Source organism: Cibotium barometz, chromosome 34 (assembly GCF_041138505.1).
Source record: "Cibotium barometz isolate CiBa-2024 chromosome 34, ASM4113850v1, whole genome shotgun sequence".
NCBI classification, from domain to species: Eukaryota; Viridiplantae; Streptophyta; class Polypodiopsida; order Cyatheales; family Cibotiaceae; genus Cibotium; species Cibotium barometz.
Window position 1 is genome coordinate 31,762,992 of NC_141079.1, and position 105,291 is coordinate 31,868,282.

General features: G+C 42.5%; 1 protein-coding gene across 2 annotated transcripts; it reads left to right on the top strand.

The window, feature by feature from the left end:
* The first annotated feature begins 23,600 nt into the window (after positions 1-23,600).
* Positions 23,601-90,505, top strand: LOC147618915 (chaperone protein dnaJ 15-like). Of its 2 annotated transcripts, none has more exons than XM_086774048.1 (11): positions 23,601-24,121; positions 58,781-58,904; positions 59,015-59,097; positions 59,363-59,474; positions 59,592-59,696; positions 59,786-59,836; positions 87,546-87,635; positions 87,769-87,877; positions 87,985-88,133; positions 88,260-88,313; positions 89,860-90,505. In XM_086774048.1, exons 1-11 carry the CDS (start codon positions 23,988-23,990, stop codon positions 90,073-90,075), a joined length of 1,227 nt encoding a protein of 408 aa, XP_086630174.1. In that variant the 5' UTR covers positions 23,601-23,987; the 3' UTR covers positions 90,076-90,505. The 2 variants fall into 2 exon arrangements, with proteins under 2 accessions (XP_086630174.1, XP_086630175.1); XM_086774049.1 differs by lacking the exon at positions 23,601-24,121 and adding an exon at positions 50,375-50,463.
* The last annotated feature ends 14,786 nt before the right edge of the window (positions 90,506-105,291 follow it).

The window sequence follows — 105,291 nt, forward strand, 5'->3', positions numbered from 1 at the left end:
CAGGTGCAAAAACACAAACAACATCAGATTTGAGTTGCCCAAAGCAAAGAAAAAATTTATGTTTTGCAAGCTCTCCATTGAAGCTTGATTGTGGTGAATGTATGAGGCAAATGGTTGTAAATCTGGCAAAGATTCATGTATCTGACAAAAGTGAATGTGTTGGCAACTCATGTGCAAGCCCTAGAATGAATTTGGAGCAAGTTTGATACATTGGAGTGATTGGAAAATTACTGTTTTGAACCCCTCACAAAAACAGAGAATAGAGGTTCATTTTTTATGCAATTGGAGCCGGTCTCTTGCAAAAATCAATCAATTGGTGGCTTGGGTGCATGCCTAGGAGTGTTGGGAACACACATATGCCTTCAATAAGACTACCATCCCATTGTGGTGGACCCCTTGTTGTTAGTTTTGAGCTCCAACATTGATCACCTTCGTCTCGCGCTTTTGGGAAAGCGAAAATACAGGTACGATCTCTCAGGTGTGCTAGTGACTCTCTCAGGTGTGCTAGTGACTCTCTCCATTCATCGTCATTATAGCGGTTGCACTCCCCTTACATGCTTTGTTGTTCCAAGAATCTTGCAGTATTGCAACGATTCATGGGATCTCTGACGAGATGGGGAAGCAAGGACGCCCTCAATAGCCTTGGAGGCCTGCGCATGGTGTGGGATGATTTTCCTACAGATCTGTGTCTCCATAAGGGCAATTTTGTGGTTCCTCGATGGAATGTTTTTAGGGAGGTACTTGTGGAGTCGGCTTTTGCGCTTGATACAAAGTTCTAACAGGCCAGTGGCACTATGGTGTGCACTACATGCGGAGCACCTGGGGATTGTTGTGCGGGAGGTAGGAACTTAGAACTTCACATTGCAAAGGAATTTGTTCTTGCGCATCCTGTGATATCTGTATGTCATGTCAGAAGATGGCCAATAAGAGGTGAGTTCAGGATTCTTTGGTTTTTATCAAAGTGAAGCTCAATGATTTCCCTCCCTAACATACTTACTAGTAGTGCATGCACGTAGGTCTTTGCTTTGGTTATCGCTATCTTCATGCACCCGAGTGAGAGTATGTCCAGTCGTCCAAAGTATGACAGGTGGGGAGGCAAGGTAGCTGCAGATTGTTCAAGTTTTGAGGTGGACAACGATATCTTCTTGGAGCCAAAAGTGCAAGAGGAAACCTCCCCGTACCAATTGGATGCAGACGAGAATCCCATCCGATATACTATTGAGTGTAGCGAGCCTTTCACAAGGTAATTAAAGCACGATTCGAGTAGTGAAATCGTTATATAGTCATTGTCTTAAACATTGTCATCCATTTGTACATATGCTAATTGTGAGCTTGTACTATGGTAGGTGGTTACTCGAGACGTTCACTGATCGCAAGGGATGCGGTCCTAGATTGCTTTGTTGGTATTGGGACCATCGCTAGAGCATACAAGACACTGCAACGACATTGCATTAGCATGGAGAGTGACGAGGTGTGCCTTCATGTCTGCAAAACCACTTGCCACCACTGTGCACGATGATTTGGGTAACCAATTTCAGGGGTGAGGTCAGTGAGATTTCTCGACGGGAGTAGCAAATGGACGTGGGGGAACCACATCCTCCAGCCCTCCTAGTAACCATGAACCCAACACAATCTAGTGCTTCGGCATGGTCACTTGGTGTTCCAGTGGAGCCCCAATATCGACATGTCATGCCACATACATCCCCCGTAGGTTCTTTTGTAGTTCCCTCATGGGAATCATGGCCTGATCTTGTAAGGCAACTTTTTCCACTGGCACTTGCACCATTTGGTAGAGCTCCATATCCCATTTCACCTTCCTTCCACTGGCACATGCGGCTCCATACCCCATTTCACCTTCCTTCCTTCCACTGGCACGTGCGGCTCCATACCCCATTTCACCTTCCTTCCTTCCACTGGCACGTGCGACATCCGTACTTACGTATTTCAGTAGCTTGTAATGCCCAAAATATATTAGTTTTAGACATTATCGTTTTTCACTCATATTATGTTAGTGGATTTGTTTTTTGCTTCTTCCATGGCATTTTTTTGAGAGAGATGGAGCAATTGGTGTGAGATCTCAAAACAACATGAGAGAGAGAGAGAGAGAGAGAGAGAGAGAGAGAGAAAGAGAGAAAGAGTGTTTAACCGAGACATTAAAATAATAACAATTGTGCTTAAAGTAGTTATTCTTATGCTTAAAGTAAGAATTTTAGTGCTCAAAATAGTCTTTTTTTAATTCCCTTTAAAGTTATAAAAATAGTAGAGATTGCCATGTTCCAATACTCTTCTTCTAGACACATCTCACACCACTCTCCCCTTATATCTTCATATTGTAATAGGGTCCTTGTGAACTCCTTGGTTATGGCTTCATCTAGAAATCTCTATTATACTACTACGCTTGCAACCATCTTAAGTAAAGCTCTTCAATATTTCATGCAACTCAAAGAAAATGAACCCAAATCGGATGCCGTTAGAAGCATGGACAACAATGTCTAAAGTGCATGAGCTCTATAAGAAGCTCAAAACATGCCAAGAGGTAGACCTTGCAGACAAGAACATGCCAAGAGGTAGACCTTGCAGACAAGAACATGCCAAGAGGTGGACCTTGCAGACACGAACATGCTAGAGGTGAAAGCAACAACCATTGGGATATGGAGAGCTTTTGGTATCATTGAAGAGGCAAGGAGGATCCTCTTAGAGTTGAAGTTGCCACCTTCATTCGCAAGTTAGGGTAGATGGAAAAGGTCAAGATGATAGTTGAGACCCAAAATGCTTCATATGTTGTCTTTGTAAAGAAGTACAAACGAGTTGCATTGATAGTTGTAAATGAGTTGCAATGTGTGTAGTGTTGTTGTATCCATCTACTCCTCTCCTCTACTGTCACGAGCGATGAGTCCCAAAGTGCGAGACAATAGAGGGAGAGAAATGTAGAGAGAGAAATCGCTCGCCTAAACACCAAAAAGCGCTCGCTCAAAAAGCGCTCGCTCAAAAAAATACACCCCATGAAAGATTTCCCACTTTTTGAGCCAACTAGATTTGTTAACATAGAGAGACGCAATAGTATCTCCTGTTATGGATAAGAGCATGGAGAAGGATACTCTATCTAGTAATTATGGTATCCTGTAGAATCATGAAACTAATCATGGTGCTCCTTGATCAAAAGAAAGAAGCAGTTGAGAACAATAATAAAGATAAACTATGAATAGGGGTTCTAACATATAATGTATTACTATCATCGTCTTTGATTTTTTCCAAGTTATATACGTAACATTCAAAAACATGATAGATATAGCATTCTAGATCCTACACCCATATTTCAAGAAGCGGACTCTTTGCAAATCCAGGCAAAATCACTATAGGTTTAAGCTTAGCAACAAAGCCTTTAGGCCCTAACAAAGTTCTACGAATAGAACTTGCATCGGGGGGATATTAACCTATTTTGGGGCTAGCAAAAGTGCTCTCTACCACATACAGGAGTAGCAATAAGTGTCATGGAAAGAAATTATAACAGTTCTCTCTACCACATATGGGAGTAGCGATAATTATCATGAAAAGGCACTATAAATTTTGTAATTATTATGAGAAAATCTGGCCATAACCAAGCATATCTAGTTTTAATTCTTTAAGTTTTGGGTGCCCAAGTGTGAAAAAGGGCCAGATGTATATGAGAAATTTTTGCATAATGCAAAGATAATCCCCCTTTGTTATGCTAATTAAGCTCTTGTCTTCTCCTTTCTCTTCCTCTTGTGTATGAGAGAGAGAGAGAGAGAGAGAGAGAGAGAGAGAGTTAAGAGGAGATGCTTTCTTGCTCTTAGTACATGTGCCTCGTTATGATTTGTGAGAGACAATGTATAAAGTGAGAGAGGTGTGATCCTACAAGGGTGTAGCAAACCTCTTGTTGACGGAAAGAGGGAGGCTTGGGAGATTAGAGGTAGCTACCATTGGTGAAGCTTGGATGGAGATCCGAGCTTGGAAGCAAGTTAAGTATCCCTACAATGGTTGTTGTCTATTTCCATTTCTGATTCAATGAGAGAGTTCTTGAAGGGGTAGAAACATGCCATGATAACCCCCCAACCACGCAGGTCAAGGGAACACCACCTTGGTATATTCCACACATAGGCCCTCCATTCTTGTTGGCCTGCTTGATCTCTGCAATGCCACTCGCTTGACTTCCCCCGTGTTTGTCAGCTCTAATGCCCCGCAGCCCACTACTCCTTGCTTCTCTCCTACCTCTCGGACAAAGCTAGCCCTTTTCCCACAAACACACATCCTATGCTACTCGCTAGTGTTGAGAGCCACACCCTACCCTTGCACCTGCCTTTTTGCTTTGAAGTTGTAGCGCCTGCCCTACTCTACCACATGCCATTGTCTATTGCTTGTCCTCGTGCCCTCTCCACTATGGCAACTGCCTCTACAACCTGGTTTGTCACTCATTACCTCATGCTTGCATCTACTCAGATTCCTTAGTTCCCTAGTCTACGTGTGTTTGTGTAAGAGAGAGAGTGGGGAGTGGGCAAGCACCTTAGCCACTTAGATCAGGCCAACTTCTCCACTCTTGATTGCCCAGAGATGCTGCAAAGCTTAGTCCTACTTAGCTCAGCCCGATCTATAAGGGAGAGTGCTCGAGGGGGGGGGGGGAGAGAGAGAGAGAGAGAGAGAGAGAGAGAGAGAGAGAGAGAGAGAGAGAGAGAGAGAGAGAGAGAGATGTTAAGGATCATGGATCAAGCTCTCCCAATGACAAGACATCTATCTTGATTAATGTTTCCCCATGAAAGAGATGTGGATTTGATGGTGATTTGTGTGAGATTTGGTGTAGAATAGCTCTCTTTTTTGTTTTTGAAAAGAATGCTTTTTTTTCTTAATTTTTAGATTAATTTGTTGATTTTGTTGTTGTTTTTATGGTTTTTCATGTGCTTAGGGCTTGGACATAGTTGGTAGTAGGCTTAGTTTGCATCCATTGTATTAAACAATGCAATAAAATGCATTTCTTAGTGAATGTTAGCTCTTTTTAGTTTAAACATAGAATTAAGATTATTAATTTAGTTTAATTGTGTGTTTTTTGTTGAAATTGTTTGGATTAGAGTGTTAGCAAGCATTAGGAGTAGCTTAATCTTTCCAAAAATTTCTTAACACCATAAAAAAACCCTTGAATTTGACTAATTTCTCTTAATGGAGTCATTAAGGGAGATTAATCTTATTTAAGAGGCCAAAAATTTTGAAAATGTATTAATTTGGGTCTAAATTGATCATATGAGTAGTCAAAATTGGGCTTTTTGAGTGTTTTAAGAGCAACTAGATGCATCAAAACACCTAATCACATCAAATTTTTGATCAATTGGAGAAATTTGTCTCTCTTTGCTTAATTTTGCCTTAAAAGAGGAGACCATAATTAAGAGTCTAATTAATTCCCTATTTTAGATTAATTTACACAATTGTTGATGTACAAAGATTAGTTTTTCCTTGCTCTATCCAATGATGTGCTCAATTGTGTGCATTAATGAGAGATTAGTGGTTAATTAGACTCCTTAATTAGTATAACAGAGGAAAAGATTAGTGAAAGGAGTAATCTTGGATTAATTCTTAATCACTTTTTTACATAACTCATTAAGGCTAATGAGCATTCAATGAGAAGATGGTCATGAGTTGTGAATTTGTCCATTTTTGGGGGTCATTTATGAAGGGTGTAAGGGGTGTCATTAAAAGGTTGACTTTTTTAATTCCACTTACCCTTTTTGGGAAAATGCCCATATCCCTTTCATTTTAAATTCAAAAAATATTCTAAAAAAAATTATTTTGTATTTTCCACTAGACTCCAAAAAAATAAAAAAAATAATCGAAATTTAATTTCTGCGTGAAGTCCGTCCGGTTCACACGTGAAAACCATTTCAGGACGTGAAACACTAGTTTCACACGGTAAAAAAAAATAAAAATAAAAATTTAATTTTCACGTGAAGTCCGTTTCACGCGTGAAAACCATTTCACGACATGAAACACTAGTTTCAAAGGGCAAAAATTTAAAAAAAAAGAAATTTAGTTTTTGCGTGAAGTCCGGTTCACGGCGTGAAACACTAGTTCACGCGGCCCCAAAAAAAAGAAATTTAATTTTCACGTGAAGTCTGGTTCACGGCGTGAAACACTAGTTTACGTGGTACAAAAAAATGAAATTTAATTTTCACGTGAAGTCCGATTCATGGCGTGAAAACAATTTCACGGCGTAAAACACTAGTTCACACAGCCAAAAAAAATGGTATTTAATTTTCCACATGAAGTCCGGTTCACGACGTGAAAACTAGTGGGAAATACGATTTTTCCTTTTTGGGGAGAATATTTTTGAATTTAAAATGAAAAGGGTATGGGCATCTTTCCAAAAAGGTAAGTGGGAATCAAAAAAGTCAACCTTTTAGTGACCCCCTTACAGCCTCAAGAGGCTTGGCATAATCTTCGTTGGATCAAACAGGTGTCTGTTTGCCCTAATTAGCTTAGGCGCTATACGCACGTGAACGACCTAAGATATTTTTCCGAAAAAAGCATCTACTAGGAACTTCCCAAATGGAAGAGGAGGTCCTAAAACCTATTTTCTATCACTGTCTCAAGATGAAAAATTTTCCCGAGAAATTTTTTCCTATTTCGCAGCACGTTTTTTAGGGTGTTCCAAAAGGAATTTTAAAAAAACTCTGTAATGAGGAAGTTGTAGTATTTTTGGAGTACTACAACTTTGTTTCCTTGAGTCATCCGTGATTTTGTCGTTTAGACCCTCAAAAAGTAGCCCAAATATGGCTCATCGTCGTTTTCGCGCTGTTTTTTTTAAACGATTTTTCATGGTTTTTGGGCTATTTTTTACCTCGATTTCTGGGTCGCATTTTGAGGCTGCTAGTCGGAGGCCAAAATGATCAATTTTGACTTCGAACGACCAATCCAAAGTCGCAAAGCTTGATGTCAACTTTCCGATTAGCCCTAGAGCGCTTTCATCGAATATATGGTTTAGGAGATATGGGCCTCCAAACAGGAGTGTTTTCTAGAGTCTTTATTTTTTAAAGCCGCATGAAGCTTTGGTGTTTCACGTCGTGAAACGGTTCACGTGTAAAACGGACTTCACGCGAAAAAATTAAATTTTATTTTTTTTATTTTTATGTGGCGTGAACCAGTGTTTCACGCCGTAAACCGAACTTCACATGGAAAATTACATCTCGTTTTTTTGGGCCGCGTGAACTAGTGTTTTATGCTGTGAAACAGTTTTCACGTCGTGAATCGCACTTCACGTGAAAAATTAAATTTCTTTTTTTGGCCACCGTGAACTAGTGTTTCACGCCGTGAATCGAACTTCACATGAAAATTAAATTTCGTTTTTTTTTGCCACGGGAACTAGTGTTTCACACCGTGAAACAGTTTTCATGCCGTGAATCGAACTTCACGTGGAAAATTAAATTTTGATTTATTTAAATTTATTTATTTATTTTACCGCATGAACTCGTGTTTCACGTCGTGAACCGGACTTCATGTGGAAAATTAAATTTTAATTTTTTTGGGGTCTAGTGGAAAATACAAATTTTTCTTTTTGGGAGGGAATATTTTTTAATTTAAAATGAAAAGGGTATGGGCATCTTCCCAAAAAGGTAAGTGGGAATCAAAAAAGTCGACCTTTTAATGACTCCCCTTACACCCTTCATAAATGACCCCCAAAATGGACAAATTCACAACTCATGAGCATCTTCTCATTGAATGCTCATTAGCCTTAATGAGTTATGTAAAAAAGTGGTAAGGATTAATCTTAGATTAATAAGGTGGTAAGATGTGAGGTTTACAAATACTTAACCCCCCCTTAATTTAGGTGGTGGGTGGATTAACATTTGGACTTGGACATAGAACATCTCCCCCTTGGGTGCTACTCTCAAGGGGTCTCATGAGTGTTTACATTTGCATCACTTCCCCTAGGTACTCTTTGTTGGCTACTCTTAGGTGGTAAAGCGTGCTTACAAGAAAATAGACTCGCCTACTCATTTGGTGGTGGCTTACAACATTAGAATTGATTAGGTTAGGGTAGTGGTTTGTAGCTCCTTTTTGTTGATCAGTGATGTTGCTTGCTTGAGCTCTCCTTGGTTTTTCTTGATGAAGATCCTTTGTTGCTTCCTTGGCTCTTGGTATTTTACTCTTGGCTTTGACTTTGGCTTTGGTTGCTTGTCCTTGCTTATCTTTGTGTCCACCTTTTGGTGTTTTCTTCATTGTGCCTTTAATTCAGACTTTGTCTTTGCCACTTGTTCTTTGCTTATGCACATGTACACTCACATGCTCATTTAGTTGTGGCATTTTTCCAAATATTGTTGTGTACACTTCTTTTTCACACATACTAGCATGCTCATTTGGTCATTTTTACAAAGGTTTTTACTTATGCATTTTTAGAGTAGTGCTCCTCCTTGGTCACAATGCTTGGTGATACTTTTTTCCGATGATGAGCCCTTTGATGATTATTCGGTTAAGGACTCATGTGTCAATGCACACTTTGACAAAGATGTATTTGGTGTAAGAATGCTATAAGTTTTACAATATGAAGATTTTGTTGATGAAAAATGTGATGATGCCCAAACCACACATGTTGGTGAGACAAGACCCAAGACGATGAATTGGAAGTGTATATGGCATTTTTTGAGCCCCACATATTATTTGCATGTGAACACCCCTTGAACACAAATTTAATAACCTTAGTTTTTTTTCCCTTTTTTTTCCCCTTTTTTTGAAAAAAACCTTATTTCCCTGCCACTGCTCGTTGACTCAACTTGGTGCAGGAACTATCTATTGAAGGGCGACAATAGCTTTTCCTCCAGTTTGCTTGCTCTACTGCTCCCTCACTTTATATAGTCTAATGTGCAGGTGCTTGCCTTATGTCCCACATAGCATATAACTGATAGCCACCTTGATCCAATGCACAGCTCAGTCTGCACCCCTTTGCATAGCCGAGCCGCTTTACAGGCTAGCCCAAGCGCTCACGCGGAAACTAACATGCAACCCTACTATCTTGTTGTTACCGGTGTAGATTTGAGGCTTCTTGTTGTGTGCTACTTCAAAAATGTTGTTGGGTTGGTGTTAATGGCTCCCTTGTTGCTAGCCAATAGCTCTTTACTTTTAACTGGGAGAGATTTGTAATGATTCTACACCTTGTGCCTCTCATAGCTTTTCTTGTGTTTGTGCAACTCTCTCTCTTTCTCTCTCTCTCTCTCAAACTAGAACCTTGAAAGATTTTAAAATATGGTTGAACATGACATAAGATTAACAACCTAATCTTCCTAATCACTTGATAATAAGCTATAGCTAAGCTAAGCTAGGAGAGCTAGACCTAGGCTTTAATACCATGTTAAGAATCATTGATCAAGCTCTCCTAATGACAAGACATCTACCTAATCAAAAACTAATCCTACACTAATGACAACACTAATCTAAGATGGATAGACATGAAGAAAACTCATCATGAGTGTGTGCTAATTAAGATGCACTTAAGTACAATTAAGTGTGTGCTAATTAAGATGCACTTAAGTACAATTAAGTGTGTGCTAATTAAGATGCACTCAAGTATAATTAGGCACCGAGATGAATTAACTTGGATACATAAAGAGACTTGAGAAAAGTGCAAGTGATGTGTTTATTGCTTAAAAATGGCTCCCTTTTATAGGATTTGGGTATGTGCTCTTGGGCTTCCATATGTGGGATTATCCTTGCTTTGCCTATGTGGTTTCTTGCTAGTCTTGTAGGGCTACTCATGCTCACGCCCTACCTCTCCCTTATACTTAGTGGAACCACATTTCTCAGCAAAAGTGTGTATATGTGGGGGGAGAGAGAGAGAGAGAGAGAGAGAGAGAGAGAGAGAGAGAGAGAGAGAGAGAGAGAGAGTTTCCTCAACAACACCTCTACTACTGCTAACAACCTCAAGCCACCTTCCCCAACCATAAAAATTGCCAGCACGATAGAAAAATCTATGCAATCGACTAAGCAAAGCCATTAGGATCCTGAGTAGAGGTGACCGCACCATCGCCACATCAAACCCAAATCCGACAATGTAAGTGAACATCATTTAAGCATGCCACACCCATGGGAAAAGAAATTCAATGTATTCAGCATAACCACCCTTATATTTTGACAAGAAAAGACCAACACAATCTCCAACTTCTCCTGATAAAGTAATTCTCAACCATCCTTTTATTGCTTATTTTGCCTTGCCAACTGAGTGGGTAGAGTGCTTTATCCCGAATGAGTGGTTAGAGCACTCCCTAGAAGGATAGAGCTATTACAACTGTGTTTGTTGTAGGTACCTTCCCGAAAAGTCCAAAAGCACCCCCATGAAGTCTAAAAACTTCCATCTAGATAGTCCAAATCCCATTCTGAACATAGCCACCTCACCATGCTACTTCATACGAGCCTAGTAGCACTGCTCACACAATGGCTATGCACTTACCACCAAGAGAACTAAGAGTTTAATTCATTGCACAAGGAACTATTGTACACACACATCATGGCCTGATGGAGCCATATCATTACCCCTCTGTAGGGATCCTAGAAAGTGGCATTTGGATCTTTTGGATCCATTCGCCAAAATGTCCCTCACCATTTAGGAGGATTCCTACTCAGATCCTGAAATGCTATGCATTATCCAAGGATGCTTCCTTCATGCCCAAGTTAACCTTAACCCCCCCTTCCCCCCTTGGCAACATCTTTAAATTGCCCATCCATTAGCCAAAGGTCATATACCATGCTCCATTTATCCAAAGCAGCCCCTTACCTTGACAAGGTCGGCCCATATATCTGTCCTACCTTGCACTACATTGAGTCCTACTATAATATCGATAAGGTCGGCCTCACATGGCCTTCTATTTACCATGGGGCCCGGATATCCCTCTTATCTTGCATTACACTGAGTCCTACTATAATACAAAAAATTCAAGGGAGGTTAATATGCTAGATGGGTCACTTTGTCAGATCTCGCTCATGAAGGATCTCGTTCGAAGAGTCCTGGCCCCACATATTTGGATTCCACAATGGGAAGGAGGCCATGGTTTGGCACTTGATAACTAATGATGACCTCAATTCTAATAGGTCTTGATGACATTGTAGTCTTAAAATGGGTGCCCTCGGCCTGTGTCCTCACCTTCCTCATGGAGAAGGACCATGACCACCACAACAGGGTGTCCTTCACCATCCTAGCCAAGTTGCTTTCTAGCCAATCAACAAATTGGATTGAAGTCTTCACTAATGAGCTCCAAAGCTCTTGCAAGAACCTGATAGGTAACATCTTAATAATAACCCCAAGTGCCATCCCGATCCTTTATGGGCCCACATTTGGTACAAAACCCTTGTCTAGGGGTACCATACACAAGTTGCATGCAAAAAAAGCCAAAGAAAGTAAAATTAAAAGTGTCAAAGAAAGAAATATGTTGGAGTTTTCAGTAGAGAGAGAGAGAGAGAGAGAGAGAGAGAGAGGTATTAACATCAGTAGAATGCAACACAAGGGCATATACGACCAACAGTGGGAAAACTCCATAGACCCACCTTTTGCCAAATGCCCATACACACCACTTGCTATATATACATAGGCTATGCATGTATAATAGACACAGCGGCTCTATTCTTTCAAGAACTTGCTTTAAGTCTCATCATCGACAGTCGTCTAGGTACATTTTTTGATGGGGGGATCATGGTAGGCAAAAGCCTAGCGCATGGTATGACCATCACTTGGACCTTCCTCAAATCGGTAGAACCTTCCGTGGCCTCTTCTTTGGCCCATCACCCATTGGTCCACATTGCCTCTATCCCACTAATGCTCATTAATGCAAAATCCATTGGGCCATAGAGGCGCCCACCTCCATTGAGCCATAGAGTCACCCACCTCTATTGTAGCTATGGGCAAAGTTAGCTGCCATGCATCAACAATCTTATGATCTTAACTCCGTAAGAAAAAGGATGTTGAGAAAAGGTCAAACAAAGAAACAAAGAGAGCCAAGGAAAAGAAATTGACTTGGTGAAATCTTCCAGTTGGGGTACACACACAAGGGTGAACCCTCCTCCACCCATTGTCCATGCATGTCACCTGCATATTTTATTGCAGGCATCACATTTTTTTTTCATATCTCACATCTCATGATAAACACAAACACATGCACCTAAAATTAACCTTATCAATGTCAACCCTCTAGGTATATCTTTGGATGGGGGACCATGGCAATGATGATGGGTGCCTATGGTATGGCCCATGTTGTAACCACCATCACCTGGATAACCCTCGACCTGATAGGTACCTCCAAAGAGCTTCAATGTATGTAGCCTCTAGTTTACCTCTAATTTAACACCAACACAACCTTATGCTGACTCTAACATATTCCCCACCATGAAGAAGCCTTGTCTCTATATGCATCATGCTGTTGTGAGATCGGGACATACTCTCATGTCATGCCATGAAGATCCAAACACATCTACCCATACCAATCAATCCATGGTGACTCATTCCACCAATAACAAGGTGCAAACCACTTCTATCAACTATCTAATGTTGAAGGGTCCATGTCACTTCCATAACCACAATGGAAGCCTTGCATGAAGAACCTCTATATTGCTTATCACTTTCCATCAACACATTTCCTACTACCACCAAGGCTACCAAAAGCTTCTCATCAATATGTTGCCTATAGAACCATGCCACTTAACCTTGCGTGCTAACTTCATTGCATATACTTGACCATCCACACCTTTCCACCCTAGCAACACCTTCAACACCAACTTGGGTGTGATGTAAGGATGTGGTCACCATTAGGAAGAGGGGTATATTAACCACTCTGCTCCACTCTATAGGTTAACATGGTTTCACATGCCCAACTGATTGTTTGCCATCTCACCTACTCAAACGGGCACTTATCTTTTGTAAGATGGTGCTTAAACATATAATACGACCTTACCTTATGCTTAATGTCAAATAGAGAAAGTCTAAGGACTTTGTGTACATACTCTTGCTTAAGACTAGTAATAAAGGACCGTTTTTAAGTTTAGCTAGCCTAGTCACTTGTATATCAGTCATTTCTTACAATAAACAATACACAATCATTCCCTTACAATAGAATACTTGTCAGCTCTTCTTTGTCAGCTCTTCTCTACTCTACTCTTCTATATCAGTCATTTCTTACAATAAGCAATACACAATCATTCCCTTACAATAAAATACTTGTGAGCTCTTCTCGACTCTACTCTACTCTTGCTTACTTGAATGTTTGCTAGATGGAAGTTATTGGATCCATGCATGCTAGATGGATGCTTGTTTGAATAGGTTTCCCTCTTCTATTAGCTTCTTCATTCCCTCATTTTATGAGAGAGAACCATTATGAAGGGCCATCTCTATTTGCCTCCATATATGCAAAGAGTTCTCTCCCTTCACCCCATTAGCAAGGAGAATTATGTTGTGAATTTTGGTGTGGCAACAGAGTGAGGATGCAATAGTTTGCAGCTCTAAGGCAAGACCTAATGACATACTTTGACAACTCTTAAGTAAGCTCTTGACTTACACCTTGTAACTCTCTCGTGCTAACGGGATGTTCCCAAATTCAGAGTAAAAGAGTGGAAGAAAGAGTAAAGGTGTTGCAAAGTGAGGATGCAATAGTTTGCAGCTCTAAGGAAGACCTAATGACACATACTTTGACAACTCTTAGGTAAGCTCTTGACTTACACCTTGTAACTCTCTCGTGCTAATGAGACAAGTAGTTCCCAAATTTAAAGTTAAAGAGTGGAAGAAAGAGTAAAGGTGTTGCAATATTGTCTTATGTTGTGAATTATGGTGTGGCAACAGAGTGAGGATGCGATAGTTTGCAGCTCTAAGGTAAGACCTAATGACAAATACTTTGACAACTCTTAGGTAAGCTCTTGACTTACACCTTGTAACTCTCTCATGCTAATGGGTAGTTCCCAAATTTAGAGTAAAAGAGCGGAAGAAAGAGTAAAAGTGTTGTAGTATTATCTTATGCTAATAGGTAGTACCCAAATCTAGAGTAAAGGAGTGGAAGAAAGAGTGAAGGTGTTGCGGTATTGTGGTTAAGGGAGATGTGTAGAAATTGTCCTTTGACTATTATTGTAATGCATGAGCATATTTATATTATGAGAATATTCTTTCAGTAATGTATGTGATGGAGTTATGTGAGCATTTATTGTTATGAAATTATTCTATAATCATGTTGTACTATGTGCACCTTGCACCCCTCTTTGGACTAGTAATGCTCAAGGTCGGTTGCTTTTGTGTTGCTCTTGTCATGCTATCTATATTGTCGTGTCATGTTAATGAAAGTAATCTTATATGCTCATGCCTTCTTTGTACTCTTGTCTATTCCATCTGGATGATATATTATTATTAGTAATGTAGGTGACGGAGTCATGTGAGAATTTATTGTGTCCTTTGTAGTGTAGTGTAGTTTCAAAATGTTGCTTGTTATTGGATGTATTGAGAAACACTTGTCCCCAATGGTACAACAAATGTGATATGTCTTTATTACAGTAATAACTGTAGTTGTTGGGTTGCTTATATATCGTGTTCAGCTTAGGATAAACCTAACTTAGGATCGACAATATAAGTTTGAAAATTTGTGGCATTCAACATGGTTTGACCACTTCTTGAGAGAAAGAGAACCTTGAGGTTCATGGTCCTACTCCTTCACTAGAGCTTCGCCAAAAAATAGGATAGTTTAATACCTTTTTCATGAAGTTAATGGTGCTACCTACAGAACGAGTTGGTGAATTCGGAGCTTAAAGAACTATGGTGGATCCTATTTTTAAATGTTTCGTTGTTCCTTCGCTCTCATATCTGTGTTTTATTGGCTCTTTTCACCTCAAAGATCCTCACTTGTTAAGGTAGATCTGAAGGAGTATAGCCTCCTTAATAGGAAATCACTCTGTTGAGTTCTGGTTGTTTGTTGGGATTGAAGGCTTGGTGGGTTTGAGGAAGTGTGGTTTGATGCACCACATTCCACTATATTATCATTTCTAATAATTAGTCTAGACCAGGCTTACATCAAAGGTCCATAGTGCTTCTAGAGCAAGTCTAAAAATGGTTTCATATATGATTTTATTATTTCCTAGACTCACGTCTCTAGGCTCATGTGTCTAGGTTCATGCCTTTAGACTCACATCTCTAGGCTCATGTGTCTAGGTTCATGCCTTTAGACTCACATTTGTATGCTCAAATATGTAGGCTCACATGTGTAGGTTCACATCTCCATGCTCACGTGTCTAGGATCACATATTTCATGCCTCTAGACTCAAGTCTATAGATTCACACATCCAGGTTCATGTTCTTTTTTGTATGAACTCATCTCAGATACTTTTCTTTCATGAAATAAGCTTGCCTAAGGCATAGAATTCTAAGAACTAGTACAAGGTTAGTGTGCACTTATTAGTGGGTAATAATTGTACTTTAAATTCCCCACCATTAATTATAAAAGACAAGAATTTTCTTTAGAATTTGTATATGGTACAAATTGTATGATAGGAAAATCCTTAAGGGACATGAGTAGGTATGCCCTTACAAGTCTTCAAGGTAATAATATTGGTTGATACACTTTTAGGTATACCTACCTCTAGACTCGCGTCTCCAAGTTCATGTCTATTGCAAGCTCATGTGTCTAGACTTTCATGGCTCATGTGTCTAAACTCTCACGTCTCGCGTGTTAGGACTCATGACTCATATGTCCAAGCTTATGACTTTTTGCGTGGGCTCACGTCCCCATCCCAAGATCTAGTTGGTGGCCTAGTTTTTGATGTTTTTTGAGATTTTTTAGACTTGATGATGGTAGGTGATAATTGGTCTTAATCCTAGTTAATAGTTGTTATGCAAGTAATTTAGGTATTCTTAATGGATTTGTATGCTTCTAAGCTACTAATTCAAATAATGCATGAAAAAATATAAAAATTTATGAAATGCATGAGCACAACCTATGTAAATCATTCCCCTTTCAATAGGATACTTGTGATCTCTCTCCCTCTTATCTCTACTCTCTTGCTTGCACATGTTCTATTGGATTCATGCTTGCTTGGATAGGTTTGATTTCATGATTCTCTCTTGCATGAGCTTTCCCTCTTCTATCCACCTCTTATGAGAGAACCATGAAGGAAACTCTCTTCTTTCCTCCATCAAGGTGGCTGAAGCTCTTCCTCCACACCCTATCACTATGAAGAAAGCTTTCCGGTGTAGCAACGGAGTGAGGATGTGGATGATGTGCTAGCACACTCACAACTAGAAAGTTACTTCTTTATGGCTCTAAGGCAAAGCTCCTAATGACTCTTGTTTTGGAAACGGCAAGGTAAGCTCTTGACTTGACCAACCAACCATAATCTACTATTCTTAAGTAGTATAAACCTTGACCCACACAATTTTGCAGGTGATGCACTTGACCATTTTTTACCTATTTATAAGGTTAACGTGTGTAAAAGTAAAGGAGTCTTCAACTTCATCACTATTAGTTTTTCTTCAGGATAAATCCTTCCACATGTAAAAAGCACAACATTAGAGCTTTTAGCTTCAAGGCAACTAAATATTACGTGAATATTCATGGTAGTGACTTCATTATTATCCTCTCTACATATCTCTCTACCAATACAGGTACCTACTCACAACCCTAGCTTAAAGCTTTTAACCCTCTCACTGGCAAGTCTTATTAGCTCCTACTCATATGCATAGATAATAGTCTTATTCAGCCAGTATCATTTCTTGCCATTGTTGCTCAACCGTCTAAAGCAACTAATATGACATTTGGAGCACATAGCTAATGGCACCATCCTTAAAAGCTCTACGAGCAGAAAAGTCATCATTTTTTGTGTGTGGCTCAAACAAGTTATTTCTTAGCTAGCATAAGAGTCCAAGGGGTAGTGTAAAAGGCCTTGATAAGCCCATGTTTATATGGGTGTTTTTTAAGTCTCTTTTGATGAACTAAAAGACCGGGGCTTGTTCATATGTGTATCTTCATTAACAAAGTGGGTAGATGAGATGTGAGGGATATGTGATGAGAATCAAATAGATTGAAGGGATGAATAGATACATTTCACCAATGCCTTTTGGGTCAAAGATAGAAATTTCATTTAATTCACATTGCAAAACCAAATGATCTCTTCCACTTTAATATCATCATGTGCATCATCAACATTGGGATTTTTATTACTTTGAAGTCATCGTTATCAACAAAACCATTATTATCATTAGATTTGTTGGTACTAATAAAATATTCACCTACAACTAAATATGCTTTCTTCAACAAAGGTGGTCAAAGGAGGGTCAAAGATCCAACAACCAAAGGAGCAATTAAAAAAGTACATTTATTGTGGCAAGTTGGGATATTATGTCCTAGACTATTATCGGACAAATAAAAGAAAGAAAGGAACAAGCATAATGTAAATATAACTAAGATGAGAACCAACAATTCTTCTCAAGGAGGAGAAGAAGATGAATGCTTGTAAACCCTTGTGTATTTTGCAAGATTGTTATCCCTACTTATGACTAAAATAATCCTACAAAAAAGCTTGTATGTTAAGGCTACCTTGTGGGAGTTGGAGTGCCCACCACCAACGAATCTCAGTGTAACTAAGTTGTAGGGTTGTGAAGCAACGGGATCTAGTATTGCTAGATCAAGGGGCAGGGTGGGGGTGGGGGTGGGGGTGGGGATGGGGGAGGGCTTCAAAGGGATCTAGTATTACTAGGTCAAGGGGGAGTGTTAAGAAATGCGATCTCATAATCTATCAGTGGATGGAGGGGGAGCGTTGACAGTACGTACACGTTGTTAGGATATTTGCATTTTGTGTTAGAGATACGTTATTTGCAAGCTGAAATGACTAGTGATGTATTTGGGATGCTTTCTGCCCTGCTGAGGATAAGGTAATAGGACGAACTACATGTTGTGGCCCTCGTGTATTAGTTGTAAAAGGGCTTTTAAATTTTTTTATTAGCATTGAGGCACACCTTGTCTTGCCAGTGTATGATAGTACAGGTACTTTAGATGGTGATATGTAACTGTGGCATCCACCTCCACACGTCTCAAAAAATGGAACAAGATAGGTGGGATGGCAAGGATACACATGCACATGCATTGGTGGTACGTGTGGCCTACTTGCGCAAGCAGTTCAATTCCGAGTATATAAATGAGGGAGACTTAATAGATGAGTTCTCACAAGAATCAAAGATCTCAAAGAGGGTAGCTTGCATGTAATGATGAGGCCTATCCGGATAGCTCATTGGTGTCTAATGTTCTCATAGCTTTACCAAATCACACTAGGGTTCTACATCCACACTTTGGCTTATAAGGGTTCTACATCCACACTTTGGCTTATAAGGGTAACCCAAATGCCCCTACATTTGAAGAGTTGGTTGTGGTGCTCTTGCAAGAAGAGAAATCCCGACAAAATAAAATGAGTATGTATGTGGGAGACAAGGCATTTATTTGGTAGTCAAAAAGGTAAAGGTAAAGCCTTCTCTTAGGGCGACTATAAGCCAAAGGTAGAATCATTCCACTCTTTTGGCAAGAACAAGGATGCCAAGAAGGGGGGTGATAAGTCTAAGAAGAAAGAAAAATGCAACTATTTCTAGAAGCCAGGCCATTATATTAATGAATGGAGAAAAAGGCTAGAGAAGGAGAAGAAGAAAGGGTGAGGCATGGTTGTGTTGGGTTGATACATCAGCACTGGTGCTGAAAAAGGCAAAAGAAGAAAGGGTAAGGCATGGCTATGGTGGCTGGTATATCAGCGCCAAGTGTTAAAAGGAGTGAGAGAACTATTTACAAGATGATAGGCATGATAATCTCCAGTTTTTATAACCCTTCTATCCATGATGTATGTATGACAATGTGACAATCAACATGTCTGTGGTATTTTGATAGTGGTGCTAAACTTCTTAGCATCGATTGTTTTTCTCCCTTGAGTCTACTCCACAAGGCGGCACAATTACATATGCAAACAACTCCTCATCATATCCAGTGAAAGGAGTTGATCACTGCTATAAATGGTGGGACAATCAGAAGTCTTATTTGAGTGCTTGACATTAAAGAGAACTTGATGTCAGTCTTTGTCATTGCTAGGGTAGGCCTACTGGTCAAATTTATTGATGTTAGACGTACAGTTCATGATCGAGTGGTGGAGACATCACTATGGTATATCCAGTACTGTAAGCTATGGGCTTTACAGGTCGGACATGTATGAGAGATTGGGCTTTATAGGCCTACTAGTTAGATTTATTGATGCGACAGGTGTACAGTTTATGATTGAGTGATGGAGATGGTTTATGATTGAGTGATGGAGATATCATTGTGGTATATCCAGTACTCTAAGCCATGGGCTTTATAGGTTGGCCATGTATGAAAAATTAGAAAATAATGCTTGTTCAGTTACACTGCCACATGTGCTATTATGAGTAACGTGGACCTATGGCATGCTCGCTTTGGTTACTCAATTTTTTGGCAGTTTGTTGCCTTAAAAGACAAGAGATGGTGTTAGAGTTACCACAACTTGAGGCCCTTGTCAAACATGTATGTGAGGGGTTCATTTGGCAAGATGCAATGACATTATTCTCAAAGAAAGATGGATCGATAAATTACAGCTTATACATAGTGACGTATGTGGTCCTATGAGGAAACCATCGATTGGCAAGGGATATCTCTACTTTATGACTTTTATTTGATGACTACTCCAGGCACACCTAGGTGTATTCCTCGAAGGCAAAGTCAGAGGTTTTTACATGCTACTTTAGACACTTTGTTTCTATGGCAAGATGCAACAGGCATCATTATTGAAGAAACATTGGATTAGTAAGGGTTGTCCAATCCAAAAATTACAGATTATACATAGTGATGTAGGTGCTTCTATAAGGAAACCATTATTCAGGAGATATATCTAGTTTATGACTTTTATTAATGACTACTCTAGGTACACCTGGGTGTATCCGTCGAAGGCAAAGTTAGACATGCTACTTTAGACAGTTTGTTTATATAGTTGAAATTTAAAGTGTTGGCACCCTTTGTACAGATCAAGGGGGGAGTAGTTTCATGCACATATGGATGAAAAAGAAACATAAAACATAAATGCACAGTGACTTACATACCTTAGCAAAATGGTGTGGTTGAGAGGAAGAAAAGATCTCTCATGGAGATAGCACATTGTACAAGGCCATGATTTACCTCATGTTTCTTAGTCGGAGGTAATAATGTGTGCCACTTATGTGCCCCACTTTTGTTTTTTGGTTATGTGTGCCTCTTATGTGCTAAACAGATGTCTGTAATGCCCCACTAAGGCATTGTAGACATTACCCCTTATGAAGCTTAAAGGTATCTCTTAAATAGATGCCCAACCACTTATGTGCTAAACAGATGTCTATAATGCCCTACCAAGGCATTGCAGAGCTAACATACTGCCCCTTATGAAGCTTGAAATGACAAGAAGCCCTCTGTGGCTCTTTTACGTGTTTTTGGTTATCTTGCTTATACTTTTGTGCTTAAGTAGCAACAATGTAATAAGCTAGATGATAAGGTGGTAAAATGCATTTATATAGGATACAACTCAAAAAGAAAAGGGTATAGACTCTACCATCCAGCTACAAGTCTAATTACAAGGTAGATATTGGTGAGTAAAGATGATGTCTTTGTTGAGGAAACTCAATTCAGCCCATGCTTTTATGTAAAAAAATAGCAAAATGTATGTTTATAAGACATTTTTGATACACTCATATCTTTGTACAATGCCAGAGAGCCATATGTAGAGTAAATGAATTCTAAATAAGGTGTTACAAATTAGCCCATACTGGCTAACAATCACCTCAAATTTCAGTCCACAGATCAGCCTATTAATAGACAATTGTGGATGATGCAGTGGAAAGGGCAAGATGCTTCCAATCATATGCCAAAATGGCTTGTGTAGACATTGTGAGATAGAAAAATTACCATTCCTTTGCCTAGCAAGACATGTGCAGGTTCTCATCTGATTCGTGCATCTTCTTCTTTTGTGGATCATGCTCTTGCTAGTATATGCAATTAAGAGGAACCTATTCCCTTTGAGAACGCATTAAAAAATGACCATTAGATGTAGGCTGTGTAGGATGAGTGCGACTCAATCCTCAAAAATGACACTTGATATTTGGGAGATTTACCTTATGGGGTAAAAAGGCCATTGATATAAAGTGGATTTATAAGCTTAAGCATAAAGCTGATGGTAGTTTTGACTGCTACAAGGCAAGGCTTGTGGCAAAAGGGTTCTGCTGAAGATAAGGACACAGATCATGATGAGACCTTTACGTCTCGTATAGCTATAGTCCTATGTATTAATGCATTGACAATGCATCATGGATATGTAATTAAGAGGAGCCTGTAATAAAAGAATAATCATTAGATGTAGGCCATGCAGGATGAGTATGTCTCAATCCTAAAAAATGACACTCAATATTTGGCATATTTGCCTTATGGTAAAAAGGCCATTGGTATAAAGTGGATTTATAAGCTTAAGCATAAAACTGATAGTAGTGTTGACTGCTCTATAAGGTAAGGCTTGTGGGGCAAAGGGTTATGCTTAAGGTAAGGGCATAGATTATGATGAGACCTTTGCCTCCACGTCTTGTATGACTATAATCCCGTGTATTATTGCATTGGCACCATATCATGGATAGAATGTACATCAGTTAAATATTAAGACTACCTTGAATGGTGATTTGCATGAGGAGGTTTATGTATCTTAGTCTCGTGGTTTTGTTTAGAAGGAACATAAGTCTAAAGTATGCAGGTTAAGAAAAACTTTATATGGCCTTAAGTAGGCTCCCACAGCATGGTATGAGAAGAGATAAATGCATACTTGGTTACAAATGGTTTTTGTAATAGTCTAACTGAGAGTACCCTCTATGTAAAGAGAAGTAAGAATTATTTTTTGGTCATTGTTTTGTATGTTGATGTTGATGACATGTTGATTACAAGCCCTAATGGGAGAAGATTCCAGCCTTCAAGGTTGCATTATATGTGTCATTTGAGATGATAGATTTGGTTTTATTGTATTATTGTAGGGGCATGTAGTTTATGCAGCATAATGATGGGGTATTGTCATGTTACAATCAAAGTACATATACAAAGATTGCCTACACGGTTTGGCTTTGAAGACTATAAGTGTTGCTTCACTAGTAGGGATAGTGCTAGGCTCAATCTCTAGGATGCAAGTGGACCATTTGACGCATCACTTTATCAACAGGCTATTAGGTGTCTTACAATATGAGGCAAAACATTTGGTTTGGGGTCTTCCAGTTGAGTAGGTTTACGCACAGTCCCGATAAAGTAAGTATTGGCATGCTGCAAAGTGACTATTCCAATACTTACTAAAGGGGACTCAGTTCCTTGGGCTATTCTATAGTAAAAGGGGTGATATTTAACTGCATGCTTTTAGTGACTCCAATTGGGAGACCTTGATGTTGGATAGGAGTCCCCTACCTTCATCTTCACTAATAGCCAGAGTGCATTGTTTGTTTGTGAGAACCCAATGTCCCATGCTCACACGTTGAGGCTCATCACAAGAGAGATTAGTATGGCTTATGTCTCTACACACAACAATGTGGCAGATATGCTTGTGAGAACCCAGTGTCTCATGCCCGTACAAATCACATTGAGGTTCATTGCAAGGGAGATTAGTCTGGCTTATGTCTCTACACATGACAATGTGGTAGATATGTCCAAGAAGGCTCTCTCACGAGAGAATTTTAAAGCTTTTTGCAAAGCTTTGGACTTATTGTTATTTGGGGGATTGATCAGCCACATGATCCTTGTACATGTTCACATCATCACTATAGGGGGGATTTGTTGGTAGTGATGTTAGACGTAGGCTAATATGAATTTTTCAAAATTTTACAAAGTGCAAACATATAAAGATTACAAAGTGTTCATATGTAACAAAGATGTGTGGGCTAAGTGGGCATAGGGTGGCTTAGATTGTAGGTTTGATTTTGGTGGGGTTGGACAACACATTCACCACACTACATTGTCCGTGATATGATGGGGCTACTAAATCTTGACCCTTAGATTAAGGTCTTTTAAAACATTTTTAATTAATTCCAATTGCACCTTGGAAAATTTATTTTGATTTTCTGTTTCAAGGAAACATATTTTTGATATTTGTAGAATTTATATATCCAAAAATATCTCAATATTGATTTACCACTTTCTAGAAATTTTTCTCTCTCTAGACAAAAATAAAAAAATAATAATATTTTCTTGTATTCAGAAACAGGGAATGATTACAGGGGATTGAAGTAGAGCCTATTAAGTTGAGGAGGAATCTTACATCCTCTCCTTAGATTGCAGGTTTGAATTGGTGGGGTTGCACAACACATTGGCCACACTACATTGTCGTGATAAGATGGGCCTACACCTATGAAAACAATTGGAGCAGGACAACACATGTTTACCAGGTGATTGGGGGTGGTGTTGAACTGCCCTTATAGAGAGGTGGTGTCTCCTGGCATATACCATAGTATATGTCATGTGGAGAGGAAACACTGCTAGGAATTGGGAGGGAAAAAAACAACTCTTAAATACCTCTGTACATGTATGTAGTACGTATAGCTAATAAAAAATTGTCAAAAGAATCTCTTTCAAAATAAATTCTGAATTTGTTGTCTGTGCCCAATTGCCACAGGAGGGCGAGATCGCACGCCCTGTTGGCTTTTACTTAATCTGCAGATCACAGCTTTGGGCACCTCCAATCTTGCAATTGTTATCGCTTAATCCGTGTGTTATTCCCATTTGGGCAATCGTTCCTGCGTGTTGTGTGGATTCGATAACACTAGCTTCCTCCGCAAACCTTTACCGGAGATCAAGCCTGCAGAAACCCTACCTGCATCACAAACCATAGTTTCTGCGCTTCTTACCTCCTTATTTCTGTCCCGAAACCCTAGTTTATGAGACAGTAAAGTGGGTTTCTTGTCTGTGTGAGGACAGACTTTCCTTGTTAGTCCAATCATACAAGGAAAAATGTCCAATCACAAGAGCACGGGAGAAGCAAACGCCCTTCTACCAACAAGAAGGGATCCTTATGAGGTCTTGAACGTGTCCCGGGATGCATCTGAGCAGGAACTCAAAGCAGCTTACAGAAAATTGGCTCTCAAGTAAGCGTTTCTTTCATTGCCATTTCTGTATTATTCTGTTTTTATGTGCCCTTTGTACACAACTTAATGAGATCAATGTTTTGTAAAAAACGGAGGCCCCTAAGAAAATGAAATAGAAATGAGAAGTGAGCATTGGAAGATGGATGCTAAACATTGGCGATTTCCCCCGCCAATGTGTAGATCCTTCTGTATGTCCCATGTCCTCAAACAACATGAAGACAATTTCCAGCTACTTGTCACCCCAGCAAATTGGAATGAGTTTTAGATTACGAAAGGTCCATGTAATCCCATTAATAGAGATATTGAAGGACAATGGTATAACATATCCCACCCGTAACATGTCCATGGGTTACAACCCATCAAATAGGTGGAAAATCCACACAACTCCAAAGTCTTGGAATCAAAATAATCCCGTGGAATTCCAACCACCCCGGAGTATCAAATAGTCCAACCGTCAAACTGGTCTAGACATTCTATCTAAGATCAAGAATATCCAAACTTCTTCTCTCTTTCATGTACAATTCCATGGCTGCCTCAAGCATCAATATTCATCAATATTATCTCGCAATACGAGAGAGTGTCTGATGAATCATAGAACTTGTCAATCCACGAGTGACATGCCAATGCTCAAACAACCAAGAAAGTCCCTTATCTTTTTGTCACTCACAGACTAGCACTTCACAGTTACCAAAGGTTAAATATGCCAAAGCATAGAGTGTCATGGACAAGAAACCTGTGAAGCCTCAGGAGACCCTACATGGGGATACACTATGGCATCCCATACCACCAGATCACACCCCATGTTAAGCATGATTATAGGTGGAATGGCCAACTTTCCTCCCTACAACATAGCCTTGAAGCAATTTGAATACCAAGGTCAAACCTTAGGTCAACTTGAGGGTCAATCTAATCCATGCAAAGTCAAGGATGAAAGATACCACCATGTTCACACCCGATTTCTTCCCCCTGGCGTCCGTAGCATAGTTACCAGGGGACGGGGACGGGGGACGGGGACGGCTAAAGGTAGGGAACGGGGACGGGGGGTGGGGATGGCACTCAAAATTGTTAATTTTAGAGGAGTAAAGAATCAAGATTAATCAATCAATAACAACAAGCTTTCTAACTCCAAAAGTTATGAATCATGATACACATTACATTTAAAATTAAATTACGCTACGAGGTGCAAGAGTCAAGAGTCAAGACTTGCAAAGTCGGAAAAGAAAGACTTTAAAGTTGATAACATTAAATAGATATACTCAAAAGATGTTGGGGCCTAGGCGATACAAAATATAAGTCACTCGCTCTCATACTCTGCGCTCCCAATAAGAGAGGTGCTAGCCTCATGATCATGAGTGCGTGAAGTGTGGATGGGAGTTGTGTTCTCCGATGAAGGCTCATGATGAGAACCATTTGTCCCACCCTCCTGTGCAATAGTTGTAGCTGCCTCCTCTTGTTCCATCTCCCACTGTGTAAAAGTATCGGCATTGCATCTTGCACTCTTGCCAAGCATGCGCAAGTTTGCGCTAATGAAGACAAGATCCTTAGCTCTTTCCACCCCAAGCCGATTTCTTTTGTTTGATGAAATGTGACTGTAGGAGGACCATAATTGCTCTAGGCAAGAAGAGCTAACGGACTGGCTCAAGATCCGGATCGCCAACTGTTGTAGCTCTGGTCCATCTGATCCGAAGTCCTCCCACCATAATGCTGCACAACCTTGAATCTGTCCTGCTGCGCATCTGCACATCCATATGAGCCTTGAAATGCCTTGTAATTAGAGAGCTGGTCTCTAATTTTGCGCCTGATTTCTGCATCCGGCGTGAGGCGATCCAAGATGAGTCTCCAACCGTTGCTCACCTCTTTATCACCCTCCTGCCCTTTTCCCTGAAATTTTGGGTCCACCATAAAAGCAACTGCATGTAAAGGAGAGGAATATGAGCTCCATCTCGCCACACAAAGCGAGTGGATCTCCTCATATCTATCTACGTCTGGCTCAAGCTTCTCAAGACTCTCTATCATCTGGTCCATGGCTTCATATACTTTGCCGATGCATGGCTGCATAGCATCAACAATCCTGAGCAAGTGGACAATGGGATGCACCATGGCGTCAGTGCGCTTGAGGTCCTCCCAAAAATCAGCATCGTCGACCTTTTTCTTGCATGAAATCCCTACCTGTGTACGTGCAAAAGATGAGGAGCAAAACTCATCACTGATGAATAGTTGCCGCACGGCACCCTGACAATCCTTCAAGCGATGCAACATAAGAAAGTTGTATGCAAAGCGAGTGTCCGAGTACTTGAGAAGGACCTTTGTGGACCTCTTCCCAAACTCGGATCGAAGGTATGTGTGATTGTTGATGAAGGTCACAATTGCACATGCATCATCAATCACCGATTCAATCCATGACAATTTCCCAATATCTTTCAAAAGATTATTGAGACAATGTGCCATGTAAAAAGAGACGGTGATTTGAGGATACATACTCTCAAGAATCATCCGTCTGCAATCAAAGAGACTCCATTGCGAGCCCATTGTCTCTTTGTGTTTGCTGCCGCTTGCTCAACAAGGCGTTTCTCCTTGTCAAGCATAGTGGTCCGCAAGGTTTCGGAGGATGGAGGTGTGTAGTGAGGACCGTACTCGCCAATCTTCTTCACCATCGTTTTGAAGTAGTCGGACCTATTTATCATTTCAAAAAAAAAGAGGGTAAGTAATTAGAATGGCAAAATGGTGACCCGTGAATCGTGACTCATGATGATGAAATCATGTGAGTGAAATACGTACCGTGCCACACGAAAAGCAATGTGGTCATGAAAAAAGAAGCGGGCCACCGCGGCATCAACCTCCTCCTTCTTTTTGGGATCCCAACTCCCCTCAAGAGTACTTTGCCGACGAGAGAGAGAGGGTGGACTAGGTTGCGGCATTGAGAAGGCGGCTTGTGTGAAGCCTCGAGTAGTGCCACAAGGAGGACGTGGTAGAGGGGTAGATGAAGATGCACCACCACCCGATGTAGAACCTGATGTTTGGGTTGGAGTGACATAAGTGTTGGGATCCACTCCACGCACCCTTTGGCTTGCATTCAAAGCTTGATGGGCGGCAAGCTTTGCAAGAAGCTCCTTTCTTATCTCTGGTGTGACCCGCTCACAAAATTTCACCTCATGACCAAGCTCATGCAACAAATGGGCCCTCACCCTATTGGCCCCACCCACACGCTTATATGGGCAAAGCTTGCATGTCCATGGACGTGCACCCCCCGCATGAGTAGGAGGCTCGAAGTTGACCTCATCCCACCGTGACCACCCATCCGTTCTACTCCTACCGCCCGCACGAGAAGAGGATGCCATGAATAGTTAGTAACTTAGTAGTAGTCTAGTAGAAGAGGGTGGAGAGAGCTTAGAGGGTAGAGTAGGAGAAGAGGTAGAGGGAAGATTGAAGTAGTCTAGTAGGAGAGGGTGGAGAGGAAGGTGGTGGAGTAGGAGAGGGTGGAGAGGAAGGTGGTGGAGTAGGAGAGGGAGATAGTGGAGAGGAAAGCTTGAGTAGGAGAGGGAGATGGTGGAGAGGTAGTAGGTACTCAAGTCTTGGAAGTTGGAAGGCTTGAGTAGAAGAGGAGTAGCAGGAAGCCCATTATATAGCATATGGCATCTCTCTCTCTCTCTCTCTCTCTCTCTCTCTCTCTCTCTCTCTCTCTCAAACTCTCAAACGGCCAGCCGCCAACGGCTAGTAGCCGTTACCCGAAAAAAAACGGCTCAAATTTTGTAGCCGTTGTGTGTTGCAGATGGCCCCCCGTCCCCGGTTGACAACGTCCCCCTGTCCCCCCGGGCGGGGACGCCCGTCCCCTGGTCACGTCCCGTTCGTCCCGTCCCCCGGGCCGTCTCGCCGCTGTTACGCAACTCCCGTTAATCGGGACGGCGTTCCCATGTCCCACGTGGGCGTCCCGCCGTCCCCCTGTCACTATGGTCCGTAGTCAGTTCTACTGGCTATCTATGAGCCATCCGAAATTGTGGTCTAGGCAACTAGGCAACTGGGATTATGACCATCACTACAAGACTGCCTAACTCGGCACCTTGTCTTGGGTTATGTTGATTTTCAACAAGACTGCTCGGCACTTGTCACCTAGTCTCTATCCGCATTAACCTGAAGGGTTCATGGTAAAACTTGGTGTGATCTCTTCACTATATAAAAAAAAAGCTATCCACACATGTGGAAAAGTAAGAGCATGCAAGATTTCGTCATAATTTGGCAAAGACTAAAAAAATTAAAGACTATCAGTTAAGGTTTTTACAAAAAAAGTACAAAAAAGTATTGAAAATAAGGGTCACAACTTAGGGTTTGTGAAGTCAAGACTATTGAACCATTTATGGACTCACCAATGTGTGTGAATTCAGGCTTGAAGGCCAATTAGCAAAAGCTACTTGATAACCCCATGGTTATCATCAGTTGGCGAAACCATGGAGCACCCATCAACCTTGGGCCCTGACACACTCTCCCCTTAAGAGATCTTTTAGAACGTGCTTCTGTTATCTTCTAGCCTTATTGTTGGTGGTGGGTAAAATCCTAGCCACCCGGGTGGCTTCACTTGCTCAAAGTCATCATCACCGCAATTGAATCCACATTGTCATGTGAATGACATGTACATGTTTATCTCTGAGCTAATCCTTGAAGGGCAGTAGAATAAACAGAAGTTTAGGGCATGAACCAGGCTCAAGTGTGTGCAAGAGAACCCTAGAAAAGACTAGAGGACTATTTGTTGTAGCTGGCCGATAAAGGTACTAGATAGTAGGTCGGTTAGGCCTATGGCATGTGGTGAGCCTATAAATGGCTAAGTCAAGATAATTTTTAGGCATTCAGTCCTATAGGGGCTGAGTCAGTAGACTAGAACTTTTTGTGAGTCAAGAACCCTTTTGATGGGGCAGCCTAGGGCTTGCCAAGGATGTACATTTTGTACCATATTAATATACTAAAACTGAGCTATCTCTCTCTCTTCTCTCCATCTTCTTTACGCGTTTTACATCTACATGTTCTTGAAAGGTGTTTAGGGCTGAAAGAAGACTCCCAGAGATTTTGCATGTGACATTGGTATTAGAGCTTCGGGTTGGTTCTGAGTTATTGTCGCTGCCCATGTCCCACCCACTCTTACTGCCTTGCACATGGATGAAACCGTTGCCTGTCTTGATCTTTTAGTGGTGTGGTGACCATGCAACATTGTATTAGCATCAGGCTCAGCATTGCTAAACACGGATGGTGTCCGAGATGAAGGTGCACAGTCCAAGGAAAGTAACACAAGACATGGAAGAAGTTGCCAAGAGATTGGTTGGAGGTGTTCCACAAGATTCAAGGGGAATGGTAGTCTTGTGAGTTGGATGCCACTTGGGACATACTAGGAAAGGCTTGTTGGCATTATCATCTCCAGATTGGGCTTATATGTGCATATTTCATGTTGTATCTTGTATCTGGCCAGATTTATGAGGCCATGCATTCATCTTATTTTAGATATTTTTCTGCTATTTTTGTCTATTTTTTAGACATTATTTTAGTATTTTTTGCATAGTCGGCCAGCCCACTGTTTTTATACTAGCCGACTAGCTCTTGTCCAACCTATATATAGGTGGCTTGGGTTTGCATCATTAGCACATCATTATTCAGCTATTGCTGTTGGTTGTATGCACCTACGGGCAGCCCTCGTGCTCTACTTCAACAGATAACAAGTTTTTAGTATTTTTTGCATAGTCGGCCAGCCCAGTGTTTTTATACTGGCCGACCAGCTCTTGTCCAACCTATATATAGGTGGCTTGGGTTTGCATCATTAGCACATCATTATTCAGCTATTGCTGTGGTTGTATGCACCTACGCGCAGCCCTCGTGCTCTACTTCAACAGATAACAAGTTTTCTACTTCAGTTCTTTTGCACGTGTGTTTCTTTGCAAGATCTATTTGTTGTTTTTTCTGATTTACAACCATTCTTTCAAGGCTTCAGGCATCGGTTCTAAGGGAGGATGATCCTAGAAGGGGTGGAGTGAGAGTGCCAGAGTCAATACTTAGGAAAAGAAGACCAAAGAAAATGTCCAGGGACATAGTAAGAAGGCAAGGGGACAAAGTGGAACAGATGCATAGATCTTTATCAATTTTGGAGTAGAATTGGAGAACGGGGAAGGGTTTTCAGTGAAAAGGTTGCTAGAAGGGAAGGATGACAGGTTTGGGAGTCCATGAGGAGACAAGGGGATGATGATAGTCATCCAGGGTTAGAAGTTGGAATCCCGTCATCAAGTTTAGCAGAAGGGGATGTCATGTGTATGACACGTACATGCTTATGTCTGAGCGAATCCCTTAAGGATAGCAGGATAAACAGAAGTTTAGGGCATGAGCTAGGCTCAAGTGTGTGTAGGAGAACCCAACCCCGGAAAAGACTAGAGGACTGTCGACTGTAGCTACTGTAGCTGGCTGACATAGGTATTGGACAACTAGTTGGGTAGTTTTATGTTGGCCGACAGCGGGTTGGCTAGGCCTCTTGCATGTGGTGAGCCTATAAAAGGCTAAGCCAAGATCATTGTTAGGCATTCAGTCCTATAGGGGCTGAGTCAATAGACTAGGACTTTTTGAGAGTCAAAGAACTCTTTTGATGGGGCAGTGTAGGGCTTGCCAAGAATGTACACCTTCTTGTACTATATTAATATATTGAAACTCAGCTTTCTCTCTCTCTCCTCTCCATCTTTTGTACCTACATGTTCCTGAATGGTGTTTAGGCTTGAAAGGAGACTCCCAGAGCTTCCACATGTGACAAAGATAGTGGGTGCCACACACCAAACTCGAAGTTTCATGAATGAAATCAAAGGAAAACAATACCACCTCCCAAGCCCAAGGCAAGGGGAGAGTCCAGCTTCACACCAAGGCTAAGGACAACATGGCTCTAGAGGGTTAGATGCTAAACAAGGCTTTCGGCCAAGCCAAACACACTTGTGAAACTAACACTAAACCCTTCTAGCTATGTCCTTAATCGTAGATGCACCAATGGAGCTATCCATGATCTTCAAATAGAACAATTTTACGCAAACAAGACTTGGAAGTGGAGATCAGAAGTGGAAGGTGTTTAGGCAAAGTGTCAAAGTCAAAGTAGAAGGTCGAAGTCAGAGTAGTAAGTCAAAATCAGTAGTCCAAGGAGGAAGAAAGGATGATAGAGTGTCCACCCCATCATTAAGTTTAGCAAGAGGGGATGTCATGTGCACACTCGTGCCATGGCATAAACCTCAGCATATTTAGCATAATCCTTGTTTAGGATAGCATTTAAGGCTTTTCATGGGCATCTACAACAGTAGTAGCAGGCTGACTGTATTCGATGCACCTTTGGGCTACGCATTAGGGCATGAGGACCTCGCCGACCAACTTTCTTGTGTTGGAAATAGGGTTGCAAGAATGCGCGCACGCGCACACACAATGGAGAAGGTCGAGGGAGCACACAATGAGATGATAGATAGATAATAAATGTGTGTTGAACAAAATAAGATAAGTATACCCCAAGATGGGTGTATACTAACACAGGGGAAAACTCTTTGGATTGTGGTAGGGAGCCTAGACTAATCTCCAAAGGGAAGTAAGTTTAAAGCTTTGTGAAAAGATTCAAACTTCTCTTGTGGGAGAGCATTCGTGAACAAATTTGCCAAGAAGTCTTGTGTTGGCACAGAAGCGAAGCTGATTTTCCCTGGAGAGTATCTCTCCTTGACATAATGATAGTGCACCTCAATGTGCTTTGTGCAAGCATGAAAAATTGGATTCCTCACAACTGCGATAGCGCTCTGATTGTAAGTGAAGATGGTAGTCAGTGAGGACTCGCCAAAATCAGCAATAAGGTGCCTTGCTCAATTGTAGCTGTAAATGCTGTCCTGTCTCAGCTTCACAGCTAGAAGTGGCCATAGCGGGTTGCTTCTTGTTGAGCCATGATATACATGAATCTCCAAGGCGAAAGTAAAAACCACTCGTGGACACTCGTGTGTCATAACATCTAGCCCATTTTGAGTCTATAAATGCATGCAGTTGTGATTTACTCCCCTTGGGATAAAATAACTCAAAGTGCTTAGTGTCCTTTAGGTAATGAAACACGTGTTTGACAGACTGCCAATCTGCTCAATATTGAGACCACATACTGAATGTCAAGTCTGGTGTTACACAAAAAGATAAGGCATCCAACAGCTTCTTGATATAAGCCAGCATCAAAAGGGTTACCTGCATCTTCAAGACTTAGTCGTAAAATTGGCTCCATAGGTGTAGCCACATGTTTACAGTCTTCAAGATTGAACCTCTTCAACAATGCATCTATGTATATTCTTTGCAGCATAACAATGCCATCATTACACTGTCAAAACACAATGCCCAAATAAAAGTGCAACGGTCCAAGATCTGACATCTTAAAAGACTTCTCTAAATCAACTATAAAAGCTGAAATATGATCATCATTAGGACCTGTGAGCAGCATGTCATTAATGTATAACACGATGACCAATAAAACATCCTTAGTCTCCTTAATATAGAGGGTACTGCTAGTTGGGCTGTTGCAAAACCCATGTGCAACTAAGTATGCATGTATCTTTTCGAACCATGCTTTGGGAGCCTGCTTAAGACCATATAAAGTTTTTTTTAATTTGCATACTTTTGATTTCTGACTTTTTTGAACAAATCCACGAGGCTGAGATACATAGATCTATGATTTGCAAATCTCCATTCAAGAAAGCAGGTGGAATGCAACTCGATTCTTTCTCTTTTTTGGGCACTCATATGCATAATGTCCTTCTTTGTCGCATCTGTAGCATGTAATCACACGAGGCTTTTGGTCTCCATTGTTATTTTTCTTTGATGATTCGGTCTGCTTTCCATTTGCTTGTGAATCATTGTCCTTTGCTGCTTCACCTTTAGGTTGAAATTTCTCAAAAGGTTTGGAGAGATGGTTAGATTGAGGAAACTGAGGAATGTGAGATTTTGCGATTGTAGTGTCCTTGAAATGTCCATTTTTCTTCTCACAGTTTAAGGCTAAAGAAATGGCGTTGCTAAGAGAATGAGGATGCAGCATGTACACTTCCGCTCTAATGACTGACCTCAATCCGGCTATGAACTTTCTCCTTTGCTCTTTTTCGCGCACTTTCTCTATAGCTTGAAGTTGTAATAAAGTTTGCCAAAATCTGTTAATATATAATGACACGTTCTTCTTTTTCAACTATCTAAAAATATCCCATTGTTGTTTGGCTTTACTCTTGTACGATGGAGGTAAGAAATCCTTCTTGATTAGCTTCTAGAATTCTTTCCATGACTTTGGTTTGCGTTTGCCCTGTCTAATAACATTCCATCAAAGAGCTGCACTACCTACCAAATGATTAGTAGCATATTTAACCTTATCTTTCTCAGAAAATTTCTTTCCAAAAAAATAATCATCAAGTTGGCTCAACCATGCGAGTATGACGTGTGCATCCTTTTTGCCATCATAATGTTGAAAAGTGAAAGCCTTTTTGTTGATCTTCGAGACTCTTGAGCTTTGAGAGTAGCTCGCATAGTCCTTTGGATAGGGTTCTCCTCATAATCCAAAGAATCAGATTTGGAATATGCACGTCTTTGCTTCTTGCGAACAAATTTCTGCTCAAGATCTTCTCTTTGCCTCTTCTCACTCAACAATTGAGCTTGAAGTGCGTTTAGTTGATCTTGGATAGTAGGTGGTTGTGGATTTGTAGCAATGATTAAAGAAAAGAAGGCAAAAATATTGAGATAGTATGAATTGCGGTAAAATAAATGAACTTAGCTATTATTTTTAATGCTCTGCCTCAAGTTAAAGTTGATGGCGTTCAATGAATCAATAAGAATAATAATCCAGTTATGCCTTGATGTCGACAATAAACCTAAGTAATAACTCGTTGGAAGAGTCTTTAAAAGAGTCGGAAAAAAAATGCCGAAGGAGAAAACCCAGTTGATCATTTGCTGAATTTCCTTTTGTAGGAGTAATTTCGTAAGGTTCTCTCTCTATCTTTCTTGTGACTCTCTAAAAGAAAGCTTTTTGAAGCTAAAAGACATAAGCATAGTCACAGGGGACGGCGGGGACGGAGCCTAGGAACGCTGGGACGCCGAAATGGGACGGCGCAGGGACGGGGACGGACGGGGACGGACGGACGTCCCCCGACGGGCGTTTCAAACAGGGGACGGCGCAGGGACGGGGGACGGCTGTCGAGGACGGCCTGTGCGGGGGACGACAGAGAGCCGTTGCGCCTGCCATTGCTCCTGCCGTTTTTGGCCGTTGCGCCTGCCTGCCCGTTTCTAGCCATTTATGGATGTTACTTCTTGTTGCTATTTTTCTTGAATTATTTTGTGCATAATAGGATGTTTTGCTACCGACCATTGAAAAAATCATCACGATTTTGAGTTCGTTTCAAGCTTCGGGGACGCTGCCCCCGAACTCCTCCGCCAAGGGGGGCCTAAATGGCTGCCGCCGGCCCCCCTTGGATCCCCCCGGCGGCAGAAATTTAGAGAGAGTAGTGTAAGAACATGCTATCTATATATGGTGCTGTCTCAAACACATTGCATAGACTGTCTCTCTAGCGGCTAGCCTCTAGTCTTCAGCACTTTTTTTGTCATTGACTCATTTGAGTCCGTCCATGTAAATTTGTGCTCATTTTGATGTACTTCCAAAGTAGAATAAGTGTAGAGTAGAAAAATAAAAAAAAAGTATTTTTTGAGTGCCGTTCCCTCCCCCGTCCCCGTTCCCTACTTATGGCCGTTCCCCGTCCCGTCCCCGTCCCCGTCCCTCGTCACCGTCCCCCGTCCCTTGTGACTATGGACATAAGCCTTTTGAAGCTTGTGAGAGACAAAGCTTTAAAAGCTTAAAATAACTTTAAGCTTTTAAGAGCTTAAAAAGGTAACCTTGAAGGTTCAATGTTTAAAGCTTAAAGTTATAATATATATATATATATATATATATAAAAGAAATTCTTGTCTTCAAGGAGTAGGCGACCTGCGCACAATAAACCACTTACACGTAGCGCGATTTGGAGAGAGAAAAAATGAAGCTTCGCTTGTAGTTGCCGTTGCCCAGGGGAAGAGAGAGGGATGGCAATTAATAATGGCTTAAGGTAATTTGAAATAATTTGATTAAATTTCCAAAATAATTTCTCCCTCTCTTGAAATCAGCGCACAGAGTCTTTTTCCCATGAAGATAATTGAAAAATCTTTGATTTGAAAGATTAATATGAGCCCTCCATTATACAAATATGTCATGCTCAATGGTTTAGCAATCCAAAAGCTAAGTCCAATTCTCCTTCAATTGCAGACTTCATCCATACGGACATATTAAGAAGAGGTTGAGAATCCATGAAAACCACTTTTGCTTGAAGGGGGTGGTTTCCTGCAAATCCACTTGTAGTTTTTTACCTTCTTTTCTTGCCCTTGATCTTCAATCACATCCAAGGGTGTACAAAATTCACAACCATGTCTTCTTTTGCCAAGGGTCTTCTACACTTTCTCTTTCTTTATCTCTTGGATTTTTGAATGAACTGTGTCTTTGTCCAAAGTCTTTGTATCCTTGCTATAGGCTTTTTGCAGATTCTTTCTTCTCGTGCAAGTATTTTGAATTTGTTGAAAAGCCTTCAAATTTACTCCAAACCAATGATCTTTGAGAAAAAATCAATTTCTTGATTTTTTTTCAAGTCTCCTTGACCCAAATTTAATACTTGAATTTATCGTGCTCTGAAACTACCGTTACAGGACCATGGTACATGGAGATTAGAATATTCCACAAATTGAATAATAGAAGAAATAAACCATAATCACGATAGCCTAATTTAAGAGCATAAAAATCAAAGGACACAAGATTGGGTGCAATCTTGTGTTCCCTCCCGACATGTGTGGCTCCACTCTCACATGTGGTATTTAAATCATATTATCATAAATTTAGCCCTTGGAGCCATAAATAGCATAGCTTTTCAAAATTGGGCTTTTTACAAAATTGAACCTTAGTCCAATGCTTTAAAAGTACCTCATCAAAAATAAACTTTGTCCAATATATGTACAATGGGTCAAACCATACAAAATCAAATATTTAGCACACATGTGCTCGGCTAGATAATCTCGTCCAATGTCTACCTTGGTTGTTTTGAACTCATGATCTATACTCAACATAGTCCACAATGTTAGATTATCATTACTTTGGAATCACTCTCAAAAATAATTTTGACAAATGGAAATCATTCACTACCATGCTTCACACATAAACCATGTATCACACATAAACAATGTATCACACAATTAATCGGATTCACTTCCATGATAAAATATTTTGAAAAATCTCACTCCCGTGATAGGTGAGTTGTGACCACTGACGGGCGTACTTGTATTGGTTGATGGCAGTGACGAGTGCAAAAGCGCAGAAGTAGAGGCTTCGAAGCGGCGCAAGAAAGTACACTTGCCAAATCCAAAATTTTTAAATAAAAAAAATCCTTTACATATGAAATTCGAATATCACTCTCGTTTTTATCAAACGTTTTTAATGTTTGCCTCGCCAACCATTCGCGAATGACATGAACTATGCTTTGGACACATTCCGGGTAATCCGAAAAGTGTGCCTATTCCACGAATGTCTGGCTGGAACTTGTGAAACCATTGAATTTTCAAGATTATGTTTGCTCCTCCTATAAGAGGGGCAACCATAAAGTCTCGCACAAATTCTATGCCCTGAATCACTAGTTTGGCATCTTGAGCTTCAAACTTGATGCTCGTCGTCATGCCTATGCTAAAACCCTCAACCTTCTTGTCTACCGAAGTCATCAAGAATCCGGGCTTGCCGAATGGCTTGTTCCGTGACCACATCCTCTATGGTGCTGCTGTCAAACAAGACAACGACTCTCTGGCCACCTATGTAGCCAAAGGTCTTGAGCAGTTCGTTGCGCTCATACTCTTGGTCTTGGGCGCCCTTCTGTTATCTTCGAGCTCCCGGCTAACAATTGCACCAATCGAAGAATTGGGGGCCAAAGAACTAGGGATGATTGCTAGGCTCTGTGCGGGAGCGGGGCTCACCATGGAAGCTGTGGAGATTGGGGTGGTAGTTTGCGGAGTGGTAGGCTTCTTGGACAATTCTTAGAAGTGTGTCCTTTTGTGTGACCAAAGCAACACCTACACTCCTTGTATTGTGTTGTCTCTTCTACACTCAATTTTCTATCGGTCTTGTCTACCTGAGCTTTTTGGTCTGGAGTAAGCTTGGGTACGTTAGTCGAGTTCTTGGAGCCAAATGCTCTCGTGCTCTGTTCTAGGGAGACCCCGCCTGGTTTTGGTCTTTTCTCCCCGAGGCACATGCCTTGGGAGTGGAAGACTGGGAAGTCTTGGGCTTTTCTCCATTGTACTTCATTTCAGCACTCTGAGCAAGCGAGGGTGCATCCTTCAAGGTGGCTAGCCGAAACATATGCACTTCCCACTGGATTTGCGTGTTAGGGCCATAAAGGAACTGTCCTTTCTTGTTCTTGTCAAAAATGCCCAATTGCAAACATAAGTTTGAAATTTTATTGGCGAATTGCAGGGCTGGTTGCTCGTTTTAATGCGCCCCCTTGAATTGGTCTTCTAGTCGCTCAAGGTGATGGGGCGGTAGAAAAGGCCGCTTAAGATCGTATAACTATTTGGCCCTCCTAGCTCTTTCACATGATGAAACCCATACTTGGACATAAGATAGGTGGAAGAACATGGGGACAGGGTTTATAAGATTTGATTAAGAAAAAGCACCATTCTTGGTCAAAAAAGCAAGAAAAAGCAAAAAGTCAAACAGGGTTGACCGCGAGCCAAGGGCACCATTGGAAAGAGGAGACTGAGTCCGATCAAAAAGCTAAAAGGTGCTTCAGCGCTAAGGCCAAAAAGCAAGGCCTTAAAGCCAAAAAAGCAGAGCACCAAACGTTAAGTAATATTTTATTAATAAAAGTAAAAAGAGCAAAAGCAAAGGCAAAAAGGAAAAAGCAAAGCATAAAAAGGCAAAGCAAAAGCATGGACAAGCTTTTGGCAAAAAAGCAGAGTCCTTTTCAAGTATAAAAAGACTTGAACCTCTCTTGTAGCATCATGAAGGAGAGCACCAAACGTTAAGTAATATTTTATTAATAAAAAAAGAGCAAAAGCAAAGACAAAAAGGAAAAAGCAAAGCATAAAAAGGCAAAGCAAAAGCATGGACAAGCTTTTGGCAAAAAAGCAGAGGGCCTTTTCAAGTATAAAAAGACTTGAACCTCTCTTGTAGCATCATGAAGGAGATCGTGGAGTGTGTGTGGGTATCATTATGATCATGGAGAGCTTCTTCTTCGCCATCAACACCTTCTCCAAATTGCTTTTCAGATGTACGGTTAGCCCTAGACTTGTATGGGCATATGCATGGATGATACGAACGCGTGTACGGATAGGAATTTCAAAAATCCTAAAAATTTCAAAAACCCTAAAATTACTCCAAAAACCCTAAAAACTTATTTTTGGATGTTTTTATTGTCCAAAAACCATTAAATTAGGTTTTATATTAGTTTTCTTGTCAGAAAGAGCTTTTCCATGGTTTTCTTTATCGACAAGGTTGTAGGAGTTGTGGAGCATAGATAGACATGGAGAACTTGGACATAGAGCTTGGGCATGGAACTTGGACATGAACATGGAACTTAGAGATATAGCTTGGACATGGATCTGGACTTGGACTTGGATTTGATTTGGACTTGGATTCATTGGATTTGGATTTGGATATTAGATTTGGTACTAGCCCGGTGAGAGATACTTCTGGGTCATCCCCGTGGTGTGCTCGACAAAACACCTTGGATGAGAGGTGGGCTCAAGTAACAAGATAAAACAATCACTCGCAGGCATAAATAGCCTGGTGTTCCATAAGCATTTTTGCTGCACATAGTTTATAGGCATTTTTGCCACCAACTCACACTACCCTCTCAAGTGCCCATGTTCCCTTCCATCTGCTCTCTATTGTTCCACCCACACATGGTAGAAACAATCTTCAAGAGAGCACGTAGGACAAGAGAACACTACACAGGGTATGTTGTGCTTGTCACTACCCTTTGAAGTGCCCATGTTTCCTTCCATCTGCTCTCTATTGTTCCACCCACACATGGTAGAAACAATCTTCAAGAGAGCACGTAAGACAAGAGAACACTACACAAGGTATGTGAACCATGAGTTCCATAAGTCCAATGTATCCCAAATAAAGGGAGCCAAAAAGAATAATCCATCCTAGTAAAAGAGAATCATAAACATAATCCATAAACCTGAGGATGGATCCAAATCCCTAGAAAAGAAGTCCAGGAATCCATAGACCTGTATACCATAATCCTTGTATACCATAACTCCTACCACATACTCCGTGCTAACCACACACCTTGGAGTAGAGGTAGACTTTTATTCATAAAAGCATTATATCCATGAGATATCCAAATATTTCTTCTCTATAAACTCGGACAGATTCGTCCATAGAAATTACTTGTGAAGCCCAATATCTATATAAATCTCGTCCAAGAAAGAAATCTCCATAGATATAATCCATCCCAATAAAGGGAGCCATAAACAATGTTTCCCTGAAACCATGTCAAGGCAAACAACACCACCTTTCTCCTTGCATGGCTATACAAGGGTTAGCGAACATCAAAAACACTTCATAGTAAATAGCAAAAGCACCAACTTTGCAAACTCAAAGTATACTTAGCTTTTCTTTGCCAGGTTGGTCATGAAGCCAAAAGAAATATCTCGTCACCATATCCTTAAGATATTCTGAGATATATCTCCATATAGCTTGCCTGTAAGCTTGATAATATAATCCACAATTTCCATATGGAAAGAGTGCTAAACGTGTGCACATAAAGCCAACTCCATACTTCCAAGATAAATTCTGTGAATTCATAAATCCTTAGACCAACAAGCTGTCTACTGCTCATGCTCTTGCTTCATAAGCTATGAAGTGGCTGGCCATGCTTAACAGCAATGATGGTAAGTGTGGTCCCCACTTGAGATCTTTTCTCTTCCTTATTGATAGAAGGAAGCCTCCGCTTCCAAGAAAGCCTATGCTCTGATGCCAATGTAACTCGCGGCGGTGTCTGGGGCATAGTGACAGGGGGACGGCGGGACGCCCACGTGGGACGTGGGGACGCCGTCCCGATTAACGGGAGTTGCGTAATGGCGGCGGGACGGCCCGGGGGACGGGACGGACGGGACGTGACCAGGGGACGCCCGGGGGGACGGGGGGACGTTGTCAGCCGAGGACGGGGGGACGTCTGCAACGGCGCAACGGCTATAAAATTCGAGCCGTTTTTTTTTCGGGTAACGGCTACTAGCCGTTGGCGGTTGGCCGTTTGAGAGAGAGAGAGAGAGAGAGAGAGAGAGAGAGAGAGAGAGAGAGCTGCCATATGCTATATAATGGGCTTCCTGCTACTCCTCTTCTACTCAAGCCTTCCAACTTCCAAGACTTGAGTACCTACTACCTCTCCACCATCTCCCTCTCCTACTCAAGCTTTCCTCTCCACTATCTCCCTCTCCTACTCCACCACCTTCCTCTCCACCCTCTCCTACTCCACCACCTTCCTCTCCACCCTCTCCTACTAGACTACTTCAATCTTCCCTCTACCTCTTCTCCTACTCTATCCTCTAAGCTCTCTCCACCCTCTTCTACTAGACTACTTCAATCTTCCCTGTACCTCTTCTCCTACTCTACCCTCTAAGCTCTCTCCACCCTCTTCTACTAGACTACTACTAAGTTACTAACTATTCATGGCATCCTCTTCTCGTGCGGGCGGTAGGAGTAGAACGGATGGGTGGTCATGGTGGGATGAGGTCAACTTCGAGCCTCCTACTCATGCGGGGGGTGCACGTCCATGGACATGCAAGCTTTGCCCATATAAGCGTGTGGGTGGGGCCAATAGGGTGAGGGCCCATTTGTTGCATGAGCCCGGTCATGAGGTGAAATTTTGTGAGCGGGTCACACCGGAGATAAGAAAGGAACTTCTTGCAAAGCTTGCCGCCCATCAAGCTTTGAATGCAAGCCAAAGGGTGCGTGGAGTGGATCCCAACACTTATGTCACTCCAACCCAAACATCAGGTTCTACATCGGGTGGTGGTGCATCTTCATCTACCCCTCTACCACGTCCTCCTTGTGGCACTACTCGAGGCTTCACACAAGCCGCCTTCTCAATGCCGCAACCTAGTCCACCCTCTCTCTCTCGTCGGCAAAGTACTCTTGAGGGGAGTTGGGATCCCAAAAAGAAGGAGGAGGTTGATGCCGCGGTGGCCCGCTTCTTTTTTCATGACCACATTGCTTTTCGTGTGGCACAGTACGTATTTCACTCACATGATTTCATCATCAGGTCTCACGAGTCACGATTCACGGGTCACTATTTTGCCATTCTAATTACTTACCCTCTTTTTTTTTGAAATGATAAATAGGTCCGACTACTTCAAAACGATGGTGAAGAAGATTGGCGAGTACGGTCCTCACTACACACCTCCATCCTCCGAAACCTTGCGGACCACTATGCTTGACAAGGAGAAACGCCTTGTTGAGCAAGCGGCGGCAAACACAAAGAGACAATGGGCTCGCAATGGAGTCTCTTTGATTGCAGACGGATGGAGTGACACGCGAAAAAGGTCTATCCATGGCCTTGTGGCATACTCACGGGGGGAGATGTACTTTGTCTCCTCACATGATGCTTCAGGGACGGGAAAGAGTGCGGATGTACTTGCTGCTGAGTGGAGTAATGCTGTCGAGATTATCGGCCCCGAATGTGTGATCAGTTTCGTCACGGATGGTGAGGCGACAAATAGGGCAGTGGAAGCTATTCTTGAGAGTATGTATCCTCAAATCACCGTCTCTTTTTGCATGGCACATTGTCTCAATAATCTTTTGAAAGATATTGGGAAATTGTCATGGATTGAATCGGTGATTGATGATGCATGTGCAATTGTGACCTTCATCAACAATCACACATACCTTCGATCCGAGTTTGGGAAGAGGTCCACAAAGGTCCTTCTCAAGTACTCGGACACTTGCTTTGCATACAACTTTCTTATGTTGCATCGCTTGAAGGATTGTCAGGGTGTCGTGCGGCAACTATTCATCAGTGATGAGTTTTGCTCCTTATCTTTTGCACGTACACAGGTAGGGATTTCATGCAAGAAAAAGGTCGACAATGCTGATTTTTGGGAGGACCTCAAGCGCACTGACGCCATGGTGCATCCCATTGTCCACTTGCTTAGGATTGTTGATGCTATGCAGCCATGCATCGGCAAAGTATATGAAGCCATGGACTAGATGATAGAGAGTCTTGAGAAGCTTGAGCCAGACGTAGATAGATATGAGGAGATCCACTCGCTTTGTGTGGCGAGGTGGAGCTCATATTTCTCTCCTTTACATGCAGCTGCTTTTATGGTGGACCCAGAATTTCAGGGAAAAGGGCAGGAGGGTGATAAAGAGGTGAGCAACGGTTGGAGACTCATCTTGGATCGCCTCACGCCGGATGCAGAAATCAGGCGCAAAATTAGAGACCAGCTCTCTAATTACAGGGCATTTCAAGGCTCATATGGATGTGCAGATGCGCAGCAGGACAGATTCAAGGTTGTGCAGCATTATGGTGGGAGGACTTCGGATCAGATGGACCAGAGCTACAACAGTTGGCGATCCGGATCTTGAGCCAGTCCGTTAGCTCTTCTTGCCTAGAGCAATTATGGTCCTCCTACAGTCACATTTCATCAAAGAAAAGAAATCGGCTTGGGGTGGAAAGAGCTAAGGATCTTGTCTTCATTAGCGCAAACTTACGCATGCTTGGCAAGAGTGCAAGATGCAATGCCGATACTTTTACACAGTGGGAGATGGAACAAGAGGAGGCAGCTACAACTATTGCACAGGAGGGTGGGACAGATGGTTCTCATCATGAGTCTTCATCGGATGACAACCCCCATCCACACTTCACGCACTCATGATCATGAGGCTAGCACCTCTCTTATTGGGAGCGCAGAGTATGAGAGCGAGTGACTTATATTTTGTATCGCCTAGGCCCTAACATCTTTTGAGTATATCTTTTTAATGTTATCAACTTTAAAGTCTTTCTTTTCCGACTTTGCAAGTCTTGACTCTTGACTCTTGCACCTCGTAGCGTAATTTAATTTTAGATGTAATGTGTATCATGATTCATAACTTTTGGAGTTAGAAAGCTTGTTGTTATTGATTGATTAATCTTGATTCTTTACTCCTCTAAAATTAACAATTTTGAGTGCCGTCCCCACCTCCCGTCCCCGTTCCCTACCTTTAGCCGTCCCCGTCCCCGTCCCCGTTCCCGTCCCCCGTCCCCGTTCCCTGGTAACTATGGTCTGGGAACTAGGGCCTTTGACACACTTGTTGATACCATCAATGCATATTAAAACATTTAAACATGGCCACAGCCTTAACATGTATCCATCATCACTTCGCATAAAACATAAAAGCGATAAAACCTCCACAAATGCTGAAAATGGAGCTTACACGTGTGACACCGCATAGAGGCCAGAATGGGCCGACCACCCCCCCCCCCCCCCCCGGAGTATTTTATTACCCAAGGAGAATAATTTCATGTACAAGCTTTGAGGGCCTTACTCTCCCCACGAGAGATGCCGGATCATCCATATACAAATGCCATAACACAGCCGTGCAGCCCAACACGAGGCAACCGAGCCGGAACACAAGTTGTAGAAATGCCGAGCCAATAATATAATCCATATACCTTCGTGTGGGTACTGATTCTTCCCCAAAAACCATGGGTCTTCATGCAATAGAGCTGGTATAGCAAGTATAACTCTCCATTCAGCCGGTACAGCAGCAGGTACAGTGGTTGGTACAGCCCGTACAATGGCTGGTATAGCAGGTAGTACAAGGGTTGGTACAGTGGGTACGATGGCTGGTACAGCAGGTACATCAAGGACAAATGTTGGTACAACATGTACAGTGACTAGCATAATAGGTACAGTGGCTAGTACAGCAAGTACAAAAGCTGGTACAGCCTGTACAATGGTTGGTATAGTAGGTACAAAGGCTGGTACAACAAGTACAATGGCTAGAAATCATAATAAATGATTAAATACCCTTGCCTTCAGTATTTCTTCGTGATGGAAGCCTCCAAAACAGTCCCCAACAGCCAGTATTCTTCATGGGCAGCCTTCAAGAGAGAGAGAGAGAGAGAGAGAGTAGAGAGAGTAGCCATCATTAGGGAAGCCTGTAACGGTATTCTTCATGGGCAGCCTTCAAGAGAAGAGAGAGAGAGAGAGAGAGAGAGAGAGAGAAATAAAGAAAGAAAGAAAGAAAGATTTTATTAACGTCTTCCAAAAGACCGAACGCGGCCTATGAGACAAATCGGAGTACCTGTATGGGGTATCCTCTGTCATCCCAACAAAATGAAAAAGTACTGAACAAAAAAAGCTGAATCTGGGTGTGCAGGAGAGTAGCCATCATTAGGGAAGCTTGTAACGGTGGTAGAGGCTAGTGTGGAGCAAGAGAGCCTCTATTAATGAAGAGAGAGGGCTCCAATTTATAGATTTGGGCCTCTCATGAGCTAAAATGGCAAGAGAAGGCTACAATGACGAGTGGAGAGCCACACAATAGCTGAAGTGACAAGTGTGAGGATCCACTTTCTAACAAGTGTCAGGCCACTTGTCTCACTTTGGTCCACTTTCTTGCCACATGTCTCAATCTAAGAGATGGGTCTTCCATAAACTTTATCTCTAAAAATATCCCAACTGGTAGACATTCTGTCATAGGCACTTTGCCAACTCTTAGTATCTGCTCAATTCCAGATGTAATGACGCGAACAGAATTTCCATCGGAGTCGGGTCAAAAATAGCAACTCTCCTAAATTTTAGGAGTGTGGTCTAGGATAATTCCCCATTCCCAAAGCTTGTACTTTCCAAATATTTAGACATCCTAGAGTCCACGCTTGAAGGAGGGAGTCATTTTTAATAAAATTAAAGTGAAGTTTACTTTGGTGATTCCAACGTTTGCATGTGGGTGGGGAGTTTGGGTAGGTGACCAGGCCCACCCCCACACTTACTTAAGTGGGACTCCCCACCTTGGCCCCTAAGTGGGTGCCCAAAGGGGGTGCCCACATTTAAGTGAATGTGAACACCTAACCTTATAAAATAAAAGGTTAGAATATGAAACATTAAAACAATATGTGCGACATACTTACCACCTGTTCACATGCACCAAAACTTGTCAGAATACAGAGCAGACTTCACGACTCACTGGCAGGCGTCCCCGCTCAGTAAGTAACACGTCAAGCAGGCAAACACACAAATACATGTCATGTGAAACCAGTTTCAAACATGCAAAATATGTGTGCATGTGCAAATAGTAACATGGACATATCTCCCGTTCATGGAACAAGTACAAAATATCTGTCGGCACAAAACTGGCACGACATAAAAACATAAAAACCTGGTCTTCCTATGGAGTGACAGTCCCATAGGTAAGACACAGTTCCAGGCACGAGTCTCCCTATGGTGTGATAGTCCCATAGGCAAAACACAGCACGAATACTGGCTCTTCCATGGCGTGACAATCCCATGGGTCGAACACAGTCCAGGTCATACACGGGTGGCACTGGTCTGGCTCCCGTCCATACGACACCATCCTGCTAACACACGGGTGGCACCAGTCTGGCTCCCGTCCATGTCAGCAAAATACTGGCCTCTTCACACGAGACACCGGCCTGGCCTCAAGTGAACGAGACGCAAAAACTGGAGATGGACCAAATGGTAGGCCAATTGGTGACACCTGCAGAGATCCTGTAAAGCCGAACAGGAAGGAGTCATGTGCTTGGAAGCACCACTGTCTAGAATCCACTCTGGAGTATCCGTAGCGGAGAGTCTTCCAACCTCCTCCTCCCTGCACGAAGAAAATGAAACATTGGTGTCCATAACCTCCAGGTGCACAAAAGCTAGAGTCTTCACGGTTGCTGCTAACGATTCTGCACCCTTCTCGGTGCTTTGCTTAGGACACTGCCTCCAATAGTGGCCTTTCTCGCCACAATCATTATAGGTCCTCTTTGCCTTCAGTTTCTCGCGGTCCGAGTCGGACTTCTTCTTAGAAGACTTCTTCGGTGAAGCCTTCCCTTTGCCCTTGTTGTTACGGCCTTTCGACCGTTGGTTAGTTAAGGCCTCCGAACCTCCGCCCTTTGGAGGGTTCGTGAATCTTTCCTCCTAGTCCAAGACCATGGGCACAAGCTCCTCCCATGTGATGGTGCTGAGCCTGCCACCACTGGTAATCAACGAAGAGTAAAATGCTGAGTACTGAGAGGGCAAATGTGACAGCAACGTTATGGCCATATCCTCCGATGATGTCTCTTTCCCAGCTTGGAGAACTTCTTGCTGACGACTTTGCTGGATTCATCACCCACATCTGTACTTCCAAGGAGATCTGATATGATTGATTACCTGTGGTGTGTAATTGAGGAAAATGAAAGAACGGACCCTAGCATTGACACGATCCCATAACTGTGCCTGTGCCTCACGTTCCTTCCGAATTGAGGGTAACTCTCCTTCCTCTAACTCCGGCCGTGGAACCCCAACAACAATGAAATCAGCAAGGTCGTAAGATTCCAAAACAGATTCCATCATTACCTTCCATATGCCGTAGTTGTTCCCGTCCAACTGACGGTCCATTGGGAACGTGGGGAGTGTCGGGATCTTCACGTGCTTCTCAGCCATCTCAAGTAAATCTGCCATTGCGGGGGTGTAACTGAAAAGGGTGGGAAAACATGAGGAACTAAACTTGCAAGCGGCTGTCCAGCAAATCAGCCCGCCTTCCTCTTGATTCTTCTCTTCCTGTACGGTCCAAAATAGTCCACAAATCAGCAGCCCCCCTCTTGCTCACATAGTTCCCAAGATCTTCCAAGAGCCTAGAGCTCTGATACCATGTCAGAATATGCAGCGGAGATGAAGACGAGATCTGAAAACACAAGCACTGCAGAAAAACACAGCAATAAAGAGGGAGAGAGAGAGGCGTGGAACTCTGCCATATACACAAGAGAAAACCCGAATACTGGAATACAAACTGTGTGGAGGCAAGGGGTCATTTTATATGGCCCCTATCAACCAGTCGGCTTGGTGTAAAGACAGCTGATAGCAACATAAGGCTCACGACTTGCTCAGCCCTCCAGTCGGCCAGCCTCTGTTAGTCGGCTAGTACACATTTCAAGTCGGCCAGCTACTACAGAGGACAACCTGGGGGCAACAGAATCAGTTGGCCACCTTCTGGATGAGCCAAGAGCCACAGGACAGCCTCCCACACCTGAGGAAAAATAGGAAAAAATATGGAGAGTGGGGAAAAATGAGAAAACACCTAAATCGGGCGGGCACACCCACAACAGAGGCCCTGGTGTAAATATACAGACGGGAGATGACTGCTAACAGAACGCTGAAAATCTCAATGTTTTAGCCCTACAATCAGCATACCTTAGGGTAGAATGTTGAAAATTATAGGTGTTTTGGCTTTACAAGCAGCTTGTGGTGACGATCAAAGGTGGCGAGATTGATTATGTCCAGCCCCTTTGTTATGGAGGCAAGACAATAATCTACCATGCTCATTCTATGATGAGAAGAGTAAATGTCATGAAGTTCCTTCATCCTTTTCCAATCGCCACTTTCTTTCATTGACACAACCTTCACAACTCCTTTCAAAACCTGACTAAGAATGAGGTGGTCTAGGCTCCGTTTCCTTAAGTATGTGGGCAGCTTCAGTCAAACAAACTTCAAGTAGCACAAGTTCAGCCTTAATTTTTTCAAAGACTTTGGTACTTGCATGAGTTGTTTTCTCGTCATTTTCATTTCGCGGATTCTGCAATAAGTTGATGATAAAATTTGCATCAAGAATCCACCTTGGTCTTGGCTGCATCAACCTTGTAGACTTATTGCTTAACCATCTCACAAAGCAAGTTTTCAACTACTAAAATTGTATAAAACTATTATAGCAGTGAAAAATGAAACAAGTCAAGTAGGAGAAGTCTTACTTTTTTCGGAAGCATCAATCCACTTTACTCCACTTTGCTCCACTCAATCTCCCAATCGCTAATCTATCATATTCTGTTGGTAGAACTGAAAAGCCAAGATTGACAGGACAAACATGACAAAGAAAAACAAAATGTCAATGGCAATAACCTCAATCAAGCAATTTTCGCATGACTGTAAGTTTCCTTTTCTCAAATCTCGCTTGAGATGTCTAGTACAAAAATTCCACTACTGAAGATAAAAGGCACTACTCGTCCTTTTTATCAAGCCCTTCTTTGTGTACTTGTTCAAATTTTGTGCATTTAAACATAAACAAAAGAACTACCTTTGAGTACCAACAACCAACTTTTACATCCCAAAAAATATATATATCCACGCTAACAGAAGACCTCTGACACATCAAGATCCTACAATTTTCTTGAAGTTACCATTGTTTGAAATCTTAATACATACTTAAGTCCAATCACCGCAATGATGACAGAAACACATTGTCATGAAAGTGCAAATCCTACAATTTTCTTGAAGTCACCATTGTTTGAAACCTTAATACATAGTTAAATCTAATCACCACAATGATGACAGAAACACATCGTCATGAAAGAGCAAAACAAATTGGACCAATATATTAAAGGATCACAATCATGTTGTGTACTTGGTTATTGATTTAGCTCTCTTATGTTTACAAAACCATTCCATAGATAAAGGAGATGAAAGAATTCTAACTAGAAGCATATCTATAAGATTTATTATATTATCAGCATGGGATAGATACAGCAAGTGGATAACACTATACAAACTATGCATTGCTAACCATCGATAAGTTGCTCAGAATGATCCCCTCCATCTACTCTGGAAAACATTGACAAGTAAAAATCAGTACAACACAGAAAACATAGAAATTCCCAAGAGATGTTGATGCATGGAATGAGATCTATCAAAAGGTCACCACACCCATGGTTGTCCAAGAGGCTAAGGCGCCTTTGTCGCTCTCTTATTTTTTCATAACTTGAACTTTCAAAGCCTGTTGCTTTTAGATAATCTATATCTATTTGGAATGCGTCAGAGAGAAGAGTTGGCGCATTCCTCTGGAAAACATTGACAAGTACAAATCAGTACAACACAGAAAACACATAAATTTCTAAGAGATGTTGATGCATGGAATGAGATCTATCAGAAGGTCACCACATCTATGGTTGTCCAAGTGGCCAAGGCGCCTTTGTCGCTCTCTTATTTCCTCATAACTTGAACTTCCAAAGCCTTTTGCTTTTAGATAATCTATATCTATTTGGAATGCGCCATAGAGAAGATATGGCGCATTCCAAATAGATATAGATTATCTAAAAGCAAAAGGCTTTGGAAGTTCAAGTTATGGACAACCATAGGTATGCTGACCTTTTGATAGATCTCATTCCATGCATTAACATCTCTTGGAAATTTTTGTGTTTTTTGTGTTGTACTGATTTGTATTTGTCAATGTTTTGCAGGGTAGATGAAGGGGATCATTTGGAGCAACTAATAAATGGTGAGCAGTGCATGAAAGAGGAGTTTGTATAGTGTTGTCCACTTGCTGTATCTATCCCATGCTGATGATATAATAAATCTTGTAGATGTGCTTCTAGTTAGAATCCTTTCATTTCCTTTATCTATGGAATGGTTTTGTAAACATAAGATAGCTAAATCAATAACCTTGTACACAACATGACTGTGATCCTTTAATATATTGGTCCAATTTGTTTTTCTCTTTCATGAAGATACGCTTCTGTCATCATTGCGGTGATTGGATTTAAGTATGTATTAAGGTTTCAAACAATGGTGTCTTCGAGGAAATTGTAGGATCTGCTCTTTCATGATGATGTGTTTCTGTCATCATTGCGGTGATTGAGTTTAAGTATGTGTTAAGGTTTCAAACGATGTTGACTTTAAGGAAATCTTAATGTGTTAGAGGTCTTCTGTTAGTATGGATATATATATTTTTTGGGGTGTATAAGTTGGTTGTTGGTACTCCTAGGTAGTTCTTTTGTTTATGTTTAACTGTTATTTGGTTCTCTCTTTTGAGTGCTATAAATGTATAAAATTTGAACGAGTACATAAAGAAGTGCTTGATAAGAAGGGCGAGTAGTGCCTTTTATCTTCAGTAGTGGAATTTTCGTACTAAACATCTCAAGCGAGATTTGAGAAAAGGAAACTTGCAGTCATGCGAAAATTGCTTGACGGAGGTTATTGCCATTGACATTTTGTTTTTCTTTGTCATGTTTGTTTTGTCAATCTTAGATTTCCAGTTCTACCAACAGAATATGGTAGATTAGCGATTGGGGGATTGAGTGGAGCAAAGTGGATTGATGCTTCCAGAAAAAGTCTCTTGCTTGACTTGTTTCATTTTTCACTGCTATAATGGTTTTATATAATTTCAGTATTTGAAAACTTGCTTTGTGAGACGGTTGAGCAATAAGTCTATAAGGTTGGTGCAGCCAAGACCAAGGTGGATTCTTGATGCAAATTTTATCATCAACATGTTGCAGGATCTGTGAAATGAAAATGAGGAGAAAGCAACTCATGCAAGTACCAAAGTCTTTGAAAAGATTCAAGTTTTTATTAGCAACATGTTGCAGGATCCGCGAAATGAAAATGAGGAGAAAGCAACTCATGCAAGTACCAAAGTCTTTGAAAAGATTCAAGTTGAACGTGTGCAAAGTCTTGTTGCTTGAAGTTTGTTTGGCTGAAGCTGCCCACATGCTAAGGAAACGGGACCTAGACCACCTCATTCTTAGTCAAGTTTTCAAAGGAGTTCTGGAAGTTGAGTCAATGAAAAAAAGTGGCGATTGGAAACGGGTCAAGGAACTTCATGACATTTACTCTTCTCATCATAGAATGAGCATGGTAGATTGTTGTCTTGTCTCCATAGCAGAGGGGCTGGACATAATCAATCTTGCCACCTTCTATCGTTGCCACATGCTGCTTGTAAAGTTGTAATTTTCAACATTCTACCCGAAGGTATGCAGTTCATAGTTGAGGGAAACGGGAAAACGGAAACGGATACGGAAACAAAAATTTCGAGGAGAAATGGAAACGCCACATTAGCAAGGAGGGCTAAGGGAGGGGAGGGGTTGAAAGTTCATGATGTAATACGCACATGTGATCCCATTATGACATGAATTTTATTATTTATAAGAATAAAAGGGAAATAAAATGGATATCAATTGTTGTAGTGTGACACTTTCTTACTAGTTCATGTTGATTTGGGTGGAAAGATCTCCGAAACGTGTGGTGTTGTGGGAAATGGCAAGCTGAAACGTTTCGGGCAGCCGTTTTGGTGTCCGAAACGTGTTTCGGTCCCTACCTACCTACCTTGAAATGCGTATCGACCCTCAAAAACAGCCGTTTCGGGCCGTCTCTTGTAACTATGATGCTGATTGTAGGGCTAAAACATTGAGATTTTCATCGTTCTACCCCAAGGTGCTTGGCAATAATTCCATTGCATTTTTGTACATGTCTTACTTGCTTACTTGCTCACCAAGGTGCATGGCAATGCTGCCATTGCAGTTTTGTACTTGTCTTGCTTGCTTGCTTCAGTGTTAAGGTTTAATACGTTGATATTTTCAATATTTATCCCGAGGTGCACGACAGTAGTGCCATTGCAAATTTCTAATAGTCTTACTTGCACCCTGAAGTCGTTTTAGGTTTAACATATTTAGATTTTGAACATTGATGAGACCAGGAAGCTTGCCTCTATAGCTCCTGTACTGGTCCTCACTACCCACTTCTCTGAGGGCACCACAACCAAGCAAAAAATCTCTACTCATACTCACTTCTCCCAAACTCCCAAGATCTAACCCAGACAATCCACCTCCAGATCACTACTCTACCCAGAATCCACAAAAATAGCTAAAAATTCCCTATTTTGGGTCCTGCTGTTGGCACCCTTCCCAAAACCCAAATAACCCAACCTCCTGGTGGAAGCAAGTACAAGGTGGGGGCTTCTGCTTTGTACCAATTTCAGCCCAAAAGCCCTTCCCAACTTTACACAGTTGTTACTAGAAAACAGCTCCAGACAAGGTTGCACACAGCCCAAACAATAGAAAATAGCCTGCGACCCTTGTTTCTAGCTGGCCGGCAGCCCAACTCCTCAACTCCAAAACCTTCCGAATCACAATATGATGTAGATCCAGGTACCTTCTATCATGTGCACAGAGTGTATCTACCATGTACTACACGCACACAAGACTAGTTTCAAGGCTTGGAGAAGCTTGGAGCTAGGCAGGCTGATTGGCGAGTTGGGCTAAGGATAGACTGACAGGCGGGCGTCCACAGACTGATCAGCCAAGAGCCTATAAAAGGGTGGCCAAGGTTAGTCAATTGCTCAGAGAGTCTTGCAAGTCTTTGTGAGAGCTCTATGGTCAGGAGCTTGGATCTGGTGCAGACGTGCACCTGCTTCATGCAGCCGAGGAGGCCAGTAGCAGTCTCAAGGCCCGCGAGGGTAGCTTCTTGGCGGTATGGGACGTCATGGGGTAGAGACTGGTCCGTACGTCTTGCTAGTTAGCTCAGCTCGTGGCTTGGTGGGGATAGCCAAGACTTGTGGGTTTTACCCACGGTTGTCAAGGTTGGGTGGCGAGTCAGGCTTGCACCCCCTTCATGTTATTTGGCTTTGTTTTGTAGGTTTCGAGTCACGTTTCAGGAGCGTTCTTCGAGGAGATCCTTGGGGATTTGACAGTGGTATCAGAGCATGCCTCGAAGAGCATGCAAGTCGGTAGGTAGAGAAGAAAGAAGTCAAAGAAAAAGGTATGAGTTCGAGATGATTGCTGTTTTTTTTCGTGTATACTGCTGTTTTTTCAGAATTCAGCATATTATATTATGTTTGCATCGTTGGAACCTGTGATGGGTTTTGGTCTTGCAAAGGCTCGATTTGAATTGTATTTGAAGAGAGTTGTTATTGGCAAGGAGAGAAGCAAGAGGCTTCTGTGAATCAGCCAAAGAAAGAGAAAAGCAAGAATTAGTCGACTGTGTGACTCAACAAGCAATACCCAAACCCCCAGTACATCTAGCTTCAGCCCTCTGGAAGATGGCAGCAGGCTGCAGGGCACCATATAGAAACCCCAAACAGTCCTTCAACACAGCTGCAAGCTCCCTAACAAAGATCAAAAATCACAAACTCGTGTGCAAGCATCAAGTACAAACCCAAGGCTTTCCACAAACACCAAGATCCTTCCCAGAACCTCCACAGAGATGATACAACTGCCCTGAGAAAGTGGGTAGCTGGCTGTGTCTCCCAATGAAAAAAAAGCTTGAAAGGTTACAAGCACTAGATGGAGAAGGTGCCTTCTGCAAACTGCAAACCCTGGATTCTCTCATACACTTTCAGGCATGAAACTCAGAACAATAGAGATGCATTAGAGATAGAACAATAGGGAGACAGGAGAAAAAAAAAACACCAAAAACACTGTTTTCTTCTAAGTTCTACTAAACCTCTTATTACAGTATGGACCTTCATAATTCTCTCTTTCTCTGCATTCCGCCTGAGGCTCTCTTTGTTAGGTACAAGGTGGGTGAACCATGCAGAAAAACCCCGGTGACACCTGGTGATTCATGTATTTCAGCCTGGTTGGTAGCCTCAGGCTTGTTACACTAAATTTGGCAAGTTGGTTATACTAAATTTGGCAAGTTTTGATTACCTTAGATGGGACCTCTCAGGACCATTTATTGTATGTGGCTATAATCCTGGCTTATGTTTTTTCTTGATTGCTGAGTGTTGGGCAAGCACTTGTTTTGGGCATCAGGGCTTGGACACTAAAAAACCCATCATGATTTGCCCAACTCCCCTTTGGTTAGAGCATTCGTGCTCAACCACATCCTGTTGGCTCACCATGATGTTCCTCAAGGAAGAATAGATCCAAATCCTAGGAAGTGTCTTCAGGATCAGTTGGAACATTTGCATTCACCTCCTAGCTGGCATCCATCATTACTGAATCCTTCTGGATAGTCATGATCTTGCACGAGTATGGCTTGGGCCTATAGCCATTCACTCTCTTGGAATGCCACTGATCATCCAAATCAGCCAAAACTGATATTTACCATTCTCATATGCATGCACCACTTTGAATGGACCCTCCTATCTGATTTGAAACTTGGTCTGAAAGGTATTATCCAGCCTGTTGTTGTACTTGAGAACAAGATCTCCCTCCTTAATGCCTTTGTCTCTGACAGTTTGATTGAAGTGTTCAGCCCTCTGGTTGCTTAGCTGAATGTAATGATCCAGGGCTTCCTCTCTGGCCAACTGCAACTCTTGGAGATCCAACAGCCTCTCTGCATACTCATCCTAGCCACTTTCTTGATGCTTCAAAAGAAACTGCAAACTAGGTATCTCTATCTCAATAGGCATCATGGCTTCTTTCCCAAATACAAGATGATAAGGTGAGAAATTAGTGGCTGATTTGATTGCTGTCCTATAAGCCCACAAAGTTGAAGATACATGCAGATCCCACTGCTTGGGATGCTCCTCTCAACATTTGGTCAACATGGTGCACAGCTCTCCATTAAACCTCTCTACAAATCCATTTCACTGAGGGTAGTAAGGAGTGGAATACTTGTGGGTAATGTGTAATCTTTGCATCAGCTGTTGTACTACCTCTCCTCTGAATCCTGGCCCTTGATCAGTCAGTAGCTCCAAAGGCATGCCAAACCTGGCACATATGTCCTCAAACACAAACCTGGCTACCTCTTTAGCAGTTATGTTCTTCACACACTTGGCTTTAGCCCATCTTGTGAGATAATCCACACCAGTCAATATATAAGTCTTACCCCTGGCAGTAGTGGGCAAAGGACCAATGGCATCCAGTCCCCACTTCTCAAAAGCTCCATAGGACACAATACTCTTCCTCAACTCATACTGCAAAACTCTTTTGCCTTGCTTCCGACAGGGCTCACAACTCCTGCACCAATGATATACATCCCACCTTAAGCTAGGCCAAACATATCCAGCTGTCAAGATTTTCCTGAGTGTTAGCTTCAGGGCAAAGTATCCCCCACACACTGCTTCATGGCAGTAGGCTAAAATGGCAAAGATCTCCTCGCTGCTAGGAACTCTCCTTAAAATCAATCTTTTCCCTTCATGTACAACTGATCATTCAAGATGACATACTGCAAGGCTTTCCTAATGAATCCATACTGCTGCCTCTTGGATATACTTGAAGGTGCATGGCCTGTATGTAAGAAGTCTTCTATCTCCTGCAAATTTTCTCTTCCAACATAACTGGGATGGGCAACAGTAATGGCATGTACATCCAAGTCCTTACCCAACTTTCCATTTGCCAGTGCATCTGCAGCTTGATTCAATCCCCTCTTTACATGCTGAATTTGCACTTCTTGGAATCTGTGCAGCATCCTTTTTATCTGGAAACTCCATGTCACCATTTGGCTTCTTGGACAACAAGGTATCCTCAAATAAATGCAAAGATAGATTCTCATTGGATCTTTCTATGCATTTGGACACCAGTTTGAGTGGTGAATCACCCTCGGGATGTCCAGTATTTGGGCTTTGCTGATATGATCAGTAGTAGTCCTATGACATGGACTGATGTTTCCATAGGGATGAGAGCTTTGCTGATATGATCAGTAGCACGTTTGGCAGTCTTCACAAAACAAAAATAGTTTAGAGCAATAGGCCTTCTACACAAGTTCAGGAAGAGGACGAGTAGTGTGACTAGTAAGGTTGGGGGTGTGACCAATATGATTGGGAACATTGGAGCTTAGGGTCATCGAGTATGACTAGATCCTTGACTGAGATACATGCAGGGTTGTTTCCGTACGGCGTACGACAGCTTATCGTACGCAATACCATATGATACGATACCGTACGTACTCGTATGGATTTTTTCAGGGATTTTTTTTGATTTTTTTTTCAAAAATAAAAATTTTTCCAAAAAAAAAAACTTTTTTTGGGAGGTAATGGTCTTTTTTTTTGCTTATCTATGGTTGTTTGAGCTTCCTCTGTACTATGATGCTTCCCTCCTTTCTAAAATACTCCATATCTGGACTTGGAAATACCTAAGATTATAAGTATTTTTTTTAAAACACCATATTTTATCTTACGATAAGATAAAATTTTATATCGTACCGTATTTTTCCATACGGTATCGTATCGTACGAACCGTACGGTATCGTACCTGACAACTATGGATACATGGTTTGAGAACGGGGGATTTTCAATGTATATTTGCATATGCACTCCATTTTATGTATGTGCGAAGATAAAAAGATTTACTAGATGCATGACTTGTTTTCATGTCTTGCATGCTTGCCTATGTTCGGTCTCGTAGCGCTGGGGACGTCCAAAACTACTAGCTACGAGACTGTATGGATGCCTTTGCTTGCTAATTTGCGATTGGCTTTATGCAGGCACCAAAATTGGCCGTCGAAAGTCTCAAAAACCATGTTCGATTGGCTTTTTGCAGGCACCAAAATTGGCCTTCGAAAGGCTCAAAAACCATGTTTAAGGCTTAGTTATATTTTAGAAGGTAGAGTGTTCACACCCACATTAAAAATGGGTGTGAACACCCCAACTTTTAAGTCATTTATATAGAAACACTTGTGCCCTTTTACGAAGGCTTGTGATATTTAAAATAAAACACATAAAAAGGGCATCGATTGGCCACGTGGAAACTATCTGGAGGCCTCACACGTATTCACCATGGTAGTTGACGTGGGGAGGAGAAGGTGGCTGGCTGGCTAAGAACCGGGTACCGATTGACCCCTTCGCACACCGGCGGGGAGAAGCTTGGGAAGCAATTGGCGAACTGAAGCAAAAAGAGCATACCCACTCTCTCCTTCTCTTGGAAGCAGCGACTGAAGCGAAAGCTCTCTCTCTCTCTCTCTCTCTCCTGCAGCCGACTGAAGCGTTGGATGCTCTCTTTCTCTACCACAAGAAGACTGAAGCGTTCCATATTTTCTCTCTCTCACACGCCAGCCAATTGAAGTGCTTGAAGCTATCTCTCACACAGGCTGAATGAAGGACATCATTATGGCTCCCTGGCTGGACTGAATCACAAGCGTCACTCCTTCCTTTCTTCTGGGACTCAACCAGTGGCAGGCCCCATCGTGCTATCATCTTCTGTTTCATACAGAGCTGCACCCGGGGTTGGCCCATTCTTGACCCATTGTCTTGTCAGCTTCTCCAAATCTTTTATACTCATTGAGTGTGGGTGAGTGGGTTGTAACTGGTGAAGCTATCTAGTACTTAGTGTCTTTAATGTGAAGTTTAATATTCTTAGAAATTTGGATTGTACTACCCACCTTGGTTTCATTCCACTCCTTTAGCGTGGGGTTTTTGGCATTCCAAACAGCCTGAAGCTGCCTAATAACCAGCAGCCTATCCCCTTTGATGATGAGTCAAGGCCAGGGGCCATCTTGGTTCTTTTTGGTGGCCTAAAGCCTACGTGCAAGGGATTCCATCCCTTTTTTGGGGTGGCACTAAGGGCTGGCCCCTTGCTACATGTCCATCTTCTGTTCATATATGTCCATGTGGCATCCAAGTGCGGGATGCACGTGACAGTGTGAACCCACTCTTATTTTATTGTAGGGTTCATCTTATATTGTACTTTTGGCACTTATCGTAATCTATGACATTGCTTTGCATGGAAGCCCTAAGTAACTTAATAGGAACCTTGATGCAAGGCACCAACAAAGACAGAGAGAGAAGAGAGAGAGAGAGAGCTGTATTTTCAGTATATTATATAGTACAAAGACTTTACAAAACCTTTGGCCTTTGGGCTGCAAAAGAGGTAATCTAAGACCATCTAAAGACCTAACTCTTGACCTGCCCAAAAGGGTCAATTGATGTAAGGGGGACATTTACTGTGAATGAGTTTGCCCTTGAAAATAATTCCTACCTATAGAAGGCCCGATACTTCCACTTTGTCATTCAGTCTTTGAGCAGCCCAATAACCCCTATGGAGCATGATAGAGCAGCGATAGAGCTGTCATACTGAGCCTGAGAATTCAGCAAAGGTGCAACATGTCTTCAAGGAAAGTCTGTAGTGGCTTAGCCTTGAGGGACTTTGTAGACAAATAATGATGTTGGTAGTATGACATCCTGTAGTTAGTGACAACACTTGAGTGCCTTAGAATGAGGTCAACTCTGGTAGGGCAGATGTGCAGCAATGCCAAGGTGGGACTGCTAGAAAGCTCAAGTGTATAGAATTGCATTACAAGGAACACATGCCCTACCCTAACCAGCCGTGTCCTTGCCTTGGGGTGTTTTGTTTCTTTTGAACCTTTAGTTGGGCTGGTGAATTTGTGCCTTGTCTCTCTAATTGTTTTAAGAAGGAATTGGTAGGTTACCGTATGACATGCTGCAGTTAGTTTATAACACTTGAGTGCCTTAGAATGAGGTCAACTCTGGTCTGGCAGATGTGCAGCAATGTCAAGGTGGGACTGCTAGAAAGCTCAAATGTATAGAATTGCATTACAAGGAACACATGCCCTACCCTAACCAGCCTTGTCCTTCGCTCGGGGTGGTTTGTTTCCTTTGAGCCTTTAGTTGGGTTGGTGAATTTGTGCCTTGTCTCTCTAGTTGTTCTAAGAAGGAATTGATAGGTTGCCTTGACCAAAATTAGATCTGCTCGGTTTTATCTGCCTTAATTCTTCAGCTACACAATGTTAATGTAGGGTAATTTTGGACAGGTTTCACCCAGACAAAAATGTGGACAATCCAGAGGCGGCTGAGATGTTCAAAGAGATTGCATACTCATATGGAATACTGTCGGATCCCGAGAAACGCAGACTATATGATCAATCTGGTTTCGAGGTATTGCAGGAAGTTCTTTTTGGTATAATTTATTTTTAATGAAAAAATACCAAACCTAGTAGTGAAGCCAGGGGCTGGTTGTTGTTTAATTCTTTTGTTCTTATAATTAGGCTGTAGAAATTGACGGTCTTGAGATGGAGCTTGACCTTTCAAATCTTGGTACCGTAAATACCATGTTTGCGGCTCTCTTCAGGTATATTGTCACGTTATGTTTAGCTGAGTCCTCATATGTATTTGTCAAGTCGGTGGGCCCTTGCCCGAATGGCTATTGCACCATGTTGCCCGGGGGGACTGTGAGTTTGAACCCTGACACTATCTATGCATGCGCACACACACACCCTCCCCCCCTTACATACATACATGCGTGTGTGTATACATACATACATGAGCGCACACACACAAAACCCTAAAAAAACATTGTTTTGCAAAGTTCTATATCATAACGGGCTACATTTCAGCAAGCTCGGCGTTCCTATAAAGACTTCAATCTCCCCTTATGTGCTGGAGGAGGCAATCAGTGGGACAGTAACAATCAGACCGCTGCCACTGTGTAGACCTTTTAATGACAGGGCAAGTGTCTCCGAGTGCTATTTTTTCCCTTTAAAAAATTAGGATATTTGATGTGAGTTTTTTTTTTTGGGTTGGGGGGGGGGGGGTTTAAGGGTTGCAAATGTTCTTGGTTGACAGGTTGAAAAGCAAGTTGCTCATTTTTACGGAGTGACCATCTCGGAGGAGCAGGCCAATGCTGGCGTTGTGGTTCGAGTAACGTCCCAAGCCCAAAGTAAATTCAAGGTAAATCTAGCATTAACTAAAAGTAAGTAGTTGTTAGGGTTTGATTTTTATGTTGCTTTGCTCTAATCAAGCTTAGTGTGTTTTGGCAGCTACTTTACTTTGAACAGGAAGACAATGGTGGTTTAGGTTTGGCTTTGCAGGTCAGATACCCCTCTGTTGGTGTGGAGTGAAATCTGGCTTTTAAGAGAATGAGTTTCAGCTTGGTTGATCTTTTTAGGATATAAGATCTGATTGGATAAGGTAAAGTTGGCACATGACATTTTGTTTGCACTAAGAGAATGGTATTTCGATACATGGCATCTAACCTGCTGCCCCCATCTCAGGCATACTTTCCAATGGGTTTTGGTTCTGCAAACATGCTGCCCAGTGCAGTCTATAAAACCTCAGCAGCATTTTGGTGGTGTGGTCTGCACAGTTTGTACAAGGTCCTGCTGATGGTTCACCCATGTCTAGCATGAGCCATATTGCTACTCAAGCACAGCTTTTCCTCATAAGTGGGGTGCTACAAACATGAACTAGTAGATGCTTGGTCCAATCTGAGGAGGAACCTGAGGTGGTAACATTGGTTCTTGTTATACCCCCTCAATGCTGGAAGGCAAACTACTCTGTTTTCATGAGATTGACAAGCATTGTTGCAAGTCAAGAGCTTACCTTGCGTTTGCCGTTTTGATAGTTGCTTTGGTAACCTCGTCCATAGCCTTCTTGAGATCCTCGACCTCTTCCAGTCCCTCTTGCATATCCCCGACCTCTAAAGTCACCTCTTCCATGAGTCACATACACACATAAGCGGCTATAAAAGGTTGTTCACACACTCTTACTCACATAAGTGAGTGTGCACACACACACTTTTTTTTTTTTTTTTGTAAAGCTTCATGTCATTAATTACAGGTGGGAAACCTCAAAACGAGGAAAACCCACCAAAAAGACCATATACAAGGGAGACTACTAGAGTGTTCACTATGTTCAATGTGAACATAGTTAAACATCTAAAAACAATCTGTAAAAAGAGCATACAGAGATGAGTCAATCTCATGAAGAGAGACAGTCATATAAAGATTGCTGAAGAGAGGAACGGAAGAATGAGTAAGCATCCAAATGAGGCCCAGCAAAAACTACTAGAGTGTTCACTATGTTCAGTGTGAACATAGTTAAACATCTAAAAACAATCTGTAAAAAGAGCATACAGAGATGAGTCAATCTCATGAAGAGAGAGACAGTCATATAAAGATTGCTGAAGAGAGGAACGGAAGAATGAGTAAGCATCCAAATGAGGCCCAGCAAAAACTATCCTGTTGCGAGACTGCCAGGTAGTCCATAAAGCCCAATAGCGAACCCAATCAAAGAAGACTTTATAGGATCTAAGGGGTGAAGGGAGAAGACCGAAGATCCAAAAGTATTTCCCAAAGGGTGCCTGTCGGAAGCGGGCTCTCAAACGTGCAGCAATTCGATCCAATAAAGTCCTGGTGAGAGGACAACTCCACAAAAGATGAAAGACTGTCTCTTGAGAAGCACCACAACTATGACAAGTTGAAGGTGCCAAAAGTCGCCTAGTCAAGAAAAGGCCGACTGGCAAGACTCCAATCAAGCATCTCCATAAAAAAAGTCTACTTTTCAAAGGAAGACTGCATTTCCAAAGAGAATGAAGCCGCTGTTTCCACCAAGCCTGACTTTTATGAAGATGCCAAATCTAATTCGCATGTTCTTGAACCCAAGAGGCAGGCAACAAGAGATGATATATCGAATGAACCGAAAGTTTAGCCATTGATAAAGGGCCTCGTGCAGGTTGTTCTCTTCTAAGGCTTCAATCAACCAAACGATTAGAACGATCCAAATCTGCAATTGGTTCAAAAGGAGCAAGAAGCTCTCGAATAAGCTGCCAGATTGATCTATAATGCATCCCCAGACCAAATTTTCTGGCGGCAACCACAAAAGAAAGCACATGGCCACCAGCATCCAAAACATCATCAATAAGATAAACTCCTTTCTTTGAAAGGAAATATGCCTTCCTAGGCTCACGTAGAGCCAAGGGTACATCAAAAGCCTTTGACCAATGAATACTCTCAAGGCGAAGCGAAGAAGATTGCGCATTAAGCCTGGGATTCCAAAAAAGATATTGTGTAACCTGTTTCTAGGCAAAAATTAACTTAGATGAAAGAGGGCAGCCGACAATTTTTCCATCGAAATGGCTGAAAATTGCATCCCAATACGTAACAGTCCACTTTCCAAAAGCAGGTGAAGACAGACATACACATATGACCCAACATAATAGCCCATGGCTGGCGCTGTAGTACAAATTCCAACAGCAAAGTGGATTTACGAGCAAGCACATGAAAGTGAATATTCAATATGTTCAAGCCACCATGTATCTTTGGAGAACACATCTTTGGCATTGACAAAAGACGAAGACCCTTTTTACGATGTTGAGTTTTCCACACAATTGCCATTGCCAGAGACATAAACCGATCTATATCAGCTTTCCTCCACATAATCAATGGAAGAAAGAACTGCATGTAAGCCATTACAATAGCCTGCACTATCCTGAGACGTACATGAAGAGGCCAAGTGAAAAGCTGCCAATAATCAATTTTGCGATTCAATTTTAGCATAACCCATTGAATCATTTGTGAAGATGACAGCTGCCAACCCAAAGGGTAATCCAAATGACGAACGATATGTCCACCAGGAGGTATTCCACCGGGCCACAATACATGATGCCATTGCTGTACATTAAGCGCAAGCAAGGTAGACTTACGGAAGTTTACTTTCAAACCAGCAGCCAGACCAAAAAGTTCCAAAGCCTCCATTAATCTCTGAAGATCTTGTTGCGTATTCTTGGGCATAAAAAAAGAATCATCAGCATAAGCCTGAGCCAGGAAAATATGCCCAGCAGGAAGCTGTAAGCCATGCAATTCATCAGTAGCTTGCAAAAAATCCAAGTAGCAAAGAAAAGGATGTGTGGCAATAGCAAACAACAAGGAACTAAGCGGACAACCCTGGCGAACTGAACGTCCCAATTTCCAAGAATCTGATAGAGAAGAGCTCAAAATCAAAGAAGCATCACTGTCATTATAGAGCCAATACACAATATTTTGCCACTTTGCACCGAAACCAAGATAACTCATAGTCATAGCTATATAGTCCCAATGCACAGAATCAAAAGCTTTCTCGATATCAACCTGCAAAATGAGTACATCCTGCTTAGTGTATTTGGCATATTCAATGGCAATATAAGCATTAGCCAAATTATCATTGATTTGCCTGCGAGGCACAAAACCATATTGCGCAGGATGCAAACCATCATGTAAAAATCCTTTAATATGATTTGCCAACATCTTAGTCAGAAGCTTATAGATGACAGGCATAAGAGTAATGGGCCTCCAATCAGAAAAAGCTTCACAAAGATCCCGTTTAGGGAAAAGCTTAACCAATCCTTCTTTCCAAGAAGATGGTAGTACATCATTTGCCCAAGCTTCATTGATCATATACAGCAATGATTGTTCCAGCTGAGGCCAAAACGCATGGAAAAATTCCACTGTCAATCCATCCCATCCGGGAGATTTCCATCGACCCATTGAACGTAAAGCATCTTTAAGTTCAATATCAATGAACGGAGATTCTAATTCCAAAGCATCCTGTGGAGAAATAATGGGCCGAACATGATGCAATAAAGCATAACGAGCATTAAGTATGTCAAGTGAAGTAGTTGGCGGTTTAGCAAAAAGAGCTGCAAAATGCTGACTAGCAATATACGAGAGCTCCAACAAAGAATGAGTCCATTGACCATCAGATTTTTTCACCCTTCTGATGCATTCCTTTTGTCTTGAAGCATGTAGATTTTTGAAAAAATCTTTGGAAGAGCAACCCTTATCTATGATAGCTCGATGTCGCGAACATGTCAACCATTTTTGCAATTTTCTCTGATCATTTAGCATGAGGAAGTGCTTAGCCTGCATTAAAGATTCTTGTTCATTGGTATTTAAAACCCGAAACTGAGCAAGATCAGCCATAGATTGACATGTTTCTTTAGCATGCAAGATCCGATTCCGCAAGTCGGCCATGTAATAACGACCATAATCACAGATCACAGCCTGCATGCGTTGAACAAATTGAAACCAAGCAATGTCAATATCCTCATGCATTCGAAGGGGCAAAGGCTCAATGGCTTGCAAAACCATTTCCTTGAAATCAGCATGCACAAGATAACTATTGTTTAAAAGCAACAGCCTATGTTTCTGAAGAATAGAAACATCCTGTGGCATATCAAAATAAAGGCCTAACCATAAAGGAGAATGATCAGAGAGTAACATGGAGCGATCAATCCATAGCTTGCAAACAAAATCATCGTATTGGTCTGCATGTAACAAGTACCAGCGATCCAGACGTGTCCAGATATGCGGAAAAGCATTGTGATTAAAGGTAAACCCTTGCAGACGAGGGAATACATGCTGCCATAGGTCCAAAATATTGCAGGAAGAGAGCAAATCATTCCATGTTCTGCGTTCAGCTCCAAGCATATGAGTTCTTCCAGTGGAATTAAATTCAGGAGATGGAGCATTATTAAAATCTCCACAAAGGAATGCATTATGGAGCCAGGGATAAGCCAACATTTGCGACCATATATTTGCCCTGTCAGCTGAGCTTTGTGGCGCATAAACTGCTGCAAATTCATAAATTTGTCCATACAATGAACATTGAATGACCATCCATCTGCCAGCAGAATCATTGTAGGCCAACATTGGTTGCAGATCATGCTTAACGAGCATAAAAACTCCCGAGTAATGCTGAGTGCCCGCATAAAATATATCATAACCAGCAAAGTGACCTGATTGACCCACTAAGGTATGCTGATTGTGTTCTTGCACACACACCAGATGAGGTTGCATTTTATGTACATAGTGCCAAAACAACCTAAATTTACCAGGATCACAAAGTCCTCTAATATTGTACGAAAGACATTTTATTGGAGCATCAAACATCAACTCTGTACAAAGGTATATACAGTGAACAGCCAGCAAAAATCAATGCTGCATAACAGCAACTGAATCAGGGAGAGAGCCCTCGCCCTGAATCAAGAGAGACTCATGCATATTCGTATCAACACACATATCCAAAGCATTTACATCGGCATCCATACTCAAGGAAGCACCTCGAACTACATCTGACCATATTCTAGAAAGCATAGTCGAAGAAGTGGAAGACTGTGCAATAGTGGCAGATGCAGTCCAATTACGTGAAGGAATGGGAGCACGACGAACCATAGTAGCTTTTTTCGGAGTTTTCCATTCAGCCGAAGATATTTTATCTTTTCCTTTATCCTTGGGTTGATTAGGCACGGCCAAAGAAGAAACAACTTGTGGAATAACTTTAGCTTTTCCTTTCTCTTTCTCCTTTTGAGTATTTCGAGTGGCTTGATTTGTTGGTATCTCCTTAACTTGAGTAGGCTGCACATTCGCTGAAATGGGAGGTACAGCAGATAACAGCGGAGGATGCAGCAGAGAAGGACATTCAGAAGCCATATGCCCAAACTTATGACAAGTGAAACAAGTATCTGCAAAGACTCCCCAATTTAATTTGAAATAACGTGCACCCATGCCACGCACATTTTCTACTTCAACAGCAATTGCAGGTGGTTGCTCATGGTCCCTATCCCACAAGATGCAAAATCTGTTTTTGTTTCCTGTAGGACGAGGTGCACAAACCACTTTGCCCAGAGTGGCTGCTATACCTGGCAAATGTTCCCTCAAATATTCCGGAAAATCCACGACCTCGACCCAAACAGGACAACGATGCCTAATCAAGGACTGATAGTCCTTGGTCGGGGACCAAGGTAACACATGTACCAACTGTATACCAAACATAAGGGGAGAAGTTTCAAGCATCTGCTGCTTATATTGACCATCAGACAGTAATACATCATAAAAACCCCTTGCTGCAAAGTGAACTCCATCTACAAAGGGTCCACCTAGAATGGACTGAATCCATTGAGCTACTTCTTGCGCAGAAGGCATTTTGCCCGGAAAGAAGAGGATAATCCCTTTCTCTGAGTATCTACGCAGAGGAGACACAATCGTCGGCAATTTAATCTTATAACTGAAAGAAGGAGGCGGGTCCTTCCATTTGACACGACTGTCTACAAAGTCCTCACATAAAGTCTCATATACAAACTGTGCATCCGACGAATCTTGCTTAATCATGGTGACAGATTCAATTGCAGTATGCTGCCTCTTGTTACTGTCTGCAGCATTATCCCGGCGAGCATAGGTCACAACAGTCTCAGACATAATTGCAAGAGTAAAGTCTGTACAACACTGCCAAACAACTTTATTATATTTTTTTATATGAAAGCTGTATGCTGTATACAGTAGCCTAAAAATTTCTGCTGATGTCAATCAAAAAGAAGCTCTATTTGCTGGAATGCTGAAACTGACTTCTGCTGATGCGAATCAAGAAAAGCTCCGTACACCGGAATTCTGAAACTGATTTCGAACTGTAGAAAATCTGCAGATGCGAACTGAACCTGAAAAGGAAGGCGAAGCTGCACGGGGAGAGAGGATGGCGTGCGAAGAACTGACAAGAAGAAGCGCACACACACACACTACACACACACACACACACAGCTGCGCGCACACACTCGTACAGGCGCACACAGGACGCGGAAGAGAGGAAAAGGGGCTGATAGACGATATGAAGACAGCGTAAATGTGCGCATAGAGGGGACCCCAGGTGATCGCGATGAGGGCTGGAGGGGCAACACAGTCCAGGAAGCAGGCCTGATATAATTCAGGAACCACACGCCTCACCACACGTGCACACACAGAAGGGGGCGAGTAGGTCGAGGGAACAGGCGAGCCGGGCACACACACACACACACACACACCTCGTGTGCACACACACACACACACACACACACACACATACACAAGTGGGAACACAAACAGAAGTACATGTGTACGATGGATACACACACAGATTCCTAATACCCAACAATTGATGTGGGCAAGGATGGTGGAAAAGGTGGGGGTGGAGATTGGATCAGACAAAAAGCTGTTGAATTGAAGGGGGTAGAGCCAAAGGGTGCGGTGATAAGGGTGAGAGTATGGGGAGACGACAACAAGGTGTCAAAGAGGAGAAGTGTAGCTTCCTTTGGTCACGCCCTTCTATTGGAGTATTATCTGAAGTGGCGAATGCCAAGCTTTTGATCTCCATGCGGGCATCCAAAACGGTGCTATCTTTTTGTTGCAGGAGGTTGTGGTATGCTCAGTCCATGTTCTTCCACTTGGTGGTTTCTCTAGTGTGGAAGTCATAGAGGTTGTCAAACAGCTTGGTGGCGTTGGCTATGCCTCCCTTGCTTGATGCCTTGCCCGGATGATGTTGGACAGGTTCTTTGGTTTGTTGCTTGCCCAGTTTTCTTTCCTTCTTCTTCTTCTCCGCTTACATTTTACACTTGTGTTGCTTGCTTTGTTGTTATTGTCCCTTTGCTTCTATCGCCTTCTTCCTCGTTTTCCTCTTGCTTTCTACTACTTCTCCCTCCTTGCTTTCTCTTCCACATCTTCTTCTTTCTTTGTCCTTCTCTTTCCTTTACTTTCTGCTTGGGGTGTGGGGGAATTTAATGGGGCTAGGTTGACAGATAGGGGAGGGTAAAATCAAAGAGGGGTGGTGGGGGTCTGTGTGCAGGGGGATAAAATAGGGGGTTTTTGAATGAAAGAGAGAGGTCATGGGCTGCACGAGGAGCCTGGGCAGGTCGTGCAGTTAGTTTAGACAACGAGCAGAGGAGAGGGCGGCATACAGGGCTTGGTTGCGGACGTGTGGGAGAAGGAAGGCTAAGATAGGCGTGATAGTTAAAACAGGGAAAAGCATGAGTAAAAAAAGCATAAGTGAGCTTTTTCTTTTTAAGCTAAAGCGGGAGGGGGCTTGATTTTGAGCCCTAGCTTCTCAAAAAACATAAAACTAAGGCAAGGATGCTTTTTTAACTCATTACCCCTAAATTTTAGTCCCTCCCTTCTTGTTGGCTCATACATAGAGGTTGTGCAAGATCTACATATGCCATCTCCAAGATCTTGGTCTCCGAAAGCTGCAAACTTCTCTTCAGCCCTCTCATCCATCCTAATATCGTTTCTTAAACCTTTCACTTCCTTACCATGGAGGCGCCATCTAACCCTACCACTGGCAGAAGCCCACAAATTAATGCTCAACGTAATGATACTACACAGTTTCCTTTTACTATCGGGCACCAGGTATGGATGGAGCAAAGTTTCAACACTTTGCAAGCTAAGATGAATGCCATGACCAATCTTGTTGCCACCCTTGAAACTATTCTACAGGCTTTGAGTCGGCTCGTTGGCCCTCAAAACCAATTACAGTGTCCAGCTAGGGCGTGTGATGTGTTATGTTTGTTAACATCTTGACATGTTGACTTGATCAGGCTAAAGCTCATTTGAGATGTTAGAAATGTTGTAAACCTTGTAATCCCCGCTTTATAAGTGACATGGGCGGGCACTTTATTCTAAAAGGCTGCACCTCTTATTTTATTTAAAGCCTTGTGCCATTGTAATTGGGGGGGGTATATTAATACAAGAAAAGCATGCTTAACTTTTATTACCCACAAAAAGCACTTCTTGTATATATATATTGGCTTAGCCCCTTTCTAAATCATCATGGAGTTCAACAAAGTGCACCAGCCTCATTTCCGTCAACTTCTGCATCAGAAAAGCAATGTTCTCCTTCTATCCATACACTGTATGAAATCTCTACAGTTGGCCGTACCGGCCCAGTTCTGCTGTCCGCACTCCTACAGGGTGTTGTGCATCTATACAAGGTTGTCGTACACCAGTTTCAGCTGTGCTTTTCCCTGCTGCACTGACGTAAAAGCTGATTTGCTGTCCTCAGGCCGTACAGAGGTTTTCTGCCTGCCTGCTGTACTGCTGCTGCTGGGGACTCCGAAGTGTTGTACCCCCGCTGCTGCTGGTCTTTACGTCGCTGTTGTCACGCCCATAACATCTGTGTGCAGCAGCTGTGACCTTAAAGCTGCGAAGCTGCGTACCAGAAAGCTGCGGTACCGTCCACAATCATCATCCTATCTGGCTGTACAGAAAGAGGGAGTGTTATTGGTCTTTCTGAATATCACAACAAGACAATACCTTCATGGAGTTCTCCTTTGTGATCGTTGGAACGTGGTGTTCGTGAAGGGCATCCTTGAAGGCTGTCATCTTATCTTGGCCTTCATCCGAAGACTCGTTGGTTTGTGGAGAGAGTTCCTGAAGGCTGCCAGCACCTTTGTCCTTCACCTGAGGACTTACTGGAAGCGTTGGAACTTTGGAGTGCGTTGGATTTCTGGGGACCAACATTGGCCCATTGGCTCCAGGTATTTTCACATGTTCCAAGGACGTTGATAGGTTTGTAAGTATGTGTAGTACTCTGTAAGGCCTCAGAGGTTTGGTGCGGTACACAGGGTGGTTGCTCCACTGTGCCGGTCACCTAAAGCCTTAGCAAGAGCACTGTATCGCCTACTCCATGGGGAGATGAGGGTTGTGATGGGGGAAGAGTGTTCATGTGTTGCTTTTCATGTATAAATCTGGTGGTCCTTCGTGGACACCCCAGTGCTTGTACTAGCAAGTCCTGAGGAATACATCATTACCAAAAGGGGAGGTGGGCCGTTCCGGTCTAGTGTGGTGTCGCTATCTCATTATCAACTTTTTTCTTCACCACAAGTGCCACTCTCATCTTGGATGCCACTTGCGCCTATTCTTCATGGCTACCAACTCACAAGGGTTAAGTTTAATGTCAAGCCATTCATACTCACATGTGGCAGAACAATGAAAATACAAGCTGCAATCGTGGGAATGTTCCTGATGTAGAGGCCTTGTTGTGAGAGCTGCAAGCTAAGGATTGCCATTTGCAGAGTTTTCAGGAAAATCCTGAGATCAGGAAACCCATAGAGGATAGGGCTAGTCAAGCAGAGAAGGAGAGCTTCATGGAGCATGGGTCTAGATCCGGACTAGCCTTTAGGTGGGTCAACAGATTGCCGAGCCTCTAGGTTGGTACTCCCGCATTTTGGGATACGCATGGTGGTGGACTCTTCGTGAGGTGATCCAAAGAAATAAAGATCTACTGCTAAGGCAGTGCACGCATCTTTCTGTCCCAAGCTTGGGAGCGTTGGGATCAAGGTCTTCTCTAAGTGTGTGTGTGTGAACACTTCCTATGAGTGGTACTAGGTAGTATGTATGTGTGTGTGAACAGCCTCTTTAAGGCTAGATATTATGTGTGTGTATGTAGTAAGCAGTGATGTCAGCACATGTGCCATGTGACACTGTTTCAGTGTGTGTCTTTGAGTCGTAAGATAAGGCTCTAAGCCTATAATAGCATTGTACTTGGTTAAGGATTTACAACATAATCAATCAATCATTATGTAGTAAGCAGTGATGTCAGCACATGTGCCATGTGACACTGTTTCAGTGTGTGTCTTTGAGTCGTAAGATAAGGCTCTAAGCCTATAATAGCATTGTACTTGGTTAAGGATTTACAACATAATCAATCATTGAATTATGCAAATCACTCTCTAAGAGCTTTGTTCTCTCTTTATCCCTCTCTCTCTCTACACACCATGGACATTTTCACGCACATAGCTCATCTGAATTGTAAACCCTAAACGTAAAATGCAAAATTTGGTATTAGAGCTAGTTTTAGGAATTTCGCTAGCTGTTGTCTATCTTTGCCCGCCTCTGTCAACACACTTCCGCATCCTCAGCTGTAGTTCCCTATAGTTGTCTTCTCTATTGCCTAGTTGCCAACTTACCACCTACCAGACTTGGCACCTCTGCTAGCGCTGCCTGCAGACTGCCTACCTGCACATTGACGCCGTCAGCCACTTGTGTGTCACTAGCGGTCCTTCTCCGTGTGCCACATTGTGTTGTTGCAACTGCTGTCAGTTTGTCTGCACCGCCTTGAGTGGCTTGCCATCCTTCATTGCCCATCATCGTCAACTACACAACTATCCTCTCTTGTGCCATTCCTCGCCACACCAGTTGTGCCAACAACACACTTGCGGTCACTTCACCATCAATGGCCTGTTCTTTAGCAAAATCAGGTGAAATCTGTCAAATTGCTGCTATTATTTCAACAAAAATTTGGGGGTTCACAAATTGGTCAAATTGAAGCCTCTGCTATCAAAAATTTGGGGCTTTTTTTTTTGAAAAATGAAGAAATTCATCAAATTTGACATAATTATCTATGCTAATCATCTTGTGAACTGAGATTAGACACTGCCCTTGGTGTTAACCAAGTGGTAAGGCCACCTCATTATTCATCATATCCTCTCATATGTTCAAAGGTAAATTCAATGGGCAAGGTTTTCACACCTGGCAAATGAAAATCAAGTTTCATTTGATAAGAGAAAACTTATGAGGTTTAGTGAAAAATACTAATGGTACAACCTCTTCTTTGTGGGCGCCAACGGTTGAGCGCCTAAGGAGGCGGCTTACCCATCTTGGAGAGAGAGAGAGAGAAAGAAAGAAAGAAAGTTATATTAACGTCTACGGAAGACCCCAAGGGCCTATGAGACCAAAAGTAATACAATGGTACCATGGATATACTGGGCCATGGAAAACTGAAAGAAACAGTAAAATGAAAACATTTGACATTACATGTGATCAGCATATGATCCTGTGTAGAGTGAGAGATGCTGAGAGAGAAAGAAAGAAAGAAAGATATATTAAGCGTCTACTAAAGACCCAATGGGCCTATGGGACCAAAGTGGTAGAATAATGTCCATGTCTCATCATGGAATGGAAAATAAAACAGAATGAAAACAGAAATATAGCTATCTCACTGGGGTGATACAAAACTGTCCATGGAAACTCGTCATGGAAAACTAAGAACATAAAAACATGGGAGCAACATCAGCTCCGAGTAGATGGCATACCACTCTCCAAAATGTCAAGCATGGGGTTGACGAGTATGGCCGAGAGGTCTCCCTTATGGCGGTGGAGCATGTCTTGGATATGGAGCTGATGAGGTGATCGTGGCCGATGGGGGAGAGAGAGAGAGAGAAAGAAAGAAAGAAAGATTTTATTAACGTCTTCCAAAAGACCGAACTCAGCCTATGAGACAAATCAGTGTACCTGTGTGGGGTATCCTCTGTCATCCCAACAAAATGAAAAAGTACTGAACTAAAAAGCTGAATCTGGGTGTGCAATAAGTACAATGAGTGGGAAAGGGGATGGAGCTCTACTACTAGGAGAATGCAAAGCTATATGCATGGAGTATACAATCATGATATGCAACCTAGCTAGCTCCATCCTGTACCATACTGGGGTTATAAAATGGTATACATCAATGAAGGGGGTGTCCACAGCTCCTTGAAGAACATGCTTGGGTCTGCTCTGAAGCGAGCCAGTCGCTCCGCACCCTCTCTGTGAAACTGAGCTCTGATCTCTGTCATCTCTCTCTGGTATAGGCGTGGTGTCCGAAAGCCAGGTGTCCTCTGTCTCCTGCGGGCTCTGAGTGTCTCTGCTCTTTGGAGAGTAATTCCTAGCTGTGTAGGGGCTGGGAGTGGGATGGATCTCTGAAAAAATGTAGTAATATGTGTCTGTCGTCCCTCCACTGGAGCTGTTTGAGTCTGTAATGATCTCTCTCTGTGACGCTGTATGTCTAGAATTCCTCCTCCGCCTCCCCTCCTTGCCTTTGCGCGCCCATTTCGCCTCTAATCGCCTCCCCTCCTTCCTCTGCCTCTTCCCTCAGCGCAGCGCTGCTGTGCTGCCCCTCCCCTGCCCCTCTTCGCCTTTGTGTCCAGCCTCTCCCCCTTTCTTCCCTTTTTTGTTGTTCATTCCTCCCTCCTTTCCTTTCCTCCGCCTCATCGCCTTCCTCTTCCCCTTGGTTCGGATTGCTCATTATCCGGGTTCAAGTCGGCTTTTTTCTTCGATTAGCATCATGGCTAATCATTCTCCCTCGGCCGGGCGAACCATTTTTTTCTCCGAAGCCGAGCTCGCGGTCCTCTACGCCGAAATAGAGAAAGACTCCAAAACGACCCTCATTGCCAGAATCTTTGGATCTCACCCGTCCCGTCTCCAGGCTCGGGATTGGGTCCTGGCGGCTCTGCCCTCCGACCTCGCTCTACACTTTCGAGATGTCAGGTTGCTTGGAAGAGGTTTCTTCCAAGTGGATTTTGACCCTGAGGACGCAGCCTCAGAGGTTTTGAAGGGCAGCCCTTTACCGTTGGGCCCGAGGAAGATATTCTTTCTTCCCTACTCCAGCTATTTTGACCCTGTTGAGGAAGACCGGAACTGTTTCCCGATTACTCTCAGATTTCCAGGTCTTCTGCGTGCATATTGGCCTATGTTAGAGGCCATCGGGTCTGCCTTTGAGCTTGTTCTTCAAGTGCCCCTTCTTCACGCCTTGCCGACATCTTCTGCCCAGGTGGTCACTGCCTCGGCGGATGTTGTCCCCAGGGTCATGGTTCTTGCCCCTGACATTGAGCTCTTTGAGAACTATGTTTTGCTTCCGGGCCCTTGTGGCCCTTTGAAGCAACGTATGGAGATTGCAGGTAAACCCGATCAGTGCCGGGTTTGTCACCAACAGGGTCACTTTGCTCGAGATTGTCCTCGGGCTCGAGGTCACAGGAGGCCTTGTAAGCGTGCCTCTCAGGCGCCACCTCCCTTGGTTCCTTCCCGTCCTTCAGTCCGCCAGGTGTGGCGTGTTCTCTCTCACGCCCGCCCCCCTGGTGCGATTGATGGGAAGGCTTCCTTGGATCACGTACAGATAGATGATGTTTCTCGTCAGAGGGATGTGTCAGCTGATGCATCTTTGCAGAGAGATGATATTTCAGATCAGGATGATCTTATGGAGTCCTCTCTACTTGGAGGGGGTGATATGCAGGATGTTCAGCACAGTGGGGATCATGCATTGCAGGATTTTCAGCATGATGCCATTGCCCTTGATGCCCCGTAGGGCGAACAGGTTTCTCGTACATATGCAGGCACGGTGCAGGGCCTCGGACAAGGGCATGTCAGTGGACTTTGCCTTGTGGATTTTCCCGTCCTCCCGCATTATGAGAGGCGTCCTCAGGCTGCCCATCGTCTTCTTAGATCGGGGGTCAAACCCTCTTCTCTTCCATGAGAATTGTCTCATGGAGTGTTCAGGGCCTTGGAGGGCTTCCCACCTGTGGTAGGAAGGGCCTTCTGAAGGACCAGCTTCACCCTGTTGTTACAGGAGGGTCTATGGATGTGCTTTTGTTGCAGGAACACAAATTGGATAGATCTCAGTGTGGCAAAACTGGTAAGATGCTTTTTGGCCACACCTTCTGGTCCTCGGCAGTCGGGACTAGAGGGGGTGTTTGTATTTTAGTGGTAGCATCTATTATACCTCATGTTATTGGGCACGGTGTTATCATCCCTGCTAGAGCGCAATGGATCTTGATCATGCATGAGGGTCAGAAATTGGGAATCCTGAATATCTATGCACCTAACGTGAGAGGTGAAAGGGTGGCCTTTTGGGACACCATTACAAATGTCATTCCCCAGGTTGATCATTGGATAGTGGGAGGGGATTTTAATATGGTTGAGCAACCTTCTGACAAGAAGGGTGGACGCGAAGGGGGTTTACACCCTTTGGAGCGAGCCTCATGGGAGAGGTTCACGCTTTCCTTTTTTGGCAGGGATTGCTGGACTGAGGATGACTTCCAGAGAAGGCCAAATTCCTTATCTTTCTCTTGGCATAACCGCAGGAGCGGGGATGAGAGCATCTTTGCACGTCTGGATCGTTTTGTGTCTCAGGGAGCCTGGGACTTGCTCGGCCTCTCCCCGTATCCGTATCCCTGACTCTCTTTATCTAGATGCTGACATTTCCCTTGAGATCAGAGAGAGATGGAGATCTTGTGACGGTCCTGATCCTCGTCATAATATTGCGCTAGCTCTTGAGAGGACCAGCCATCATTATCATAGCATTGCCTTGTCTAAGAAGCAGGAGGCTCTGGACAAGGAGAGAGCTATTAGGCCTAGGATTGCTGCTCTTAAGAGGGAACATGAAAAGCATCCACATGCGACTTGGATTACAGACCTCTTGACCACAGTTAGAGCAGAGCTGTAGTTGGCCATGGACAGGAGAGCTGAGTTCGCCTTTCATGCGAACGAGGCCTTTTGGACTCAGATGGGTGGCAGATGCAACAAAGAGTTTTTTTCAGCAGACAGGCCTTCCCATAGCAGGGACTCTGGGAGGTAGTTGCAGGATTCACAAGGTGAGGTTCAGATTGAGCCTGATAAGGTGAGGGATATTGCTTCATAATTTTATCGGTCTTTGTTGACTGCAGAGGTGCCCTCCCCTCAGAGAGATGTGGCACGGCAGAAAGTTTGGGAGTGCATGCCCAGGCTCATTACAGATGTTGTGTGTTCTTCCCTGGATGCCCCTTTCTTGAAGGATGAATTCCTTCACGCTTTGCATGCTCTTTCCAGTGGTTCATGCCCCGGGGATGATGGTCTTTCTCCTGCCTTCTTTATTCTTTTTTGGGATCATATTGGAGATGCTATCACTGTTGCCCTTCAGGAAATGTGGGTGTCAGGTATGATGCCTCCATACCTCACGGAGGGACTGATTCACCTTATCCCCAAGAGTGGGGACAAGACTGACATCAAGCAATGGAGGCCCATCACCCTCCTTGGTTCTGCATATAAAATCTTAGCTAAAGCCTTGAGTATAAGGTTGCAGCCGATTCTCCAAAGGACTATCCGATACCCACAATGGGTTTCTGCAAGGAAGGAGTATATTTGATAACATCTTTTCTTTCTGGGAAGCTGTCGAGTGGGCAAAGGCTGTCGAGTGGGCAAAGGCTAGTCAGCAGCCTCTTGCCATTCTTTTGCTTGATTTTGAAAAAGCTTATGACAGAGTGGATTGGGGTTTTTTGGAGGGCACTATGGCACACATGGGGTTTTCCCAAAATTGGATCAGAGGTGTGTCTTGCCTATACAGGGAGGCTCATAGCACTGTTTTAGCCTGTGGGGGGCGTGGTGAGCGTTTTCAGATTTCCCGTTTAGTGAGGCAGGGTTGTCCCCTCGCCCCTTTACTGTACCTCATTGTAGCTGAGGCTATGAGCAGGTTTCTTCGGGCTGCCCTTGGTGATGTGGGTCTCAGGCTGCCTTTATGTACGGAGGAGGAGTTATTGGACTCTAAGCTAGCAGATGACACGGCGTTGTTCCTTGAAGCTTCACATGCTTGTTTATGTGCTTTCCGGACAGCCTTGGAAGCCTTTTGTTTGGCAGCAAGAGCTACTATCAATTGGCATAAGTCAGTTGGTTTTTGGATCAGTGATTCTCCTCTTGCAGATTGGGGTACAGATGTTGGTTTTACTTGGATTGAGAGAGGATGCTCTGCTAGATACCTTGGTTGTCAGGTAGGTGTTGACATCTCCCCTGCACAACAGTTTGCTCCAGTGCTCTTAAGCATTAAAAGCAAACTTCATCACCGGAGTAGGAGGAAGCTCGACTTGGCCTCTAGAGCTTTGGTGGTTAACCAAGTTTTGTTAGCCACGACTTGGTTTATCGCTTCGTGCTGGATTTTTCATAAGGGCTGCATTGGACAGCTTGGTCGCCTTATTCGGAACTTTCTTTGGTCAGGGCTTGATGGAAATGCACACACCAGGGCTAGAGTTGCTTGGGAAACCATTATTAGGCCTAAGCAGGAAGGGGGATTGAATATCATTGACCTTGAGGTGCAATGTAAGGCTTTGCTGTGTAAGCTGGTTGTTAGGGGCTTTCTTCCGGGCTCTGAGCCGTGGAAGGACTTTCTCATGCAGCAGATCATGAAGTGTGTCCTTGTTCGTGGAGGTGACTGGACTCTCAGCTCACGCTTTATTTTCTCGGATGCAGTTCACCGCTCCCCTTCATCCCCCCTGGTTAGGTCCCTCCTACGGGCCTGGGACTGCTTGAGGAGTTTTTTGGTGCACATCCCCCCGCGTTCAACGGAGGAAGTTAACCGGCAGCCCATTCTATGGAATGATTTGATCTTAGATGTGCATGGTAGGCCTCTTGGGGCAGCTATGCATATTCTTTGGGCTGGATGGGAGATGCTTTGCCCCACAGTGTTGGCTTGGAAGAGGTTTCAGAGCCTCACCGAGGTACAGAGATTGGATCTCACGCAGCATTTGAGAGGCTTTAGTCGGAGGATTGCACAGATTGACGCAGCCATTCCCAACCACTGGATTACTAGATCTTTCTTGGAAGACCGTCATCATTTTTGGTTTGGGGTTTTTTTTGGGACAGGTGTTCCTCTTGAGGTTATGGGTCTCCCCTTGCCTAGGGAGGATGATTTTTCTGTACAGGATGGATGGCAGTTGGAGAGATGTGACATGCAGGACCTTATTGAGGGCCCCTAGATTCGTCCAGTCAGAGTTGTTGGCAGGTTAGGGAAGCACGTCTTTGTTGACACCCCCCCCCCCCGGCGGGATGATCACAGAGAGTGTTAGCCTTTGGTTGTATGGTGGCTGCCCTATCAGACATTTGCATTGGGACCCCGGTGAGGGGGGTGGAAGGATGCTTGTAACCCCTTGAAAAGCATGCCTTTTTTTAGTTATACGGTGCGGAATGCCAGACATCTTATCTTGGGACACATTCAGAGTGTCCCTGCTCTTAGACCCCATTGGGAATCTTACGGCATTTCGACTGACATTCATAGGGTTTTTTGGCGGAGATTGTGGCATTCTTATAGGAAGCCACAGATTTCCTCCTTTATCTGGGTTTCTCTTCATGGTGGTTTGGCCACCAATGAGTGGAGGTCAGTTATTGGTGCTTGCCCAGCATGCCCTAGATGTGCAGGAGTTTGGGAGTCAGTTTACCATTGTTTATGGGAATGCCGGGAAGCACAGAGGGTTTGGTCTGCGATTGCACACCTCTTTGGTAGGATTAAGGGGGATGCTATCATTTCTTTTGGTTCTATTATTTGGTTGACACAGTCTGGGCCACAGCTAAGATTTGAGGGGATTGACAGGAGCTTGGCCATTATGGTTAGGCAAGGAGTTGCTCGGCAGTGTTGTCTTCAGGATTTGCCACTTTCACACTTTGTCCCTCCGGCACAGAGGTTAGACAGTTCTTGGGAGATTATTGCTAGCATCTCAGCCTGGAATATCTGGAAGGCTAGATGCACCGAGGCTATTGAGGGTACTCCCGTTCTTGTTTCTCAGTGTCTTTGCAGGATTTAGAGTGATATTATTCACACCATCATGGCTACCTGGGCCAGAATCTAGGGATCTTTAAGGGCTACGGAGAGGAAGCGCGGCCAGAATCAGCCAGTAGAGTGGTCCCACAGAGAGAGAGACTGTCAGATAGACATGAGAGAGTCTGACAGATAGAAGATAAATGGGGACATAGACAGAAAATGCCAAGAGAATGTGGGTAGCTAATCCCTAAAAGAGAGGCATATAGACTGATAGACAGAGTGTCAGAGACATGTGGCTGTAAGATCACACAAGATAGACACATAGACAGAGAGACTGACTGATTGTAGATAGACAGAGAGATTGGCTGAATGTTGACTGACTGATTGAGCATAACTGACTGATATACTGATTGAGAGATGATCACTGACAAACAATCCCTCCTCAAGGGAAAGCTCTCCTACCGGCCAAGAAAGAAAGAGCCCAAAGGAAAAGATCATGAGCAGATCTGAGCAGACAGAGGGCAGGTCTTACCTCTTGCATTGACTAATGAGCAAGGGCAGTGTCTATTCCTGTATATTGAAAATGAAAATGACGTTTGAATATGAAAGAAAAATGAAAATTCCTGATTTTGCTGCTTCAGCCTCTGAGCAGGTCTTCCCTCTCTTTCAAAACCATATTTTTGACAGTCTATCCAGAGGGGTAACCCGTGAATGGCTGAGCATGAAGAGGTTGCTGGTCATGAAAGAAAAAAGGGCACTTGGGCCTTGCTGAAAATTGACGAACCAAGACCACCCATACCTTGAAATCTGAGGGAAATTGAGTAGCCAGCATGAGGACACTTGTTGGGCTTGCTTTCCATAAAGAAGTTGATGCAGGGTGATGTGCTTTTGCACCAAAATGTGACCCAAAGAGGAAAACGCAGCAGCAGACTGATTAGACGGGATGTTCCCAGCAGATAATCGATGAGGAAAGGGGTTGCGCAGCCTGAAAACAGTGAAAAACGTGCTGCTGTTGATGAACCGTTTGCAGATTGGGCTTGGCAGGTTGCTTACTGATATGACGAGCTGCAAAAAGATGTGTGGGTTGCTAAGGAAAATCGCCATGAAGAAGAAGGTGCCCACCACCATGTGAACCACGAGCTGCACAAGAAACTGCAGCGTGTCGAAGATGGGGTGCATGGCGAAGATTGACTAAGAAGGTGTGACGAACTGCATGAGAAAAACACTGCCTTGCTGAAGATAAATTGTTGATGCTTGAAGAGATGCCTGAGGGCTACAGAGAAGAAGATGAAGATGAGCTAGGGCTGAAAATGGGAGCTAGGTGGAGACCTGCTCTGATACCATGTTAGAAACATGGCGAGCAGAAATTAGACTAAAGCTGAAAACTGAAATCAGAGAAGACAAGGGGGAAAGTACAAGAGCTGAGCATGAGTGCATATGGGATAAATCCCTAAGTGCCACATGGCATACACTGAGATGACCAAGACTAAAAGTACTCCTAGTGAGCATTTAGTAAAAGTACTCCTAGTGAGCACTTAGTTCCAACATTGTATATGCAAAGAAGGGGGCATCCATAGTCTCCTCTTGATCAGCAGGGTCATGCCAAGTCCACTCGCCCGGGTCCCATTGGAGGTGCATGAGAGGTTTGCACTCCCATATCCATAGCTGCCAGAATCTCTCCGTGGCCACCTTGGCCAATGGTGGCTCTGTGTGCCACTCCTGTGCCTAAGATCCAATCACCCTCACCCTCTGTAAGGTGCGGCCATTGAAATCCTCTAAGGGGAGATCAGATCTCTCTAATCTGCCATGGGATCCAATAGAGAAAGTGACCATACCACTGCCCTTATCCGCTCCGTGGATTGCCACAAGAATATCATGCCTGGTAAACACGCGTAGCCACACTGGGGGAGTCGGGTCTGGGATAGGAGTCGGCCACTCTTGAGGAATAGCTGAGTCGATGTCGATGCTGAGCCTGTCTATACCCCGGATCCTTGTCAGGTCTCTCGCCTGCACCTTTGGGGGGGTAACTGACTGTCTAACAATTAGCTTGCCCATGTCGTGGTTGAATGATCACTCTCCATGCCACCTTGGCCTTTGTAGGCCTCATGTCACTGTCAGCCCATAAGAAGTTCCGGATCAACCGCTGTACCTACTACTACCTGGCCAATACATGCTCGAGAGAAGGCCTAGCACGAAGTGATGTACCACATGGTGGCAAGAACAACCTGGTTCGCCACCACCACTCTACCAGCCAAGGAGAGCCTCACAGAACTCTAGTTTAAAAGTCTCTTTGCGAATACTCAGAAGAAGAGGGACGAGCTGTTGCTCAGGAGAGATATCAATGCCCACCTCGCATCCAAGATAGCGAACTGGAGTGTCCCTCGGGATCCACTGGAAGGCCTCAAGTCGGGGCGGGTCCAGAGCCTACCCAAAAACAACACGACTTGAGCAGTTGATCTGTGCTCTTGATGCGCAACAAAAGATCTCAATCGCCTCCACGAATCTTTGGAGATTCCCCGCATCTCCTGAAAGGTAAGTTGCTGTGTCATTTGCAAACTGAGTCAAGTAGCTCCTCCTGAGTGTTGAGGGGGAGACGCAATCCCTGAAGCCCGGTCTCGTGGGTTGAGAGAAAACTACTCATGGCCTTGGTGACGAATAGGAAGAGGTAAGGTGCCAGAGGACAGCCATGCCGTACCGAGCGAGGAAGGGGAAATCTGTCGCCACAGGCTCCTTGAATGAGAACTTGGTTGTGCGAAGTGGAGTAAAGTCTTGAAACCCCATGAATCCACTCCACGGGGAATCCCATCCGGCTCATCGTGCCCTCTAGAAAGCTCCAATCCACCCTATCATAAGCTTTCTCAAAGTCGAGGAGTAGCACTATGAGGTCTTGCTGCCGCATCCAAGCGGAAGTAGTCGCCTCCTAGAAGGTGAAGAAGTTGTCTAGAATGCTATGCTCTGAACAAAACCTTTTTGAGTGTCATGGACCAAGTCAGGGAGGAAAGGCTGAAGTCTCTAGTTGATGGCCTTGGCCAAGATTCTGTAGGTGGTCCCTAGAAGGGTGATGGGTCTCCACTGCCAGATCTCCAGTCTGTCACCACCCTCCTTAGGAATCAAGTGTATCAGACCCTCTGAAAGCCTCTCTGGCATGGCTCCTGTGATCATCATCTCATTGAAGGCTGCTCAAAGGCTGCCTTCCATGAGATCCCATTGTCAAAGGAAGAAATTAATTGGGAGCCCGTCCACTCCCGGGCATTTGCCCCTAGGGAGAGCAGTCAATGCCTTTGCCAGCTCCTCTGCAGTGAAGGGAGTCAATAAGAAGGACCGAAGAGCGAGGGGAATCACCTCTCTCGTGTTCCGCCAGACCCTCGCGCGCATCCACCACCTGTGGGAACAATGGGACACCCGTGAGGAGAAATCGAGAAAAATCAGTGGCAATGGCTCTCACATGGGGGGGGCGGGGGGGTGGGTTAGAAACAATGTCTCCATCCTGTCCACGCAACTTGCGAATACCATCTCTCCTCCTGTGGGGGCTTGCTATCTCAAAGAAGTCTCCTGTAACTCTATCCCCAGCCTGGGTCCATAAGGAAGCTCTTGCATGGTATCTATACTCCACCTTCCTCTCTTTGATGGATCCAATCTCCGTACGGGCAGCAGCAAGCTGACACCCAATCCAACGGCTATTGGGGGAACTCTCCTGAAGCCGTTGAAGAGAAGTAAGGCCCCTCCTCAGACTCCTTTCCTGCTCACGGAATCCCTCCAATTTGCTCTGAGCTGCCTCTTGCAAAAAACTACTGATCTCATTGAGGCCCACATCCAAGGTGCACGTAGCAGAGCCTGAAATAAAATCCAATCCCACCCAAATCTGCTCTACCCTGTTGCATATCTCGGGGTCCGGAATAAGGCTGTCTGGAATCCTAGAGCTCACATGCCATCCTGCCTCTAGGGGTCCTCTAAAGTGAGAATAACTGGAGCGTGATCCAAAAAAGTAGGGCCCTCCAAGATGCCAATCATGCCCCCATGGCCGCAAGCCCACTCATCCACATAAAAATTGTCAAGTCGAGAGAGGTTGGGGCCAGCGCTCCTCCGATTAGACCGCGAGAAGCACAGGCTCCCGGGACTGCGCCCAAACTTTGGAAGATGCCAGGGGTCGTGTCCCCCGAGTGCCAAGATCAACTCCTCCCATGTAGAGTACTGTGCTCGTGAGACTATGGCTCTCTCTCCTCTGTTGCCTCTATCATGTTGAAGTCTCCTCCCATGCACCAGAAGTTAGCCTGAGGAAGGGCTTGGCAGACTGTGCTCTAGAATATGGCTCTACCTGCTGCGGTTCAACAAGATCACTGGCTGCATAGCACCCAGAAGCAGAAACCATCTGCCGATCACGGGCATCACCATACAGGTCACAAAGCAACTGCCACACATAGAAAGTAGAAGCATCATCAGGAGCATAGATGAAGTGTCGAAGAACCGAATCTTGACAATTCAGGAGGAGAAAGCCATAGATCTGTCCGTCAATCTTCCTCCTCTGACACACATCCTTTGCAGAGGCAAGGTCCGGCAAGCACCGATTCTTGTACGAGAGAAACTCCATCAAACCATAGTACATACTCCCTGAGAATAGAAGTAACCTGCAACTTCCATGACTGAAAGTTACCACCATCCAACTTGTCTGCCTCATCCAGAAAATAACAAGAAAGTGGTACGGGAGCCAAATCTGAAACTGTCATCATTGATCCAACCATTAGGACCAAACCTCATAAGATCAAAACTGTCCAAATAAGAAAACGCTGATGTAGGTCCCTTCCTCCCACCAAAACGCAGCCCTAAGAGGCTGGACAGCACCTGAAAAATCCTCCTTGAGAAAAAAAACACAGAAGCTTCTGTCGATTGTACCTGCAACCTTGAGGCCACCAGAAGAGGGAAGCAAAAAATGCTGATTTGATATAGAGAGAAAAAACAGCCACACAGGGCCTGGGAATATGTTGTAAGAAGGTGCAAGAGGGAAAGGGCAGCGACTTGGATTGTAACTCAAGCTATCCTCAAGAAAAAAATGCACAATCTTAGAAGAAGAATTGTCCACCATAGGTACCAAGGTTGCCACCAAAGCCAGAATCACCCCCTCTGCAATAGGTAATGTCCATTGGAGAGGAAAACACAGCCAAACAAGGGGCTGCAGACCTGAAAATACAGCCGACCGCCCCAGATTTTGCCCTATCTGCTGCCCCTTCACCTCTGTGTTTTTCTCAGATTTGCAGCCCTCTGGTTGCTGTGTTTTCTGGACAGTTGCTGCTGGTCGCTCTACCTTCACTTGGGCTTCATCACTTTCAGCCTGAAGGTAGCTTCTCATCAGCGTTTTTTTCTCTACAAGAGTGTGGGACTAGCAGAGAGAACTCCGAACCTAGAGTGATGATACCATGAAAGAGTGCACAGAGCGGAAGCAAGATGAGCACTAGAGTGTGCTGATTTGAGAAGTGCAAGAGAGAGATATGAAGCAACGATGCTGAATATACTGCAATGAAAGCAATCCCGAACAAGAGACATAAAGGTCTTATAAGTGAGGGATACAAAAGATGACCAAGCTATGACAAAAGTGAAGATGCTAGCCCACCTATATATAGGTCATGAAGGGCGGATGGGGGGGAGGGGGGTGGGAAGGTGGAGAGGAAGGAGAGGGGATTGGTTGAGAGTGATGTGTCAGAGCAGGAGACTGCTGGGTGGTTCAGTGGTGTCCAGGCATGGGTTTGATCATGTGAAATAGAGCTAGAAGGGCCAAATAGTTACACCACCCTTGGACTGACGCCGAGGGCAAGCTCTAGCGAGGTGGCCCATCTGCCTGCAAATAAAACACTGGCCGGGAAGACCCGAGTACTCCACTCGCTGGATGATGGGATCACCCTGAAGACATTGGATAGATATGACATGAGGCACTATCTCTGGCGAGGCAATATAGATGCGAAGGGATGGAATCCCGGCCATCGTGCGAGAGACGAGGTAGTAGTGGGGAGGGGATTCCATATGGCTCCATTGATCATCGGGAGAAGAGGAAGGTATTCCTTCCTGAGGCCTAAGAAGCAGACCGTCATTGGGAAAACCGATATGCCAACTGGAGGGTCGGACACGGGGTCAAAGCCATATTGCCATCGTGCAAAGAAGGCCTGGGCCGTACACAGTGCAACAGGGCTCAGCTGCATTACTCGATTTGCAGCGGCGGCTGGCGAGTCAAACTCCACTTGATAGTAGCCACGTCCCAGTGGATGAATGTCTATGATCTTTGCAGGCCCACCGATGAGTCTCGCTTGCAAAAGATCTCTGAGTTGTCCACGCGTTGGTGGGCGACTACCGACAATCTTGCATACCCGAGTGGATGCCTCTAATGATGCAATAGTCGTAGCGAGAAGCTGAAGGTCCGCTTCAGAGAATGATAAGCAAGTAACGGCAATCGGTCGAGGTTGACTGAGCTGTTGCCATGGAGTCCTTGAGGGTGAAGATCATAAAAAGCAGAGACTTGTCGATAGCTGTGGAATTGAGAAGACTACACGACGACGACAGAGGAGGCGAAACGGAGGAGAGGCTACCGAGAAGGAAGGGGGTGTTAAGATTTATGGTACCTCCTACAAGAAGCTAATTAGACTAATTACACACTAAGCACACACTAATGATACATGATTAACTTAATCCTAAGATGGATAATGCCTAAGCATGATCATGATGAGAGTATGTGAAACAAAGTGATGATCACAAGCTACTTAGGTTGCAAGATAGATTAACTTGCATGCATAGAGAAGCTTGAGATGTGCTTGTACTTCTATTGCTTGAAAATGACCCCTTTTATATGGGTAGAGTATATCTTTGCTTGGTCCATGCATGTGGGATAATCCACTTTTGCCATATGGCTTCATCCTCACCTACTCACTCCCTGTCTCTACATGTGCTCTCTGGCACCACACTTCTTAACATTCCCCCTTGGTGTCATATCTCTAGGCTACTCAAGGTGGTCGGATGTGAGATACAACAATTATTACTCTCCTTGGATGCTCAATTGGCTACTCTCAGGTGGTTGGGTAGATACACACAACAAACAAGATAAAAATGATAAGATGGGTGTTTACTCATATGGTGACTCCTCTTTTACAAACAGATGACTAGGGTAGTGGTGATGTTTATCTCCTTGCTCTTTAGAACAGCCGATCTCTAGGGATCTCTCTGAACTTGGTGGTCGAGGTAGTTCCCATAAAGTTACCTTCGCTTTTCTTCAATTTGCAATCTTCTTCTTTGTGCCCGAACTCGTTGCAGTGATTACACTTTGGGTTTGTCTTTGAACCTGCATTCATTTTGAAAGTGTCCTTTTCTACCACAATTGTGACACTACAAATTGCTTTTGTTGAACAATGTATGCTTAACAGTGCTAGGATTGCTTCCTTTTAATTCTCTGTCCTTTTCCAAAAGGGAGGAGACACATCCATCAAAAGTTGGCTTAGGTAGATTCTTCGAGGTTGTGACAAGTGCATTGTATTTCTTTGGCATGCTTTTTAAGATTATTGCAATTGCATCTTTTATCTCCAATCTTAGCATCTATGCCATCTAACTGGGTCATGATGCTTTTCATTTTATTTACAAACTGAGCCAAAGATTCATTAAAGTTCATTTCTAGACCATAGAACTCATCTTTCAGTGAATTTCCTGGTTCTTTACCTTAGCTCCAAACAGGAGATTCAATGTATCCCATGCATTTTTTGCGTGTTCCTTGGAGTCAATGTGATGAATAAGACTTGTGCCCATGTGTAAACCAATGAGTGGCAATGCTTTTTCAACCCACCCTTCACTTGGTTCATCCGGCATATTTTCCTTAGTGATTTTCCACAATTTCTTATGTATTAGAAGGTACTTCATCTGTGTAGCCTAAGTGTGGAACCATTCCCCATTGAACTTCTCTATATGCAAACTGATGCTTGTTGATGTTGCCATAATGAGAAGGTCTTACCAATGAGTTTATAATGCTTTAATTGGCAATGTCTATTCTCGTACAACTTGGTAAATGCACGTGCTTTAAGCAAGATGAAATGCAAGTAGTGCGTGTGCTTTCAATTTCTAATTTTTTCTTCTAGAGCTTCTTGAGGATAGCCCCACTGCAAAGTTAGTGCTTTTGATATGTTAACACACTAAATGCAACTCTCATTGTTCAATTGTATCCCATTTTTGCTAATTGCATGTTAATTAGTTTGATTAGTCTTAATCACAATGATTGAGTGGTCAAGAAGATGGAGGCTTAAATTGAGCTTGTGGAAGTAAACATTGAAGGGGGTTTTTGCATGAGGATGTTGTGCTTAAAGTGTAGAAGACGCCTAGGTAGAAAAGCTTAGCTCAAACTCCAAGAAACAAGCTCATTTGTCCTTAAAATCGACGACTAGTTTTTTGCTTGCTGTGATCAGCTCAGTGGATGAAATGCTAGATTCGAGTTGTAGACTCCTCTTAGTATTGCTAACGAGCTTGTAAAGGGGCTTGCCCCAATTTGAAGTACATGCGGTGAATGGAACTAAAGACTACTCAGTGTAGATTCACGAATTTCTCTCACCTGGCGGTGAAATACCTCCATTGCTTTGAGTTGGGGGTTAGCCATAGAATAACAATGAAGCCCCTAAAGTGGCTTGAGCAATGATGAACGGGAATGGGAGAATGAAGAGCTCAAACTCTAGCCACAAAGAGGGGAGAAATGAATAAGATGGATTAGAACCACTAATGATGTAATTAGTTAGAGATAATACTAAGAAAATGATAATAAAGTGCTCAAGGAGAGAGAGAAGGCTTTGATACCATGTTAACATTTATGGTACCTCCTACAAGAAGCTAATTAAACTAATTACACACTAAGCACACACTAATGACACATGATTAACTTAATCCTGAGGTGGATGATGTCTAAGCATGATCATGTTGAGAGTATGTGAAACAAAGTGATGATCACAAGCTAATTAGGTTGTAAGATAGATTAACTTGCACTCATAGAGAAGCTTGAGATGTGCTTGTATTTCCATTGTTTGAAAATGATTCCTTTTATATGGGTAGAGTACATCTTTGCTCGGTCCATGCATGTGGGAAAATCCACTTCTGCCATATGGGTTCATCCTCACCTACTCACTCCTTGCCTCTACATGTGCTTTATGGCACCACACTTCTCAACAGGGGAGACACAGGAGGAGGGGAGAGGGAGAGGGGAGGGGGGGGGTGCGTCTTGGTGGTGTGGCGAGAGAAGAAAAATCAAAGAGAAAAGGGGGGGCGCAAGCAGTGAAAGAGAGAAGGGGAGGGGGCGGGGGCAAAACTAGGGACGCAGGGAGGGGGGGGGGGGGGGGGGGGGGGCGCTGGTGCGAGAGGAAAGAAAGGGGGGGCGGCACAAAGAGAGGGGGGGGGGGTGTTCTGTAGGAGGGGTGTGTGTCCCTTACACCAAATGTGCTCCCAGGCTGCCCAAGACAGCTTACAAAGCTTCGCTAGCTTCACCTGGTGCTGCTTGGCCTAATGGGCTTAGTTCTTTCTTTCTTGTTATCAGATTTTGCTGCCCAATTGCTTCTTTATGTATATGCTTGGTCCAACTTGCGGCAGGATTATTGATTGTTAACACTTGTTTTATGTATGCAACACCAGGGTCAGGGTGTGTGCATGTTATACATTTACGCAATCAAGTATAGTACTGAAGTTCTTATTTTAGTCCTTTTGATTTTACAGGAGGATAGTATGAAGACAGGAAAGGCTACATCAGCAGGGATGTATTTCTTACATTTTCAAGTTTACAGACTAGACTTGACGATGAATGCGGTAAGAATTCACCTGTGCCAGCATTTTTTTGGCAATATGTTTTTGAGAATACAAATAATGTTTTATTTTCCTTTCTTAACATAAAGATCCCTTCCCATATCTATGTTTTTTTAATTTTCTATTTTGCTTATAGTTGGCCATGGCCAAGGATCCAGATGCTGCTTTCTTCAAAAAACTTGAGGGCCTACAGCCATGTGAAGTATCAAACTTGAAAGCAGGAACACACATATTTGCTGTCTATGGTAGGAGGGCAATATTTAGGCCAGGATTTGGGCTTGGAGATATAAATATAACAATCTGACCAGTGTACAAGAAGCATTACCTCTCAAGTTGTGCTTCTTCTTGTCAGGTGATAACTTCTTCAAGAGTGCAACCTATACAATCGAGGCTGTCTCAGCTGAATCCTTTAAAGACTCTTCAGAGAAGCTGAAAGCTATCGAAGCACAGCTGTTGAGCAAACGGAATGAGTTGCGACAGTTTGAGGTAGAATACAAAGAGGTCAGTTGTGTGGAGGAGTGCTTTGTTTGCATTGGACTTCTTGTGTGCTTTATGATGATGGCTGATTGATTGACTGGTTCCTTCACGGGGTATGATGTGATCTAAAAATATTGTGTGGATGTGCAGGTCTTGGCACGGTTTACGGCCGTCAGCAACAAATTTAAAGAAGAGAAAACTGATGTGGGTTTCTGAATCCATCCATTTATTTAATTTGCTAAGATTTCCGTTTATGCTGTTTATTCTTATCAACCTCCCTTCCTCTCCCCACCCCGCCTTCTCGTCCTCCAAGCTCTCTGCAAAGGAAGGCTTCCTGGCACACTAAGTGGCAGGAGAGTTACTTTGTATGCTCTTCTATAGGCTTTGGAATGGGATGGATGAGATCTCTGTTCACATGGCAAATAGCATCCCTGGAGGAGGGGTGGCTATGCCCTTAGGAGGGGTATGGCTGTTGATCATCTCTCGCCTAGAGATGATCAGGGATGTTATGGGCCTTAGTGATGGTAACAGCATACCCTGCTGTCCACCCATGGTGGAGGGCACGACCTGTCTCAATGGCCCAAGCTGTGGCTGGGCCCTATGTGCCCTTAGTGATGAAGCATGCCATACCTGCCAAGCAGTGATCAACATTATAAGCACTAGTACCGTGACTCCGGTGGCTGCTGCACGGTGCATCATGGTAGTGAGTTACTCACTGCAAGCTGCTATCCAAAGGAAGAGATTGACCTTGTGGGTTTCCCATAGGCATTACTAAAACTCCCAAGAGGATTATTAGTGTCATACCTCAAGCCTGTTTGGTGTAGGTGTGGTCTTGACACGAGAGTTGAAGCTAACACCACACCCATGCTGTATGGTGTCAAAGAAAGGGGTGCGTGGATGTTCAAGATGGGCAGCAACATTGCAAGCATTTTGAAGTGTGATTTGTTTGTTTGTTTGTTTTAATTTTCTTGCCTTTTACACTGCATCTCTACTCTTTATGACCATGTTCTCAGCTTTTTTTTTTTTTAAAAACGGCCTTAGGGCCAAGATCCTCCCATAGTCACCAAATTTCACCGTCCGTAGACAGCCCGTAGGCACTTTATTTATCCACATGTAGGCGGTGCCGCCAGGGAAGCACCAAGGGGGTTTTGAACCCTGGACCTCTTGGTCCTACGCAAACACCTTCACCACTTGAGCTATCACCTCATTGGCGTTCTCAGCTTATTTGTAAGTAAAATGCAACAAAAAACAAATATTTTGACATATAATCGTTGCTAAACTAGCTAGATCCAGGTTGAAAGAAGCTAGGATGAAAACAAGAGAATATCTGGGAGATGGAATGCAGAGAAATTGAGGAAAGGACTAGGTGAGGGTCACAAAGGGGTGAATGTGGGCATGAAAATGGGCAAAATGAGGAGGCTATGTTGTGCAAAGGATGCAAGGCAAGGAAAGGCCGAGGGAAGAAGCGGGCTGAGCTGGGTGGAGAGAATGAGGAATTGGGCAGGGGTGGCAACAGGTGCTTGCTGCTGCAGGGTTGTGGCAAATTGTGGTTCAGTGCACTCAGCAGGCTGCAGGGTGGGCGAGTGCATGGGGGGTAGTTTGCATTTTGTTCTCTCCTTGTTTTTTGGGTGTGTTAGGTTGTACGGCTCAGCTTTCATGTACATTGATACGTCAACAAAAGTCTGTTGTTTGGTGAGTGCTTGTAACACAAATCTGTGCATGAGCCCAATCCCTGGTGCTGGATTTTCAGGTGGATGAGCTTTTGAAATCAAGGGAGAGCATTCAAGCGTCATTTTCCATGGTACCGCAGGTGAAAAGGCATACCAGTAGTAGCAATTTGGGGGTACCAGCCAGCGAAGAGAAAGCAGGGACCTCTGCAGACGAGTCCCCAACTGAATCAAGAGATAAATCTAGCAAGAAGAAGTGGTTCGGGATCAATTTCAAGGCAGAAAAGAAAGCTTCTTAAACTTACGTTGGGTTGCAATCACAGCGAGTAGTGAGTGTCCGTCATCATCCTGTCTGCTGGGCTATTTTGATATCAAGGTGGTCTTGTGGTTGTGATGTTTAGTCAACTCCCACCAGCGTCAATGAGAGGGAGATGGTTTTCTTCTCAAGTTGGGAGTTGGTCCTCTTAAGCATGTCGTTGGGTGTGTCTAGCTGATAATGTGTGTTGGAATCTGGAGGTGTATAATGTGTGGAAGTCTTGGTCATCCATGGCTGTAGTTGGGAGTTGGTCCCAAGCTGGCTCCAATTCATTCTTTTGAATTATTGGATGTATTTGGATGGTGTTACCCCCCTATGAATAAAATGATGCTCGGGAGAATACAGGTGATGTTGGCACGTGCTGTTGGCACCTGCTGTACACATGAAATATATCTTGTGACTGCTTTCTTGTTGATCATTTCTCAGAAGTTTTTGAAACCTCAAATAACGGGCAAAGCATTGTTAGGAGAGAGACTGTTACAGAGTGTAATGATTTTGGTGTAAAAATTTAGGGTACACAAGCAGGATTGGTGAAGGTTCAAAAGCTGTGAGATGACACTATTTGTTGGCTTATCTTGGTGGAAAATTACAAGGGTGATGTTTATACCATCCTGCTGGGTAATGTTTCATGTCCGTGCATGTGTAAGCATTTGTGCACAAATATATGCATGCATGCATGCATGTGTGGTACAAATGTATGTGTCCACAGATGGTTTTTCTCTTAATGCATGCGGTTTACAGCTTTTTAATGCTTATGGTTTAACAGGTTCTTCTTTTAATGCACACATTTTTTTTTGGCTTTGATCCTAAATTATGATCCATATGAATGTGGGCAGTCCTTTGCGGAGTGGCTATCGCACTACACTGTATAGAATGGGGCATGAACAATGCAATACATAAATAAATTTAGAAAAAGGGAATGCACAGGCATAAGATCACAAAATGTTCAGCCCTCTTGGAGGGTAGCCTAGTGGTGAGGCTCAGGGTTTCCAAGGTACGGCCTCTAACCCTTATCGGAGAGGAAGAAGAATGCAAAATCTCTACTTTGTCAATTTCCAGGGAGGAGGACATCTTCAGTAGATTTCACGTAAAGTTAAATTGAAACTGCTTGCCCTTGGTCATGTTGCAAATGCACAAACATCTTTTGTAGGGTCAGCAACACTAGCGTTACATTGTTGTAGTGTTGTTTGAGTAGGCTTTTAAGGGTGTACATGAGGCCTATTGTGAACTAACAATGGATAGAACCGCACTAGAATAGTTTTGGTCTCTCAACCCCAACTAATCAGGATTCAGTTGGTAAAGCTAGAATGCAAACCTCTCTCTCTCTCTCTCTCTCTCTCTCCTATGTGTGTGTGTGTGTGTGTGTGCGCGTGTTTATATTTATATGTATATATGTTTATATGTATACACACACACACACGTGTGTGTGTGTGTAGAGCTCTCTTTTCCAACAAACTAATCAAGATGCAATTGGTGATGCTCACTTATGCTAAAATACAAACTTTTCTCTCTCTCTCTCTCTCTCTCTCTCTCCCATACATGTACTCCGATTTGTCTCATAGGCCGAGTTCGGTCTTTTGGAAGACGTTAATAAAATCTTTCTTTCTTTCTTTCTTTCTTTCTCTCTCCATATATATATACAGATATACATACATACATATGTATGTGTGTTTTATTTTTCGTATATGTATATATGTACACACACACACGTGTGTGTGTGTGTAGAGCTCTCTTTCCCAACAAACTAATCAAGATGCAATTGGTGATGCTCACTAATGCTAAAATACAAACTTCTCTCTCTCTCTCTCTCTCTCTCTCTATATATATATATATATATATATATATATATATATATATATCTATATATATATATATCTATATCTATATATATATATATATATATATATATATATATATATATATATATATATATATACACATACATACATGCATACATATATATATGTGTGTGTGTGTGTGTGTGTGTGTGTGTGTGTGTAACTAATCAGGACACAATTGATGAAGCTTGATAAAGCTAGAAGTGTGTAAAATCTCAACTTGTCAACTTTTAGGAAGTAGGATCATCTTTAATAGATTTTACATAAGTTTTTAAATCTTACCCATGTATAATACACCTCTTTCTAAGCCATTAATATATAATTGTGTGAAAAAAAATAGACTAAATGAGTTGGATCATAATGTGAACATTTGCATGCCTTTGAATTGACAGGGTCAGGATGTTGTTATCATCCATGGACCTTGAAGTGGAACATCCAAAGGTTCTAACATAAAAGATTATCTATAGGTTCTAGTATCCGAAAGGTCATTGATATCCTTGATTGCGTGGGTGTGTGGTTATATACATTGCCACACCATAAAATTTGTTTTCCACACATTGTTGAAAAACAAAAATATTTAACTTGCTTGTCTTTGGTCATTTTGCAAATGCACAAACATCTTTTGTAAGGTAAGTAACACTAGCATTGTGAGTAGCTACATTGTTGTAGTGTTGTTTGAGTTGACTTTTAAGGGTGTGCATGAGGCCTATTGTTAACTAACAATGGTTAGAACCGCACTTGAATAGTTTTGGTCTCTCAACCCCAACTAATCAGGATAAAGTTGGTGAAGCTTGCTAAAGCTAGAATGCAAATTGCTCTCTCTCTCTCTCTATCCATATATATGTGTGTGTGTGTAGAGCTCTCTCCTTTTTGAAACTAATCAACATGCAATTGGTGATTCTCACTATTACTAAAATGCAAACTTCTCTCTCTCTCTATCTCTCTCTCTCTCTCTCTCTCTCTCTCTATATATATATATATATATATATATATATATATATATATATATATATATAACTAATTAGGATGTAGTAGGTGAAGCTTATAAAACAAATTAGGATGCAATTCGTGAAGCTTGCTAAAGCTAGAATGCAAACTTCTCTCTCTCATAGCTAGTCGCATCTTGATTAGTTGTTGGGAGGGAAGAGCTCTTTGTCTACACACACACACACACACACACACACAGAGCATTTATATATATGGACTCGCTCTCCATATATATATGGAGAGAGAGAGAGAGAGAGAGAGAGAGAAAGAGAGAGAGACTCTCTCTCCCTCTCCCTATATATATATATATAGATAGATATATATATATATATAAGGAGAGGGAGAGAGTCCATATATATATATGTGTGTGTGTGTGTGTGGAGTCTGAGGTCTCTCTCTGCTCATACTCTCATCATGATGTATCACTAGATGATCAATAAAAGAAGACATTTTATTGATAAGACTAGAAAGGTAACTATACAAAGCAAAATTCTTCTCATTAAGTACAAAATCAATTTCATGATAGATATAGTTATTATTTACATTGAGACTCTTGTGTGGAAAATCCACTCTTTGTGCAATAATACATTAATCACATCGCCCTTGTAGGTATGAAGCCACTCTTTGTTCAATGGTGTATAAGCTGCTATCATAACGATCTCAGCCCACACAGGCTAGTCTCAGCCCAGGCAAGCTGGTGAAGTGCTTCCACTGCCTCCACTGCGGACTTGATTGGTAGAGGCGGTGGTGGCTGTGCTTCCACAGGGGCGGCTTGGGCGCAGACCACTGAACTAAGGCGGCCATCTGCACCCTTGTTGAGCGTCAAGGGGAGAATAGGTGGAGTACATGAAGAAGTCTCGTGGAGTGGAAGCCAGTACATCCATAATTAGGGTTTATGGCAGAGAATTCATGTGTACATTTAAGGTTCACAGAGCCACAGAGCCTCTTCATCATCACTCTACAACACATACTGTGGGGTTGAAACATGGAGGCCAGCTACACGTACCCAAGGAAGGTGACAAGAATGTCCTGATGTGGAAAGGTTGGTGGAGCTCCTCCTTCTAACATAAACAGGCAAAAGCCATTGGAAATCAAAGGCCTCCAAAGGATCTAAGTTGGAGAAAAACATCAATGGATTCTTTGAGTTGCCCACGATGGTCATGATCATAAGATTGAAGTCAATTATGAATGTCTAGATCTGGTAGACATTCATCAATGGATTCTGTGAGTTGCCCACAATGGTCATGATCATAAGATTGAAGTCAATAATGAATGTCTAGATGTGGTAGACATTCATCAATGGATTCTGAGTTGCCCACAATGGTCATGATCATAAGATTGAAGTCAATAATCAATGTCTAGATCTGGTATACATTCATCAAAACAAACTTATTAGAGATTCCAATTAAAGGTTATGCAACTTACCTTGGGGCTCAAGCTAGTCCAATATCGTGGTACATCGCAAACCCGGAGTTAAAACAAGAAAGGAAGAATTCCATCTTCATCTAACACTAGTCCAAGTGATTCAAACCTTAGAAGGTCATGCTTCCAAATCTTAACCTTCTTTAAATCTTGGTGGTGACTCCTCAGAGGTGGGATTAATATCTTACATGGTTAAGACTAAGTTTTGTGGGTAATCTCCAGAATTAAAAAATAACTTAGATTAGCTTTTGTTTAAGCATGATCTTGTTAAGTTATTAAAGAAACTTGGTCCTTATGGTATTATGCATGCATGTTTGGGAGTAGACAACTATAAATGAACAAACCCATGGACATGTAAGCTTATGCATGACTTGACATAGGATTTTAAACTTCAAAATTGTAAGTGAGTTTCTTCCCAAGTGTAGGGGATGTATGACGAGTGTGGTCGAATCCATTTGAATGTATATATTATATGAAGGGGGATGGGATTGATCACCCATGGTGTCCACTTATCTTTAAGGATGAAAAATATAAATATCTAGGAAAGGTGAGAATGCTTGTACATAGAGATCTTCAAAATAATATATGGACGCTTGAGCATAGCTTGGTATATGCGTAAGGATAAGTGAAAGGAGTGAATATTACATGAAAAGGTAATGAGTTGGATTTTATTGCACAAAGTGAAACATGTTTGGTCGAAGCATACATATTACAAGGCATGCTAGATAATCTAGTTTATAGTGGAAATCTAGGATACATTTATGAGTTATAAAAAGCTTTGTACTAGGGCATAATCAGCCATGGTTTCCCACTTGCTTCCTGTCATAAATGTAGCTGCGAGAGTAATAAGTTCATACATGATTTTATGAGTGAGAGAGTAATAAGTGCATACATGATTTTATGAAGCAATGTTATAGTGAGTTTGGTTGCATGGTGTCGCATGTGGTAAATTCAACAATATGTTGTAAGATCATGCATGTTGTGTGATGGAAGTTAATTGAATTTAATGATGATTGGGCTCCACATCTTCTTATTATGTTTTTATGGGTAGATTTTTAGAAGGGTTTAAATAAGATTATAAATAAATGATGATTGATTATAAGTAGAGGGTGCATTTGTGTCTTGGTAGAGGTGATGAAAATTGTGTTACATGCCCTTGACATATAATTGGGATGCATGGTAATAAACTAGGTAAAGAGATACGAATTTAGACATTAGGGCCAAAAGTGAAAAAAAGGGCCCTATATCAAAGTGATTAACTTGTTAATTCAATAGAGGTTCTAGAGGTCAAATGTCACCAAATATGGTGGTTTAGACGAGATACTTTCCATTGATATGGAAAGATGGGAGGGATGGTAGGGTAAATGAGAACTCTGAAACTTAAAAATCCTCTGAATGTAGAAGGCTCCTAACAATGTTAGATTTAAAGAGAGCAACATCCAACCCACCATTGCTTTCTCTTTCATTTTCAGATTCTATTGGTTTCACTTGCTCTTCATTCTCACCTGTCTCCAGCTCAATGATAACCAAGAAATTTTCTTTTAAATTTTCACACTCCTCCTCTGGATAGACTTCTTTCATGTCAACTTTTGCATATAAAAAAAATATGAAGACAAGAGAAATGTGAAGTAGTTTGCAACGGGTACAATGCAGAGGGCATGTCACATTTTTTGGCTTCAAAAATTCATCTAATTCCATTGACCGAGGGTGCACTACTAAGAAACCCTTTGTATCATGTGCGCTCAATGGGTATTTAAAATACCCCTTACGTATGAATTTTTAATGAATAAAATGACCCTTTTTTCTTTATGGACTTATAGGTTTTTTTCTAAAATCGATAAAAAAACCTTCTGTAAGTTTATTTGTGTACCTTAAAATTTTGAATTAAAAAACCCCTTCATTTGAGCTCACATGCTATACTCACATATTTTTAGGTGAATCCCCTGAGTGTCTAGGTAGAGGATGTCACACACCTCTATGAGACTAGAAAGGCTAAGGACACCAAGTCTCAGAAGGAGCAGGAGAGGTAACATGAGCAGGAGGAATCCATGGAATATGAGGATCCGATTTTGCAAGAGGAGATTACAAGGCTTGGGGACAATAATTACGTTGACATGGGAAATGTTTATGGTGAATTGATTGTAAATATCTCCACATCATTAGAGGACTATCTTTCCATCTCACCTAAAGACAAGGTGATGCTATGGAGAAGAGGGATATTGAGTTGTCTGACTTTGTGGTCTATTGTGCTCTAAGGTAGTTATTTCATTTCTTGCCAATTTTTCTCTTGGCATATCATATGGCTCATATGTTTCTTATACCTTGTGGTTTTTTCAGGGCTATTATTACAACTTTGCCAAATGACATATCAAACAACTTATTTTTAGTAGTAGATCCACTTGCATTTATCAACCTGCTTGACCATCTTGAAGCCCAACTGGACCACTTCTTCAAGGACTTTGATGCTCTCTGTGGAATCTCATTTTAATGCCGTATGTGGAGAAGTATGCTCATATTTCTAATCTTATCTTTTACATGGCCAAATTTTGCCAATGTTAGATTTCTTATTTGTAGTGGACATTGGAGCTTGATTTTGATTGATCTATTGGAGAAGCAAGTGATTTTCTAGAATTCTTAGTCATGAGGAATACATGGAAGAAGCAAACTATGAGTAAAGTTTACTTAGTTGCAATGGTTTTGGTTTTTGAATAGGCTATTCACTAGGATTTGCTTTGTTTTTAATGGATTAGTGTAAGCAAGGATGTCATTGGATTTTTGGAGGAGAATTATGAAGACCTTGAAGATAATAAACATTTTAGGTTTTTCACACAAAAAGTAAAGCTTCCTTGTGGATTTCTAATATGATTTTGCTTTGCTTGAGATAGTAACTAAAAGAAAGATGATTTTTGCAGGTGCCACTCCATCAAGATTCTACTTCATGTGGCTGGAGGGCAATTGCGGCGATTCCTGGAGATTCATAGAATCAAAATACAGAATGACAACTTTGGAGGTAAGTTTCCCTTTTTCAGATATGCCCTTCTTATATTGGTTAGAGTTTCTATTTATCATCATTCCATTTTTGATGTTGTAGATGGAAATATATCTAGAGTTATGGGTCTGGTGGTGGGTAAGGGAGAAACGCATCTCTTGCATAATTGAGAGGGCTATCACACGAGAGGTTCTAGAATCCCCAAATATACAAGAAGGCCCGGTCAAAAGCTTGACATTAAGCTAAAGTCTAAGAAGAAAAAGAGAAGCAAGGGAATTCCCATTTATTTACCACTTAAGCTTTTACATTCCCCTAACCTAACGTCACCCAAGAAGCCTTCCAAGCACACTCCAAAAGAAAAGGGTGTCCCATTGAAGTTTAAAAACTTGGGGTTTTCTTATAGGAGATCCTCCAAGAAGAGCCCAGTGCACCAGAAGACTCCACATGCCTTTTGGCATGTGGATTTTGGTTTAGCTCCATAGAAGAAGGCTTGAAGTCCAGGACAAGAGTAGGAATGGGAGGAGCAAGAGGCTCCTAAAGAAACTAATGCAGACTAACAAGATGAACCCATGGCAGAGGCTCATGTAGCTCAATGAGCTGTCATGTTTCCTATGTATAGTTTTACTTTCCTATGTAATTACATTCAAGATCACAAATTTAAAGCATTTTTTATATGCTATTTTTGTACACTAAACCCACTTGTATTAGCTCTAAATAAATGCCATATTACACTGGTTTTTGAAAATGCAAGATTACACTGGTTTTGAGTGATAAAATGAAAAGCCACTTATTTTTGAAAGTTGAAGCTTTTTGACATGCTTTTGTATTAGCTTCAAACATAAACTTGAATACAATCTGACTATGATAATTTTAAATACATGTGCAAAATTAAGAATATAAAGATATATGAAACTAAGAATATTCATAATTAATTCTTATTGATAAAGGCTCAAAGGCTACAGAAATCGGAGGCAAACATTTCATATAAGACGTGGATTGTTCAAGATGCTGTTGTTACAAGAGTTTAGAGTTCACCACATCAAGCACACCCCAAGAAATAAAAATGCAACATGATTAAGCTTAAACCTATAGTCAAAGGTTATACTATCAAAAAACTCTAGTGATTCTCTAATATCTTTTAAGGTCCAATTGGCATTTACAACAAGCTTCCTAGGGTCTTCAAATGGTGAAACTTTGATCTCAAGCCCAAACTTTGGATAATTTTCTTCAGAGTCTAGGGGCACCCAACTTCCTAGATACTTCCTCCATCTCCTATAATCAAACCCTAAAACCAAGGATTGACGAGATATTTGGTAGGATAAGGGTAATCAATTAGGACTAGCCTTGCACCTTCTAGTGTCACCACCTAGGTGAAAGCTTTCCCTGGTTTTCTAAATATCTCCAAGAACAATGTCCATATATGCTTCATCTAGTCTTCTATTCAGCCACATGGTATTTTTCCTCTGTAATTCCATCGTCCTAAAACAAGCCACAGAAACATGAAGAGGGACAAACCATGTGAGCCTGATTCTTCTTGAGATCCTTCCTAGTGTCATTGACTTTTGGATGTCTTGTGAGATCTTAGCTTTGAAGCTTGACATTGTAGCTCTATCTGGAATCTCCCAATTGAGTGAAGTCAGGCATGGGATGGCTAGATCTTTAAGCTTCCCATATGCACCTGCTTTTTTAGAAGGAACTTTATAATGTGCATAGTACACAAACAAACCACTCTTGCTGAAGAAGGATGATGATTGTTCATGATATAGAATATCTAAAATTTCTTTATGAATGGCTTGAAATATGCCACTCAACCACTCCAGAGGCTGCCATTCAAGGCATGATGGAAACAGATCTAAAAAACAGAATACTCTTGTAAATTATTTGCTGGGAAATTAAATTACACTTGAGAAACTCCATATTAGTAGACTGCATCACAATACTTACAGTGTGGTTGCAGAGGTGGTTAATTAACCAAATCTTTGGCCATGTAGACATGTTAAAATTTTGCAAACCATTTATGTTCTATCACCTTGAATGCAGTTATGCAGCCTTTCCAATGGTTCTTGATATCATCTTGTTTAGCTCTCTTTACTCTATCAGAGCTCTTGCAGGATGGAAGCATTGTTACCCAATCATTGACATTTAGTCTTAATGGCTTCCAAACCCCAACTTCTCTTATGTTATGAAATATACAAGAAGTAATGGTGTGAGGAGGGCATTGGGAAAAAGCCATTAACGCTTGAAGAACTGAAAAATAGAATAGCCAAAGCAGTGCTTAAAAGCAAATGGGGATTTTTACGCGAAGAGGTTTCCAAAAGGCAAGGGAACGAAAATTTTGCTACTCAAAATTTCCTAAAACCAAAATGGGATAATAAATGCACCTTATTTTCTGGACCTCACACAAAAAGAGATTTTTAAAGCCCTTGAAACTCACATATTTTCCTTATTTTAAGTGTATTTCGGCCAAACTAGAAAAAGATTAGTGATTTTCATTCAAAAACCAGCTTGAAATCTCCAAAATAGAGGAGATAAGAATGTCGTATTTGTTTGCACGTGGCATCTTCCTATTTGCTAGTTCCTTAATGAAAAGATTAACAAAGGGCCCTTTTCTTACCGTTTTTTACCCTAATGAAGCCAAAGTTTTGTTAAGGGGTTGACATAGATAGCTCATCCCTCACTCATAGAATGAGGGTAAGGTTGTATACATTAGTTGATTTGGTATGCTACATCTTAAGTCTCGGCTCTAGATGTAATTCACATGAGTATAAAAACTTGATGGGTTGTGTTCTACTTGAGAATATGGCTAGATATATGCCATTGCATGCAAAGTAAGAAAGGTAGGTTAAAGATTGTCATGTTTAGGCATGCATGGTCCTTGAACTGGTTGAGATATCTTGTGTACCCTTCTTGTAAATTACATGTAAGGAAATATGGCCAACAAGACAACCCAAAGTACGCAAGCATGAGTACTTGTCTTTAGGATGAGTTGGGCTTGCATAAAATTAAATAGCTTCAAGAAATGCATAGTAAGATGAACTAGTGAATGATTCACTATGGTTTCATTTCAAGCATAGGTGGCCCTTGAAGGAGCTAGTGGGAATTATTAAGATGTAAGCCATAAGTTAGATAATTCCGTGGATGTGATATGGATGAACTGATACTAAATCTATGTGATAATGTTTGGTCATTGACACCAAAGCTTTGAGGTCTATGTTATGACATTGTTTAAGTGAAGATTTGATCTTTTTCTAAGGTAGATAAATTGTGAAAGCTTGTTATTGAATGTACATGTTGAAGTTGTTGAGATGTTTGCATAGAATATTGGGAGATTAGATAAGTGAAGGAAATGAACCTCTTAGGTATGTGAGTCAAGGTATATTTTCAAATAAGAATGAGATCTTAATACAAGAGGGTCAATCATTTTAAATCTAAAATTCCATGCACGCCCATTATCTTATTTATAAGATCTAATGATCATTTGTTTGAGTAGTTCTTGAATTTCTTTCACATTTTTCTCTATTTGTTTAACTAATTGTGACTACATAACTCTTATGCGGTTTCACATTTTTCTCTATCTATTTGATTGATTGTGACTACATAACTCTTGTGATGTCACATTAGCTTTTATTTGTTCTCTCACCTTGTACTTGAACGTGTTTGTAAAAGCAAGGGGTGATCCTTTGCAGTATGCAAATTTTTTCTTGATTTGTTCAAAGTTTATTGCTTAGGCTACATGTTCATAACTTTGTTTTTCTTCTTGCTTTCTTTTGTGATAATTAGCTATATTTGTGTCATTTTCTTTTTTATTTTTTTTATCTCGTAGTCCTATTTCCTTGTGTATTTTTATAATCCTAAAACTTCTAAAACTCTTCATTTTGTAAAAGAAAAATTTCTCCTTTCCTAAGACTATCAATGAAACACATCATTACTTTTGTTATGGGCTACCACACCTCCCAAGAAGTAACTCTAAGCATTCATCATTGGAAGAAGCAATAGATCACAATTGTTGTAGGGAACCTACCAATGCTTTGAGCTCGTGTCCCTTAAGGTCTCCAAGCTCACTTCGAGAAGCTCTAATCCTCCAAGCTCCACCTCCATGCTGTCACCGTAGAGTCGCTTCCACTACCATACAAGGCAATCTCTCTCTCTCTCTCTCACTCCTCTACACAAGCATACAAGCATAGAGAAGGCACATGTACTAGAGTACACTCTCACACTCTCTCTCAAGACAAGGCAAGAGCTCTCATATCACAAGGGGGGATCGTGTCCATTCATTATATGAGAAAATACCTTATATACAATTGGCCCTTATTCACACTTGGGTGCCTAAAACTTACTAACTAAGGCCTTGGGTGGCCAATATCTCATAGTGTTATAACTTTTATAGTGCCTTTGCATGACACTTATTAGTGTCCTCAAATCGAGGAGCATAATTGTTAATCCTAAACGGGATTAATATCCCCCCTACCTGATGTAGGTTCTGTCCTCATAACCTGTCACACCGAGGCCTAAAGACCTAGTCACCGAACTCATGAGGACGATAGAAGTTGCGGCATGACTGAGTGTGATCTCTAGAATCTGGTGTCTACCATATCCTACATGCATGTAAGCTGGTAGACACCTGAGGAGGCGAGGGTAGTATAACATCATGCCTCTTTCAGAGTGGTGCCTTGGTTCATATCGAACAGTAGTTGATCTACTTCAAATCCATCATATCTTTTGTTCGGCTAGATTAATAAGTACCATGATCAACTTCAAAAATCGGACACTGGCTACAACAGTGGAGTCCGGGATGCGGCACCATGCACGTATCCATGTCAGCAATTGATATCTTTGCTTTCCTATATCTGAAAAGGTTGCTGGCACAAAATAGAGGAAAGTCTTAGCATATATGTGAATCTTGCTGCTTTGCATCATAGAATTTCAGTGGTGTCAATCTTTGTTTTAGTGGCATACACAATGGATCCACTCTCTGTGTGGGTGGAGCACACATGTACTGGTGACTATACTCTAGGATTATCAAGTACTCCTTCCGCCATGCTCGATGTATACTAAAATCTTCAATTTTGGGGTTTGCATCATCTCTGTGACAATTGTCGTATAGCCCCCTCGTGTATGTACTAGACGTGTCTTTCTCCATTGGCAGAGGCAGCAGGTTATCATAAATGTCACAATTTGGATTTCAAGTAAATCTGCCAAATGAGGGTTAGCCAGCTTCATATGCCTTGCCACATTTGCCCATAAGGTGCCTTCTCCATCTATGGGGAAATAATTCCTCCAACTCCAACATTGGTGCTCGGAGAGGATATGGTACATAAGGCTGTTTTGTAGATGTTATGTCAGAGTAAGCTTCTGCAGGATCCGCTTGGTAGGTTCAAAAGGTGTGATTTGCATCAACCCCTTGAACATTTACTTTGGCTTTAACAATGGATTGCCTGCTCTGATTAATCCTTCATATTTTGCAGTAGGCAGACAAAGACTCAAGCACAATATCATCAATAAAAGGCTGAATATTATCTTGTGGTAGAGTGTGATGTATCTCTTGAGTTGGCCATGGTGGTGGAGACGGGTGGGGTGCCGACAACTCGCGGCGGGCGAGAGTGTTTGTGGGAAATTCTAAAGGAAGAGAAGGAAGACGAGAGAATATACAATTTGCCTGAGATTTTTCAGTAGGAGAAACACTAGGGTATGGATTTAATAATTTACTTGCTACAAAGGAAAACACAGGATAAGTTGGAAGATTAGATGAACTTGTGGTTTCCTCTTGACCCTCTTCGGAACTAGGGGGTGGTTGGGTGGGCTTGTTGAGCTTCATAAACTCCTAGAGTTCTATGACTTCCTTAGGAGATATGTCAGGATATTCAATGTGTATTTTATCAAAGATATAGACTAATGTTGTCATCATGGCTTAGATGTTTATGTAAATAACAATAAAGTTTGAGAATGCCATAAGGATGATAGAGGGTAGATTCACATAGATTTAAGTGTTGATGCGTATTATACACCTCTAGCCACCCACGACTGATTATCCATTAATAACTTTGAGCTATAAGCTTGTAATTGGCCGGTGTATCAGGAATATCATCTGGTACAAACAGGTCATGTTTATCGACACTATTGTCCAAGATGTCCAAATTTTGCAACACTCGACACCAACTACGTAGGTTGAGCACAATAGGGTGTAATGGATAGAACAATACATCTTTGGGATTAGTTAGTACTATCCCATAATAATGGCAGGGTCGACATCACGTTCTATATTTTGCCTAATTAGTATTAAATCTCCTAGGCTTAAGTCTTCAGATAGATTGATTTCATATTGAAGTAAAGAGAGTGTTAGTGTAGACAAAAAGAGAGTGAGTCACCGGGAACGACCTATCTCTGAGGCTTGCTCAAGAAGCAGGCGCAACTCGTCTATAGGCTCTTGTTTTTCACTTTGTTCTCGGACAGCTAGCTGGCACTCCAGTTCCTATATCCTTGCGTCTTTGGTTGTTAGAAGATCTAAAATTACTGTTTCTCTAACCATTCTGGCTGCATCTAATTTCTCAAATCTTCGTGTGGCAGCTTCATGTGCCCTTTTGGATGATGCTTCCACCAACTCGTGAGTCTCTTCAATCTTCTTAAGCCTTTCAGCTACCAATGCTTGGCTGACTTGGAGTTGCTGAGTAATGTGTAGCATTTCCTATTTGTGGGTACTAATAATCAGCTTCTCCATCTCCAAAGATTTGGCATTGATTGTCTCATTCAAGGTCCTTACTTTCTCTGCATTTGCTTTGTTTGTTTGCTCTGGTTCTATCTAAAGCTGGAGCACTTTGTGGTCAGCATCTTTGAGGGCTACAGATATAGATGTCAAGTTCTTTGTGAGTTCCTCTTCCTTGGCTTAGAATGTACTTTTACCTCTTGAAGCTTTTGAGCATGGATGGTGGTCTGTTCCTTAGTGTGCGCAACTTCTTTTTGAATCTGTTCTTTGGCTTGCTCCACTTGCACCTTTAGTTCTATATTTTCTTTAATTCTTTGTGCTATTATTTGGCTGAGGACTTGATTACTGCTCTCTAGTACCCGGTACCTTGCTTCTTGCTCTTCGGAAGCCTTCAAGCTTTTTAAGATCACATCTTTATGGGTTGCTTTTGCTCTACTAAGTGTTCCTCGAGTGTCTAAACTTGGTCTATGGCTTCCTGGACCTATCTCCACAGTGTTGCATTTCGATCATGAAGCATATGTGTTGTTAACAAATGTGTTTGCCACACTCTTTGCTCTTGTTCCCATATATGGAGGCGCTTGTTGAGGTTGATCCTTCCAAATTACGTAATGGTAGTTGTAGCAGGATATCTAAACCCTCCATAGTTTCCTTAAGGAAACGATCAGCATTGATATCCTACCAAAACGATTGGGTAGGATATCTCCACAGTGTTGCATTTCGATCATGAAGCATATGTGTTGTTAACAAATGTGTTCGCCACACTCTTCGCTCTTGTTCCCATATATGGAGGCGCTTGTTGAGGTTGATCCTACCAAATTAGGTAATGGTAGTTGTAGCAGGCTATCTAAACCCTCCATAGTTTCCTTAAGGAAACGATCAGCATCGATATCCTACCAAAACGATCAGCATCGATATCCTACCAAAACGATTGGGACATCATTGGATGTTCATCGTTCAGCCTTCATCTTTTACTCGCATCTTCTTCATCCCTCTTCCTTTTGTCTACTTCTTGGCTCTCTTTGGGGGCCTCCAGTTGTGCTGAAGTTGCCTCTTCTCATTTCTTAGGCTCCCAGCTTCTTTTGGCACTACTCTGTCGTCCTGGGCTTGCTCAGCACCAATTTCCACTGAGACATTCTGGTCTAAAAGGATAGGATTAGTAGCTTTTTCTAGTTTGGTTCCGATAATGGGACTTTTTCTAAAATTTGCTTAAAATTTGCTAAATACAAATATTATATGTGCTGGGCTAGACAGAGGTGTTTGTTG

Bases quoted from the DNA above. Each gene is read 5' to 3' on its own strand.
- LOC147618915 (XM_086774048.1), top strand. From the start codon at position 23,988: ATGTCCAATCACAAGAGCACGGGAGAAGCAAACGCCCTTCTACCAACA. The intron at 58,905-59,014 runs GTATTGCAGGAA...TCTTATAATTAG, and splicing joins ATGATCAATCTGGTTTCGAG to GCTGTAGAAATTGACGGTCT. The intron at 59,697-59,785 runs GTAAATCTAGCA...GTGTTTTGGCAG, and splicing joins AAGCCCAAAGTAAATTCAAG to CTACTTTACTTTGAACAGGA.